The following is a 121,896-nucleotide window of genomic DNA, read 5'->3' as shown; positions in this document are numbered from 1 at the left end:
TCTCTAGTCTATCACCCTGTTAGAGGTGGGTAGCGTGCTTCATTATATTATGTCCTCTAGAATTGTAGTTTGTCATTGAATTGATGGGATTTCTCAAGTCTTTTAAGGTTGTTTTTATAATGCTATCATACATTTCCTAGTTTTGCTCATTTTAAGCTATAGTAAGTTGATACTGGTTTTCCCAGTTTTCTCTGAAATCTCAATTTTATTACTTTAACTGTGCAATAATATTCCAATCCATTCACATATCACAATTTGTTTAGCTGTTCCCAGTAGATGGGTAGCCCCTTAATTTCTAGGTTTTTGCTAATATGGAAAAGTTACCATAAATATTTTTGTAGCTAAATGCTATACCTTAAGTCACAAAGACCTGAGTTCAAATCTAGCCTCAAACACTTACTAGCTGTTACCCTGAACTTAACTACCATCTCAGTTTCCTTATTTATAAAATAGGAATAATAACAGCACCTATCTTCCAAAGTTGTTGTGAGGATCAAATGATATATTTACAAAGTGCTTTGCAATCTTTATGGTAGCTAAATATGGGTGTAGCACAGTGCTGGAGTTGGAGACGCAAAGACCTGAGTTCAAATTCTGCCTCAAACACTCCTTACCTAGGTGACTTTTGGTTAATCATTTAATTTTTCTGTGATTCTATTTCCTTATGTATAAAAACAGTGATAAAAATATCACCTACCACACAGAGTTGTAATGAAGTTCAGACAATTTAATAAATGAAAGACTTACAAACTTTAAAGCAGCATATAAATGCTACTTATTATTAGCTATTATTTCTTTCATGTCTTTGGGCAGTTCTAGACTTGTTTCCTTGAAGTGCTTTCCAGGAAGTAGTTGGAAGTTTGGTTCTGGAAAGCTTGGGGTCATGGAGATCTAGACTTGGTCATCTTCTCCATGGAGCTGTTAGCTGAAGATGTGAGTGTGTGATGCTGGTGCAAGTATAGAAGCAAAAGCTGAGGAGAGAACCTTAGGGGAATGTGCATACTTAGGAGGAAGATTTCTAAAAAGAAATGAGGGAGTAGTCTTTATCTTTAAGGTCCCTTGCAACTCTAAAATCCTGTAATTCTTCTTTTGAGGAGTCGGAGAAGAAAGAATGGGAAGACAGAAATTCTGTCTCGCAGAAATGCCATCAGGGATGAGATTAGGTGCTTGGGGACATTAGAAAAGTTTGAAATTTCCAGAATAGAATGAACACAGGAAATACCGAGGGCCCAGCTGAAGCCAGAAAATACAAATACAGCCCATTAGCAGAGAGTTAAGATTTTCCCTTGTAACACCTGACAGCTGAGAAGCTCAGATAATATAATGACACTTACCTAGGCTAGGCAATGGTGAATGGAGGAGAGTGAAAGGTCAAAAGGTGCTAAAGTGCTAGTAAGAACAAGTTTAAAATGATTGCCAAAGGTGCCTGAGGTGTAAGAAGAGCTAGTGAGGGATCAGGAGTTACATTCAGAATGAAGTGAGGAGGCTGCAGTAGAGAATGAAGTTCAGAAGTCAAAATCTTGGAAGTTGAAATGATTCACGTGTGCTAATATTAACATGGGAGGAAAAAGGAGTCTGACTTTTATCTACAGGTCAAATGCTTGTATTTTCACTCATTTTTAGTGATTTATAGGGAGTTGTTCATAGAGCAACAACTACATGTCACATTTCCTTTTTCTTTATAAGGAAATAATTGTTCCAATAATTCAAGTTTTATGCAGGAGCTACAACATAAATTGTTTCCTAATAATCATCTCATCTTTTATAGTAGTCTTGAAATATTTACACAATCTACACCAATAATCTTAGAATTACCATCTCTGAATGTTTTTCATATGGAAACATTTTCTGGTTGTGACTAGGAAGCTTCTGCCATCCAATCCCAACTTTACCTAGAAACAAATAGAAAATATCTTAATACAGTGGTGCTTTAGAGTTATAGATTTATACGGAAGCATTTGTGAAAGGATGTCAGTAAAGAGTACTGTACTTAGGCAGTACAGAGCTTTGTGCTTTGTACTTATATAAACTGTTAGAACATCATATTCTGACCAATGCAGAGAGATTTTTGCGATTGTTTTTTGCTTCTAATGAATAAAATGATATAAAATTGTATGACTGATATAATCCTACATATGAGAATTTTTTAAAAATTAGAAGAAATCTCACTTTAGAGATTATCTACAAATTTCTTGATGCAACTGGATTTTAGCTAAAATCTGCAGGACAAGAGAGTCATTACCAAATTCATTAATTATGCTTCTCCTGTCAAGGTTCACTCTTTCAGTGAACTCTTTTTCCTTCATAAAGGCCTTAGTGCTAGCTTAACTAGAAGTGTTTGTTAAACTTGATTCTTAGTAAGATACTTGTGAAATGCAACATATAATTATTGCAATGACAGAAACATTCAATTACTTGTAATATTAAGAGTTAAAAAACAACAACAGCAAAACAACTCACAAAGAGTGTTAATTGTTTCCTGCTGTTGGCTGTAGGATAGAAACTGAAGCATTTGTAAAAGCTATATTCCTTAAGAGAAAATCTTTTTTGGCTATTGTACTATCAGATAACTAGAAGGGTGGAGAGAGGTCTGGGGTATATTCTGTTGAGTACTAAATTTATATTTAGCTTTAAGGCTAAAGGGAAAGAAGAAATTAAGGGAAAGAGTTAAAGGGATTTAAAAAAAAAAGTAACAAGTTTGACTCAATATTGGAGAATAGAAGCAATTTTAGTTGTGTAAGTAATAAAAAAAAGTTCTAATATAGAACTCAAATTTATCTACAAGATTTCTATTCTTGATTCCTGGCAGCAGACCTTAAGTTATTTCTTCCTTTAGCACTAGCAGTCTGGAAGTTAAGTCTTGTGAAAAACATTGCCATCAATAGTAATTTTTCCGGAGCCATACCATTCTTTTTCTCTCCACTCCTCTGACCTCCTTGCTTTTTACTGTCTCTAAAGTCCAGTTTGTACATATTTAATTCAGTCCTAGGTCTGGTCTTGCAACCAGATTAAAGGTATTCTCATTTCCATATTAATATACTTACTAAGCTCCATTTTGAACATCTGGTAAGTGTCTGGGTTCCTTACAGTGAAGGCAATGTATATCTCTGGAGGCTTCTGATCTGCCTGGCAAGCAGAGAGCTTTTGCAGCACTCCAATGAGGGAGAGGATGATCTCTGGATCATATAGCACATCTACAATGAGAAATTCAGATTATTCACTTCCCTTTTGTTTATTATTTAAAAACAAAACTGTTATATACATTTTTGTCTTAGGAAACAGTTATTTTCTAGGACTGGGATATTAAAAAGACCACTAGGTTGGAATAATAGAATCTGGCTTTGAATTCCTTTCTGCTGCTTACCACTCTATACTTTTGGGATGATTCATTAATTGCTGTGACATACATAAAATAAAGGGACTATAGAAAGTCTTTTTTAGCTTTTATTTATGATTCTATGTTCTGATGATTTTTTTTTTAGTTCCAGTTTATTAGAATGGCTGCAGCCCATGACTGGGAGGGAAGAAGAATTTTTTAAAAATCATTAGGATGAAATACTTATTCCTGTAGTAGACTTTGCCATTCTAACACCTTGGGATAGCTGAAAGTCTCACAATGAAATGGAGAATCAATATCAACCTTTACAATATCAACCTCTGATTATTTCTAGAAATAATCAGAGAATTTTAAGGTTGGCAGATAGACCCTCAAGAGACTTCAGTCAGTGATGCTAAGCAGGTTCTGTGCGAACAAAAGACAATAACAGTGTACTGTGATCTCATAATATGATCAGGGAAGAACTTCTTTTTCTACATGAGTAATTCTTAAAATGATGCTTGTCTCTGAAGCTATCTTCAAGTAGGAAAGTCAGTAAAGTGTTTTAAAAATAGAAGATGCAACATGAATTAAAAGTGTTTAGGAAGCAGGATGTTAAATCAAAAAGAGCATTGAGTGTGTGACAATGAACAAATCAAACCATCATTTGACCCATAACTCAGAGGTTATCACATATACTATTCACTCCAATGGGATTGGTGTGAGGAAAGCACTTTCTTAATGGAAATACTTGCTTCTCTTTAGGCATGATAAGAAATCTAAGAAGTGAAGATGGGAAGGCAAGAAAACAAGTTTCTCATATTCTCTGGCAAAGACAGGCTGTAGAGGTATAGTAGTCAGAAATCTCAGCAGAGATTTTTTTCAGTAGAGTCTTCTAAGAGTACTAAGTTGTGTACTACTTGTACTCCCAAAGTAAAGTGCAAAGGAAAAAACAATCCTGCTGAAATGATGAAAAAAAAAAAAATCCCTCCAAGAGACTGTGACTTCATTAGAGTCAGACTTTCTGCTAGAAACCCTGGGGCATTTCATCTCAAAACTGAGGTCTGGGACATAACTGTTCATTCTCTTACTGGTCATAACTAGAGATCATTCATCTAATTAATACATACACACAGGAAATGAATCTGTATAGTTGTAACTTGAAATGAGCATTTTTGTATTTAGTTACTCAAGATTACCAATGATAACAGTCCATTGTATATATTTTACTCTGGGGAATGAAAAATTTCTAAACATTCACAATTATGCTTTCTTGTACTTAACAGTTTCTACCACTGTAACCTTTCTCTCTTAGTCTGGGAAGTAGTTCAAGGTGTATTCCTCATCTCCAACTTAATGTGTCTTGGTCAATACCTGCTGCAATGATGACATCTGGTTGGAAGACAGAGAGTTGTTTCGTAGTAACTTGTTCCCAGTCCAACTGAACAGCCATCACAATGGGTTTTGGTGAGACCAATGCACTGACTGAAGGTTGCAAGGGTGCAGTAGAATCTGGGTTTAGCAAGAATCCATTTAGGAGGATATTTCCTTTGAGTTGCTGAAGAACCTGACTGTGACAGTCACTGAAAATATATGCTGTGGGAGAGCACATCTTGCAAATAGCCAGGCCTGTAAAACCAGCTCCACTTCCAAGTTCCAAGACTCTTCTTGGTGGGGGAAGTAAAGAAAAACAGGAAATTAATATTTCTTCAAGTATCAACACACTTTCCCCCGGTTTGCTTCAGCTTTCATCTGTTACCTATTAGTGAAGGCTTCTGGGTTTTCTATGGCCCATTCTGCAAGGTAGAGAGCGGCATCCCATGTGACCAGGCCTGTGGTTCCCTGAGAAATGATTGCTGTACTTTCACAGAGTGAGATTGAATTTCCTGAGGGCTGGTGGAGGGAGGGAGACAAAATTTTTTTTCTTTTAAACAAAGTAAACCACCTGCTTCTTTAAATATTAAATGAATAGCAAATCAATTATAAATCTCACTTACGAGTCTTCTTAGACTGTTAGTTACCTATGACATGTTCCTCTGGCCATTAAGGCTTTTACAAACTCAACAACATAGAGAATAATACTCAAATTCTCTTATCTTTGTGGTTCTCTATATAACACCAAGAACTCTAGTTGGATTGTCAGCTAAGTCTACATATATCATTTTGCCATAAAACTTTTATATTACTTCAGGAAAATGAACTGAACAACCTGAATTGTTTCTGCTTGTTCTTGAAGTGTGTTGTGTGTGTGAGATATAAACATATATATCATGTGGACTAATGACATCTTCTGGAACTAGCATTCTGTTGAGATAACATTTGTACTATTAGAGACAAAGCATTTTTGCCTATCAAGTAAAAAGTATTGCTACTTTGTGGCAGGAACTGTTCCTGGTGATATGGAGAAAAAGTGAAAGGGTTCCTGCCCTTAACAATTTACAGTCTAGCCAGAGACAATGTGTATTTTGTGTGTTTTTGAATATATGGATAGATAAATAGATATCATGTGTATTTATGTAAACAATAACTTGCACAAGGTAATTTGGAGGAGGGAATTCATTAGCAACTGAGAAGATCCAAACTGTTTCATTTACAAACGTCATTTAAGTTATACTTTGAAGGAAAAGAGGAAAATTTCAGATTTGGAAGTGAGGAGGGAGTGTCTTCCAAACAGGAGGGACAAGCAATGCAGGGGCATGGAGTTGGGACATGGAGTATCATATATAGGGAACTATTAGCCCAACTTGGACAAGGTGTACATGAGGAGGAATGATGCAGGGAAGACAGAGCTCATTTCTAGGTCAAAGTGTGGGCAAAATAGGTGAAACTGTCCTACCAGCAAATAACTCCGGTGGCCCTGGGTGGATTCCTCAGCAGACAAAATTTCAGCTAATGCTTCATAGAGCTCATCCAAAGGCTCTGTGTGAGTAGCCTCGTGCTGTGGATATACAAGAGTGAGCAGGAATTCAAGGATTCAGCCAAGAGGATTAAATGACAATTATTAATCATTTCTTGGTTAGGTAGTAAAGAATGGTGTAACTGACAGACTCTCCTCTCCAGCTAGCTGTGGTGGATCTATTGTCTCTGAGTCCTCATTCTGGAAGCAGACAATTGGCAGATAAAGCTATATTTGTGAGCTTAGATTTGGACATCAGCCAACACATAATTATCATCTTGGAAACCTCTTTGCCAGTAGGGAACAAGGATGTTTAGCTTCACCCTCAAAATGCAATTCATTTTCAGGGAAGATCAGGAAAATTTCTAGAAACTATTCACCTTCAGAGCATACACTGCTATGGTACAGGGTATTATTTGTGAAAGAAAACTGTTAGTTCTTTACCTTCTTAATTAGCTCAGAGAGGAAGCACCGAGTGTATTTCACTGATGGTGGATGTTTCACACACAGTGGATGCAGGACTGTCTGTAAGAAATAATAGGAAGTTTTTTAAATAGAGCTAGTTTTAAATTTTATTTTATTATTCCTTAATTTTGCAAGCTTTTATTTATAGGAACAGTCCAAAATTGGTATGATGACTTTAAAGTAAGCAGATTCTGAGAACAGGGCCTGTCTTACCTTTGTAATAATATTTTCATTATTTACCAAAGTTCCAGATAATACAGTCTTATTGATTATTGATTTGGAGAATGGAGAATAGACACATATAGTTATAACTATAACCATACCTGATACACTCAAAAGGTTGATTCAGAATTCAAAAGCAATATTCCAAGAAATATCTGTTCACCAGAGAAAGGAACACTGAGAAAAATAGTTCTCAACCTAAAGAAAGATCCTGTCCTCTGGCAGGCACTCAAAGCATATTGGCTCTGCTCAGATTTCCTCTTGGCTTCCAATGAGTGAAAAAACCGACAAAATTACATGAAAGAAACCTGCAATTTAGCCAATCTACATGTATATGCAATTAAGAGATTATAATTCTAACAAACTCTTGTTTGGCAGAGAATGTAATGCAATATAAGTGTAGTTAGGATGTATCCTATCTAGGCTGCTTGCCTGCTCCCCTCACGTGGATGAAATGAAGTCACTATCTCTATTTTTTCTGGTTAAATATCTATCTCTATAAATTCTGATCTATCTCTGATATCTATCTCTGAAATTCTGTCTGCTGAGGAATCCACCCAGGGCCACCGGAGTTATTTGCTGGTAGGACAGTTTCACCTATTTTCCTCATACTTTGACCTAGAAATGAGCTCTGTCTTCCCTGCATCATTCCTCCTCATGTACACTGTGTCCAAGTTGGGCTAATGGTTCCCTGTATATGATACTCCATGTCCCAATTCCATGCCTCTGCATTGCTTGTCCCTCCTGTTTGGAAGACACTCCCTCCTCATCTCCAAACCTGTATATGAGATATACAGATAGTATCTGTACTATCTCTATCTTTTCTGGTTAGATGGAAAACCATCAGGCCTTATCATGTCCCCCTACTGCATTTAATATTTTGATTAAATCTAAGCATGCCTGAATCTTGCTACCTGACCCTGTTAGATTTTTAGGCCTTTCTATCTGCCTCACAGTTGAACTTGCTTTTATGTGTTGTTTCTCCCTAATTAGAATGTGAGTTCCTTAAGAACAGAGGACATTTCCATTTTCCCTTTTATATCTCTAGTGCTTTGCTCATAATAAGCTTTTTACCATTTTTCATTTGTCTCTTCTGTGAGTGAGAATTCCAGGCGAAAATCAAAAGTGTAGTTCTGCTCTATTTTTCTTTTTAGGCTGACCCCAATTTCTCTTCTTCCCTATTTTTTTTTTTTTTTTTTACATTTTCCTCTCTTCCCATCTAAATTGTCTTTCATAATGTTAACTTCATTTTTGTTTCACACATAAGACAAAGACTTGTTGATAAAATAAAAAGCAAAATCTGTACAGTATGTGTGATTTATACTTTTATTATATAATCAAGGATAAGTTGTTAAGTACAGGTGAAGCAAAGGCACAGTGACTGCTTTATAGCTGGCACTTCATATTTACAAATATTAGTGAGAACATAGCCTAATGGATAGTGGGCAGGTCTCAGTCAAGAAGACCTGGGTACTAGTGTCCTTACACCAACCCACACCATCACTAAGAATGTAGGCAAGTCACAATCTCAGTGATCCAGGCAATTTTTTGTTTTCCAATTAACAGGCTGTTTTCATCTCTTAACTTTCTTATCACTTCTCTCCCCTCCACTCAAAATATTCCCCTCCAAATCCTAACAAATATACATACTCAAACAAAACAAACTATTCCACTGGTCATATGCAAAAATGTATCTTTTTCTGTCAGGAAATGAGAACATTCTCTCTTATTTGTCCTCTAGAAAGAATCATGGTGGATCTCTGCATTTGCCAAAGTTGTCTTTTCACATTGTTCATTTTTAAAATGTTGTTAAGAGTATAAATTGTTCTCTTCTTTTTACTCAGTTTGCTCTTCATTAGTTCATACAAGCACTTCCAATTTTTTTCTAAAACCATCATTTTAATCAACTTTTTAGTTCAGGCAAATTTTTTTCCCTGGCTCTCCACAAATTCTATTTATTTATATATTAGTGTATTTACTATTTTTTTAAGGTTTCCTAGGTAGATCTGAAAAAATGGATGCTCCCTAATATAATTTACTTTTAAAAATAATTATTTTTAAAAAATTTTATTGAATTAATTACAAAATAAGAAAAAAGAATAGAAAAAGAAAGATCTAAAAGGAAAATAAAATGAAACAAAACATTGTCATGTGCCTAGCAGAGGATTCAAAATATATAACAATAAATTTCCATTTCAAGAAAGCATATAAAATAATAAAAGAAAGTATAAATATATAAATGCCCATCTTTTCCTTGCATCCTTGTAGGTTATTCTTTTGTTCTCTGCTGTGCACTTTTTACCTTATTCTTTTTTCTCCCTTTCATTTCCCTAACTTCCCCCAAGCAGGCAGTGAAGCAAAGATAAATTTATAATCTATACACCCACCCAAACATGTACACACATATCCACATATACTTAAGACACACAAATACATATGCCCATTTACCTATATATAAACAAGCATCTAAACAAAAATGTGGCTGACATATAGGTTTCTGTTTTGACTAAATCTTTAAGTTTGACTTTTCTCAGATCAATGATTACTAGTCCTACTTTTTTTTCCTAATAAATTTTACTCCTGACCCTGTAGTATCTGGGTATTTCCTATTTCTGCTACCTCTTCTTTAATTCTGCTCCTTAATTTGCCTTGCTATTATTTAACCTCTACCCCCTCAGGCAATTTTTTTTCTTTTTTCTTTTTTTCTCTTTGGCAAAAGGTAGCTTTATTTAGGGAAAGAGGTTACAGACAAAATAAGAGGTACAATAGATATCAGGAATGGCAAATATGAAATAGAATGGGAGAACATATGAAAGACAAGTTCCTCAGGGGGATTCACAATTACTCAATAGAAAGGGAGCACCCCATGACGTTGGGGCATGCCCTTAGCTGGCAGGCTAAATCCTGAAAGGGACTTAACATCCCAAAAGAGTTAGTTATCTGTAAGGAAGAGAAGTGGGGTAAGGAGAGGAGAGATACTACATAGCATGGGGGAAGAGTAAGGGGAAAGAAGATATCATGAAGCATTGTGTCAGGGTGGACTGACTCAAAGGAGGGCAGTTTCAGAAGTCCTGGACCATAAACTATTTTATAGGGAAAATTTAGCCTCAAGACTTGACATAGCTTGGATTTCTGACTGGATTCTCTCCAGAGGGTGGGAATAGGAACTAAACTAATTAGAGCTTCTTCCTGCCTGCCCTGGAGATAATTGTTATCAATGTTTCCAGTTTCTCTCTGCCCACCCAGTCCACCATTCAGGAAGTCACTGTTTCCCCACTCTTAATTTGTTAAAGAAATCTTGTAAACTAGGTTGGGGTCTCTAAGCAGAAGCTTAGAGGTTAGGGTCCAGCAGCAGCAATGCTGAAATGTTAGAAGTCAAATCCCAGGATAATTGTTAAGTAGCGTCAAGTAACAGGGAGTGAAATACAGTAGTCTATGGGGTTAAAGTGTTACATAGATGAACTGAAGTCAAAGTTTGGTGACATCATGGGTACAAAGCTAGTTACTAGGGTCCAAAAGTATAGATTAGCACAGGGTCAGTTTGTTCTTTACTGAGGACCCACTCAGGCACTGGGAAGTATTTTGCTGAAGTTCATTCCCCCCCCCCCTTTCCCTCCAAATAAATGGGGCCCAATGCCCTTTGGGGCATGGGGTGACTGAAACTACTTCCTGCTGGGAATGGACATTGAGTTGTGAGTCATCCTACAATCCCAATTTGGACATCAATTTTCTAAGACTACAAATTCTAGATGGCTTGCCATGAGGTGAAAAGAGTTTTCATTACAGAGTATTCTACACAAATGCTATTACAGATCTGGAGCAAGATTAGAGTTTACAGGCCTAAGGTTTATCTCCTTATGTTTCAATAAAGCACTGTATTTTTACATTCATGTGTGTCCACTGTCTCCTAAGTTTTTGGGTAAATTTTAAAAATCTATTAAGCAGCTACTTTAAAAGCTGGAAGAATATGTAGCACCTGTCATCCTTTTTTCTGTTGTAGATAGTTTAAAAAAATGCATTAAATTCCTCCTCCTCTAGTATATTTTTATCTATTTTGATAGTTTTATCCATGGAAACAAAACATCCCAACCTATCTGTTGTGCTGACAACCCAATGCAGGTGGAGGCACATCCTTGCAGAGATTTAGTCTGCCTGAATGTCTCAAACTGAGAAGGCATTAAAATCTATGTTTTTTTTTATTTTATTTTACCTTCTGCAAAATATTCAGCAGCAGCTCAGAATCCAATGAATTCTTTAATTTCTCTTCAAGGCTCTATTCATAGGAGAGTAAAAAACATGAAGAAAAATGTCAAGGACATTTTCAGAGGAACATTAAACTTGTAAATGGTACATTTTGCTAAAGAATGTTATGATTCACTGGAGACCCTGGGCCAAGAACAAGTGGAAATCTTAGTCAGAAAACATAACCTTAATATGTTAGACAATACCTCTGAAGACAAGGAGAGGAAACAAACAAACCAAAAACTACTGCAAATTACTGGTTTTCATACAGCCCGTTCAGAATCAGAATTCAGAGCTGGAAGAAGAGATGTTAGTGATCATGGAGTTCAATTCCCTTGTTTTACAGATGAAGAAGATGGGATTCTCATAGCAATAAATATGGACATATCTTTCCTTATTAATAAATTTTTAACTTGGGCATAACCAAAGAAAGTTATTTTCAATATGCCTGTATAAACACAAAAATATCAAGTGTTTCTACATTTATCTGATTTTTGACTTCTCTCCTAGGTCACTCCAGTACAGGGAGGATGCACTCTGACAATGTTTTCACATCTGAATCAGGGTAGTAACAAAAAATATTCAGAATGTATAGCTACAGTTAGTTCATGCCATGTCAAGGGAATTATAAAAACATTTAAAATCATAAATTGTAATTATAATACTGGCAGAATGAAAATTTGCTGCCAAAGCAGTGTTAAAGGTGCTAAGTCCTTAAGGTCAGAGTTCCTTATCCTTAATTTCTACCTCCCACCTTGTATCATTTAGCTATATGTTAGAGGACTGTTTTATGCCTTTTCTACTCCTTGACACCTCCCAGTAATTTTGAAAAACTTCTCAGGATGGAAAAAGTAGTAAAATGTTCATTTTGCAATGAGGGATCTTATTTTGTTAATTCAAAAAACAGAACCAAACCTATCCCAAACTGTTCATGACCTCTGAAAATTGGATAATTATAATAATAGTTAGTTAGCTAGTATTTATATAATGCTTTCAGGTTTGTGAAGTGCTTTATAATTTTTCACATTTTACCTTCTGCATTTATCTAAAATTACAAAATTTACATTTTAAACAGAGGTCAATGCTGGGAGGCATTATTATTACCTCCATTTAAAGTTGAGGAGACCAAATCAGAGAGAGGTTAAATATCACGCCTAGAATCAGGTAGTATTGTCCAAGAAAGAATTTGAATTTAGGTCTTGAGATTCCAAGTCAAGTAGGGGATCCTTGGGAGGTCTATGTGAATGGTTTCTTTTCCCATCAATGTGCTAAATGATTCGTTCATTCATCTGAATAAGGACCTATTTAGTGGCTTCTGAGGTAGCTAGGTGACTCAGTAGGGTTGGGCCTGGAGTCTGGAAAACCTGAGTTCAAGTGTAGCTTCAGACACTTATTAGCTATGTGACCCTGAGCATATCATTTAACCTGTTTATATCCATCAATGAAGTTGCCAATGTCAGTACGGTTTCTTTTTTACACCGTCTTGTCTCGTCTGCACACAGGCGTTTGTAAGGACTGATGCTCCTGGAGGCGGAGGAGGAGCTTGTCTCTTTTTGCGTTGCCAGCACTGGTCAGCGGGCGCCTGGCCCAAAGGAAGCGCTATATAGATGCCAGTTGGCTGACCGGCAGTATCCATGCAAGCTCCGGATGGAAGGCCGCGGCGGCTCCTAGCCACGTGCCGGCGGCCGCAGCAGATCGCTTCCCTCCGACGCCCCGCAGCGCCGGTCCCGGTCCTCCCCGACCACCTCCTCCATCCCACCCGGGTGCTGGCCCTCTACCTCCGCCCGGCCAGGGTCTCTGGGAAGGGAGACTGCTGGGCATCCCAGGGCCCCGCGGGCCTCCCCTTACTCCCCGCGTTCCCTCACCCGCCACGGGAAGGACGGCAGAGGCCGCGCCGCCAGGAAGCGGCGCTCGAAAGCCTCTATCAAACCCGAGGAGCCCATGCTTTCTTCCGTCGCCGCCTCCGAGTTTGAGGCAGCTGCGCACTGCGGCGCTCCGGAGACCAGGGCGGGATTAGGGAGGGTCTAAACAATCTCGGGAACCAGTGTTTATTTTTGGAGGCAGGGCCTGTGGTGCCGACATTTGCCTAATAGGGGAAGGAGGTATGGGAGAGGCTCCTTTGTCTTCGAGGCGGGCATTTGCTGTAGAGTCGGGACCTTTAATAGGATAATTGGTTTGAAGGCGGGGCTTGTAGGGAGGATAGGGGTAGTATTTGTTTTGGAGGTGGGGTCCGTGATTATTTAGTTTGGAGGAGGAGCCTATGGGAAGTACTTCCTTAGGGGCGGGGCTTGTGGGCTTACGTATTTTTTGAAGAGGCTGGGGGAAGGCTCTGAGAAATGGGCATGCGAGGAGCAGGAGCAAGGGCTGTGATAGTTTTGTCTTGAAGGAGGAACTTGGGGGCGGATCTTTGTCTTTGGAGGAGGGGCTTGTGATCGGTTCTTGCTTGGGAGGTTTTTTTGGAGGTAGATATTTTTCTTTAAGTAGGGGCCTATGGGTTGGGTTAATAAATCGGGGCAGAATATTTGCTAGGAGGAGGGCGGTCTCTCTCACTAGAGGCGGGGCTGAGATCGAATATTTTCTTTAAAGGCGGAGCTTGTGGGCGGACTTTTGTTCCATGGGCGTGGCCTGTGATGAGACGTTTGACTTGGAGGCGGGGCCTAGGATAAGGACTCGTGTTTGCTTTGGAGGAGGGACCTATGATAGGCAATTCGACTTGGAGGCGGGGCCTAGGGGTCATATTTTTATCGCTAGAGGCGCAATTCGCTTGTTGGGAAGTCGATGCAAAGCTCTGGGGCAATAGGGAGACCTAAAGACTAACGGGAAGCTAATGCTCCAGGAACAGGTCCTGCAAGAAGGTCCTAAAGTCTGGAGGATATCTGTTGCAAGATGTGAAACTGTAGAGGAGGGTCCTGGGCAAAGTGGGGATGGGGGAAAGGCTAGACAAAGCAATAACACAATTATTGGCTGGAATAAAAGGTCAGGAATCTCAAGGGATGCGATGTGAAAAGTAAGGATAAATTATTATAATTGGGACAGCTAGGTGGTGAATAGAGCATTGGGCATGGAGTCAGAAAGACTTATCTGAGTTCAAACCTTACTTCAGACACCGTGTGATTCTGGGCATGTCATTTAACCCCTATTTGCCTCAGTTTCCTTATTTATAAAATGAGCTGGAAAAGAAAATGGGCAAACCATTCCAGTATTTTTCTCAAAAAAATAAAAAACAAAACAACACCCAAAAAACAAAAAACAAAATCCTCAAATGGGATCAAGAGGTGGACACAACAGAAAAATGACTGAATAAGGAAGCTATTAAAACAAAGTTGTCAAGTACTGGCTAAATAATTGAAGCATTGATCAATGGAACATATCGTAAAGATTGGAGTGAAATGGATATCTATTTATGGGGAAAGAAGGGATGAATATAGTGGAATATGATTTTTTGGTAATAAAAGACATGAAAAATTCAGCAAAACATGGCAAGTGAAAAGAAGCAGAGCAAAATAAGCAGAACAATGAGAAGGTGGACAGTGATTACAATAATATTAAGGGAAACAACATTGAAAGGTATTAGAAATCTGAGCAATGCAGAGACATTCAGAGGCCTGAAGCTGAAGCAGGAAAAGAGGTAGCTAGAGGCCCATTATTGTCTGACATGGCCAATGTTGTTGGTTTTACCTAATTTTACTTGAGAAGCAGCATGGCATAATGAATAGAGTATTGGGCTCACTATCAGGGAAACCTGGGTTCTTGTATTTGACATTACCTGTGCCACCCTGGATGAGTCACAATCTCTCTGTGCCTCAGTTTACTCATTTATAAAAAGGATTTGATAATTGTAGCTTCTGTCAGATTTCTGTGAAGATCAAGTGAGATGCTATGCAAAACATTTTGCAAAAAGGGTGATAATAGAATTAGATACTATTTAATGCTTTTTTTGTTACAAGAGAAAATTCTTTTAGAGAAATGCTGATTTTTTAAAAAGGAGATCAAAACATTTATTTTGTAAAAAGAAAAAATATGTTAACATACTTGTGGAAGATTAATGAGGAGACAGCTTGAGACCTATAACACTCAGATATGAAATTTTTCTTAGAAAAATGGTTAAAGGGAATTTACTGAGTGGAATTGTTTTTATTATGATATCTATGTTTGAAACTGATTAGCAAAATCATATTTTGCATCTTTGGCATTGTTGCTTTAAACAAAGATTTGAGCCGGTATTATTTAAGTTACCTACTCTGTGTTAAGATTCAGAGCACATACACACATTTTATAACCCTATTTATAACAAAAATACCTAATATCCTTCAAGAAATATATTAAGTAAAGCAAAGAGGATTTGACTGGATCTCAGTTCAGAAACACACATTTTGAAGTACTGGGTTTATAACTGTGTCAGAGATAAATCTTTGTTGCTTTGTTGCTTTTCATTTCTTTGCCTGTGGAGGAAAGTAAAAAGGTCAGATTAGTTAAACTTTTAATATATGATTTCATTTCTATATGTTTACTGAAATCTACTGAAGCCCATAATATTCTGTGTGTCAATTAAGTATATTTAAGTGCCTACTACATGCCAGGCAGCCAGGCACTTTGCTAAGTGATAGCTACTTATCCCTCAAAGGGATAAGGGGGCTCAGCATGTGCCCTGACCATAGTATTATCATGCTTCCAGTCACCTAGGTGTCATGATGGAATTCTCACTCTTTTTTAACCCCATATCCAACCAGTGACAGATCCGTGGATTCTTCCTTCATAATGTCTTTTGTATACACTTCCTTCTCTTCTTTGACATAGCTATGTGCGGGCATCTCAAGCTTAGGTTATTTTAATAGCCTTCTCATTTGTCTCCCTGCCTCAAGTCTTTCCCCCCTCCAATTTATTGTCCACTGACTTATCAAAATAATCTTCCTAAAGTGCAAGTCTGACTATGTCACTTCCTATTAAATTCTCCTGGCTCCCTATTACCTCTGGTATCAAATATAACTTGTTCTGTTTGGTATTCAAAACCTTTCATAATGTGGCTTCTTCTTACCTTTTTAGTTTTCTTAAACCTTACTCACCTCATGAGTAAGGACACATGGAGGTATCCTTTGATCCTGGCCTCCTTGCTGTTTTTTGCACAAGATACTTCACCTCCCCACACTAGTCATTTTCACTGGCTGTCCCCTACTCTTGGAATACTCTCTTTTCTTGACTCATATCCTGGCTCCCCTGGATTTTTTCTTTTTAAATTTTTATTTAAAACTAAATACAAAATAAGAAAAAAAAAGTCAAAAAAGGAAAACAAAACAAAACAAAATCTCCAAACATTGTCAATGTGCCTAGCAGAACATTAGGGAGGATTCAAAATATATAACAATAAATTTTAAGAAAGCATCTATAATAATAGCAGAAATTATATCCATGACTGTCCATCTTTGCTTTCTTGTAGATTATTCTTTTGTTCTCTGCTGTGCACTTTTTATTTTATTCTTTTTTCCCCTTTCATCTCCTCTAACTCCCCTAAGAAGAAGGCTACAGTTAAGCACATATATATTCACACCCATCCACACAGATATCTTTATATACAATACATGGATACATATACACACATTTACACATGCATATATACATATGTAAATCTGGATCTAAAATAATATTAATATGGGTGATGTGTAGATTTCTCTCTTCATTGAATCTTTGTTTAACTTTACTTGTCCTATTTTTTTCTAATACATTCTACTTCTGATCATTTTTTTAGTATTTGTGTATCTCTCTTATTTCCTATCCTTCTAACTTTTTTCAAGTTCCAGATAAAATCTTTCCTTCAAGAAGCCTTTCCCAGTCTCCCTTAACTCTAGTCCTTTTCCTCTTGAGATTAGCTCAAGTCTATACTATATATAGTGTGTGTTTATCTAATTGTTTGCATTAGACTATGAACTTCTGGAGAGCACAAATGATGATGATAATGATGATTAACCTTGCTTTGTGTGCCCAATGCCTGGAACATTATACATGCTTAATAAATGTTTGCAGATTGGCTTCTCTCTGTGGGACACGGGTGCTCTAGTTCAGCACTTCACCATGTTTATATTACATATATAAAACTAATGCAAGAGGAGTTTTTGAGGGAGTTGGAGGGCAGGAGACACTAGCTGCTGGAGAAATCAGGGAAGACCTCATATAGAGGAAATTACATTTAAACTGAACTTTGTAGGAGTGAGGAAGTGTTTCCCAGGCTTGGGAGGCAGCTACATGTGAGGAACAGCAAGAAGTTCAGTTTGGCTGAATCAAAGGGAGAAATGTGTAACAGACTGGAAAGGTTTGTTAGAATCAGATTGTGAAAAGCTTTCAATGCCAAACGGAGAAGTTTGTATTTAACTGTAGGGAGCCTATCTTTAGAACCTCTTAGTGGTTAGTGCTTATTTCCTTTTCAAATTGTCTTGAAGTAATTTATTTGTGTACATGTAGAATATAAACTTAACATGTATATACCTTGGTATTAGAATATACATGACTTGAAGGCAGAGATTCTCATTGTTGTCTTGTATCTCTAGAATTTAGTATGATACCTTGCACTTTTGGGAGAAGAGTAGAGGGATCGGGGTTTGTGATTTCATTAGCATGGGGAACTTTTGGTATGAAAGCTCCATTCAGTGAGTGCAGAATAGTAACCTCAATGGAACTTGTAGTCTTAGAGTTAGTGGGGACAGTGAGATTTAATGATTTGCCTATGGGCTCATAGCCACTATGTGTCATAGGTAGGATATGAATTGAAGCTTTCCTAATAGGTCCTTTATCTTCTGTTCTCTAGCTGCTTTTGACTTCGCACGTGTAAGCATATGTAACATACAACATATATCATGTTAATGCAGCACACAACAAATATTGAATTGAATTTGGTGGCAAAAGAATGGTACCTGTGATTGCTATCTTAAGGTACTTTTGATTTGATTACAATATATCACAGGACCTTTAACCTCTGTTGGCTCTAAATGACTGGGACTGGGGAGGTTCTGGTCTTGACATGCAAAGATTTGTTAGTATAGGATAACTCAATAGCAACAGAAATGGCCTTATCTGGATCTAAACTCTTTGACTTTGAACTCTGTGTGTTGAGTCAGGGACGAGGCTATATACTTGACTGATAGTTTCTAGTGATTCAGGTCTACGTAAAAGTTTGGACCAGTGGTTTCTCTCCAACTAATTAAATCCAAGGTAGTATTTATATAGAAAGATCATTGTACCATACTGGAAAGTGTACTGCCCTCAGGATTTAACGTTAGTATTCAAGCTTTATTTCATTAAAAATTCAATGTAAGTTAACATTATGAAATGACTGCTCTCCCCCCCCCCCAATTATGCTGTAGGCATAGGAGGTTGAATCAGTAAATTGAACTTTTCCTTTATCTCTCTTTTGGCTAATGGTTTCTATGAAAAACGACGGATTGATTTCTTTCTTAAATGTTGCTTTAGGGTTTAGAGACCTTATAGGTCATGTTTCAGCTCACAGCAAATTTTTATAGTTCAAATATAAATTACTATAAATGTAGATTTTGAAATGGAGTTTAAGGTTAAGTAAAGTTCCAACTTTTTAGACAATTTATAGCCACATAAGCAGTGGTGCAACAGTGATCAAGGCTGCTTAAAATGGAACATAGTAACACACACTCTTAACTTTTAGGGTATGAGGTGAATAGATATTTATTAAATACTTGTTGACTAGCATAATTAAATAATAGTTTAGTTGTTGAAAATAACAATTCACCATACATGTTATCAAAGAACTCATCCCCTTCAGCACCCATAGATTTATACATTTAAGACAGATATCAGAGGTCATTAAGTCCAACAATCTCATTTTATAAATGAGGAACCTAAGGCCCAGGGAGATTAAGATCACAAAGATGGTACATATCAGATCAGTGAAGATCTGAACCTAGGTCCTCTGATAAGAAGACCATGGCTATTTCCACAATACCAAAATATATCTCCCTTGAATAAAATAGTTGTATTTGAAAATGTTTGTTGGTGAACCACAAGTAACACAAAGTCTACTTACCTCTTTTTTCGACTAACAGCCGTATACCCTACGGCAGAGACAAACAAGATGGCAAGTACCCCTGTCACCACAGCCAAGCCAATGGCAGCTTTTTGAAAAGCACTTGTCCTCCAAGTTTCATCTCCTGTTACCAAATATGAAAAGGTTTTTTGTAGTTAGTTCGTGAAATATTTGTTCCCTCTGTTCAGGGACCCCCAAGAAAGTCATAGTCAGTTCTTATATAATATTAATTATTGAAAAAATTCTATCCTAAATCTAAGCAAAATATATTATATTAGAAGTGGATCCAGGAAAATCACCCTTTCTTTTCCTTATGTGCAACATACTACGAGCATCTTTATAGGACTTGTATATTGAATGGGAAAAAATAACTATTTTGCTGTGTAAAAATAACCCGATAGTGTCTATTCAAGAGTTATATTGCTCATCTAGGAAAGATATTGCTTGATTCTTTTAAATCACCCATAGATTTCTGCCCAGGTGGCAGGCTAAGTACCCTAGAGTTAGGGATTTTCAGAGCTCTATTTTTCAGCAGTGAATAAAATTATGAAGCTTCTGATTCCACCTCAAAGAACCACTTTTTAATCTTCAGAAGCAACCACCAAACTTTTGGACACATGAATTTTTCAAGAGGCAGATGGATTTTTTAGAAGAGAACTTACAGAGCAGTCTACCTTATTCTATTATTTTCTGGATAGCTCAGGGCATACACAAGGATTATTCCCTGGCTTCTTGTTTTAAAGATGTCTCCTACAAAAGTGACTCTCTTGGTTCTAATGGAACATGGAGGGATTATAAGCTTAAGAATGTTGAAGAACCTCAGTCATCCTATCAGAAGCATTAGGAAGCACAATTGTGCTTAATTTTTTTTTTATTAAAGTAGATTTTATGCAGATATACTTGGCTGCTGCTTTTATGTCTCACCTGAATCCTGATTGAAAGTATCCACAAGCATGTCCTGTGTAACTGTCAGAGACCCGTTGTGAGGTTCTGGTGTCACTCCCAGGAGTTTACACATCAGTGGGTAAATGTGAATGCTGTCAAAAGGCTCTGCCAGATGATTCTTCTTGAAATCAGGTCCAAATGCTCTGAAAATCGTTTTCATGTCCATATCTGCATTATCAAAACCATGATCTCCTTTGTTGACATATAATATGAACCGCTAGGAAAGAGTCAATAGAGGTTATAATTCTATGAAGTGAAAGCATATTATCATTAATCTATGGTGTTTGTGTAATATCTTACAACTTTTGAGAGTCATAATATCTTTGCAAATCTAAGCTACAATGATTTTTCCCTCTCTCTAGGACGGAGTTACTCAGAAACAAAATTTCCATAATTTTGGGATAGAGAAAAAAGAATATGTATTCATTTGAAAAAGCATGAGGGATTTAGAGGAATAAAGTATGCTTCCCGTAATATGAAGGCCAAGAATGACTGCTTAGGATGGCCATTGGTGCTGATTATTTCAACTTTTCCCTGATTCTTTTTACACACACATCAGCGAGCAATCCAAATCATAATTTTCCAATAGTACTGAAACACTGTTCATCTCTTACCATAATTAATAAAATTTTTCACTGTCCAGAAAGTATAGTGTCCTGCACATTGTAGCAGAAAATCTAGTTTGATGAATACAGAAAGATTAGACCTATGCAATCTAAACCATGGGTTATTTGATTGATATTTTTTAGTCAACTACTCAGTGGAAGGCTTCAAAGATGAAACAGAAAGCAGTTCCAATATGATAACAACTCACACATAATCAACCAAAGCTTTAGGGTGGTCTTGATAATTCTGAGAAGGCCAAAAAGCTACTTTGATTTGTCTTGTTTTGTGTCAGTAATATTTTTGTGTTACAGAGTTGCATCTTTACTATTCTAACCTATGAACTTTTCCTGTCCTACAGTTTTGGATTATTGATTTCTCCTTGTAGTGTAGATGAATGTATTCTCTCTGGAAGTTATTCTGTATATATTTTGAATTAATTTTATTTGTATGTGATATTTCTGCTTGTACTCTTCCCATCTTCCAACAGAATTAAAATTCCTTGAGGGAAGGGACTATTATGGTTTTTATCTTTGTATCACTGAATGTTTAGCATTGTATCTGGCACACAGTAAGCATTTAATAAGTGCTTCTTATTGTTAAAAGAAACTTGAGCCCTTGTGATAAAATGCTTCAGTTTAAATACAAAAAGATTGATTTTTTTTAAAAAAAGCTCTTGAAGGAGAAGATATTCTTTCTCTATTGCCAAAGGAATTTTAAAAAACTACTTCTTAGAAACAAGACTGATTTTTGGATTGTACAGTGGAACTATGATTATCCAAAACCTTCCTAATCTAAACTATCAATTAACTGGATTTAGGAATAAATAACAATAAAATAAATTGGTGTGGAAGGTTTAAACTGAATTCAACCCAATGTCTTAAACTTTTAAATCCATGATCCATTACATGAAAATGGTTTGATGGTTCTGAAGCAATGTGAGATCCACAAGGACAAAATTATTTATCCTATATAGTAGGCAAAGAAATCAGTGTCTATTTTAGAAACATTTTTTATCAAGAAGAGGTGAAGACAAGGAGCTTTTAGCCTAATTTTTAGCTAACCAGAAAATTATATTAATTAGAAAACTATATTTTATCAAGTATTTTTTGGTCAATCATCTTTACTATGTGGCACAGTAGAAAGAATACTGAATTTGGAGTCAGAACATCAGGGTTTATAGTTACTTTCTGTGTAATCTTGGATAAGACACTTCACTCTGTCAGGTCTCAGTTTCTTTCTCCATTAAATGAGGAAGTTAGACTAGAGGGTCTTCAAATGATCCTTCCACCTCTAAACCTATTATTTAGAAATCAGTTGCCATTTTCCTCCAATGATTACAGTGAACAATAGATGATATAATTCTTCTCCTGATCATTTAGAAATGTAAAATATATATATACACACACACACATACATTATACACACACACACACACACACACACACACACACATATAGTGTATAAATTGCCTTAAATGAACAACAGCAACAACTAAATTGCCTAAATGACTAGTAAGTATCCTGGCTTCACAGACCTAACACATCATCAAGGACAGTATTAAAATGACTACAATTTCTGGAATTCAAAAGTGTCTTCTAGAATGTATTGTTGAACATAATGAGGCACATTTCCACCTGCACCAGCAGGCCACAGTTCTACTATTTCCCCTCACAAACCTGACTACAGCCAGTCATCATACATATTCATAGATATCTCTAGCCCATGAAAACAGTTGCAATCTTAGTTTTACATCTAGATCAATGGGCAAAAGTTCTCTGGGTTATCTGTGAAGTAATCCTTTGTAGCACAAGGGATGGTTAGTAAGGGAGATTTGAAATACTTCATTTCAGAAACCTGGTAAATATGACAACTATTTTGCAAAGGAAATTGGATGGCTGAGTAGTGAATACATAGTAAAGTAGACTTGTATTAGGAAGACCAATGTTTAAGTCCTAATAGACTTAACTTAATAGCTGTGTCATTCTAAGCAAGTCATATTACCTTTTGGCATCAGTTTCCTTATCTGTAAAATGAGGAAAATCAGAACACTTCTGCCTCAAGGTTTTGGGGAGGCTCAAATGAGATGCTATAATTAAATACTTTACAAACCGTGTAACACTCTATAAGATTGCTGTTACTACTGAGGATGGCAGCTTTTAGATATAGGGATAGGGAAGGATTCTAGAGACCATTTAAGTACAACCCCTTCATGTTACAGATGAGAAGAGTGATGTCCAAACAATCATATTTAGGTATAGTCATTATACAAACACATACACAATGATATATACATATATATATCAGTAAATTTTGACTTTATATTTTTGTTTGAACATAGCTCTGTTCATATGTTTATTTCTGGCATAAATTATCAGGAGGGAACTGTGATGTGGTGGATAAAGGGTAAGGAATTCCTGAATCCAAGCCCTGTCTCTGACATAGATGGACTGGGTGACCATTAATCAATAATAGTGCTTACTATGTGCCAGGTAACATGACAGTATATATCATGATGAAATCATCTATGGCCATAAGAAGTTTACATTTTCTTTAAGAAAATAATCTCTGTCTGTCTGTCTGTCTATCTATCTATTTATCTACCTACTTACCTAGCTACCTACATCATTGGCAAACCATATGATAGATAGACAGAAGTTGTTTCCTAGGTTGCTCCTCCCATTATAGAATAAATACTTTTATATCAAGAATTCATTCTTGGTCATCTTTGTACCTAACAGATAATAGCTTGTTAAAAATTTTAAAATTGAGTTCAATTTATCTTCAAACTCACATATTTTAGAACTTACCCCATTAACACTATAGCCAGGATCACCATAAAGCAAAATGGGTAGAATTCGGCTGTGTTTGGCAAAATGGAAATGCTCTGGAAACTCATCTTTCTTATATACCTTTAAGTGAGGATGTGCATTTTTTAATGCATTGTAAATGTCTTCCTCTTTCCCTGGCTTAGGAAGAATCATACCAAAACCACCGTAATCCAGTATATCAAATTTTACCAAATCTTTGAATTTAATGAAGTTTGACAGCAAGATCTCTGTGACATTAGGCTTCTTCTTCACTGTGGTCATTCCATGATCTGATGTAATAATGACATTGAGGTTGTCCTTTAAGCCATTCTTTTCAATGGCTTCTACTAGGTAACCAACAGTCCTATCAATTTGCTGAATAATAATTCTTCTGTTTTCTGTTTCAGGGCCTTTCATATGTCCAACGTTGTCAGGTTCCCCATAGTAAAGGGTTACAAAATCAAAATTCTCCTTGGTGAACCAGTTCATGACAATGTCAATATTTTCCCTCCATTCAGTCTCATTATCATCAGGATGGGAAAAGGACTCCAAAAGAGATCTGTGCACAGCCTCCCCACTGTAGTTTGCACCTCCCCCTGGAAAGTGGAACGAAGCAGTTTTCCTTCCCTACAAATCAGAAGAGATGATTTTGAACATAATTTGAGAGGAGCATTTTAAATGACATTCAAAAGAAGCAAAAAATAAGTTATTGGCTCTTCATTATAAATTTGCTTAGTATACAGGGCGTCATTAGGAACATCCTTTGGAATGATGTCTACAACAGGACACATAGACAAGTTATAGATGGAATGTGACTTTATAATCCTTTCTTAAACACTCCCTAGGCTATTTACACCATATTAATTGCAAGAGTTTAGTTGGTCTTCTGCCTAACTAAGCCATGAGAGCTTACTTTATTGAAGTATTTCTTAGGTTTCATAAAGTTTTCATGTGGGAAGTATCCTGAATAGGTCCTCTCATTATTCTTCTTGCTTCTAGGCAAAACTGTAACTGACCCATGATAGAGAGAGCTCTGTTCTATTTTTTAATGATACTTCTATTTCCTCCAGTCATTCATTCTTGTTTCTTATAACATTGCCACAATGATCTTTCTTACAGTTAAAACCTTGAACTTAGATGTCTTTTTATCTATGATTCCTTTTCTGAATCAGAATACAACATTGTATTAAACTCATTGAGGGAATATATTATGGCTATATTTGGCTTTCTTTGGCTCTTTTGATTAATAATAATAATAATGACAAATGTAGAATGATAGAACTTTGAAAATGCCTAAATTTAATGTAAGTGCTTACATTAGTCATTAGAAGAGAACTAGAATTGTTGCTATTACTTTCTGTAAGCATGGGAAGAAGCTGACACAGTCAGTGAGCTGCCTCAGAGTCAAGTCAGTACTTGACCTACTACGTGCCAGGAATTATGCTAAATTCTGGGGATACAAAGAAAGGGGGGGGGAAAGTCCCTACTCTTAAGGAGTTCACAATCCTAATAGAAAAGTCAACATTTCAAACAACTATGTACAAAAAAGAAATGGACAGGATAAAATGGAGGTGGTCTCAGAGGGAAAGTATTGAGATTAAGATCTTTTTCAGATGATGGGATTTTTGTTGATACTTGCAGACAGGGAAGCCAGGAGGCAGAGATAAGGAGAGAAAGCATTCTGGTGCATGAGTGATAGCCAGTGAAAATTCCCAAGTTGGAAGGTGTCAGGAAAAACTTGGGTTTAAGTCCTTTCTACTGGCTATGTAATTCTGGGTAAGTCTAACATAATCTCTCAATGTCCCAAATAAACTCTCTCAAGATGCTTAAAGTTACAGACCAGGTCTTGATCCATATGGGTCAAAGGAGTTTCTTCCTCTGGGGCACCCTATGCTAATGAAATTTTCCATCTTGTCCAAAAAAAAGAACTAATTAAATATTACTTGATTTTCAATGATAAACAAAGGCATATCACAGATTTCTTCCATGATATACACTGATCATTCCAATACTGCATCTGAATATAAATAATTTAAAACAATCACATCAATTCCTTTTTTTTTTTTTTTTTTTTTGGAGAGGAACAGTTTTCTTTCTTTCTTTCTTTCTTTCTTTCTTTCTTTCTTTCTTTCTTTCTTTCTTTCTTTCTTTCTTTCTTTCTTTCTTTCTTTCTTTCTTGCTATATTATTAGTTTGAAGAGGCAGTGTGGTATAATGATAATGGATAAAGGGATGGTTTTGAAGTCAGGAAAATCTAGGTTGAAGCTATAGGCAAGTCATGTAACCAACCTATCAATGCTCCTAGTAATTCTCTAAGATTTCCAGTTAAAGATAAGTTGCTGATCTATGCCAGTGAAACATGTTTCCATATCACAAGTACCTTACATTGTTAATTTAAATCACAGGTCTGGTCATTCCTTTCTCCCTCCACAAAAATAATTTGAAGGACATAAGGTTTTTCCAACATTTTCTACATTATTTTGGATTTGAAGATGTTGAAAAATATTCTCAAACCAAAAGCATTAATTAGGCTGAGAGTGGGGAGGAAATAAGAATGTTATATTTGTCTGGGAAATTGGAGAAATAGAGGGAATTGTGTAGTAGGAGTTGGTATTTGAAAATATAGCCAGTAAGTGAAAGTGAAAAACTATACATAATGCTTACAATCAATTTTTTTTTATTTGTTCTGAGGAAAGGCAAGGAAAACAGATTGGAAGGTTTTTTTGTGCCCATTGCCTTAGTTGAGTTGATTTTCTGTGTACTGGTGAGAGATAATTTGCTTCCAAAACATCTTGTTTTTATTTTAATCAAAATGATGACAGTGGTTACTTAAATTCTTACTTTTGGGCAGTTGAATGCTTTACTCTACGTAACCTGCACTGGTACTATAGAAATTATCAGAATTTGTATGTTGGAGTTTCCAAAGCCACCTAATAGGGAGTTTAATTATGCCAATTAGCAATAAATATAAAAATTACAGTTGCTAATGGGTACTATATTGTGAACTTGATATAAATTTACTTTCCCGGGAGGATGAGGACACTGACTATGACAATAATTACTACTAGTAGTCTTCTTCTTTTTCTTCTTTTGTTCCTTTTTACTACTCCTCCTCCTCTTCCCTTTTCTTCCTCTTTTTCCCTTTCTCATTCAATTTCTTCTCTTACTTCTCTTCCCTTCTCCATTTTTTTTAACTGCTTTTTTAAAATGAGAGTTGTTGACTTTTACATCTAAGCTCTAGAATTCTTTCCTGATAGTCAAATTGTTCAGAACAAATATGTTAATAGGATCCCTCTTGGTTTTTTACTTTGTCTATCTCTTCTTTTCAGGGGTCAGTGGCACTATCTTCAAAGCCTGCATTTTTTTTATTTTTTTTTTATTTTTTTATTTAATAGCCTTTTATTTACAGGATATATACATGGGTAACTTTACAGCATTAACAATTGCCAAACCTCTTGTTCCAATTTTTCACCTCTTACCCCCCCCCCACCCCCTCCCCTAAATGGCAGGATGACCAGTAGATGTTAAATATATTAAAATATAACTTAGATACACAATAAGTACATGACCAAAACATTATTTTGCTGTACAAAAAGAATCAGGCTCTGAATTATTGTACAATTAGCTTGTGAAGGAAATCAAAAATGCATGTGTGCATAAATATAGGGATTGGGACTTTAATGTAATGGTTTTTAGTCATCTCCCAGAGTTATTTTTCTGGGCATAGCTAGTTCAGTTCATTACTGCTCCATTAGAAATGATTTGGTTGATCTCGTTGCTGAGGATGGCCTGATCTATCAGAACTGGTCATCATCTAGTAAAAGCCTGCATTTTTTAAAAGTGAGACCTAAGAACAGCTTGATAATTTGGAAGTAAGGCCGAGAGGTTAACTAACTTGTTTAGGATTACACAGTTTATAACTGTCTGAAGTAGGATTTGAACTTGCATCCCTTCACCTTCAAGGCCAGTTCTCTTTCCACCACATCTAGTAACTCCTTTTTCTGGACTGTTTGGCTCCATTTCAATCTTCTCAAATTGAATGGGCAGTAGTGAATCTAAAGGATTGATTCCAAGATTTTTTTTTTTTTAAATGGAGATCAGCTCATTATTTTTAGTGACTTTATTATTCATAATAAGGAGAGGGCTTTGGCCAACATCAGATGCATTATATAGGCATTAACAGTCTTCCAGCTGAAATTGTTGGCACCTTCTTGCTTCTTGCTTCACTGAGTTAGGATGGGATTTTCTTAGAGATTTGGTTAGTACTAGGAAATGAAAATTTGACTGTCAGACTTCACACATGATTCAAATCCTGCCTTGATAGTAACCTAATGCCATACTATTACTGATACTTATCAGCTGTGATTCTATTATTTAGCTTATTCCTTCTGCCCTTTTCCCCTATTAAAATTCCATATAAATCTTTTGGACATAGGCGAAACATTCCTTTATGTTTTTATGGCTTCTGAATCTTATAGCCATGGCTGGATGAGTTTCTCTAAGGATCAGGAATTTAGAACTTTGTGAAATATCCCTGCCATTCATCAAATTCTTTTCATTGTGCCTTCATTTAAAGTCTGGGCCTGCTCCAAATGAAATGCTCTCATTCTTTGTACCTGACCATTAGTAAGGTCTTGCCAGAGCATAGATTCACTTGTGTGCTGTAAATGATGGGATGTCCACTCCTAAAGGCAGTCAGGAAACTCAATCATTATTTAAACTTCATCTACCAAAGGCCCATCAATTACTATGCATCTTTATAGACTCCTGTAACATTAGTCTTATTGAGGGAAAACATTTCAGCCATATTAAAGTTTACTGCATCAGTCTCACAAAACTCATCTGGAATAGACTCTGTGAAGGGATGGATTACTGAGGATAGAGATGATGCAAACTACTTTAGCCCAGCCATGGAGGAGACTTGCCTGACAATGTGGACAGGCTCTCAAAAGCCAAATTGGGACGCACAGGATAATTTTTCTTAGGAGATTGACCTATAGCTATTAGTTGACACTAATTGCAGCAGATTTTTCTTTCGCTCCTAAGTGAACTGGCTGTCTGCCCTCTATGGCAGAGTCCTTAGACAGTTGAGCGAGATGCAACAATTTGACATTCACCTGCCAAATGAATGGCAAGTCATCAATCCATTCTTCTCCTACCAGATACTGTTTTTGCACAGCCACTTACAAATTCAGCAAACAGGAAGAAAGTTCAGCATATGAGTGATGTACAGAAGGAAAAAACACACTGGAGCTTCTCAAATGACAAGTAAGACAAATACAAGAATAAGACAAATGAGAGAGAAGGAATAATGCCAGAGTAAGAGAACAGAGAGACCAAAGGATTTAAATAGTAAATTAAGGAGAAATATTCAAGTCCCATGAAAAAGTCCAGAGGATTAAAGAATTTTATAGCTGGAACATGCTATAAATCTTTTGTCCCAGCAACTCATTTTATATATAAGGAAATGGAGGCAGAAAGAGGCAAAATATCTCTCTTTGAGGGTCACATAGTTTGCCAGAGAGGTAGAGACAAGAACAGAAATCTTGTTCCTTTGACTTCTGATCTGGTTTTCATTCTACTTTAGTGACATCTCTCCTATATAACACCTTCCTTTCCTCTGATACTGCTACTTTGGGGCAGGGCTTTATGCTTGATCTTTCTACCTCAGGAGTCAACCTACTTCTTTCCTCCATTCACCGGCTAAAGTGATCTTAACTTAGGTCCCACGATGTCATTCACATATTCAGTAAAATCCACTTTTGATTTTTTAGCCCTTCATAATCTGGGACCCTTCCTACCTTTCCAGTTTTCTTACACCTTATTCCATGAATGTGCGCTAGGATTTTGGGACACTGGCTTCTTACTGTTCCTTGCACAAGACAATCCATCTTTTATCTCTGTACTTTTTCATCAGCTATCCCTTGCTTCTGAAATTCTCTCCTTTCTCTGTCTTCTAGCTTCTTTCAAGTCTCAGTTAAACTCTTCTACAAGAAGGCTTTCCCTCTCCCCCTCAATGCTAGTGACTTCCCCCTGAGATGATCTATGACTTATCCTGTCATTATCTTGTTTTACATAGTTGTTTGCATGTTGTCTGCCCCTTCCCTATTAGATTGTGAGCTCCTTAAAGGCAAGGACAATTTTTTTCTATTCTCTTTATTCTCAGAGCTTTGCACAGTGCCTAGCATATAGGAGGCACTAAACTAATGCTTGTTGACTTGGTATTCTTTCTACTGCACCATGTGAAGAAAGCTTGTCATGTCATATTTAAAACTTTGGGACTAATGTTTCAAGGTGCAACTTAATTTATTTGAAGATAATGCTTGTTTCTCATTTTCTATCTTTTAGGTCCAGAAATAAAGTGAAAAGGTGCAAGAAGGGGGAATCCAACATATAGGAACGGCATGAATGTAAGATAAAGAGACTCATCTTTGGGACTTGGAACCCTTCTTAGTCTTTACAGTAAATGTTAGTTGTCTGAGGTTGATTCAACAGATATTAACATGGTGGTTTTTTGAAGATCAGAGCTACCAGAATCTCTTGTAGGATGATATATAATCAAAATTCTGATCTTACAACTGTTAGTGAAGTGACAGATTTTAGATCATTAGTGGCTTAGAAAAGCCTGCCTAACTCTGATTTCTTTCTTTTTTAGAACACAGGTGGAGTAATTACTTGGATATCCTCATTCATGTAACATGTCCTAAATTTTCCTCCTAAACTGGAAGTCTTTTAGTTTCAAAGCAAAGAACTTTTCTTCACGAAGTTTAAATTATGTGTTTACCAGGGACACTGATACATTGTTGATGGAATTATGAACACATCCAGCCATTCTGGAGAGCAATTTGGAACTATGCTCAAAAAGTTATCAAACTGTGCATACCCTTTGATCCAGCAGTGTTTCTACTGGGCTTATATCCCAAAAAGATACTAAAGAAGGGAAAGGGACCTGTATGTGCCAAAATGTTTGTGGCAGCCCTGTTTGTAGTGGCCAGAAGCTGGAAAATGAATGGATGCCCATCAATTGGAGAATGGTTGGGTAAATTGTGGTATATGAATATTATGGAATATTACTGTTCTGTAAGAAATGACCAGCAGGATGAATACAGAGAGAGTTGGAGAGACTTACATGAACTGATGCTGAGTGAAATGAGCAGAACCAGGAGATCATTATATACCTCAACAATGATACTGTATGAGGATGTATTCTGATGGAAGTGGATTTCTTCAACAAAGAGAAGATCTAACTCAGTTTCAATTGATCAAGGATGGACAGAAGCAGCTACACCCAAAGAAAGAACACTAGGAAATGAATGTAAACTGCTTGCATTTTTGTTCTTCTTCCCGGATTATTTATACCTTCTAAATCCAATTCTCCCTGAGCAACAAGAAAACTGTTCGGTTCTGCACACATATATTGTATCCAAGATCTACTGTAACCTATTTAACATGTATCGGACTGCTTGCCATATGGGGGAGAGGGTGGAGGGAGAGAGGGGAAAAAATCGGAACAGAAGTGAGTGCAAAGGATAATGTTGTAAAAAATTACCCTGGCATGGGTTCTGTCAATAAAAAGTTATTTAAAAAAAATAAATTATGTGTTTACATTAAGAAGGAAAAAGCTTTATGTGTTTGTGTATGTATATATATGTACATATATACACACTTAAATATGTATGTATACATGTATACTAATATATACATATGTGTGTATCCATATACGTGTGTATATATATATATATATATATATATATATATATATATATACGTATATATATATGTTGATCCATCATTTTCTAAGAGGATCAATCATGGGGTGATGTCTTGACTTGCTTGTGAATTGGATTTAAGTGAGGCAGAGCTGCACAAAGGCATCTTCAATGTCTGACTAAGCTATAAGAGCTTCATAGCTCCAGTTTTAGCCTCCAGTGTGGCCATTGCAATAATTTCCTCTACCCATTTTGCCAGGAAGTCTTTATATGCTTGGGGTAGACATCCTTCTAACTCATTGATGGGTTTGAATTCTTTTGGTTACTCTGGACCTGTTTTGATCCATCTGCCAAGATAGTTTTACTGGGGTGTGGCTGTTGTATATACTGTCATAGTTGCCATTCAATATTCATTCTCCAAGAGGAACAATGATAACAAAAGGTTGCTGTTTTGACTTGCCCTTGAATTAGATAAAAATAAGGCCAGCCATTCAAAGCTGTCGGTGTCTCTCCTTCAGTCATAGAAGTTCATAGATAAGCCTTGGAGGTGGTGGGTGATCTTGACTCTTCTAAAGTAAAGTTTTTCCTAGGTCTATTTGTCTAAGCCAGGCCAATTCAATGACTGAGGACTAGGTAAGAGTTGAGATAAAAGATAGATCAACTGACCATCATAAAGATATCTGGGAAAGGAAGACCCTTCAGAGTTTCTGTCCAGAATAGAAAACAATTGCTATTTACATTCATCATCACTCATCAAAATCTAAATAATGACCTACAGAGATTTGAATTGGGGTTTTTGTTGGCCATTCAATGAAAGCCAATTTGATTTGGTTTTAAGGTCAAGTAGATTGTTGTCTTGGAGATGGGGGCGATAAGGGAGGGAGGAAGAAAAATTTGGAACACAAAATCTTAGAGAAATGAATGTTGAAAACTATCTTTACATGTATTTGGAAAAATAAGATACTATTGAAAATGTAAAAAAAATAAAATTGAGGCAAAAAATAGTCAAGTAGAGCTATTAAAACCACAAGGGACTTAAAAAACCCCCCTATTTTGGGTTCAGCTAGTTGACAGAATGGAAAGAGTTTCAGCCCTGCAGTCAGGAAGATCTGAGTTCAAATCTGTCCTTAGACACTTGGACACTTTAGGAAATTCACTTAATCCCAAATGGCTTGGATGGAGGAAGCCTGTCTTTTCAGAACTGTATTTCAAAAAATAATAAAATGGAAACTGGTGGAACAAAAAATAAATTGTCTCAGCTTTTTTGGGGAAAAAGGTCATAAAATAAATAAAAATGAAGAAGAAAAGAAGAAAAAGGGGAGATAGAGGAGTAGGAGAAGGAAAAGGAAGAAGCAGAAAGAGGAGGAGAAGAAGAAGGGGAAGACAATGATAAGGCAGCAGCAAAAGCAGCAGCATTCCCCAGCATCTGCTGGAATTGGCATGCTGGGTCCCCAGAGGGCAGGTCCTACTATTTCTAAGGTAACATGGTAATGACTGTTAGTACAAAATATTCTTCAGAGAATCTGGCTCACTTCTTCCCACAAATACACATAGATGTATGGGAGGAATAAACTTAAACTTAGAGCATAATAGTAGTGAGGCACACAGCTGCATATGATATAACTTCTTGTAGCAACAGGTAAAAGTTGAATAATAGGTGGACACCAAAGGTGAATGAACAGCCCTGAAAAGGTCTCAACAATACAAAATGGAAGAGTTCTCCCATTGGGAGCAAGATAATTCAATTCAGAGAATGTTCTAGTTCTCACCCAAAAAGAAATTCCCTAGAGTTCCTAAAGTATACCTCACACCATAAGTGCTAATCCTCTCTGAATCCCCCCCACACCTTAAGCCATCTGTATGTAGGTATTGAAGATACAAAAATGAAAAATTACATTTTCTTTAATGGTAATGCTCTAGCCTGGGTGAAGATTGGAGCAGAGTGGTGAGAGATGAGAACTTAAGTTGTCAGCTAGTCCCCCTTTGGGGACTCTTTTAAGCTAGATTTTCTTATTTGGATTCTTTAAGGCTAGTTCCCTCTGAGTCTTCCTTTGTAGCTTTTTAGGGTCAGTTCTCTCTAGCGACTCATCAAGCTTTGAAAATTCTTTAGGACTCTTCAAGTGGTGAATTGCTTGAAAAAACTCATGACTTCTAACTTCAAGAGAGAAGATGAAAGAAGCCAACTCCACTTCAGGTTACTGAAGGAAAAAACTTGGGGAAAACATAAGTGGAGTGAGCAGTCTCCATCATTGTCCCTATTCCTAGCTTGATAGTTTAGAATCTTTGGGGAGTTTCTTCTTGGGTGAGAAGTAGGACACTCTCTGAATTGAATTACCTTGCTCCCAATGGGAGAACTCTTCCATCTTGTACTATCTAGTATATATTTTCCTTTGTATACCGGCTTTGATTTCTGTTTTGCCACTATTTGGATAGATGGACTTCTTTGCTATTTGCTTTGTATGCTCATTATGGAACTGGTATTAGATAGGAAAAGAGTCAGACCTTGGACATAGCTCCCCTCTTCCAAATGACAAAGTGATCAGAAGTTGGATAAGATCTGCTCATATTCCCTAGACTAATAATATTTAAGGGATCAGATATAATTCTAGCCTGGTACTCCCTCTCTCTGAAGAGAATAGAATGGTGTCTCTTACCCCAACCTTCTGCTTCCCTTCCTGGTGGGAATGAAAGTCTCCTTTGGAGAAAGCATGGGGGAAGAGTCTAGAAATGTCTATTCTGCTTCCCTTTGAGCCATACACAAGGACAATATCCTTGTTGCACATGGATCCTCACTGCACATGTGGGACCCACATTCTACCATCTTTCCTTACATGTACAAATATATTATATATTAAACATATATATATATATATATAGTGAGGCTAAGGATATTTTAGGTAAAGCCTAATAATCATCTATCTACATGTACATATATAATATATATAATATAATATATATAAATATACATACATACATATTACAAATATGCATATTTTTCTCTCCCCCTCAACTCCTACACAGAATCTAAAAGCCACAGTTAGAACTCTTTGAGGGCATTTTATTCACATTTATAATTCCTTCATTAGCTAGGACAGTGCCTTGTATATAGTAAGTACTCAGTAGTATTTGTTGATTTGCATAAAATAAATTAGTTTCAGAATACTTGAGTTGTATTGTGGCCTTTGGGTCCACCAAAAGAAGTGGGATCAGTGATGTAAGGCAAGACTCACTAGGTTATTTCTCAAAACTAGAACTTATTCCTGGGATCATGGGTCAAAATGGAGTCAATCCCAAGGGAACAGGGCTATATGATTATCATACTGTTAATGGAGTGTTCTCAGCAGGCTGTTCCCTCAATCATACATAAGAGGTGAGGTCTCTGAGAGTTCTAAAGACTTGAACAGTACCTGCCTCTGGGCTGTGATCCAGAGAGGCAGCACACCATTGTCCCACCACTCCGACTTTCTCTGGGTGTCTTTGAAGGAGTACTTCCACAGTGTTTCTGTGTTAAACATCATGTTGTGAATGACTCCATGATCTTCAATCCACCGACCTGGTGAGTAAAGAAGTAAAAAGTAAAGAAAATATTGGGATGCTGCAAAGAAGGACAAGGTCTTAGGAGATGGATGAATATACATTGTGGTTGTAAGACTGCAGGGAATTAAGAAGCCTTTCTGATTGCATAAAGGCTAGCAGTCAAGTAGCAAATATGTATTAAGCTCCTACTATGTGCCAGGCACTATGCTAAATGCTGGGGATGCAAAAGCAAATCTTCCCTAAGCGTAGGAAGCTTTCTTTTAGTTCAGGAAGTCTTAACCTGGAATCCGCTAAACCACATAGGGTCAATGGAAAGATTTCAGTGGGTCTGAAAACTTGGAATAGGAAAAAAATTCAATCTTTATTTTCACTAATTTCTAACTGAAATTCATCATTTCCTTCACATATGTGAAAACATTCTGAAAAGGGACCATAGGTCTTACTAAATTCCCATGGGGTCCATGACACACAAAAAAGTTAAGAACATCTACTCTAGACTTTAATATTTTGTAGATAGCAGAATTATTTATACTCAATCTGTCTTTCATATTGCCCATTTTTGGTCATACATGTCCTTTTTACAACACTTTATATACAAAACATCTATGTATAGGGGTTGGGGGAAAAAGTGAGATGTTTTCTGTCATCAAGGGATGTGTCTTATATTGGGTGGATGTAACAAGTCCATAAATAAGTAAATGCAAGATATAGATACATATATATCTATATGTGAAATATAAAGTGATTTGGAGGACAACCACTAACAAATAGAATTAGGAAAGGCCTCTTGTTGGAATCTTTACAAAGTGTTAAGTCATTAGAATTGATAGAGACAATAATTATCTAATTTAGCATGGTTCAGTATGATTGATCTGATCCTACAAGGAGATGTTATGGGCCAGAACGTGAAACAAGGTACTAAGTGGAATTGATGGAAGCAATGCTTGTGTGCTTGGGTTTGCACCTTTAAGAGTTTATACATTAGAGATCACACATTAGAGCTCACACATTGGAGTCTACAAGTACGGGAGATACACAAAGTTAACTTTGTCACTTTGTGAATTCACACCTCCCATAATCCCACTCTCAGAGGAGGAGTCAACCTTTTACACCGAGCATAAAAAGAGCTTCAGTCAGTCAGTCAGAGTCAGTTCAGAAGAAACCATGAGTCGGAGTTGAGCTAGAGCCAGAAGTTACTTTGGAAGATTGACAGAGTGAGAATTCAGTTCAGGAGATTGAGAAGCTAATCTGCAATCGGGCAGAACCAAGATTAAGAGAGAGGCTGAAGCTAGCAACAAGAGCTCTAGGAACCAAAGAAAGCTAACTGGGCTATTTTAAAAGAAACAATAAAGAACTACTTTAACACCTGGCTGCATTTGAAGTGATTATTACTTGGAACTGAAACTAAGGCTGCCTCCAGAAAACCTCCCCAAGAAACCTGCTCCCAGAGAACCATCATATATCTTAGAGAAAAGAGCACCACATTTTGCACCTGAACAGGGACTGACAAGACCCTACTCTCAGATCCTGAATTCAGTGGAAAAACCTCTGATCCTGAATCCAGTGGAAAAGTCTCCTCAACCCAGAAATTAGGGTGAGTACAACAAAGAAATTTTGTTAAAAGAGTTAAAGTAGAATTTCAGCTAAGATGGGACAGATGTTTAGAAAACAGCCTTCTGTTTCTGTTCAAGGAAAATGTTTAGAGAGCATTGTCAAGGTTATGAAAAGCCATGGTTTGATTATAATTCTGGAGCAGATCACTGATCTTTTAGAAATTGTTAAGCATATATGCCCTTGTTTCTCTATGGAAAAAGAATTGGATCTAGACGACTGGAAATTAGTAAGAGAGGATCTTTGTCAATTCTACAATAAAAATGGACCTGGCTCAATTTCCAAAGACATACTTAACACATATAATTTAATACAACTGGCTTTAGGAAATTATATAAGTGTTAGAATAAGGAAAAAGAAGAAAGAGCAGGAGGGGGAGATGTCAACTAAACTAGGTGAAAAGGATGAAGAATCAGATTCACAGCAGGAGACATTAGATCATTCCTCATCTCATGACCCTCCTCCCTCAATTAACTCTTCATGGGTGGAGGGAGAAGGAAGAGAGGGAGAGGCAGTATTGCAATCAGAACCACCTATTAAGTAGCCTATGACAAGATTAGAAAAGGCATTAATTAAGGCAAGAAATGAAGGAGAAGATGTATCTGATTTTATAAATGCATATCCTGTGATTGAAGAGCAGTCAGGGAAGGCATGATCACCTTCTTTTTGGGGTCTCACCTCCTTGAGAAGTCAGGGAGGTCATGACCACCTTATGTTCTAAATCAAAAGAAAGCAGGAGAGGATTTCCAATCATTTCTCAAAAAAGAAGTGAAAACATCATAAAAAGAGGGTGGTCACACCCTCCCTGACATCTCAGGAAGGGAGATGAAAACACCAAAGGAAATGGGAAATCAAATCAGATTAGTGGGTTTCTGAAGGGGCTCATTTGAAACAGGTATACATAAATCCATCAATATGGGAAGCATTACACATAATTATATAAGCACATAGCAATATAACACAGGCTAGTAGTAATGTAACAAATAACATGAATCAACATGAGAATTTATACATGTTCATAAGTCCTAGAAATAGTCCAAAAGAAATCTATTGTCCATAGTTCATGTGCCAGGAATCCAATAATTCTTGTAAGCTCTGGAGTACTGCAATAGTCTCATCAACAATTTTTCATCTCAAGGAATCCAATGATTCCTGCTGGTTTTAAAGAAGTTGAAATAATCTCATCTTGTGTTAGGGAATCCAATGATTCCTGAAGATTTCAAAGCTCCTTCAACAGTCTCACTGTCATCCATGCTCTTTCAGGGTCAGATGTTTCTTAAATCTTCTCCTTTGTTTTGAAGTTTTTCTCTTTTTCTGTTTCTCTCTGATGGACAAGGCGAATATGGCTCGTTGGCACCCATCTGATTCCTTCTCCTCCTGTAGAGATACAAGCAAACCTTTTCTCCCAAGCAGTTAACCTACCTAATTCCCTTCCATTTACCACTTTTGGGATTTCTCCTCATCATCTGGCAATTACATTGGAGCTGTTTGCACTGGACACTGCCCTGTTGGGTTAAAAATCCTGGGAAGTGGCATATAAGCTGAGACCTGAAGGGAACTAAGGGTTTGCATAAGATGGAGGCATATTCTCAAGTCTGTGGAAATATATGGAATTAGAAGATAGATAGTGTATACAAGGAACAAGAAGTAGTATGATTTGGGCTGGAGTGGATGGAGTGCTGGGCCTGGAACCAGAAAGACATCTTCCTGAATTCAAGTCCAGCTTCAGATACTTACTAGCTGTGTGACCCTAGTCAAGTCACTTAACTCTCCTTTCCTCAGTTTTCTCATCTGCAAAATTTGCTGGAGAAGGAAAAGGAAAACCATTCCAGTATCTTTGCAAAGAAAACCCCAAATGGAATCATGAGGAGTCAGATGTGATTGAATGACAAATAGCTTTTTAGTAAAATAGGAACAAACATAAACTCCTTCAATGTTTAAAGCTTTTCATAATTTGGTCCTAAAATGCCTTTTTAGCTTTAGTATATATTATTTTATTTCTTGCTACAATTTACTATGATCTGGTTAAAGTAGGTTTTTTGCTATTCTTCACACATAGCACTTCATTTTTTTTCTCTCTGGGTGTCCTCCAGACTGGAATGCTCTCTGTCCTCATTTCAACTCCAATCACTCTCTAGTCTCCTTCAACATTCAGCTCAAGCCCTATCATGTCCTTTAAGCCTTTTGTGATCTCTAGTTATTTGTGTCCTTTTGCTTGTATATATGCATGCTTTCTTCTCAGAAAAAATGCAAACTTTGTAAGAGCAAGGACTATTTTACTTTTGTTTTTGTATTCCCATCACCTAGAACAGAGCCTGGCATATAACATGTTTGTTGATAATAAATTAACTAATTCTTTGAAAATATATGTTTATTGATAACAATTAACTAATTCTTTGAAAAAACAACAATAAACCATCCAAAAATGACAGATTCTGAAAAATAATTTTAAAAGGAATTTTAGGTTATGTACAGTTTTGGAAACCTGCCTTTTTGTCATTTTTTTCAATTCTGTCTGAAGAAAAGTTTTTATTTGTTGTTCTTCAAAATTGGGAAGATTACATTTCATTTTCAGCAAGGAAAAACATCTTTCATGGAATAATATTTCCATCTTTTGATGTTTTAGAAAATAGATACCACATTTCTTTTAAATTGTTACTAAAATCCTGTGACTAAACAGCAGATGATATAAGTTTGACTTTACTATTTCTTCTTTATTTGCTCAGATTCACAGAATCACTCATGAAATATGAGTTTACATATCATCACCTTTTTCACCTAGAAAATAACCAAAGGTCAACAACACATCTGGCCCAAAGGACCTGGAAGTACATCTCTGGATGAACAATTTAGATCTTAGAAACAGATTTTTAGTTTTCTTAGTACAAATCCTCCAATTAGTATATATCCTCCAATTGTCTTCAACCTTTCCCCTCCAATTCAGTCTTTCAAATTAGCTCACTTTTAGTTATTATTTTTCGTCCTATGGTGAGTTCCAATTTGATGATAAATTAGCTTTATGAGCAAGTGCTTTGTTTGATGTTTGATGTGCCCATCATCTATAAAGCAAAGTTGTTGGACTAAATTATCTCTAAGGGCCTTTCCCTTAGACTTTATGACTTCCCCCCTTTCCTTTTAAGATGGTAAAATAAATTGAGTGTGGTATAGGGGTTATAGGGTTGGACTTGCAACTAGGAAGACCCGTGTTCCAAGTCTGCCTCTGATATCCTGTGACCATGAGTCAGTCACTTAGTTTGTTAATTTTCTAGGCAACTTTATTACATTATATATGTAATATTGGTGGAATGAGTCTTTAAACTGGGAGTTTCTTCCACTGAATAAGTAATTAATTAAAGTAGCACCTTTAAGAATCTCCCAATCCCTCATTCTGAGTAGACAAATGACTATTTTCAAATGACTAGTTGCTAGGACCTTGGGACAGGAATTTTTGCTTCCAGAACTCTTTGTCTCTGTCTCTCTCTGTCTGTCTCCCTTTCCCTTTTCCTTTCCCTCTCCTCCCCCTTTCTCTCCCTTTCTCTCCCTTTCTCTCTCTCCCTTTCTCTCTCTCTCTCTCTCTCTCTCTCTCTCTCTCTCTCTCTCTCTTCCTCTTCCTCCTCCTCCTCCTCCTCCTCCTCTTTCTCTTCCTCTTCCTCCTCCTTCTCTCTCCTATTAATCTTTTAGAAAAATATTGTGATCTTAATCTTCAACAAATATGGATTTTATCTATGTCTAATTAATATTTACATCTATATCTAAGTCTATACCTACTTCTCTATAAAGAACTCAATCTCATGCAATTTGTTATAAGAGAGGGCTTTTACTTGGAGGCTAAAGGTTGGTGAGTTAGTAGGGAGTGTTATCTATGCCAAAAGGAAAAAACAAAAACACAGAGGAAAACAAAATGAAGTGCAGAGGGGATGTAAAATAACTTTTGTTACCATCTTGTTTCTTTAAAAGCAGCCTCAGATTCCTGCTATCTCCATTATTCTCTGTGGCTGTAGTGAATAAACCTGATCAGGGTGAGTGGCTACAGAGAGCTTTGGAAGGGAGGAGGATAGGGTCAGAAATCACAGGGAGATAGAGTCTCTAAGTGCACAGATTTTTCTGTCATCTTAAATGCCTGTCAAATGGAGACTGTGAGGTTAAGTGCCAACAAGGATTTACTATGATGAGAGGGTTTAGGGAAGGCTATTTCATCTAAAATATATTTATATAACTACTCATTTGTCAAGGGATTAAATGTCTATACTGACTTTGCCTGAAAAGTGTGAAATCTGTAGCTCGTTAGCCTCAGGGGTAAAAAGCCTGAAGGTAGGTGTCCAGCAGCTATCTCAGGAGAACATCCTCATTCTTATCTGTCTGTCTTTCTGATCAGTGTCAGAGTTGGAATATAGCACAGGCTTGGATGTTTTTGCTTCCTGCTTTTTCATAGTCCGATAGGACTAGAGGGACCTTGGGATCCCACTCTATACTTACTCAGATTTGGCCTTTTGTTTTAGAGAAAAGAGCTCAAGATTTGGAGTCAGAAGATCTGGCATTGTATGCTAGCTATGCTACTCACTACTGCACCCAGCAGGATCTGACCATGCTACTCAATAAACTCCAATGACTCCCTATTCTCTCCAGAGCAAATATAAATTTCCCAGTTTCCAGCCTTATGACACAATACTTTTCTTCATAAACTCTTCAGTCTGATCAAACAGTTTTCTTTGTGCTCCTCTTATGGGGGCCATCATTTCCCATCTTTGTTGGCTGCTCTCCATGTCAGCAATGCACTCTGTTCTTGTCCGTGGCTCTTAGAATTCCTAATTTCTTTTAAGACTCAGCTTATGTCACCTTCTACATGAGGTCTTTCCTGATGCTCACAGATGGTAGCTTTCATCTTGCATCACTTTATATCTTTTTTTTTTTTTTTTTTTTTGCATATATCCATCTCTTTCTCCCAGAAAAGACTGTGGGTTTCTTTAGGGCAGAGGTTGCTCCCTTTTTTTTTTTTTTTTTTTGTATTCTTAGCTCCTTAGGCACAATGCCTGGCACATTACAGAAGCTTAATAAATAGTTGATGAATGATTAGTTGATGCTCAACTCTCCTAAATTAAGACATATGTGACTATGGCCAAATAATTTAGCCTCTCCTACTTCATTTCCTCATCTGTAAAATTAAGGAGTTGCATTAATTGGCTTCAGCTGTGTTAGGTATTTATCCTTACAGACCCTCAGTCTTTTTTTCATTTGTAAGCTAGGGGGATTGACTGGATGATTTTTTTTTCTTTTCATAGTTTTTATTTATTTTTTTTATTATAGTAACTTTTTATTGACAGAATCCATGCCAGGGTAATTTTTTTTACAACATTATCCCTTGCACTCACTTCTGTTCCGATTTTTCCCTCCCACTCTCCACCCCCTCCCCTAGATGGCAAGCAGACCTATATATGTTGAATATGTCCTAGTATATCCTAGATACAATGTATGTGTGCAGAGCCAAACAGTTTTCTTGTTGCACAGGGAGAATTGGATTTAGAAGGTAGAAATAACCCGGGAAGAAAAACAAAAATGCAAACAGTTTACATTCATTTCCCAGTGTTTTTTTCTTTGGGTGTAGCTGCTTCTGTCCATCATTGATCAATTGAAACTGAATTAGGTCTCTTTGTGAAAGAAATCCACTTCCATCAGATTACATCTTCATACAGTATCGTTGTTGACGTATATAATGATCTCTTGGTTCTGCTCATTTCACTTAGCATCAGTTCATGTAATTCTCTCCAAGCTTCTCTGTATTCATCTTGCTGGTCATTTCTTACAGAACAATAATATTCCATAACATTCATATACCACAATTTATCCAACCATTCTCCAATTGATGGGCATCCACTCAGTTTCCAGCTTCTAGCCACTACAAACAGGGCCGCCACAAACATTTTGACTGGATGATTTTTAAAGTTCCTGCTGGGTCTAATATTTTGTGATTTGGGGAAATGAAAATGAATAAGGCCTATGAAGAAGTGACCTGAGATACAGTTTGGCTTATGATTGTTAGGAATATTGATTGATACTTTATGGAAAGTAAGAGATTGTAGCAGGAATAATATAGCTAGAATAATGTAAGTTTTTCAGATGAAAAGATTGAGTCCCGGTGACCTGAGGTCACTTCTTCAGGGACACACAAAGGGGGCTCTAGGTGAAACTTGAATCCAGGTTTCCTGATGTATGACAATATGCTGTTTCTACTGAATCACCATGCCTTCTCTTAGGCCACCTGGCAGGTCATGATTCATGTAGGGACTATTGCAGTTTCCTTTTCTTTATCATGATGTTTGTGCAGTTTATTCCTTAGAGAATAAGCAGGAAAATCTTTTATCCTAGTAGCATCTTTGAGCTTTTCCTCTCTCTCTTTCTCTCCCTCCCAAGGCCTAGGGCAAGCCCTGTGATATGAATTCAGTTAAGTGACATGAGTATTAACCCAGAGGCTGAACAGAAAAGAAGGTTTCATGGAGCAAATTGGATGATTCTTTAAAATTGCTGACATTTCTTTTGATTGTCCTACTTTCCTCTGGGGTGCTAGATCTTAAGTTACTTTGAGTTTCTGTTCCTGAGATTTAAGCCCTTTTTTTCTGGAGGAGAGAGTACAGGGCAGTCCTCGACAGGTATCAGAGGCATAGATAATCCTATCACACACCTGTCAGGTCATATATGATCCTGAGTGACTGTGCCTCTCACCCTTGGGGTAAGCTGCTGTATAGTTGTTGACAGCAAAGGAGGGAAGTAGGCGAGGGAATATAAAAATACAATTCTTCTATAATATTAAAAAAATCCTTTTCTTATGCTTATTATTTGCTTCATCTTCTAATAGCTGATGGATGTGATGCACTGAAAATGTAAAAAAATCTCCTAAGAGTACTGTGAGGATGTTGTTTGAGAGAACCACAAAATGGAAACAGAATAATCCAATAGAAACAACTGGGCAGCATGGGCCTTTTTTTTTTTTTTAAAGCAATGAAGCCCCAGAAAGAGTTGTGGGTCTTACAAAATTTTTACTAACAGGAAAGGCATTTCCAACTAGAGTATAGATATGTTCTAAATGTTTTAGTGTGATTATAAGCTTCTTAAAAGTTCTTAAGTAGGAGCTATTGAGATTTAAAAAATTATTTTGATAACTACTTTAGTATAATTGGTTTCTTTTGTAATCTTATACATTTAATTTTATTCATTTAACAGTGTTATTTGGAAGAATGCAGAGACTTTGCCAGGCTGTCAAATATATAATAATAATAATAATAATAAAGGTTATGATTAAGAATCTAGAAGTTAATATATTTGTATTCTTATCTTGGACTTTGCACTGACTGTGTGACCTTTAACTTCTCTGAGTATTTGTTTTTTCAGTATAAAGTAGGGACTATGAAGTTTATTTCACATACTTCATAGCGTTAGTAAATAGGGACAGGACCTGTGATTTCACTGGTAGAGAATTCCCTTGTGAAAAAAATTTCCTCTACCACCTTCTTTTCTTTTTCTTTCACTCTCTTTTTCTTTCTTTTTTTTGCATTGTAATTGGGATTAAGTGACTTGCCCAGGATCACATAGCAAGTAAATATTAACTGTCTGAGACTGAATTTGAATTCAGATTCACTGTCCATTCTGCTATTTAGTTGCCTTCTTTTCCCTTAAGAGTCTTGGAAAACTTCCTATGGTATTGTGATGACAAGCCATTTTACCAGGATCACACAGCCAATATTTGTCAAAAATAGAATTTGAATCCAGGTTTTCCTAGTTCCAAAGATATCTCTTTCTAAGCCATCTACTATAGGGTGTCTCTATTGCATTGATATAATGATAATATATGATCATATAGAAAGACACTTTAAGATTAAGAGCATTATAGAAACAAGATATTTTATAACCTTTCAGACTAATGGTGTGCTTTGTGAGAAAAAACCAGAATGAAACCAAAACAATTGGAATCTATAGGATTATTACCCTTGATATACAAAATGAGACTTTTAGTTTGATGATGACAGTGATCATGATAATAATGACTACACAGATTTAGATAGTATGCTGTGGTTTTAAAAATGCTTCCCAGTGAGGCAGGCCATGAAAGTGTGACTCTCCTAACTTTATAGTTCTCCTCCTCCTCCTCCTTCTCCTCCTCCCTCCTCCTCCTCCTCCTCCTCCTCCTCCGCAATTGGGGTTAAGTGACTTGCCCAGGGTCACACAGCTAGGAAGTGTTAAGTGTCTGAGACCAGATTTGAACTCAGGTCTTCCTGACTTCAGGACTGGTGCTCTATCTACTGTGCCACCTAGCTGCTCCTAGATCTTTTTTTAGAATAATGTTTTTAAATGTATTAAAATGTGTAGAATTTCAAAGGAAACCAATTATGCTGAAAACCGATGATCAAAATATTAAAAAAAAAAGCTTGCCAACTCCAGGTTAAGAACCTCTTAAGTAACGGGAGGAAAATGAAATTCTTGGGAGGAAGGAGGAATTTTCTCCCTATCATTTCCTTCATTATTCATGGCATCTTGTAGCAGAGATACTGGGCCAGAAAGAAGCAATCCATCTGTCAGCTGAAGACAAATTTGGGCAAAATGGAGAGATCAGACATATACATGGATGCAAAGAGGCAGTGCAGTATTCAAGAAGCTTTGAGGAGTGGGTAATGAAAAGGAGCCAACTATCAACTCACAGGAGAGTTAGCCCTGGTAATTAAGGATCGAGCTTCAGAGAGGAGCAGACCATAGGATTCCACTTGAGAAATCCAGAAGAGTATTGTTTTATGTGTAAAATCATGGGCATCCTTTTCTTGTTTGGTGGTATTGTAATCTTGAAGCACTTTAAAACTACTTGTTGTTGAATGGCCACATTTCCTAGGTACAGCTATTTTCGGAGGTTATAACAACTGTCGTATAGTTGCCATAAAGACTATCATGGTTTATCTCGGTGTTCCTGGGTCTAACATTTTCTTCCTGTGATTTTTATTTCTTTACCTTGTTTTGAAGGTATGACTTGTCATTAAGACCATTCTATTTATACTCTCTGCACCATTTGTATATTTTTTGGGTTTTTTCCATCTGGGATAACATGCTAGCTCCTATACCTTTTAAAAAATTGGCTCTTTCCTCAAGTGTTGTCAAAATTTGAATTTAAAAATTATATCTGCCAAGGGTCTCTTCTCATATCCTCAGAAAGGTTTCCAGTAGTAGTAGGTTTTTGGGATGGAGGATGTTGATCAGTCTTTGGATTACCTCATCTCATGGCTCTTGCTATTATGGTGAAGTATTAGAAAGAATTGGATCTTACTTTTGTGCACTGCATTCAGGAAAGATACATCTACTTTTCAGAAAAAATATGTGGTTAGAGTGGCAGAAGTAGTGGATTGGAGGGTGGACTAGTACATAAGATGTGGTGTGCAGTGGACGGAATGTTGATAATGAAGTAAGGAGACTTGGAGTTGAATCTGTATTTCGATTCTCACTGGTTTTGTGGTCACATTGAAGTCAACTACCTTTTCAGTGCTTTGGTTTCCTCATCTGTAAAATGTGAATAATAATAGTTGTCTATCTGCCTCATAAGGTCAGCAGACCAATCAATCAATCAATAAGCATTTATCAGTAGCTACTATCCTACTGATAACATATGTGTTAGATACTGGAAATACAAATATAAAGTTGAAACAATCTCTGCCCTCAAAGAGATTATAATGATTTTGGAAATGTATATACATATATATGTATATATATGTATATGTATAAATAAAATAAATATAAGATGCTTGAGTGAGGAGAGAAGGGCAGGCAGCGAGTGAATACAGTTTTTTTTTTCTAGAAGTGTGACTAAGAAAGAGAGTTGAGAAATAGTATAATAACTTTAGTAGCTTGAGGGAATGATAGTGTCTAGAGAGGAATTTTTATTTTTTAAATTTTTATTATTTTTTTACTGAACATAATTTTATTTTATTATATTATGAATTTACAACACTAACAAACATGAATATTGCAATTACAAAAAGAGGATTTTATATGTAATTATAAATTTTTGTCACATGCAATCTGTTTTTAAAAGAATTTTGCATTGAATACAATAACAAAACTGCTCTGTTTGTCCGTGTCCCCTTTGAATTCCCTTCTGTCCTTTCTTTTTAAAAAGTTTCATTGACTCTTTTCTTCTTTTCTTTCTTTAATATTTATGACTATTCACCAATATACTCCATTCCTGTACTAATTGAAATCCTTTCTAGTTATAAATCATTATATTTAGGCAAAATAAATACATTAGATGTGAATATGTTGATAAACAACAGAACCAGTAGGTAGAGATTGGAGAGGGAGAGGGAGATGGAGAGAGAAAGGGAGAGGGAGAGAGACAGAGAGAGAGGGAAGAGATATCAACTTGGGGATAATGTTAGAGAAGATGGAAGGGATTGGGTTCAAGATAATATTTGATAAGGAGAAGGACCCCTTATCATCAGAGATTGGTGTAAAAGAAGAACAAATGGAGGATGATGCCAAAGGAGGATGATGAGAGGTAGAGATGGGGAGGAAGAAGGAGCTAAAGTGAATAGTTTCTACTCTCTTAATAGAGTATGAGGTAATATCCTTGGCTGAGAGGGGAGGGGAAAGGGAGTAGTTTGAAAAGTTAGAGAAGGAAAAAAAAACATTTGGAAGAATTGATGTAAGGAATGGGATAGGAAAATCAATTGGGTACATTTTTGGTAAAGTTGTAAATGATCTAATCATTCTGGAGAACAATCTGGAGCTATACTCAAAGGGATATAAAACTGTGCATCCCCTTTGATCCAGAAATACTACTACTAGGTCCATATCCCAAAGAGATCATAAAAAAGGGAACAGGACCCACATATAAAAAAAATATTTACAGTATTTCTTTTGTGATGGCAAAGAATTAGAAATTAATTAGGGAAGAGTGAAATGATTTTCTTATAAGGACACTGCTTTCCTAGTATTTTACTCCCAGATTCACTGCAGCTAGAGCATTGCTCTTGTATAAGTCATGTTCACCACCTCCAAAATTACCTAGCCATAGCAATTTCTTGACCTTCAGATTGGTGGAATGAATCACCACGTTGGATACACAGAACAGAGTTTGAGGGGACCTCCAATGTCATTTATTCTAATATAAACCTCAGAAGGAATACCCTCTCACCAATGAGTGCTAACCCAGTCTTCATTTGAGATCTCTATTTTGGGGGACTCCTCCTCTCAGAGACAACCTATTCCAATTTTTTAAAATTTAGTATTTCATGGCAACAAGACTATACGATGATCAGTTCTGCTGGACATGGCTCTCTTCAACAATGAGATAATTCAAACCAGCTCCAGTTGTTCAATGATGAAGAGAGCCATCTACATCCAGAGAGAGGACCGTGGGAATTGAATATGGATCACAACATAGCATTTATGTATATAGTATATATTTTTCCTTTTTAAAAGGGATGCATAGTCAGTAGTGGAATTGCTAGGTCAAAGGGTTTATATGGTTTTCAAAACATGACTTTATAGCCTTTGGGCACATTTCCAAATTGCTTTATAGAAGGGTTGAATCAGTTCACAATTCCACCAACAGTGCATCAGTGTCTTATTTCCTCTACATTCCCTCCAACATTTGTCATTTTCCTCCTTTATCCTATTAGCCAATCCAATAGGTATGAGGTAGTTGCTCAGAATTGTTTTAATTTGCTTTTCTCCATTCAATAATTAGAACATTTTTTCATATGACTATAAATAGCTTTGATTACTTCATCTGAAAACTGTTCTTATCTTTTGATCATTTAGTAATTGGGAAGTGTTTTTTTTTTTTTTTTATAAATTTGACTCAGTTTCCTATAGATTTAAGAAATCAGGCCTTTTTCTGATAAACTTGCTTCAATTTTTTTTCACAATTACTATTACTATTTCTCCCCTCCTATTTATTCTATTCTTTCTCCTTTTACTCTGTCCATCCTCAAAAGTGTTTTGCTTCTACTATCGCCTTCCTGAATCTACCCTCCCTGATACTACCCCTCCTGCTGCCTTTTATCCCCTTCCCCTCCTACTTGCCTATAGGGTAAAATAAATTTCTATACCCAACTGAGTGTATATTTTATTCCCCTTTTAAGCCAATCCCTACTCCCCCTTACCTCCCTCCTCTTTCCCTCTACTGTAAGAATTTTTCTTGTCTCTTTTATGTGAGATAGTTTATCTTATTCTATTTTTCCCTTTCTTTTTCTCACAGTACAATTCCTTTCTCACCTCTTAATTTTATTTTTTTAGGTATTATCCCTTTACTCTCAAATTATACCTGTGCTTCTGTCTATATTTAGTCTTTCTAACTGTCCTAATAATGAGAAAATTCTTATGAGTTACAAGTATCATCTTCCCATGTAGGAATATAAACAATTTAGCCTTATTAAGATTTTATGATTTCCTTTTCCTGTTTACCTTTTTATGCCTCTTTAGAGACTTGTATTTGAAAGTCAGTTTTCTATTCATTTGTGTTCTTCATCAAGAATACTTAAAAGAATTCTATTTCATTTAATGTCCACCTTTCTTCCTGATGTTTTATACTCAATCTTGTTGAGCAGGTGATTCTTGATTGTAATTACAGCTCCTTTGCTCTCCAGAATATCATATTCTAAGCCCTCTAATCCTTTAATATAGAAGTTTCTAAATCTTGTGTTATCCTGAGTGTGACTCCATGATACTTGTTTTCTTTCTGACTGTTTGCTTTTCTTCTTGGCCTGAGAGCTCCAGAATTGGGCTATAATGTTTTTGGGAGTTTTCATTTTGAGAAGTGATCAGTAGATTCTTTAAATTTCTATTTTACCCTCTAGTTCTGGAATATCAGTGTAGTTTTCCTCAATAATTTCTTGAAAAATGATGCCTAGATTTTTTTTTTTGATCATGGCTTTCAGATAGCCCAATAATTTAAAAATTATTTGTCCTGGATCTCTTTTCCAACTCTGTTGCTTTTTCAGTGAGATATTTCACATTGTCTTCTATTTTTCATTCAATATTATTTTTTGATTTCTCATAAAGTCATTAACTTCCATTTCATCAATTCTAATTGTGAAGGAATAATTTTCTTCAATGAGTTTTTGTTCCTCTTCTATTTGGCCAATTTTGCTTTTTAAGGCATTTTTCTCCTCATTGTCTTTTTATACTTCTTTTTGCATTGCTCCCATTTGTCTTCCCAATTTTTCTTCTACTCTCTTACTTCATCAAAACATGCATTTAAGCCCTTCTCTTTACTCACATAAGCTAATCCATTGGTTCAGGTGCTCATCATGTCTTGCACTGATTATTGTAGTGGTTGCCTAATTGACAAATGGGTCTCAAATCTTTCCTTGCTCCATTTCATCCTCCATCCATATTGCTGCCAAAGTGATTTTTTTCTTAAAAATAGATCTGACCATATCACCTCCCTGCTTAGTTAATTCCAGTCGTTCCTTATCATAACCCCTCCAAGATAAACTACAAACTTTTCTATTTGGCATTTAAAGCCCATTCACAACCTGCCCCTCTAATTTTTAGCCTCATCATTCATTATTCATCCCCTTTATGTACTTTGTGATTCAGACAAGTTGGTCTCTCATCTTCAAGTCTATCAAGTCAATCCACAGCAATCCTATCTCTTTTGCACTGCTCATTTTCTAGTCCTAGAAGGGACTCCTTTCTCACTTATGCTTCAGAGAATCCCAATCTATCTTCAAGATATAGTTCATGGACCACCTTTTCTTGGAAGCATTTTCTGATTCTTTCAATTGCTAGTGTCCTTGTTTCACAATTTCCTTATACTTATTTGTACTCATTATCTTTATATTTGTTCTACATATCTTTATATAGAATTGGAATATAAGATCTTTGAGACTGGGTATGGTTTCATTCTTTGTTTTTGTAACTGTAGAACCTACCATAGTGCCTGGCACTCAAGAAGGCACAATTAAATGATTGCTGGTTGATTGAATTGCCAATGCAGAAATATTTATATTTAAAAGTCAAAACAAGCCAATAGAGTTCAAGATCAGGCAACAGTCTACATAGCTGTGTGTCTGGATGAATCTGAGTGCATTTGAGCATATTTTCTAATTTGCTTCATTCATTGTGGTAGCTTTGCTGATATTCTTCTTGTAGGGGCTAACCAAATGCTCCCTCATCTTCTGAATGACCTTCAATGAGCACAAATGACTCAATGTTGTTCTAGTCTGTCAATAGTTGAGTCTGTGTGGTCACATACATAAAAGCAGCCTTTTCCTAAACTGATAAAAAGTCTCTGATAGCCTTTCCCTTCTCACCCCTTCTTTTTTGGTTTTCTAAGAAAACATAGCCATCTCCCGATTCAGGAGAAGCTAGTGATGTTTGGGAATTATCCACAGTTTAAGCTTGTTCAGAAGAATAAGAGGGGCAAGGCCAGTCACTAAATCTTGGATGCAAAGGGATGTTGGCAAAGTTACTGTATTGAATGAATCCAACTGGAAGTGTGCCTTTTTATAGGAGCTCAAATCTGCTTGGACAGCTGTTTCTTGGACTTTTGCCTGACCTTAAGCCACGCATTTCATCTTGCCATTTGGATCCTGACATGGTCATGTTGCTAGCTGCACTTTCAGATCTTGGACCCATCTTTTACCTTTGGCTCTAGCTTGCTTGTTACTTTGTGCTGATTATATTGATAACTGATCCCTTTGGCGTGTGGTGCTGATGTTCCAAACTATCCTAATTACATAGCTTAAAGATGGGCCCATAGAATCATAGAATCATCAGTCTAGAGTTGGAAGGTCTCTCTGATGTCAGCTAGTCTAGCTCTATTTCATTCCCCATACATTTTAAATCTAAGAAATCAAGGCCAAGGGAGGTATAAAAGATTTTCCAAGGCACATAGGCAGTAAGGACCAGAGGCAAGAACAGAACTGCTCAATGTTGTTTAAAATGAAATGACTAAAAATCTTAATGCTAAACTATGCAAGACTATGGGTTGTTTTGTGACCATTGACTTGGCAGTAACACCACCACCACCTCTGCCATCTCTACTACTTCTCCTATCAGTAGGTGCTGAAATCCTGTCCTTTTTTGAGGTGATGTGAATGACTAAGACTCTAGCAGTTAGTGAGTAGAGCATTTATCTTTCAAGGTGACTGTAAAAACATCTGACTACATATCCAAAAATGTGCTTTTATCAATGATTTGGAAGATGCCATTAAGTATGAATGACATCATCTTGGGCAGGTTGGCTGGAGGAGAGGACTCAGTGACCTTGAAAAATTAGATAAATGGTCTATAATAAATAGGAGATAGTTTTTCAGGAATAATTTCAAGGTAGTAAGTCCTTAAGGGGGGGAACAAAACTACACAGGCATAAGATGAGTGGAATGATCAGTTTGGCTTAATAGAGTAGAAGACTGACAGTCTGGCTTAGCAGAGAAAGGACCAATTTGGAAATTAGAAAGAACTGAGTTCAAGATGTATTTCTAATATATACTAGTTACATGGCCATAGACAAATCACTTAACCTCTCAGTGCCCCTACAGTTTTATGTAAATTAGACCACTTTCTAGTCTGCATCAGGGATGGCGATTTCCATGCTGATATATCTTTGCATTGATAGAGTAGCAGATCTGGGATCTTCTCTCCTAATTTCTGGGTGATGGAGATATAGGAGCAGGGATAAAGAAATAACAGAGTAAAAAAAAAGTGGTTTAATAGGGAATCACAAATTGAAGATATGTCAACATGCTTTTGCAGCAGAGTTGTCACTGGAACTTGGAAGACATCAAAGCAGAAAATGGTCAATCTAAAAATTTCTAGATTAGGAGGCTTCACTAATTGCAGAGAAAAGTTTGATTCAGGATTTGAAAAAACAATGAAATTAATTTAAAAAAGCCCTCTTTTTGGAAAAATAATTTTTGTGTTTTCTCATTTCTCTATTCAAAAAGGTCAAGGACTTTATATTGTATGAACTCCTTGATTTGGTATTCAAGACACTCCATAAATGGCCTCAGCAGAATGCCTATCCATTTAGAAGGTATCTATCTATCTATCTATCTATCTATCTATCTATAGAGGGCATGGATGTGAGTTGAATATGAAGGGATAATATCTTTTTTTTTTAAATGATGAAATTAAGGAGTGAGAGAGGAATGTACTGGGAGAAAGAGAAAGGGAGAAGTGCAAATGATGCAAATTATCTGCCATAAAAAAAGAGACAAGAAAAAGCTTTTACAGTGGAGGGGAAAGGAGGAGGAGAAGATGAGTGAGTGAACCTTACTTACTCTCATCAGAATTGGCTCAAATAGGAAATAATATACATACTCAATAGGGTTATGGAGATCTATCTTATCCTGCAGGAAACTAGGAGAGGAATGAGATATGGGAAGAGAAGGCATATTCTGGGAGAGAGTGGTTAGTAGCAAAACACTTTTGAGGAGAGACAGAATCAAAGGAGAGAGTATAAATGCAGAGAAATACAATTAGCAATAGTACTTGTAAAATTTTTTTGAAGCAAGTTTCTCTGATGGAATATTATTGTTCCCAAAAAACGATGAGCAATATGCTCTCAGAAACAAAACCCTGGAAAATCCTCCATGAAGAAAGTGAAATACACTGTATACAAAGTAATAGCAATGTTCTGGGATGACCAGCTATAAATGACTATTATTTTCAGTAGTCCCATCATCTACAACTTCTCTGAAATACTTATGATAAAAAATCTTATCCATACCCAGAGAAGGAACTGATGGTGTATGAATACAAATCGAAGCATTATCTCTTTCTCTTTATTTTTAACTTAATTTTTCTTGAGAGTTTTTGTTTTCATTAGGGTGGAAGATCTATGTTTTTTTTTTCACAATTTGACTTTTATGGAAATGTTTTGCATAACCTCACATGTGGTTTCTTAATTGTGGATGAGGATAAGGGAGAGAACCTAGAACTCAAAAATCTTTAAAAAATTGTTTTGAATGTAACTGGGGAAATATTAAATAAATAAATAAACAAAACAAAACCAAACCCAGAATGCCTATCAACTGAGGAATAGTTGAACAATAGTTCTGGTATATGAATGCAATGGAATAATGTAATGGAATATTATTATTGAATAAGAAATGATGAGCAAGAAGATTTCAGAAAAATCTGGAAAGATTTGTATGAACTAAAAAAAATGGAAATAAGCAGAACCAGGAGAACATCATATATGATATTAGCAACATTGTATGATGATCAGCTATGAATAACTGCTCTTCTCAGCGACACAGTGATCCAAGATAAGTACAAAAGACTAATGATGGAAAATGCATATCCAGATAAAGAACTGATGGATTCAGAATGCAGATTGAAGTATACTTTTTTCCACTTTATTTTTTGCGTCTGGTTTCTTTTTTCTCATCTGTAACTAATATAGAAATATATTTTACATAACTTACATATATACCATCAAATTGCATACCATTTTGGGAATAGGACAGAGGATTGAGGGAGGGAGAAAAATTTGGAGCTCAAAATTTTGCAAAAAAAGAATGCTAAAAATTGTCTTGACATACAATTGGGAAAAAATAAAATACTATTAAAAATTACCTCAATATCTTTCTTTTTATTTATTTATTTTATTAAAAATGATAGCTTTTTATTTTCAAAATATATGCAAAAATAGTTTTCAATATTCACCCTTGCAAAACCTTGTGTCCCAAGTTTTTACCCTCTCTTCCCTCCCTTTCGTAGATAGCAAGTAATCCAATATATTCAACATCTCTTTCTAACTATCTCTTACTATTCTCCTATACAGTCTATGATGTAGTCAAAGTGGTTTACTCATTATTTCTGGAGGGAAGGAATATGTGTTTACAGAGCTCCTATTATGTGCTGCCAGTCACTCCGCTAAACTCCTTTTACAAATATTACCTCATTTGATTCTCACAATGACCTTCAATGTAAAACTTGTTGTTACCCCCATTTTACAGTTGAAGAAATTGAGGCAAATAGACATTAAATTACTTGTTTAGTGTCACACAGCTAGAATGTATCTGAATCTGTATTTGAACTCAGCTTTATAAACATTATCTCATATCTGTGCTTTCCAGCCTCAATAAATCTTTACTTATGCTGTCTCCTTTTCCTGTAATAGTTTATATTCAAATAAACCATTTTTCTAATATAGCAACTTAGGATCTCTCCAACTTGAAAGAAAGGACTCTTAATGAATAGGTATTCAAGGTTCAAGTTACACTGTAGACCTATACTTCTAAAACTATAGTTTCTACGTTTCCACTGATGTGTTTACTTTTAATTCTCAGCCAAAAGACATGAAAAATTCAAAGTACAAGCATTTAATGAAATGACATAGTAAGAAAAATATTAACCCATTTCCCTATATGCTAAGGATATACTGGCATAAGTAGGATACAACTAGGTACTACTAGAGAAGAGGAATGGAAATCTGAAGTTAATGACACTAATTTTGTAGTCTGCTGATTGGGACTACTCCCCACTGGTCCCTAGATGGCTCTGTTTCCAGGTAATTTTGTAGTCTCCATACACTAATCTCATTGTTTCTCCTCGATAGGATGCTACTCTGGGGTACAATAGTACCAGCAGAAGCCTCTCCTGAGGGACTTAGCAACAACTGAAGTTTTTTCATCTTCCTAGCAAGATATTCTTAGCCTCAGGAGCCAAGCATATTAGGACAAAAAATATTTGTATAGCCAGACTTAGTAGTTTCTTACTTTCCCTCACTTCTCTTTCTTGTTGAGACTTTGGCTTAGAGACCTCACCCTGGTTTCTAGTGATTGATGTATTTCCCTGATTTTTATTTCTGATCGCTAAGCAATGATGATCACTAAATAGTTCTGGAGGCTCAGAATATTCCATTTAAATCTCACTAGATTTTGCATAGATCTAAATTTAGAGTTGGAAGGGACTTCAGAGATCATCAACTTCAATCTCTTCATTTTACAGATGAAGAAACTGAGGCCGCAGGAGGTTGGGACTTGTTCAAACTCATACAGGTAGCAAGTGTCAGAGACAGGATTTAAACCCAAGTATTTTAATTCTAGACACAATGATCTTTTTGTCAAACTACACTACCATTATAGAGAAAAGGTTCAGAGGTAAGTCTAACCTAGGGAGCAAAATGAATGTCTAGGTTAGTTGGTGTATCATCACCATTCCTAGTTCTTTCATATACTGATGCCAGGGGATCTAAGATTAAAAGTAATTTTGCCCCATAATTTTACATTAGTATAATGCCCAGAGAGCTGGATAGAGAGCTGACCTAGGAGGGAGCGAGAAGAATTGAGTTCAAGTCCTGCCTCTGAAAAATCCTGGCAATCTGACTCTGGAAAAATATTTTAAGTTCTCTGTGCATTTTAAGTGGTAGTGAAGATAGGTGTTAATCCACACTGAAAGACAAAGTTCTTCACTAGCCATTCCCTATACTGATGAAATCACACACTAATCAGAAAAGGGGAACAAACAGACAAACAAAAGACACATCATCACACTATATCTTTTATTTGACTCAACTGGTAAATACTACATAGTACCACAGGATTCCTTTAGGCCAATCTTGAACATAAAATTGAAACGATATCTTCATTATTGATAAGAGAAATGTGGGCCAGTGTTTCATCAAACTAACAGACATCCCCCCCCCAAAAGAAGCACTTTTTTCACCCAGGTAATATGAAAAACTCCAACAGGAGCTGTCATTTACCATTTCCACCAACAAACTTTAAAATTCATGGAAGAATTCAAAATCACATGGAAAGTAAATTTATTTAAGACCAGCAAAGGCATCAAAGGGAAAAGATCACCTATTGAGATGTCACCTGTCTAAAGCATTATTTGTCGTGATTCCCTGTAACCAAACTGTTTCCCTGTATGAATCCACAAATTTAAAATAGAGTCGGAGTGTGAAGAGTTGAGTTGTAGAGCCTGGGGTGCCAACATGCTAAGCAAAACTTTATTATCCTCCCACTTCCATCATAAATAGTGCTTATCCAAGAGGAATATTACTACCTTGTAATGGTAACTTCTTTGTACAGAAAAAATAAAAATTTAAAGCATTCAGTGTTCTGAATCACTTCCATTCATATTTGAAACTCAAAGTGGAAAATATAGAAATCATTTGTAATCATAACAGCCAATAAATCATGTTGCCCTTGAAAAAGCCCCATTCTTCAGGCCAATGCTTAACAGAGAAGGCAAAGGTACTCTTCCTACTTCTTTTTCTGATCTATTGTAGGACTTGGAAAAATGATCCTTGTGAGCCTATGGAAATAACCAGTAGCAGCAGAATTCTATCTATTTTTAACTTTACTAACATAGAGATTTATATTTGGCACACATTTGTGTCTATTGTAGAGATTATTGCTTTGGATTTCACCTCTTCTATTCCTTTTTGGCCTTCACTTTCTCTTAATTACCTGGGCAAGTCTGTTGATCAGAAATAGCCCATCTTGTATCTATGATCCAAGAAGCCTACTTCTTGGTATCTCCATGCTTAATACTCATGGAATGGAATGGAATTCATAGAAATATAGAGTAAGAAAAGGAAGGACTTTTAGAGAACATGAGTCCCAGTCCCTGATTTTAGAAATGGGGAAAGAGTTTCTCTTAAGGCCTTACTGGCAGGAGCATATATTTAATCTGTTTTTATCTTTATCCCTCTTACCTTCCCTTTTGGGGAGCTCTCTCTCTGTTTCTGTTTCTTTATCTCTCTCTCTGTCTGTCTCTTCCCTCTTCTCACTCTCGCTTTCTCTCTGTGTGTTTGTCTCTCTATCTCTGTCTCTGTCTTTCTGTCTGTCTCTGTCCCTCTCTTTCTCTGTCTGTCTCTCCCCCTCCTCTTTCTCATTTTAAAATTTATGTGCTTTGTCTGATTTTTAAAAAAATTTTCATGTTTTTCAAATTTACATGTATATATAATATACATCTATGATATATAAATATGTGTATGTGTATACAAACATATACATATTCCTATTCCATTATTTTCATCTAAGATATATATGGGAACATTTATAGCCTATTAGCCTTTTAGATACTACAGTACTTTTCTGACTCATCTATTGATTCAGCTTAGTAGCACAGTGGATTGAGCACTGGACTGGAGTCAGGAAGACCTGAGTTCAAATATAGCCTCAGACATTTCTAATTGTGTGACTCCTGGGCAAGCCATTTAACCTCTGTTTGCCTCAGTTTCCTCAACTATAAAATGAGGATAATAATAAAGCCTGGCTCACAAGGTTGTTGTGAAGATCAAATTAGATAATATGTGAAAATTGCTTTGCTTCCTCTATTTGTCATAAGTTGTAGAATGGAATTTTGTAATACACTTTGTTATATTTAATAGAATTTGGAGAAGATGGAAAGAATTGAAATAAAGGAATACATGATACTCATGACATAGCACAGGCTAAAAGCAAATGTTTCCAAGCAGTTAGATGAATAACCTATACGGTTTGTTCATTATGTATATATATATATGTATCTAGAGCTATCTATTTATCATGTAAATGAACTAGGAGTTAGGTCGAGAGTTAAAGATGAGGAAGACAGTGGGCTGGACAGCAGTTCAATCAGTCAGTCAGCACATTCTGTTCTAGGCTCTGTTACAAAGGCAGTCCTTGCCATCAAGGAGCTCGCTCTAAGGGGGAGACAACATGCAAACAACTATGTAATGCTGAGTATAATTAAAAGAAGTTAATGGAAGTTAATTATGAAAGTTAATCTCAGAGAAGGAGTTAGCAGAGGTAAGAAGGATGGGGGAGGACACACTTGCAAAGGCCTTTCTGAAAAAAACAAAGTACCTTTAATGGCCCAGAATTTCCCTCCCGAAACAATGACCAAACTTTTAAATACCAATATTCTTTTCTGTTTTTTTTCATTTAAAGTAAGTTTGTCAAAATTGACATTCTTTAACTCCTCTAGGATTGTGGCCACTTACTAATCTTTGGCCAAAGATTTCATGTTTTGACTACCCACAACCAAAGTAAAATTTATAGATCCGTGACACCCCCTGCTAGTTTCTTTCCCCTGTATGCCTCATTCTTTCATCTTCACCATAGAAATATAAGGAGGCCACACAGGACTATTTTTGTATTTTTGTTTCATGGATTGCCATGGCCAAAAAATTCATAGGATCATAGATATAGAACTGGAAGGGATCTCAGGAACTATGAATGCAAATATCTCATTTTATACATGAGGAAACTGAGACCCGATAAGTTAGGTGATTTTGTCCAAAGTTACATAGATATGAAGGATCAGAGGTGGGATTTGAACCAAACCCCTCTACTCTGGGGCAGTGCTTTTTCTGTTGTATTTTGTTGCCTCATCATCAAGGGACCTAGAGGTGATGTGTCTCCATATTAAGCCAGGCTATTACTTGAAAACTAGGGTCCACTTATGGCTATAACCATACCCCAAAATTCTCTAGCACAGTAGAAACTCCTCAAGTTTATATTCTTTTGGCATAGCTTTTGAGAATTCACAACCATAGCCATGCCATCATAAAGCATCACAGTAGGATGCACAGGATGTATTCCTATTTTTTCCTATTAAAATATTAACTAGTATTTATTGTTTCTCTTTCCCACCATTCTCCCTCCTTCTCCCTGGGGAAAAAGCAAATGAAAACCTTTGTAGCAAATATAAATAGTTAAGAAAACAAATCACTGCATTGATTGCAACCAAAAATATATGTACCATGACTCCATATTTCTTATATTTCATCATTGGTCTTCTTGAACCTTGCATGATTGGTCATTGTGCTGATACAAGTGCTAAAGTTTTTCAAAGATTTTTGCAATGTTGTTATTATATAAATTGTTCTCCTAATTATACTAACTTTACTTTGTATTGGTTGGTACAATTCTTCCCAGTTTTCTTTGAAACTCTTCCCAGATTAAGCAATTGTGGGAAGGTGGTAGAATAAGGCAGGAAACTACCTGGTTCTTCTAAACTTCTCTCCTTCCCTCAAAATAACTTAAAGCAAACAATGCCTCATAGAAAATTTTAGAGCAGCAGAAATAATTAAAGGTCAGGATAAAGAAGTTGATCAGTTTAAAACAATTTGGGAGGATTAGGAAAAAAATCTGATCTCTGTGGTTGGTGGTTTAGCCTGATTGAAGTGCATATACCTCTGGACAGAAATGAGCTAGTCAACAGACTTCAAGCTCTGAGTCAGCTGTGTCAGCAACCTTAGGGATGGTGTGGGATTCAGGTGGTCACAGAAAGGTGATGGCCTTGCTAGTTGTGGTCACTCGCAGGAGATCTGAATCCTTGGTTTGGCTTCCAGGACAGAGATGATACTTTAAGCTTCTTGAGGGATTACAGGAAGCAAGATTCTCTGCAGTTGCAGCAAAGCTTGGAGCCTTGATCAAAGCTCAGAGGTGGAGAGGAGTACCCGTGATTACTTATAGACCAAGATATAAGATAGAGGTGCAGTGACTACTACACTTGAGTTTGGATTCTATAGAATATTGGCAGAACATAGAGGTCAAAAGTCCCAAGCTAGAGCTCAGAAAACAATTGCATGAAAAAGCTGAATCCTGAGATATTTCCCACACCTTGGGAGGACAGCTCAACTCCAACATAAAGTTAGCAGCCAAGAATTAGGCCATTAAAAGTAACTTAAAAAAACCAAGAAACAATTTGACCATAGATTGCTATTATGAAGATAGAGAGGATCAGGGTTCAAACTCAGAAGAAAACAAAGTAGCTTCTTGTAAAGCTTCAAAGAAAAATACAAAATGGTTACAAGCTCAAAAAAGTTTTTATAAGAGTTTATTAAGGACTTAAAAAATCAAACAAGGGAGACTGAGTCAAAAATGGGGGGAAAATAAGAGTAATACAAGAAAAGCAAAAAAATTTTGAAAAGAAAGTGAACCAATTGGAAAAAAGAGATTAAAAAAACTTCCTGAAGAAAATAATATCTTAAAAATTAGAACCAGACAAGGGGAAGCTAATTATTTCATAAGACATCAAGAAATAATAAAAAAAAAATCAAAAGAATGAAAAAATAGAAAAGAATGTCAAACATCTCATTAGAAAAACAATTGACCTGGAAAACAGACTGAGAAGAGATAATCTAAGAACTGTCAAACTACCTGAAGCTTAGGATAAAAAAAAAAGTCTAGACACTATTTTAAAAAATTATTAAGGAGGGGCAGCTAGGTGGTGAAGTGGATAGAGCACCAGCCCCTAAGTCAGGAAGATCTGAGTTCAAATCTGACCTCAGACAGTTAACACTTCCTAGCTCTGTGACCTCGGCAAGTCACTTAACCTCAGTAGAGAGAGAGAGAGAGAGAGAGAGAGAGGGAGAGAGAGAGAGAGAAATAGTGAAGAAAAATAGAAAAATAGGATGGAGGGAAACACAACTAGTAATTATAACTTTGAATGTAAATGGAATGAACTTCCTCATTAAACAGAAATGAATAGCAGAATAGATCAAAACAAAGAACCTGACAATATTTTGTTTACAAGAAACACTTTTGAAAATGAGAGATACACATAGAGTAAATCATTTTTTTTTTTGCTTCAGTTCATGTAAAAAACCAAACAAACCCCAAAACAAAATAAAAAAACAAAACTAAGAGTAGCAATTATGAACATGATAAAAGTTAAAACAGATTTGATTAAATTAAAATTGAAAGTAAGGGAACTACAGTATGTTAAAGGTTACCATGGATACTGAAATAATATCATCACTAAATATATATGTACCACATGCTACAGCATTCAGATTTTTTTAAAGGAAAAGCTAAATGAATTACAAATGGAAATTGCAAAGTTATAATACTGAAGGATCCAACCTTTCCTTTTTCAGAACTAGATAAATATAACAAAAAAAGGAAAGAAGTCAAAGAGCTTCACAGAGTCTTATATAAGTTACATATAAAATAGGCATCTGAAGATAATTGAATGGAAATAGAAAGGAACCCTGCTACTTATCTACCTACCTACTTATCCACCTACTTACTTTTTCTTAGTGGTACATGGCACCTTTACAAAAATTGACCATTATTAGGTCATAGAAACATTATAGTTAAATTCAGAAAAGCAGAAATGGTAAATGTATCCTTTTCAGAAATAATGCAATAAAAATTAAATTTAAAAAATGACCATGGAGGCACAGATTAAAATTAATTAGAGAATAAATAACCAATCTTAAAGAATGAGTGGATTAAAGAACAAGTCATAGAAACAATAAGTAGTTTCTATTAAAGAAAATGATAATAATGATACAATATAGCAAAACTTATGGGATGCAGAAAAAGCAATAATCAGAGAAAATTACATTTCTAAATGTTTACACCAACGAAATAGGGAAAGAGGTAATCAATGAATTGGTTATATAACTGAAATAAATTAGAAAAAGAGAAAATTTAAAATCCCCAATTAAACATGAAATTGGAAAGCCTGAAAATTAAAGTTAAGATTAATAAAATTAAATGTAAGAAAATCATTGAATTAATCTAAGGTTTGGTTTTATTTTTAAGAACCCTAATAAAATAGATAAGCCTTTTGATTGAAAAAAGAGAAGAAAACCAAACCCTAGTATCAAAAATGAAATGAATATACCACTAATGAACATAAAATTAAAGCAATTATTAGGAGTTATTTTACCTAATTATATACCAATAAATTTAACAATTTAAATGAAATGGAAGAATATTATAAAAACATAAACTGTCCAGATTAACAGAAGTAGAATATCTAAATAAACCTATTTTAGAAAAGGAAATTGATGGTATATGAAAATTATGGAATATTACTGTTCTGTAAGAAATGACCAACAGGATGATCTCAGAAAGGCCTGGAGAGACTTACACGAACTGATGCTGAGTGAAATGAGCAGGACCAGGAGATCATTATATACTTCAACAACAATACTATATGATGACCAGTTCTGATGGATCAGGCCATCCTCAGCAACGAGATCAACCAAATCATTTCTAATGGAGCAGTAATGAACTGAACTAGCTATGCCCAGAAAAATAACTCTGGGAGATGACTAAAAACCATTACATTAAATTCCCAATCCCTATATTTATGCACACATGCATTTTTGATTTCCTTCACAAGCTAATTGTACAATAATTCAGAGTCTGATTCTTTTTGTACAGCAAAATAATGTTTTGGTCATGTATACTTATTGTGTATCTAAGTTATATTTTAATATATTTAACATCTACTGGTCATCCTGCCATCTAGGGGAGGGGGTGGGGGGGGTAAGAGGTGAAAAATTGGAACAAGAGGTTTGGCAATTGTTAATCCTGTAAAGTTACCCATGTATATATCCTGTAAATAAAAGGCTATTAAATAAAAAAAATAAATAAAAAGAAAAGGAAATTGAACAGGCCATAAATGAAGTTCCTAAGAAAAAAAGAGAATCAACACTAGATGGATTTACAAGTGAATTCTACCAATCATTTAAAGGTCAACTAATCAAAATATTAAATAAATAATTTGGAATAATAGGCAAAGAAGGAGTTCTACTAAACTCCATTTATGAAACAGATATGGTGCTTATATCTAAACTAGGAACAGTAAAAACAGAGAGAAAATTATAGACCAACTTTACCAATGATCATTAAGGCAAAAATCCTAAATAAAATACTAGGAGAGTACATTAATATATTACAACAATTCTACATTTTGACCAAGTATGATTTATATCATTATATGCAGAGCTGCTTCGATATAAGGAAAACTTATATTGAATATTAAATACATCAATAAGAAGTAACAAAAAATTTATTGCATCAATAAATACAGAAAAAAGCTTTCAAAAGTACTATAATTATTCCTATTAAAAACACTTGAAAGCATAGGTATAAATAAATTTTTCTTTAAAATGATAAGAAAATCTACCTAAAATCACCAGCAAACATTATCTGTAATAAGGATAAGCTAGAAGCCTTCCCAATAAGATCAAGAAAGAAACAAGGATGCCCATTATCATCAATATTACTTAGCATTATACTAGAAATAATAGCAATAACAATAAAAGAAAAAAAGAAATGGAAAGAATCAGAATGGGCAATGAGGTAATAAACCTATTTATTTTTGCAAATAATATAATGGTAAACTTGGAAAAGCCTCGAGATTCAACTAAAAAGCTAGCTGAAACAATAGTTTTAGCTAAGTAGAAAGATATGACAAACCCACTTAAATCATCAGCACTTCTATATATATCACCATTTTGGATAATTTTGATTACATAAATTAAAAAGGTTTTTTACAAATGAAACCAACATAGCCAAAATTAGAAGGAAAGCAGAAAACTGAGAAAATTTTTTTATAGATGGTTTCTTGGATAAAGGCCTCATATTTTAAATATGTAGATAACTGTCAAATTTACCAGATTGTGAGTCATTCCTCAAATAATAAGTGGTCAAAGAGTATGAATAGAAGTTTGTGGAGGAAAAACTCAAAGCTATAAATAGTCATATGGAAAAATTCTCTTAATCAATAATGATTAGAGAAGTACAAATTAAAACAACCTTGTGATACCATCTGACATCTATAAGATTGACTAAAATGATATAAGGGGACAATGATAATAAGAATGAACAGATTGATTTTAGTCAAACATGGAAAGACTTGCACTTGTGCAAGATGTTATCTACCTCCAGAGAAAGAACCACTATATAGAATTAGGCTTTGTATAGTTACAGACCCACACCCACATTTATAGTTATACACACATACACATATGTGTGTTAAATATTGGCCTTCCGTAATTTGGCATTGGAAGGGAGTGAGGGAGAAAGTTTAGAACTTAAATGTAACAAAATCCCCAAATATTTAAAAATACTTTGGGAAAGTTATAAAGTTGCCACAAACCCTAAATTCACAAATACTGAACCATTGCTCCTAAGGGAAATACAAAATTAGGTTTGTGTAAATCTTTGGTCACAACATCTACTTTAGCACTTTGTGGAGCATCCCCTTATGTAAGTTGGAGAATTTCCTCTTTCTTTTTCTGGTGTATTATACTGTTGATTCATTAACATTGAATTCATGGCCAACAGCACTATAACACCATACTTGAATAAAACTTATTTAACACATGTACTTTCTCCATAAGGCACATCACAGCTTTTGTGTATGAAGGCTTACTAGACAGAACTTCAACCCTGTGCTTTGGGGTCATTTTAAACAATGAAATCACCAACAAAAAAGCAAGAAATGTTTCTCTAAACAGACCACAAAAGGACACTTGTTTACAGCATAAGAGCCAAAACAAGAAGCAGGGCATTGCCTTGGATGAACTCAATTGGGAATGGACAGATTTGGCAAATCAAATTTTTTTTGCTGCCCTAAGCATGTTCATGAATGACCACAAGTGCTGCAAGTATTAATTTTGGGTCTCAAATAAATTTTTAGCAACAATGTGAATTCACAAACAAAGGTGATTGATTATATACATATTTACATATGCCTTTTCTCTTTCTTTGAGCTCTTTGGAGATGTCCCTATCTTTTTAAAGTGGACATTATAGAGAGTCCTAGTACTGAGTTGGATAGACCATTGATATGTTAGCATGGTGTTTCTAGTAACTCAGAATAATTTTCTGAAGATAGGCAGAGACAGAATAGAGAGACAGAGATAGACCAAAATTTAATAAGCCCAAGGAAATCAAATCCTTCTTCATTCTAAGTTTCTATCCTCCATATACTGATCATTTGTTTTGGGAATGGCCCAGAGCAACTGGGAATGATTTAATACCTGACCACCAGAAGCTGCTTCCCCTCCTACAGATATGTCATCTCAAGCAAGTTGAAATTGTATGATTATAAGCTAATCCTGGGTAGAGAGGACCTTACTTTTATTACTTTTGGCCCTTGTCTAGTTATATAATGTTCCCCTTTTCACCTCTAGGACATCTCATCTATTCAGGTCGAGATGAAATTGTCACTGGTAAAATTATAATATCACTGCCTATACTTTTGATAGCTTTTGTCTAAAACAAGGAGGTGATAGCTTCTTATTTCCAACTGATTCATTGGGGGAGAAAAATATAGGCTGCTACAATAAAACTTTCTATCCACACACCACTTGCTTGACAGGATTTCCTTAGTTTCAATGGCATAACTTATCCTTACTGCTCCTCAATCACTTTATAATAAAAACTGAAATTGCAAAAATGTTCATTGTCATTACCAGTGATGGAGCAGTAACTACAGCCTTTCAGGAACGAGAGGGAGGGAGGCAGCGGAGACAGAATAGGGAGATATTAAGCAAGGAAAATGCTAAGCCACAGAGAATTGCTTCTCATTCTAGAGAGACCTGAGGGGAATTTAGACAGCTTTCCAGAAGATTGGAGAGATCAGTGTGGTAGAAAGGACAAATTTCTCAGACCAATAATGCAGGTAGCTAATGGGTCTGGTTAAATATGTACTGTTTGCGGACTTGTGTAATACAAGCAGTCAATATTAAGTCTTGGTTGGACCAAATTTCTGGTTTTTTTGGATCAAGTAATGTGCTACTGAACTTGAGATCCTAAATGCTGTTCTCAGTCCTATACTGAGGGGACAAGGCAGGGATAATGTTAATGAAAATTGAAGTTTACAAGTCTGTTCTCAGTACCTTCTGCCCCCTTTTAAGTATTTTAAATATTCCTACAATTATTACTGTTGCCCTTCATTTTCCTCATTTCTGGATACTCAGTATTCTCAGGTGGTCCTTAGTGTTTCAGAGCAAATCTTACTCAGACCTGTCCTCTGTTAGAATTATGGCATGTTGCAAAATGATTCTTCCTTCTTCTTCTATTAGTATTCTCAACATTTCAGTGTCATTATTCACCTAGACATCATAAACCAAATCACATTCAGGTATTAGGAAATGAGAAGAATCCAATGTGTTACCCCTTTGAAGAAATACCAATTTTTATTTAGTATAGGGTAGTGGATGGAGTCTTCATGCCTGGAAGATTTGCTTTCAAGTGTCTGTGTGGCATTGGGTGAATTATATAACCTCTCAGTATCTCCAGGAAACTCTCTGACTAAATATATATATATATATATATATATTACAGAATGGGTGTCCACTTGCATTGGCGGAGAGAATTTCCTCACTGGAAATGATCTCTTCCAATAATATTTCAGATCCGACTCCCCCTCTCTGCCTTTTGTTACAGTTTATTTCTTCTCATATTAAAGTATACATATTTTAAAAGAAGGTGCTAGGTGGTGGACTTCACTGTGACAGATTAGAGGGGAGATCTGAGAATCTTGGAGCCAGAAGAGATCCCAGAATGTAAATTCCTTGTGAACAGAAGTTATTTCATTCATTGTAGATGAGTCTTTAGTACCAAACACAGTACATGGTACACAATAAGTGCTTAATGAATACTTGTTGATTTATTGATCCTAGTGGTAATATACTATAATCTATACCTGGAGATCTTTTTCTACCACATATATGTAATATATGTTTGTATATACACATTATGTATATTTGGGAAAGAACTATAATTTAATTTTTATAGGATACTTTCACTGCATCACCCTCTACCTCTAAGATGGAATCATTGGAACATTAAGTAACTTACTGAGAGACAAATAGCTAGTACATGTAAGAGGTAAGTCTTGAACTTGAGTCTTCTTGAATCTAAGGTTGATTATCCATTACGCGACACTACTTTTTTTTTTTTTTTTTTTTTTTTTTTTTTTTTTTACCATGTAGACACAATTTATCTCAATTAGCCATGATGTCTACGAGTTCTTAAACACAGTGCTTCATGCATGTGGTGGAACTCAGCTTTACTTCTTGTATTCCTTTGGTTTAAGCATAAATAGGAGACAAATGACATGGGAAATTGAAAAGAAAAAGGGTTGTTCTGAAGTCTTGTGAGACTCTTATAGAAAAAATGTGATTTTTCTTGAGAGCACATATGAAGTGTGAGTAAACTCTGTTGTTTACAGCAGCTTTCTGTCTTTGGAGACAGTTCTGAGCAGTCTCCTAATGAGCAGAAGGACATGGCTGCTGGGTTTTAGTTGGATAGTGAACTTGAATAGTGACATTCCTCTGGAGGTTGTCAAATTCCTCTCAGTTACTGGGTTTGGGGAGCACTCAGTTGCCATCTCAGATAATGTACTCTAGTAAAAGGGCTCTTAACTTCTTTTATGCCATAGATGACTCAGGCCCCCTTTTAAAATGTGTAAAATAAAATACTTATGATTGTAGGCAAAGTTATCAATATATTAAGAAACCAGGTTAAGAACACCTGCTCTAGTGAGAAGAACATTAGCTAGGAAATGGAGAACTGAATTTTAGTCAAATCATTAACTAAACATAGCATTGAACAAAGCTTTTACTTAATTGCCTCAGTTTCCCCATTTGTAAAATTAAAGATATTAAAACCTTATATTACCTCTCTTGTAAGATCACTGCCAAAATAAAATGAGAAAATAATAGGTACAAAAGTTCTGAAAAATAAATATATGCATTTTTATGACCTAAATCTCTCACAAGGTTTGTGAACTTGGACATTGTGAAAGCAAGAGCTGGTTTTGGGTAAGCTGTCTTCTTAGCTTTGGCTTTGACTTGCTCTGAAGCCTTCAATGTATTCCTGGGCCTGTAACATGTGTTGAACTGGGCCTGCTTTCCATCCATGGCTTAAATGAACTAGATTTAGGAAGGGCCAGTGTTGCAAATCCACTTAATTTGGCTAGATCAGGAGTTCTTAACTTGGAGTCTACAGATCCCTGGAGTCAATTCCAGGGAGGCCCATGAACTTGGATAGGAAAAAAATTTACATCTTTGTTTTCACTAATCTTTGTTCCTTTTGTACTATTGTGCCTTTTATTTTATGTATTTAAAAACATTATTTTAGGCAGGGGCCTATACTATAGGTTTAACTGGACTGCCCAAAGGGCAGAAAAAGTTAAGAAGTCACATCTAAATCATTGCACTATGCAGAATATTGTGTAGAAGACTCCACTATCTCTTGGGAAGATGGCTTATCCCCAGCCTTACTTTCTAGACTAGAACATTTGGGGAATGAGCTTTAGGGATTATTTGGATATCCCTGCTTATTAGTCACTTGACTTCTGGCATACTCAGTAGGGTCTTTGATTGATGCTGCTTATCTCATGTATGCTGATAAATGTGAAACAATATGGTGAAACTCTTTTCCTTATCAGTTTTCTTTTTTCCTCTTTAGGGTATTTGCAGGGAAGATGGTTAATTAGTAATTGAAAGCAGAGGACCAGTTTTATCATAGTCTGTGTCAAGCCTATCCACTGGCATCTGACTAGGTCTTAGGGTACTGACAGTGCCAATTTTTATCCATTATTTTTCCTATTATAGCTTATTCTTTTTCACATTAGGGTCACACAGAGGTTGGCTTTAGTCTTGTTCATGAAGACTAATAGCAGTGAATTCTGATAAGTCTGGGATGGTCATAATTTCATTATTGAAATGTATTAATAATACCCACTTGTGAGCTTTGGAGCCCTGGAAAAATCTGAGAATGGAGGTGGAGAGAGGGGAAGACCTGTAATTTAATCAGTGTGGGAAGTTTATAGTGTGGAAATTCCCTCTATTAACAAAGAACATGGAACATCCAGTGGGGAAGCTCCCCCTTGCAATGCAGACCTTGCTAGTATGCAACTCAGTAGCATCATAAAACCTTAGCCATCTGGAGACACTGACAGGCTAAGTGAATTTCCCATGGTCACACATCGAAACTGTATAAGGGTAGGAATTGAACCCACATCTTTCTGCCAAGATTAGTTCCCTTTCCTCTATGCCAATGGGCTTCTTCTCCTTAGACGTTCCCTTTATGTAAAGCAAAGGTTATTTGAGCTTAGAGGAACAGCAGGCGTTGCTTTTCATTTGGGTAAATTCTTAATTTTTCTTTGCTATGTGCTGTTTTTCTTCCCAATGGAAAATTTCAGGGGATGGCACTAAAAGGCAAGCTTACTATTTATTGTCAGTGCCTAGCACATTTTTTTTTCTTCCAAGACATCCAGTTTCTCTGCAGGTGTCATTTTCTACCTGATCCTGAGTTCAACCCTTTGGGAAATAGTATTAATTTTCTCTCCATGAAAGGGCTTTTTAAGCAAGTTACTGTTGCGGTGTGCCAAATAGCTACCTGAAAAGTTGAAAGACTTGTTGCAGCATTGAAAAGTACTTAATTTCCTTCCCAGAAAACTTGACTTAGAGAAGACTCTGGTACAACAAATATTTCCTTAGCTTTATAAATAGCTCCCCTGCAAACTTCTTCAGACAATAAACTGGCCAGTATCATCTTTGGTTACTCTTTTCTAATTTCTGGAGGAAGACTTTTTATAACATTGTCTTATTGTGGCTTCTAGGTCTATTTATGGAGTTATATACTTATCCATGGATTAAGATTTTATTTATTTTTTATTTTATTTTTAAAAGAGCAGCTCAAAGTCCTGTACATTTGCTTGAGGTCACTAGTTCCCAGTGTAATTATGACAGCACTCTTAGCTTTATTAATCCTTGTCCTGAATTGTGCATGGGCCTATTCCTAATCCTTTGGCTCAAGGTGAACCTCCATATTCTCCCCAAAATTCCTTTAATTCAAATAATTTTAGCAAACTTCTGTTGAATACAAAGCACTATGCTAAGTGCTAGGTGGTACAGTAGATATAATGCTGAACCTTGAGTCAGGAAGGTCCAAGTTTCAATTTGGACAAGTTACTTAACACTGCTTGAAGTTAGTAAACGAAGCCATAGAAGTAATATGAGAGAAATATGAAAAAAGAAGACGGCAGAAGCTTTTCAATATTGGGCTGAGGAACTTGTATTTTATCTAGAAACAATTAGTAGCCACACAAATCTTTTGAGCATGAAAGTGACAGGGTCAGAATTATCTTAGGAAGATTATTTTGACAGTTGGTAGAAGTAAAATTAGAAGCAAAATGAGCAATTAGAAAGCTATCACCATAGTCCAGAAGAGAAGTGATGAAGGTCTGAATTAGTTTTATCCATGAGTAGAGATAAGGATAGTTCAATAGCAGTAGCGTATCAAACTTAAATATTGAAGGGATTTACATGCTATAACAGAAAGGGCACTGGGTCTTGAATCAGAAGGCCTGGGTTCTTGTTTCACTTTTGACACTATTTATGTGACTCTGGGTAATTTATTTTACTTTATTGGTCCTAATTTTTCTCATCTGTAAATTGAAGGGATTAGCTGCTAAGGCTCTTTCCTATTCTGAGTCTATGATCCAAGGAGCAACAAATTTTTCTTTGTGTATCCCTCTAGTGCAGTGATACATGCAAAGTGAGTACCAAGAATAGCACTGTCATCCCATACTTCTAGGATAAATATTCAATTAAGATGTAATAATATTCCTGAGATGAACAGGCTACTCTGTCTTCTAGTACCACAGTTTTTTGGGGATTGGATACATTTATCAGGAAGTAGAGGCCACGTAAGTGGTGAAATGGTTGGAGTACCAGACTTGGAGTCAAGGAACACTCAATTTAAATTTGGCCTGGGCAAGTCACTTAACCCTGTTTACCTCTTTCCTCATCTATAAAATGATTTGGAGAAGGAAATGGCAAATCTCTAAGTATCTATCAAGAAAACCCCCAATGGAGTACAAAAAGTTAGACATAACTGAAAAATTTCTGAAAATAAGTTAGCATGGGCCTTGTGATTTCATTTATTTAAAAAAATCTCCCCTGGCTGCAGGATCAGAACTTACCAGTGATGGTGGTGAAATGGGATGGAGACGTCATGGTGACAAATGGTGGCGTGAGATACTTGGCCTTCACTCCTTCCTTTACAAGGCGATCCATGTTAGGTGTGTCAACATCCTGATCATAGTTCCAGCGAAACCCGTCGAAGGAAATCACGAGCAACTTGTTAAAGCTTCTCTCTGTCTTGGGGACAGGATGGCAGGCAGCATGGCTCAGCAGAATAAGCAGAAGAGGAAGACTTCTGGGTACCTCCATGTCTTGAGAGCTTAGACACAGTGACAATGTTAGACCTAGTACTACTATCTCCCCCTTTTTTTATCTGAGATTGAACAAAGTCCAAGTTGATAATGCTAGTTCAATTTAATAAACATTAAGTTCCTATTCTGTGTAGGGCACTACACTAGGAATTGATGATACAAGAACAAAAAATGAAATTATCTCTGACCTCAATGGACTTGCATTTTCCTGAGGTATCCAACAAAAACATGGATAAATAAATGTAAAGATGCATCCTGGATACTAACTTGATAATTCTGCTAAAAGGAAATAATCTCAGATACCACCTAGCCCATGGGCTTTTTCTTTGGCAGAAAGTAGTGCCAGGTGCCATTTAGAATTATTTCTCTTTGGAAGAACTACGAAGAAATTTGAAGAGGGTGAAGGCCCACTGGGAGACTCAGGAAAGACTTCCTAGAGAAGATGGAAGCTATTCTGAGCATTGAAAGAAGTCAGAAATGCTAAGAGGTAGAGGTGAGGTTGGGGGTATCACAGGCATGAGGGATAGTCACAAAAAGGGCAGACAGTGGGAGATGGAGGGATGGGTCTAGACTGAAAATGATTTTTTAATGAATCTCTGATTTCATTGGTATGATGAAATTCTTGTGAAGAATCCTCTTTACATCTACAGGCATCTTGGTATCTATTGTGTAATTTATAATCTTAAAGGATTGCTTAAAGGAACTGAGATATTAAACTCAAAGAATTGTTGATAAGGATAAGGATCAGAAGTCTTGATCCTTGCCATCTTTTTCAAACATGTTTTTTCTTTTCTTTTCTTTTCTTTTTGATTTCTTACATGTCATTCTTCATCAATGATTATATCCCCAAAAATAATTTACTTACAATTATAATAATAATTAACACATATAAATGCCTTAAAGTTTTCAAGAAATTTTACATATGTGGTTTTATTTGATCTTTAACAATCCTTTGAGCAAAGTGTTAATATCTTTATTTTGCAGATGAGGAAATTGAACTTAGAGAGATTAAGTGACTTACTGGTAATATTTGAATTCAGGTCTTCTGACTCCAAGTCCAGAATTCTATTCACTGTGCCACATTGGTTATGTGAGAAGAAATACCTAATCACCCAAATGCCTTCTCTTCCTGCCTCATCTGGTCTCTCTTTCCTCTAAATTAGTAATATAGAAGTCCCAAAATGTTGCCTTTTCGGAGAAAATAAAAAGGAAGTGCTCTGGCTTTGCAGTGCTATTTGAACATAGTCTAGTGACCTGTACCTGTCTCTTTTGAAAGTGCAGAAAACCAGCTAAGCAGAAGGGAAGAAAGAGAAACATGTATGAATATGTTGCTCCACACAAGTGTTCTTCAATAATTTCTGTCTTCCCTACTAGGCATTAAGCAACTAGAAAGAGAATCCTATTTTATCATATCATATCTTGTTTCCTCCCATAATAGGGCATTCCACGTGAATGACCAATGGTCAATGGAAAATTCCCAGGGTTCCTTTCTTTGATCACCTGGGGATCTATGTGACTTACTGGAGCCAGACTGACTGATAAGCTGCCACTCCTACCCTGAAGGGAAGGGAAGGGCAGAAGATTTGGGAGCAGCCCATTGAGTGAGAGTACCAGCAATGATATAAACATATGAGAAGCTGCAGAGAAGAAGACATTCCAGAGATTGCAGCTTGATAAGCAGGAGAACAGAATCCTGGGAGAGGAAATTGAGGGACCAGGGCTACAATGAGGAAATTGCCAGTATAGAGCTCCAGGTACATAAGACTTGTCTGAGAAGATTCCCTTTGTTCTGAACTCACTCAGAGACACACACTCAGCGCTGGCATTTTATTTATTTATTTTAAACTTAAATGCAAAATAGGAAAAGAAAAAAAATGTCTCTTCCCTTTCTGCTTTCTTTGTGGGAGAAGGTATATAAGTTTCTGAAAACTTAATTCTGTTTCATCAAATTTTATTTTTGCCTTTCTGTTTATTTTATCTTTAAAGTTAGTTTTTAAGAGAAATGTGATTAACCATTGCATTACTGATCTAAATGCTTCATTATTCAAATGTAGCAGAGAGGTATTGTGGGAATGGAATGCTTAAAAAGAAATTAGAGAAATAGATGTTGTAATGACAATATATATTGATCAGAACAGTTTTCTGGACTATGGACTCAGGGCTATATCCAAGGGAATTATTGATTCAATTTTTCAACTTCCTAGAGCAAAGAGAGAAAGGTAAACCCAAATTTTTCAAGTCAAATAGATTAGCAGCTTTGGCTAAGGAAAGCTACACTAAAGTAGGCTAGTATAGTCACTTACTCTTACCATTGTTATTATTATTTTTTTCTTCAAGCTGACTTAACAGGAAAAATCCAGTCATGCCTTAGAAAAGAAGATAAAAGAGTGGTTATAGAGAAATTGCTGCCCAGTGAAAATATTTGGGGAGGAATGAGACCACACATAAGGGTGGGAGCTGATAATAGAGTGTAACAATTCTATCCATCTGACTTCCTACCATGATTATTCCACTTATAACCTCCCACAATACCTATTTCAATTCAATAGCCCTAAGTGCCTACTATGTAAAATTCTGAGGATTTTTTCATTTGGTCCAGATATGACTTAATTTTTATAGGGGAATTTCCATCAACTCTACCAATGCAAATGCCCATTATCATATCATATCTTCTGTTTCCTCCCATAATAGGACATTCCATGTGAATGACCAATGGTCAATGGAAAATTCCCAGGGTTCCCTTCTTTGATCATCTGTGGATCTATGTGATGAGAAAATTGAGCATAGAGAGATTAAATGACTTACTGCTTATAATAACTTATAGTTTTAGACAATTACTCAGAGGTTGAGACATTACAGAGGTCAATTATAATTGAGAGGTTACTGTACAATGAGCAGGTCAGGGTCATGCAGTCAGACTATGTCAAAGATAAGACTTGAACACAAGTCTTCTTTACTCTGAGGCTATTCCTTTATCCCATTATACCAGATTGTTTTTGTGCTGCTGTGCCAGATTCTGGGGCTACCAAAGATTAAAAATGAAGATTTCCCTGCTCTCAAGGAATATTAAAGAATATAAAATTCTGTATAAAGTGCCTGTTCCTGGAGACTTCATGACTTACTAATTTAGATAGATGTTACAACTCATTTCCTAGCTCTATCCTGAGATGTGAAGACAGTCTTAGAAGATTACTTGCATTTCTACTCCATATTCTTTTTCATGTGCACGTGCGTGTGTGTACACATGTGTGCATAGGAGGAGGTAGGCAAAGAGAAGACAAGGGGAAACTTTAAAAGCATTAAATATTTCCTTTTAAGCTAAGGCTGTAGTCATCAAAATCTTTCTTCTTGATTTTATTCAGATATGCAGACAGTACTGGCTATAATTTTAAGGAACAGAAACTGTTTCATTCTCTGTTGATATCACTTCAGGTGTTTTTTGGGGATGATGGTGGAGAATCTAGACCTGGGATTTCATCAGTCTAGGTAGGATAGATGATTAGGAAACTCTTATAAATGCAGATCAGCAACTGCTCTACAATTTATTATCCTCAAGGGGGGGGGGAGGGGGAAGGCAGACACCATTGATGAGTTAAATGACTTGCCCAAGTTTACAGTTATTATTTGTCAAGGAGGACCTGAACTTAGATCTTCTTGATTCTGAGACCGGCTGTCTATCCACTATATTCTATTACCTTTTATAGGTTATTGATAGTATGCAGACCAGAAAGCTAGTGGGTAGCACTAGTCTCAGAATTTGCCAGGTTTGAGAGCTCAATGATCTAATTCTCTATTCAGGAGAGGGGAATTTCCTGAATGTCCCTCTTGGAGAGAAGAGTATTGCCTGCGGGGACTTATCATGGTAAAGAATATTAGTAAAGGATCAAATTCTTGATATAGAGGAGCAAGGGACCAGAATTGCACACTCTGCTATTACAGTCCTCCTGGCTTTGACTCCTGATCCGATCTGACTTTGAATAGTCAGATCTTACTTCCTCTCTTATCTCCTTTCCTGACCCACTGATTAATTAATGAATAATTAGACTCCCTTACATACAATCTATATATTTCAGCCAAACTGACCTTACTTGTTATTCCTTGTATATAACAGCTCATCTCCCATAATTGTATCTTTATACAGGTTACCTCCCTTGCCTAGAGCATACTCCATCTTTACCTCTGCCTTAGAAAATTACTATCATCCTCCAGTACTCAGTTCATGTGCCATTGTTTACATGAGGCCTATTCTGAGCTCTTTATATTGCTATTACGCTCTCCATTAATTACTTTGAATTTGCTTTGTATGTATATTGTATTTCCTTGTTTGCATACTTATTTCCACCTAGTAAGCTTTTGGAGGGCAAAGACTATGTTATTATTTTTGGTTTTGTATCCCCAGTGTCTGAGACAGGCATAGAATAGCTTCCTGCTTAATAGTAAGCAATTGAAAAATGTAGTAATCGGGGCAGCTTGATATACACTTAACATTTAACTAGCTAGCTGTGTGTCCCTAAGCATGTCACTTAACCCCAATTACTTCTCAATCTCCCCCCTAAAAAACTAAAAAAAAAAAAAACAACCCCAAACCAAGTAGTAATCCAAGTTAAGCATCTCAAGCACCTTTGAATATACCAAGTAGGCTAAGGAAGGAGTCTGCTTTGGAGTCAGGGGCTATATTCATGGATATTCACTTCTGATTTAAGCTACCATTACTTACATATTGCCCCTCTTCCTCTAGCAAAAGGGCTCACATTGAGTGCTTAATAAAAATTGTTGACTTGTTTGGTACAATGTTAGCCAAATAGAAATCTTTCCATTGCTCTTTCTGCTAGTCAGAATACCTGTAGAGTTTTGTGTTTGCTTCAAGATGTCACATTTAAGAGAGATTTTTGCAGACTAGGATGGAGTAAGAAAAGGGCAATCAGAATAGTGAGAAGTCTGAAAATTATGTCTGAAAGAACTTGTGGAATTTAGTAAGGGGAAGAGAAGACTAAGAAGAAATGATAACAATCTTCAAATATCCAAAATCCTATTATGTCCAAAAAGCGATAGATTTTCTTCCTCTTTTGTGATCTTTGTGACTTACTTTGGATTGCTTAGAGAGAAATAGTTTTGGTGAATGGACACTGAAGGCAGCATGAGGTCTTAAGTGGACTTAAAGTGAGGACACATGAATTTGAATCTTGACTCTATCACTTAACTAGGGCTGTGACAGTGGGCAAGACATTTTTTCTCTATGATCTTCAGTTTCCTCATCTGTAAAATATAATAATAAAATTAAAAAAATAATAAAAAATTAATGCATTACCTATCTCATAGGGTTTTTGTGAAGAAATTCTTTTGTCAATAATTGTTTTTTCTTGAAAAGGACCATGATATCAGAGATAATGCTATGACATGCAAGTGAGTTGGATTTAAGTGAGGGAGGGCTGCACAAGGTTATCTTCCTCACTTTTCCCTTTAGAGCTATCTGAGTCCAGTGGCAAGATATAGATCAAAAGACTGGAAATGTAAATGTTAAAGTAGAAAGCACTTTGAGACCTTAAGCAAACCTTAAAAAAAGTAGTGGAGCAGTTAGGTGGCTGTGCCTTAATGCCCAGAGTGCCTGCCCTGGAGTCAGATTCATCTTTCTGAGTTCAAATCTGCCTTCAGACTTATTAACTGTGTGATCCTGGCTAAGACATTTAACCCTGTTTGCCTTAGTTTCCTCTTGTGTAAAATGAACTGGAGAAGGGAAGGGCAAACCACTCCAGTATTTCTGTCAAGAAAATTCCAAATTTAAGTCAGAGTCAAACATGAATGAAAAGACTGAATAACAACAACAAAAAGAAGGCAGAGTGTTACAGAGGAAAGAATGTTGGCTCTTCAGTCAGAGGACCTAGTTTCAAATTCCATCTTTTCATTTATTTACCTCTATGATCTTGGGCAAATCACTTACCTTCCTGGACCTTAGTTTCTTCACATAGAAAATGAAGGAATTAGACTAGATGGCCCCTGATTTTCTTCTAACCCTAGACCTATGGTCTAAAACTATTATGATTATTATTAGTGTTATTTAATGTGCACTGTATAATATGTCATATTATATAGTTTTATAACATATATTACAAGGGTCCTCAAACTACGGCCCGCGGGCCAGATGTGGCATTTGAGGACTGTTATCCCCCTCACCCAGGGCTATGAAGTTTCTTTATTTAAAGGCCCACAAAACAAAGTTTTTGTTTTTACTATAGTCCTGCCCTCCAACAGTCTGAGGGACAGTGAACTGGCCCCCTATTTAAAAAGTTTGAGGACTCCTGATTATATTATGTGTAATGTTCTTGTTTCGGTCTGGCCCATAACAATTATGTGTAGGTATTTATAATAAAATAAATGATGGAAGTTCACCATACTTTCCAAAAGTTATAAATGAGAGCTGTACTGGAAGTCTAAGGGTCCTCATACCAAGAGTCGTTGAGGAATGTACATGTTCCCTTTGTTTTATTTGGCAGGAAATGTCAAACACAACCCAGAAATGTATAGGCTTATTACCGTGCTTTCTTGAAAGTCCTTATTATGGCCACTTTGTTTCCCTTGAGAGTTCTAGGTAACATTGTTGACTCCATCTCAATACTGCAGTCTACCAGAAATGTTATAGCTAAGTTGTTTCACTTCTCTTTGTGACCCCATTTAGGATTTTCTTGGCAAAGATACTGGAATGGTCTACCATGAAATACCCACCATGAGCTAAATTTTTCCTAATACCAAGGTGCTGCTTCTGAGACAGAAGTCATATGCTGAAGCTTCAGCTTGATCTTTCAGTTTTGTTTTTCAAATTTCTGAACCTCATTTGGGCATGAGCTTCATTTAAGCTAAGTCACCATCCCAAAGATTAATTACATTAGAAGGATGAGTGTGCTACTGCTCAAGTTAAATATTAGGGAATCTGGTATTTACAATTTGTTGCTCTCTTTCTCCCTCATGGGTGAATGTAAGGTTCCTATTCTAGATGGCATTGGATGAATTCCCTAAATGTGTACCTATGTCTGTATCTTACATGTTTAAGCTTCATAAATTCTATTGGAATTATCATGGATTGGTTAAATGTTCTTGTTTGGAATCTCCTATTAAATTGTCAAGGAAATGTCTTATTCCTGGGCTTACTTCAAGGCTCAGAAAGTTGCCTTCATTATTAGGGGACTTCTGCTTGAGGCTTAGAGTTAGACATTTTATAATGAAGAGAGAATGGATTGAAGATAACTGAATATTTTACATCTCTCACAAAAAGTGTTGCTTATATAGTTTAATTTTGCTAGAGTCAGGTTAAATATTTGACTAAGGTCCAGTGACTCAAACAAATTGATTTTTTCCAACTAGATTCTTTGTTAAGATGATATTATCCCAGAGTGTAATGGCAGAGACACTTGCAATGGCAACCTATCTTCAATTTTTTAAAAATTATTTTTAGAGTTTGCGGAAGGGACCCAAAATGGCTTATTCTCTATGAAATTCTCACTAGTTCATTGACACTTGTGGGGACATGGTCTAGGGAGGCTCTTTTTAAAAAAGGCTTTATTAATGCATAAAAATACCATTGTTGTCATTTGACAATGAGCAAATGGCTTATTAGTCCAAACAAATCCCTAATTAGGCAGCTAGGTAATATAGCAGATAAATACTAGACATGGAGTCAGGAAGGCTTTGGTTCAAACCCTGCTTCAAACACTCAGAAAGTAGTGTGACTATCTCTCTCAGCCTCAGTTTTCTCATTTATGAAATGGGTATAGTAGTAATACCTATCTCACAGGGTTATTCTGAGGATCAAAAAGAATATATTCAAGCACGTTGAAAGACTTAAAATACCATATAAATGCTAGTTATCATGATTAAGTGGTGAGATTTTAGCTAGTATGGAGGTTCTATAACATGGAGTTACCTCTCTCTATAGCATAGAACACTCTCTTGTAATAAAGAATACCTGTAAGTAAACCAAACCAACAGATTGGTCACATCCAATAATATATGTATCATTATGTACCTATAATCCACTATCCCTCTTCTAAGAGGGAGTGGGTAGGCATTCTTTAGCACTAAACTTTTTTTTTTTTTATTCAATAACCTTTTATTTACAGGTTATATGCATGGGTAACTTTACAGCGTTAACAATTGCCAAACCTCTTGTTCCAATTTTTCACCTCTTACCCCCCACCCCCTCCCCTAGATGGCAGGATGACCAGTAGATGTTAAATACATTAAAATATAAATTAGATACACAATAAGTATAAATGACCAAAACATTATTTTGCTGTATAAAAAGAATCAGACTCTGAAATATTGTACAATTAGCTTGTGAAGGAAATCAAAAATGCAGGTGGGCATAAATATAGGGATTGGGAATTCAATGTAATGGTTTTTAGTCATCTCCCAGAGTTCTTTCTCTGGGAGTAGCTGGTTCAGTTCATTAATACTCCATTGGAAATGATTTGGTTGATCTCGTTAGCACTAAACTTCTAAAGTCACATTTTCGTCTTCTGATACCATTTTCTTTATATATTGTGAACATTGTGTTCTTTGCTCATCATATAAGACTTTAAAATCATCCTGCAGATTTTTGGCTCAGGAAATTAGTAGCTGATGCTTTTGACATTACTTCTTAGTCACCTGAATATAAGGATCTGATGCTTGACTAGGGGAACTCTGTAGGTAATTCAGTCAAGGAATCTTTCCTCATCTGAATCAACCTGTGATGTACCTCAAGTAACTGAAAACATGACTTGCCAAGTTTGAGTTCAGTAATTATGGTGCCCAAAGATTCAAGCTGTCCACAAATTCTTTATATGGGTGAGCCTCTTAACTCTACGAATCTAAGGCGCAAGATTTTTCAGACAGGTATTAGAGGGCAAGAAACTTCAAGAGAGCTTTTTTATTCCCAGTTGAGTAAATTTATAGATACATGGCAGGCAGATATTGAGAATAGAAAATACAGGGAAAAGTGGTGGTGTTAGGAAGATGAGAAGGTCAATAATTAAGGGTACGGCTGTTCCAGGAGAGGAGAAAGAAGAAAATTAAACTGCCAGCCATGAATAATGAGAAATCTTTGATGGAATTAGTGGTGGGGAACAGATACTTAATGCTTTCCTATTTCCCTCCTAGTCAAACATTTTAACTTGGAATAGACAGGCAAAAAAGCAAGTGTCTTGAGGATTCCATCTCTCAAAGTCTGAGAAGCAAGGGAAAGAAACAGGAGAATTTCAGAGTAGGTGCCAGATGAGAGAAAGAGTCATGTGGTTTTAAAACTGAATGGAACAAGAATTGGAGCTCTTTCTGGCCATGGTTTGAAGGATTCTGGAATTAGAGGAGTTCACTCTGCTGGGGCAATCATCTATACACTAATAATGACTTTGGGAATAATTTGTGGAGAGAAGCTTCCTGGACTGGAGAAAATAAATTGGCACTTGTCAGGTGTTTTGGTTTGGAAAACATGAAATTCTTTATAGGCATCATGCTTACTACCTTGCTTTATTTATTTATTTTTTACAGTTTTAGCACAATATTATGAAAAGTTACAAGATAAATTATAATAATGATATCCATGACTTGGCTGATCTCCATCAATAATCTTCAAAATAGTAGATTGTGTCTGTTTTGACATTTTTGTTTTCAACATAATGGTTCATTTATTTAACTTATGGTGGTTATCTTCATTAGGGGTTGTTAGCTTGTCAAGGTAGCAGGTTTAATCCTTTATTTGCAAGGCAAATGTTTTTAAAATTATATCCCTTTGTTTTGTGAAAAAGACAATTAGGACAGTTAAATTAATGGTTCTGTGAACTATAGATTCACTTACATGTTGTAATTACTGGAAACTTCATTGGTGTACCTAATGTCTTTGAAACACATTAAAAATCATCGAAGCTATACACATCTGAAAATTTTTATTGGATTCCATTTTGTTTCTAGATGGCAAGCTGAATGACAAATCAAACTAATGATGTTACCTTCACAACTTTTAGTGGTATTTACAATTTCATGAAAATTGGTCAATTCTCTCCAAAATTGATATGGAGTATAATAATTACTATTTACATAATGCTTTTTAAACCACCAAGATACTTTGTTTACATTATTTAATTTAATACTTATAAAAAGTCTACTACTAGGTACTATGGGCATTTTTATTCTCATTTTACATCTAAGCATTCACACTGAGCCTCAAAGTCTTGACTTGTTTGAACCCAGTTCTCATCCAACTCTAGGTGCCTAGTTTTTTCTAATATGGCCACATTACTGGATAAACAAATAAATACAAAACAGAAAGTAAACAGTTTAGAGATCTCACTTTGTTATATCAACATGTTGAGAACTGAAGTATCAATCCAAGTGTAATCTACTGTAATTTGCTGTTTGTTGATTGATATTAACTGCACAATATTCCTATATAGAGAGATCACGAAACATGTGAATATAACCTAGGCAATATATATTGTTATTTTCTAAGTTCAAAGATGATAGGACACTGACAGCATTGTTACTTGTTTGTATAAGAAGGTGTGGCAAAAAAAATGAACAATCAAGTATCATATTTTAGTTTGTGGGTAACATTGCTATTTTTTGGGTTTGTCAATGTTGGTTCTTTTCCTTCATATCGAAAGGTTAATAATTTGATTATTATCTGTATTTACTTAGAGTGCCCCTTGTTCAGCTAATTCTGGGGGCTGCACATTGGCAATGTTCTTACATATTAGCAGAACAGGGATTTGACTAAGTGGTTTTATTTCAGGTAACTGTAGAAAAGAGTCTTGTCCCAAGTAGAATTGCCATACTCTCTGAAATTCCACTAATCTGGAATATTCATTTGCACAATAAGCTATCTACTTTTAAAATGTATTTGCCTCAGGAAAAATCAAGGGGGATTGTTTTTACCTCAATATTTATATACCTCAATATGGATTTAAATTTTAAAAAAAATTTTCAGTTCCAAATTCTTTCCCTCTATCTTTTCCGTGCTTATTGGAAAGGCAAGAAATACTATATCCATAATACAAATGAAGTCAGGCAAAACATATTTCCACACTATCCATATTGCAAAAAACAAAAACAAAACAAAATTCAGAAAAAAAGAAAAAAATATGCTTCAAACTGGATTCATAGCCATTAAATCTTTATTTGTAGCATTTTTCATCATGGATTATTTTAATCAGATTTTCTCCTAATGACTAGCTGAGATTTCCATTGAGGTATCAGGAGTTTTGTAGAGGGAAAGAGAAATAATTTTATTGCATTGGACATTTTTTCAGGGCACTGGAGTGAATGGTAGTGGTTAGGCATTTCATCTGTTTGAGGAATTGGTAAGAGCATTTGAATGCCTAGAATGCTACAGTGGTTAGAGAACCCTGTATGTGGACTCAGGAAAATCTGAATTCAAATTCTGATACTTATCACCTGGATGACCTGGGCAAGACAATTAACCTAGTCTAAATTTTCTTATGTATAAAATGGGGATAATAATAATTTCTTTTTTCCCAGGGTTGTTGGGAGGATGAAGCGAGATATATGTAAAGTGCTTTGCATAAGTTAAAGCTTTGTATAAATGTTAGTTGTTCATGCTTAACATATATTGGATTACTTGCCATCTATGGGAGGGGGTGGGGAAAAGGGGGGAAAATTTGGAACACAAGGTTTTGCAAGAGTTAATGTTGAAAAATTATCCATGCATATGTTTTGAAAATAAAAAGCTTTAATAAAAAATAAGTGTTAGTTGTTGTTATTGTTATCTAAGAAGGATCCACAAAGGGAGATGGGAAACGATCAAAAATTAATTTTTCCAGTACCATGGTGTTGCCAAGGGCTTGATCCTTTCTGCTCCTAAATTTTCCTAGTTATTAAATGGTAATTTACTACTATTACAGATATTGCTACCACTACTACCATTTATGTAGTAGTGGATATTTTATATATAATATTTAATTAAATAAATAATTAATATAATATATTTTATAAAGAATTGATATGCATTATAGAATTGGTTTTTATACATACAACAAATGTGTGAAGTAGATAAAATGAGAATTTTTAATCTGTTTTTAAGACATGAGGAAATTCAGCGTCACATAGATTAAATGACTTTTCCTCCCTTTCTCTTACCTTGTCCCACCTGCTTTGTTTGGAGACTATCCTTCTCTGGTCCCTGGTTTTCCCATTTATAAAATGAGATGATTGGGCTGGACATCTCTGAGATTCCTTTTATTTCCATGCTTCTATATTGCCAGAAGGTTGGAATTACTGAGGAATCATTTTGAAGGATAGAGGAGAAGAATGATCAGTGGTCCCTGAAGAGTTAAGAAGAAACCCACATAGTTCCTACAGATTTCTCTGGAAAACAAATAAAAATAGACCAAAATAAAAGAAAACATCAGAGAAAATAGTTGGTAAGTAAGAATGACTTTGTGAATTTGCCAGGAGATGGCTAGGGCTCTTTAAAATAATAAATGTCTCTATCTGTAAGAAAATTAAACTAGCTGACCAATATGTATGTCTAAGGATCAAATTACCCACTGAAACTAGCCAAGAGTATTTATTTATTAGGATATATTACCTTTTTTGATTAAAAAGTATAACCTTAATGAAAGCATAGAAGGCAAGGTCAGCTGTGGGGGGCATTCCCTGAGGCCAGTCTCTGAGTCCTCTAAAACAAAGTTGAATAGTAACCATATCACTTTATATCAGTGTGCTGTGTGAGTTGCGGTCTCAAAAGCTCATTCAACAGACTCCATTAATGACCTCAACAGACTTTTCCTAGTGGGCCTGCAGTGGCAAGTAATGTGCTAGAAAGGTCCAGTTAGGACTTGAAAGTCTCCTTATATTCCCTCCAAATGAGACTCAATCTTGTACTTTGAAATTGTTTTCAATACCTGTCAACATTAGCCCTTCAGCCTCAGTGAGAATAGGGTTGTTTATACATCACTGTCAAGAAGAATGGAGAACACACCAGTCTCTGTCAAAAAAAAAAAAAATGGCACAAAAAGAGCAAGATGAAACATCAATGTGGATTATGAATGATTCTTACAATTTATATACTGATCCTAAAAGTGAGAAGGGGTGGGAAGAGGAGGAGGGAATGTAGTAAGCCTTAGAGAGATGTGTTTAGAATAATACCAAACTAAGTCAGGGCATCTCCAAATGTAGATAAAAAAATAGTCTCTTGTCATGGCCCAAAGGTTAAAGGACTATGGACAAGATGGACTGAAATCCAGCCAGTAAACAACTGCAAAAGACTAAGTATCATTGAGTGTTGTTGATAAACTTAATGAGACAGGGAGCATGCTCTGAGAATGGGCAGTATTGATTCTGAGGAAGAAATAAAGTGGGCCAAACAAGTCCTGACAATTCAGAGGCATGCTACATTTTATTTAAAGTACTTCTGTCCAGCGTATATATATTTGTAAATCTGTGCAGCGTGAGTGTGATGGCTCTTGTGTAAACCATAGTGCCAAGAAAAAGAAGAAATCTTTCCCAGCTCAGATATTTATTTACTTGGGGTATTGACTTCTCGATGCCTTGAGATCGCTGGTGGAAAACTGAGTGCAGGTGAAGCCACAAAGGGGCTTCTTCTGGATTTAGATATGGGTTAGTAGGGAAAAAGGGTGAGGGCTGGAGAAGAGTTGTATTTTGAAAAAAGTTCTTTATAATAATGATTAAAACTTTCAAGCATTTTCAAGTTTGCAAAATACCCTACAAATATGATTTGATTTTATCCTTATGAAAATCTTGAGGAGTAGGTCATATGATTATCCCCATTTTATAGGTGAAGAAACAGAAGCTGAAAGAAAATTAGAGCCTTGACTAGGTTCTCACAGATAGTTAGTGTCAGAAGTAGAATTCAAACTCAGATCTAATGCACTTAAAGCCCAGCAGTTTAGTAACTTTTCCACTTGTCTTTTTCTTTTTAAATGATAGAGTGGAGATCTAGAAAGGACTTATTTTTATTTTTTGGCCTTTGTATTCCAAGTCCCAGGACATAGAAGATGGTTATAAATGCTTGTTAAATTGAACTGAATTGAATAAAACATTAAAAGGAAAAGAGAAGGAGAGAAGAAATAAAAGGGCATATTGAATAATTCGCATATTTTAGGGTCCATTAAATTTGTGGTCCATTCCAGTAGTCCTTTCAAGAGAGTCCTTATTTTTATTTCCTTCTTTTAAAATTGGATCACCTGACTTCCATTTTCTTGTTCAGGGCTGCAATTTGATTCCTGTTCTTTTGCAAACATTTTTCTTTTCTTTTTTCCTTCTTTCTTTTGACTCTTAGAAAAATTGGACCTATAAATTGAATCTGCCTCCAGGCAGCTTTAACTTGCATGACCAGCACTTACTCAGCAGATAACCACAGGCCTCATTAACCTTGGCAAATTCTCAAGAGCTGTATTTTTAGACATAGGGGTATATGAATTATTTTTTGATAATTTCTTGAGTAGGTTTGGAGCTGAACCTTCCCTCCCCCACTTTTTGCTTCTTGAACAAACATGTTTACTTTCCTATTCGTAGAGTCCGTGTCCTTTTAAAGTTTTTTTTTTAAATTCTTTGTTAAGGCATTTTGTTCATCTTTATCAGTTTTTGCAAGTAGATTTGTGCATTTGATGGCCAAGGGCCAGTTTCACATCATGAAACATCTTCAGTAAGATGAAGGCTATTATTGCAAATAGAGTTGGTTACTCATATCTACAGAGAATTTCATTTATTTGTTTGTTTATCTGATAGTGGAAAACTGTAATATATGTGGAACATGTTAGTGTGATGTAGCTTAGCTAGTATGTTGTTGAGTACTAAGGATACAAAGAAAAGTAAAAGACAATTCCTGTTCTCAGAGAGTTCACAGTCTCATGGGGGAGACAACATGCAAACAATAGCGTAAAAGACAAACTATGTACAGGTTAAGGAACAGAGAGGAAGCACTTGAATGAAGAGGGGTTCTGAAAGGTTTCCTGTAGAAGGTGGATTTTTAGTAGGAACTTGAAGGGAGCTGACGGAGTCAAAAAGCAGAGATGGGGGTAGGGTCCTCCCTTTTTTTCTCTCCCTCCCTGGGAAAGAACATTTCAGGTATAGGGGATAGCCAGAGGAAGTGCCTGAGTGGAAAGATGAGATAATTCTAATTTTGTACACAAAATCTCCAAATATCATAGTTTAAGGAAAGTTGGGTCAAAATTGGTCTTTGCTCTATCATGGTATAAATGTATAAACTTTGGCTGCTTTGGTATCATAGGGAATCTCTAGGGTTTGCTTGATCTAATATTCACTGTAAAGATAGGTTCAGAAAACCCATCAAGTTTAAATCTATCCCTTGCTTGTTACCTCCTTTATCCAACTTTCCTATACCAAATATCAATGATGCTGCTGCTGATACAGGAGCATAAAACGGGGCAAGATTAGAGTTAAGAGAGTTTGGAAGAAGAAAACACCTACATCAGGGACAGTTCCGGGAAGATTGCCTGGTGTTATTAACAAAAGAGGCAGCCAAGTGTATAGAAAGAAGCCTGTGAAGAGAGTAAGTAAGGAGATGGGAGAGAGGAGGGAGATACAGTGGTAAAGAAAGTCTATCACAAACAACAGCATGGTACTTCAATCCAAAAAACACTTGCAGAGTGCAGACTAGTGGCAAAGCACTGGGTTAAGTACTGTGGGATATGCAGAAAAAGTATAAATTAGATCGTTCCAATGTAGCTGTTTAGTTAGAGAGACAAGGCAGGTACATGTGAAGGAATTCACTGAGCTCTTTGTCCAGTGGTAGAGAGGAGGGCATTAATGTCAGTGCTTTGGGAGCAAAGGGAAGATAGCAGGACTCTCATAGAGACGCTCATCATTATTCCTTACAGGGACTGTAAGCTCTCAAACTCTAAGATGTTCTTTCTGGAGAGTCACAGCATCATGTGTTACAAGCAGTGCAACACATGGTAGATAAAGGCAAAATGACGGAGAGCTACCATGTTTAAAAGGAATATAGATAAAAGATATGTTTACTTCCAAATGGTGAATTAATTAAACAAATAATGGGCTACAGGTAACTAAGGCTGATTATAACTAATATGAGGAAGTACGTGATTAATGAGAAGTAAGAGGGAGATTAAGCATTTGTGCCAGACACAAATGTTAACTACTGGGAATTTAAATACAAATAAACGGTAGAATGACTGTCCTTGAGTAGTCTAACTTCTAATGGGGGAAGACTAGACATAAAGTGAAAATGAGAAACTGGGAAGAGAGTACGGTCAGTTGTAAAAATGTAAAAATGCTGGGAAAAGACAGTAAGAATTGGTTCCAGAAGATCATCTTCTTGAGCTACTATCTGAGCTTTTACTCTTCAGGTCCTAGAGTTCCAAGTTCCAAGATGGAGGAGGGATAGGTGGATGAGTGGGACTGATGAGTATAGTGAAAGAAACATAGCATAAGGATGATTGGAAAGGATGTGGAGTCCTATTTCCTCGAAAGAAAGGGCAAAAGTTCATCCAACAATACAGATAATAAGTGTTTTGGAATTTGGTTGAGGAAGGGAGTACATATTGTATCCATGTAGTGATCACTTTGTACTGGGAAATATTTAACAACTGGCCTTTTGGAGGAAAATGTACATAAGATACATTTTTTAAGCTTAATCTGTTATCAGCTTTTTCTCCATCACTTGGATAATTCTAGACAATCACCAAAATTTTAAAATCCTGATTTATAGCATAAGAAAGAGATATAAGTACTCTCACTGAAAATTTAACAGATTCTTCTAAGTCAATATGAGCCAACTCTAACATACCATTGCTCCAGGACAATGCAAGTTCTTTTAGACTTTTAAAAAATATTTATATATATAGTGACTAGCATAGTGTCTGGCACATAAAGGGACAGTCACTGGCATTTATTAAGCACTTACTATGTGCTGTGCTTAGTAAAGGCTCATTGAATTGAACTGAATTCTGGCTTGAGTGGTCAGAATAAGTTTAACAGAAGAGATAAGATGGGATTTAAAGGTTAATCAAAATTTGATGGAGAAGAAAGGCATTGCAGTTTGAGGGAATGTAATATGTGAAGTATGTATGGTAAGTTTAAGACCTAGTTAGGGGACAGTGGGTGATCCAAATTAAAAGGAGTGGAGAAATCATGCAGGGAAGAATTGGGAGTTTAGGCTACAAAGGCAGGTTGGGGCCAAGAAATGGAGGTTTGGAATGCCAAGTGAAGGGTGTAATGTTCAGCACCAGTTCTTAACCTGGGACTTGGAAAATTGGATCAAGCCTTTGATTTCTGAACAGGGAGAGTTTGTGAAGGATGTGACAACAATATGAAAAGTTTAAGGATTCTAAACTTCTTTAAAGAAGGTTAAATATCCATTAATGATGCTCTTAATGACCTGTAACAATAATAATAGAGACAATAATGAATAATATTTTATATATCCATACCTTACATACATTAATATATTAGATATTCCCTGTCTTAGTCTATTAAAGCTTAAAACTATGCTAAGACTTTTGGGACAATATATATATGCACATACACACACACACATATATGTATATACACATATACATATATGCCCATATAAATATGTATATAAATATGTATATGTGAATATGCATGGACCCTGTGTAGAGTAAGTGCAGAGCACTGTCCTAGGCAATGGAGAGAGATACAAAGTATATCTAAGATGTAGCCCTTATCCTCTAGGAATTTACCATTTAGTAGCTGTAATTCAATCAATCAATAAACTTTCATTAAGTGTTGGCTATATCCTGGATACCTTGTGCTAGATGCTGAGATGTAAACACAAAAGTGAGATGGTACCTACCTTTAAGGACTTTACATTCTATTAAATCTTTTATGAAAGCTGTGTGACTCTAGGCAAGTCACTTAATGCTTATTGCCTCAAGAAAAGTTACAAAACAAAATATTATGTGAAATATGAAGAGAAGATGGCTGCTAATCCAGGGGAATCAGGAAAGCCTTTTTAGAAGAGATAGACAAAATTTTTTTTCAATAAGTTTGATCACAGAAAGGGGAAGATATGAATAAATGAAATGGTAGCTGTCTTCAAGTACTTGTAGGAATGCCATCTGATAGAGAGATTCAACTTTGTTCTGTGGGGCACCAGGAGACATAACTAGACCCAGAGGTAGAAATTACAAGGGGTCAAAGAATTGTTCTATGTTAAGGAAAGACTTACTAGCAACTAGGTAAAAGCACTCCAGTCTCAGAAATGGTCAACAATGCCTTGTTCTGCCTATATAGCTTTTTTCTCGTACTTCTCCTTGTCATCAGCTGTGGCTGACCTCTTTCTTGTGGAGGTTCCTGTTCACAGGTTTGATAAATTCTCAGTTTGCCAACCTTTGGGTCTCAGTGGAAGCTTTTTTTTTTTTTTCAGTAACGATATTTCCTGGTGATGCATCATCACAGGGTTTTCATGTTGATTTTTAACCTATGATCTTGCTTCTGTCCCAGTCTCTTCCAGATTCTGTCTTCATATTTTAATTTTGTACTTGTACCCTCAGGCTATTCTCCCAAGAGTAGACTTTTTTTTTCCAACTTCCAAAAGTTAAATGACTACTAAAGAACTGAAATAATTTCCCCAGTATGACCAAGAACTCTTTCTTTTCCTTTCAATTACATTGAATTTAGAAGATTCACTTTTGAATTCTTACTAAATTTTAAAGCCCAAGTCACTGCCACCTCTTACAGTAAAGCTTCTCAGACTCTTAGCTGGCAGTACCTTTCCCCTCACACCTCACAGAGGTAAGAGTTCAACTGAATTTAATCCTCTTGTTCAATATTCAGATGGGCAGAGTAGCTAGTGTAGTGAAAAGAACTGAAGGTCCTTTATTGGTGGATTTCTTTGGTTCTTCTTCCCAATAAACTCCTTTAAGTCTCCTCTTAGATCTGTTCCTTTCTTTCTCTCTCTTCCCCACCCATATCTTATCCTTTTAATGTTTTATTAAAATATTAACATAAAGAGGTATCGGGAAGAAAATTGAACTCTGTATAGAATCTGATCTGAATACTGTCTATGACTCTGTGTGATTCTGGACAAATCCCATTCTTCCTCTTTGTGATCTTTTGCAGGTCATGTATTCTTTCTGGGACTCAGTTTCCTCATCTGTAAAATGAGGGGATGGGAACAGATCACTTTTATAATCTCTTGTAGCTCCAGAACTGTGAGTCCATAGATATCAATATAAACAACAAAACTCTTGTAGTAACTATTTCCATTTAAATTAATTGATATAAACACACAAAACATCATAACAATTTTTTGGATACTTCCCCTAAGAGCTCATTAGGATTCTCTGTACACTCATTCTTGTTCATTTTTCCCTCTCCTATTGTTGAAGTGAAAATATACTCTATTCTTTGGGTTCTGCTTTTCTCTCTTTGTATTATTTTTATTGAAGTTTTTCCAGATTTCTTGGTATTTTTCCTATAGGTTGATCTTTACTGCATTAATATACCACACACATACAGAAAACACACACACACACACACACACACACACACACACACACACACACACTTTTAATCAGGCCCCTATTATTGGACACCAGGCCTTTCCATCCGATACTCCTTGGATTCTTGTATGAGGACCTTCTCTATTTCCCTATGACGATTCCATTTGTGCTTCTTCCTTCAAACTCACTGATGCCTTTAGTCTTTAATGAAGGAAAACTGAGCGAGGATATGCATTTCTAAAAACGGTCACTGTAATCTATTCTTTCTGCCCTCCATGGTTTCTGCGTCACAGGCAGGGAGACTCTCTTTGATGACTACTGATCTGTCCTTTACATTATTCATACATCTTTTTATATCACCTACTTTGGCACCCAATGGGGACAAACAAATATTACAAACAAGGCACCAATGAAAAAGAATGTGTAATCAGTTTTTAAAAATTCCTTCTACTCTGCCAAGCTCTCACATGTGATGGTGGAATACTTGCAGCTGGCTAGTCCCACTGGCTTGATGACTTGCTTTTGTAAAAGTGATTGCTGTTTGATGATTCTTCATATACTGTAACCTGGCCTCCGTAAAGGCAACAGGCTTCATGATTCCTGTCAGATTCTTATACATATTTCGGGACTGACTGTATAAATTTGAACAACAAATGCTATAGAGCTGGAAGACTTTTGGCTTAAGAGTAAGGGGGAATGGGGATCTAGTTCTTGTTCTGCACTAATTACATTCATGTTGTCAAGTATAACACTTTACCTCTCTTTTGGCATTGCATTAGATGAAGAATGGCTCAACAAGGTAGAAGAATGTGAGAGGACAGTCCTGAGCTGTAAGAAATGAGGATGATGAAGAATACTGAAGGCACAGGAAGACTTCTGTGAACTATTGCAAAGTGAAGTGAGGAAAATTAGGAAAACAACATTTACAATGACTACAACAATGTAAATAAAAACAATAAAAATAAAATGACATTGTGCAATTGTAATGACAAATCTTGGGTCTAGAGAAGAGACCAAAAAAAGTACCTCTCTTCTCTGCACAGGAGGGAGATTGAGGATGTGGAATGTCCCATATACTGTCTGATTTAGCTTTGTTGAAATGCTTCCCTCTCCTTTTTCATATTCAAAATTCTTTGTTTCAAAGGATGAACATTTGGGGAGGGTGGAGGGATAAGGATAATTTGGAACTAAAAGTGATGAAAAAGCAAAAGATATCAATGAAAATTTAAAATTAAAAAAGGAAAAAGATAAGATTTGAACAAGACATTCTTTTATGACCCCCTATGATTGCTAGGAGATAAAGGCTTGCTTTTTTAACCTGAGATGTGGGACAGCAGCTAATGCTTGTCTGACCTACATCCATCTCCATTGATTCAGGATGTTCAGGGAGAGGATCCTCATCTAGGTAGGGCCAGTGCCTCCAGCTTATATCCCTGGGGTTGATATAAGATATAAGACAGCTTTCAAAGTGTGGAAAAGTCAAAGATCTAAAAATGGTGTAGAAGCCAGCTCTGATTCTACACTAAGTAAGAAGAATATATTCCAGTCTCTGATGAATTACTCTAAAAATAATGCATGAAAAACATTTTGTATGCATAAAACACTAAACTTATCATTATTAGTAATTCTGAGAATAGACAGTATTATCTAATGGAAAGAGACTTAGGAAGATGAGCTGAAGATCTATCTTTGACACATATTGACTATGTGACTCTGGACAAGTCTATTGGCCTGCTAGGGATCCACAGAGCTCTCCAAGAGCATAAGTTGAGAATCAGGCAATTAAAAAAAATCTATTAAATGTCTACTATGTGATAGGCACATACTAAGCACTGGAAATACAAAGAAAAGCCAAAATAAAACCAGTAACCAGTCCCTACTCCTAAGGAACTGATGGTCTAATAAAAGAAAACACACATATGTGTGTGTATATATATATATATATATATATATATATATATATATAAGAAAAACTGAAGATAATCCAGAGAGGTAAGGTACTAGGATTAAAGGTCATCAGGAAAGGGCATCTACTTGTAGAAGGTGGGATTTTAGTTTGGACTTGAAGGCCAGAAGATGGGGATGACAAGAGAGCATATGCTGATCTGCATTGGTGGAGAGAGTTTCCTCTTTACATCAAAGAAATCATAGATGGGAGTCCTAACTTTCCCTGTTGGTCTTCTCTTACCAAGACCTAACTTCTCATTGTTCCCCACCACTATGAATGCCCTCAGGTCTGATATAATGTGTTAGGAAGCCAATTTCTGCCTTATGAAGAGAGTTTCAAGGATTTTAGAGCCACATTTGTGATTAGGATGGTTTTGACTTATACTATTTGGAAAGCTAGTTCATTTGTATGTTTGTACATGTGTTCTCATTGTACCATCTAACTTTTTCTTAGTGACAACTCTTTGGTGACATGATTTACTTGGCAGACCACTATGTATCAGTTAAGGAATCCTAAAAGCTTCAAAACCATTGGCTTTTGTATGGGGATATAGGGATTTTAGTAAGGTCTACATGTATATGTGTATGTATATATGTGTGTATATATAATGTACATATGTAAGTGTATATATGTAAGTATTCATATAACTGTGCAAGCTGGGGGAATAGAAGGAATAAGCATTGATTAAAAATACCTACCATGTGCCAAATGCTGTGCTAAATTCTTTACAAATATCTCATTTGGTGGACAAAACCTTGATGTTGTTATTTTTACAAGTGACACAGGCCCAAATTTGAGATGGAAGGGAAGGAGAAACATAGTTTTCACTAACTCTGTTTCTTGTCATTACACAGTTCTCATAATTTTGGTTAGCTTCATTTGCTAATTCTAACTTACTTGCTAATTCTAATTTATAATATCTTAATTAGCTGTACTAGAAAATGTTGAGGTCTTAGCCATTTGTCTCAGTGCATATCATGGATATAGAAGGTGGCAATAATTTAAAACATCTATTGGAGAGAGAAGGAGAGAGAAAGAGAGAGAGAGAGAGAGAGAGAGAGAGAGAGAGAGAGAGAGAGAGACAGAGACAGAGGCTTAATGCAAAAAGAGTTAGTTTCAGAACCGCGAAGACCTGAATTCAAATCTCTTCTCTGACATTAGCTGTGTGATTCTGAGCAAATCATCAAATCTCTCAGTGTCTTTGGCAACCCTTTAAGTATATAGATCACAGAGTAGTTACAGGGAGTTTGCTCACCAAGGAAATCACAGGTTTGAGATAAAGGGAGAAAAATGTTTGGAAAAGAAATTGCCTGGAGGAAATGAGTGTTGAATGTGGCATCTGCTAACAATTCTCTCCTCCCAGAGATGATCAGAAAGTGGAGTCTTCAGGAAACTTCCATCAAAGTGCTATTCTGATAGGAAGTAATACTGGCTCTGGCATCTGATGATCTGGGTTTAAATACCACCCAAAATACTTACAACCTGAATGAGCATAGGCAAGTAAAAACAGGTAAGTAATGTAATGGGTTATCATATTCACCTCTACAAAAAGGGGGTTGTACTAATTGGCTCCTGAGGTTATGGTCCTCTGACTTAAATTCCAAAGACACAGGATTCTCAAGCAAGACCTCTCTTGGGTAGGACTAGGATCCCTGCTGTTGTCCGCATCGCATCGTCAACTTAAACATAGCTGTTGTGGTACAGCATTTCTGCCCCCCCCCCATTCTCTTTTACCCAGAGGATAATCTCAGAAATCAGTGCTGCAGTGCAGATTGACTGAGATGATATTATGTGAAAGGTTGAATGGTTACAAATGGGCTGACTCAGCCAGTTGCTTTCGAACTGTGGTACTAAGCGAGCACCCTCAAGCAATAAAGAAATACTTTTTGACCTGCCATATCTGCACATTATCAGCAAGCAAGTAATCTCACTGAAACAACACCAGAGTTTTGATATCTTGTCTTATTGAATTTTCACACCACCTTTATGAAAGTAATAACAAAGACTTATCACTGGGCAATGGCTTCCTTGGGAGACTGGAGAAATGAGTGGGAGTGGTTGTTATTTTTTCTATCATTTGTGTCATTGGGTGCAAGGATTTATTTTTCATTAGCATGCATTTCTTTGGATTGCATGGTTATTTCTGATTTCTGTGCAGTTATGTATGATATTTTTTTCATTAGTTTTGCAAATTGAGCCCCATTCAGTTTTTTTTTTGAGGATCGTGAGTCCCAGACATATGCATTCTCATCCTTACCGCATCCCTGAGAATATGGCAAAGGACAAGGCTCATTGTCCCAATACCCATGGGCAAGAATATAAAGGTGATCTACCTGAAAATCATTTTATGAGCTGGCTTTGAGGCTTTAGGATAGAAATAGTTGTTTTAAATGGCTTCAGTTCAGAATTAAATTTATGATGGGTGTTAGGGTTATAAGACATGAGGGTGTGTGGAATTTATTGAAAGACAGAAGTTGGAGGATCAGGTACCTAGTCATTCTGCTATAGAATATAGGACAAAGATATCCAGAAAAACATCTCCCAGGTAGCCCAAATCTGAGTAAGGCCGGAGATAACATTCTCAGAATTCTGAAGGGCTATATAAACAAGATGGCATCTGATACTCTTCTTGACTAAATATTGAACAGGGATTCTCTGCTCATTGGTGGAGATGAATGTCCTGAGTCTGTATGAGGTCTTATGAATACAAGTGGAATAGACCCAAAAGAAATTCATGATGAAGTCAATGTGACTGTCCTTGGAGTTCAGGGTGACCTTCTTCCTTGGCTCCACTCCAGTTTCCCAAAGCTCTATCAGAAGATTTTACATGCTTAATGACCAATACTGCATTCTCTTTGCTAGTATATCCAACATTAGCATAGCCATCCGATGCATAATTATAACTAAAGATGAATCTGTAACTCCGATGATTATCAGGTGGAGGTAATTCTAAGACAGACTCTCTGGCTCTCCATTTCCTTGGTTCTTTGCCTCTTTAGGGAGAAAAGGGTTGTCCTCTGCTGCATTTAGTATCTCATTGTCTCAGGTTCTGTGACTCAAGCTGGGGGTGCTGTTGTCCTGCTTTGTCCTGCTTCCTGTGGTCTATTCTTGAGTAGGCCTGGAGCTTGCTGAGGCTGAGCCCTCAGGATTATATTGATCCTTGAAGCTCAAGAGTACTTGTCAAAACTTGGACGTTTTGGGAAACGGTCTGCATTGCTCTGATGGCAATCGTTTCATGAAGGTCATGTAATAAGCCCTGGAACAATCTACAGGGTAAGATTTTCCTACATTCTCAGAATACACAGTGCATATCTATGTTTTTCTCTTCTTGTTGCTTCACCCTGATGAACCACGAAATAGGATTTTTTTTTTAATGCTGCATAGTATTAAAGACAAAATTGATATAGGGGTATTCTGATTCACCCCCTTCAAGTACCTCAGCTAAAGTTTGTATATACCTTTATGCCAGGTAACATTTGACCTTGCTTCTTTTTTCTTTAGCAAAGAAATTCATTTATCTAAATAGAAAAACAGAAATCAGGGGAAGTGTATATAGCAGAATATATATCAGACAATAGAGAGTGAAGGAGTTCTCTTTCTTCCCCAAGGAAAAGTTCCCCAAAATTTCTGGTGCAGCAAGCTGGGGATTTTACTTTTCCCCAGTCATTTTCTTCAGCAGCCTAAAGGCAACTTGATTTTGTCCATCTTTTTTCTCTAAGTTAGAAGCCAGAAATGTTTGAAATAATTGCAGAGCCCAAAAGACACTCGAAGAAAATTTCAGAACTGAAGCGATTTGAACTTTCTCATCAACTGTGTCCTGCCCTTTATGTGGACCAACAAAGTCCACTGACAAGGAGAGATTACAATACCAATGGGCTTTGCAGCTGGACTTACATTTATGATGGGTGAAATCTGGAACTTAAAAAAACTCTCATATTTTATTTACCACTGTTGCCATCAAGTTTGTGTATATCCAATATTACCTGTTACATCATATTCATTCCATGAGAGCAGCTACCATGAGTTATTTATCTTTTTCATCTCTCCCAGTACTGATCAGTGTTTTTTCATATATAAGACATTTAATGATTAAAGAAATGAGTGAACAAATGAAAGATGTAAGCTCTTTTAGAGCTGTTTTTTTTCTTTATATTCTGAGCACCTCAAAAAGTTCCTGGTATTGCACTGAAATGAATAAAGAGTTCAAGTCCTTTGCCAAAGGGAAACATGACGACAAGAATGTCTTATTTTCCTTTGCATGGTTTCTATCTTTGCCTTGTGTGCTTTGGCTGTAGTAGTGGAAAAATCACCAGACTTGGAATCAAGAGATTTGGCTTTGAATCTTGGATGCAATATATCACTAGTTATGAGATCAAAGGCAAATTCTGGGTTTCTTTCTTCATCTGTGAAATGGGAATAATAATGCTTCTGTCACTTCCTTAAATCAGAAATTAAGAAATTTGACTCCATGCATAGTTTTGGGAATTTTTGCTCTTTATTTTGTGAGCCTATTGGGAGCTTATAATCACTTGTGCGGAGGAGTGACCGCCTGCATTTTGATTGGTCTGGTAAGGGAACGGGAGAGCCAGTGCTCCTGTCTTTCAATAGGGAGAGAGACCAGAGAGTTACAATGATTTTACTAGTGCAAAGTAGCAATTCTTTGAGAATTAATAGAGAAATAATTAATAATAATAATACTTTTTCAAGTGTTTATGAAGTCAAAACTATTTTCATAATAATATAAATTTGTTATTTGCTTATTAAATTAGGACCTCCTTTTTCCAACTACAAAACCATGTTAAGGCCGAATTTTTTTCATCTACTTCAATCAAAACAAGATATAGCAACAGACTGGATTTGGAAGCAGATATGAGAATTCAGTTGTCTTCTATTAAAGCAGATATCAAAGCAATTTGCAAAAATATGAAAAATAATGACATTCTTTTTACTAATTTTTGTCAGTGTTTTTCCATAGTTTTTAAAAATTTGTGTTAACATATAATGCATTTTTAAGAAATGAATAAGATGATCAATTTTAATTTCTAATATGGTAAATATCAATGGATATGATCCACATAGACAAAAGTGATTTGGGATCCTATGCAAATTTTAGAAGTATAATGTGGTCAGATCTAAACTGTATTGGATTGCTTACTGTCTCAAGGAGGAGGAAGGGAAAGGAGGAGAAAAAGATAGGATTTGGAATTCAAAACTTAAAAAAAGACTTAAAATTGTTTTAACATGTAATTGGAGAAAAAATAAAACATGCTGTTTTAGTTATTTATTTATTTATTATAAAAAGAGCACAATGTGATTCTGAGACCAAAAAGTTTGAAATTTGTTGGAATAGAGAACTCTCCATTGAGGGAACTCCTTTTACTTTCTCTTCAAGTTTTGATCTTAGAGAGTTCCCAGAACACAGGAAAATTAAGGAATTGGGTTAATTAGGTTCTCCCCCTTCTTCCTTTTTTTCCTTTCCTGTTCCCTCAATCATTGATAATGTGGAAACTGATAGATTTGAAAGTGTAGGTTATAAAACCATAGTTCTAGAACTAGGAAAAAACATCCAGAGGCCCTTAGGTAAAATTTCTATGTTTTATAGAGAAGGGAACTTTCCTCTGAGGCCAAGTGACTTGCCCAAGATCATTGACTAATAAGCTTCAGAGATGTAGACTCAGGTCCCCTACTCCTGAGTCAGTACTCTTTCCTCTCTATTATATTGCTTTCCTTACATTGATTTTCCCACAATTCATTGCTCTGGAATACTTTGGGAGCAAGGAAAATTTCGGTGTAAATCAGAGAGTACCTTTCCTATACAAAAGGGAAAATCTGGAAAGCCACCTTTAGAAGTAGGATGTAACCTCTCCTTTTCCCATGTACATACCCATTGATCTGATATAAACCTGTACATCCCTTTATGTAAGGGATAAAGGCTTACAGTATTATAGAAACATGAAGTATTATTAGTGTACACAAAGCATCTTTAACAATATAAAGAGCATAGTTTATAGATAGATACATATAAAGCCAGACCTTAGAACTTTTAAGTTAGGTTTTAAATCAGGTTTATCACTGACTGCTGTGAGACTTCTGGGAATACATACATAGATACATAGATACATACATACATAGATGCATACATATATAATATATATATATATATATATATATACACACATATATATATATATATTAACTCTAAGGAAGGGGAAGAAGAAGATAGTAGGAATCTGCTCTGGCAAATGCTGATTTTATAAGTTTTAGAACAGTAAGATCATTTAGACCAATTCTTTCTTTTTATACATGAGGTAACTGAAGCCCAAGGAGGTGAAGTGATTTGTATAAATTCATGTTGGTAAGTAGGGGATCTAGCATTTGAACTGAAGGCTTCTCCCTCCAAATCCAGTTCTCAAAGAGTTTTCAGTTTACCATCTAATTCCCATTCACATCTGGGTTGTCTTTTTCATCTTTCAGGCATTTGGCCTAGTTGAATGTCCTACTGAGCAAGGCTCTGGATCTGTTGGCCATACAAGGCTAACCCCATGCTAATGGTTCCAGTTAAACTGGCTTGAGCTCAGGAAGGGCTGTGATCCAGAAATCACAGATATGGGAAATCCTGGAATACTGCTCTCTAGAGAAGAGGCTAAACAACTAAAAAATTCCTCTGCTTTCCCTCTTCCTCATCCTATTTATGACAAGGAGTGGTTGCTGCTTCCTGCAGAGAGTAATAATAGTCTTCAATTGTAGCTCAGAAAGTGGTGTCTACATTTAATTTTCATTTGATCCAGATTCCTGAGCTTCTAACTCTGTCTCCAGGTTTGGGTATCATCTAAAAGGTCACAATTTCATTGATAGGTCTGGTTTAACACAATTATCAGGAAAAGGACAGAGAGGGAATTTCCAGCCTGCTCTGTGACTAAATTCATGGAATCTTGGAAAATGCAATAAGACTTCTTGGGCTGGATTTTTCTTGTGCAGCAAGATAACTATATAAATATGTATACATATATTGGATTTCACATATATTTTAACATATTTAACATGTATTGGACTAGCTGTCATCTAGGAGAGGGGTGGGGGGGAAGGAGGAAAAATTTGGAACATAAGATTTTACAAGAGTCATTGTTGAAAAATTATCCATGCGTATATTTTGTAAATAAAAAGCTTTAAAAAAAAAAAAAGAAAAAAGACTTCTTGGAATAGAGAAGGCCCCAGTCTGGGATTGTTCACTAGGAAAGTCATGGACTCTAAGATTTAAGAGTAAAAGTGAACTTAGAACTCATCCTTACTGTTACATTTTACAAACAAGGAAGCAAAACCCTCTTTTTGTATGTGATTTAATCTACTCTGAGGATATAGAATTGTTAGGGTTCATCCATGAGTGTAAGAAGTAGGGTGTGGCTTATCTGCCAAGCCCTGCTCTACCAAGGTTCTTGATATGATATCCCTGATTATACTTTGATACTTCAGTCCTGGAATGCCCTCTCCCTCCTTTTTTTCTGCTGAAATTCTATTTACCTATGCTTTTATGCTCAGCTCAAACGACTCATTTTTCATGAAACTGGCTCAGATCCATATCCTTCCTCACTGCTATAACAATCAGAAATTATTTTTTTCTTTGAACTTTGAACAGAACTTTGTAGCTGTTTTCATGCTTTTATCATATTATATTCTTTAGAATCTAATATCAATCAACAAACATTGGTAAAGTTTTTATTATGTGCAAAATATGTTAGTCTTTGTGCAAAAGTAGGTCTGAGTAGATTTTGAGGATACAAATGTAAAAACTTTGCTCTTAAGGAACTCACATATTACTGGGTGGGATGTAACATGTACGCAATATAAAATATATACAAAGAGTTCTATGTTAATCACTGGAGGATAGGGGAATCTGGAAAAGTCTTGTGTAAAAGTTTCTCAAGTTGCAGGGTGAAGGAATCTAGGGATTCTAGGAGATAGAGTTGAGGAAGGAGCGAATTCCAGGCATGGCGGACTGTTTGTGCAAGGGCAAGCAAGTGGGCTATGTAATGTTGAATGCAGGAGGATAACTAGCAAGCTAATTAGGCAAGAAGGAAGAGCATGAGAAGGGTAATATTTGTGTAGCACTGCCTACTTGTGCATGTATTAAATTTTCCTTTACATTGTAAGCTCCATGGAGTAAGGGACCATTTGCACGTAGGAAGTCTTTAATAAATGGCTGTCAAAGGAATGAATAAAGCAGTGAACCATTCTTAAAGTAGGGTTCTCAGCAATTGAGATGCAGACAGCATAATTCTGATTGTGGATGAGTCAGTTTCCGATTTTAAAGTTCCCTCAAGGTACAATCCCTGACCATGGTGCACAAGTGATTCTTTTCTCTTAATGCTAACGATCCCAAGCTTGAATTTATGGAATCTGAGCCAGCACTAATGTACAGTAAGTCACGACTTTGGAGGTTTTAGTGGAATTTAAGGACAAATACTGCTTTTAAATCATGTTTATAAAATGTAGGTGAAGTGAAGAAAGTTTCCTTCAAGGTTACACAGATATACCAGGTATATCCTGGATACCCCTCTATAGATCTGATCAGACACATACATACCTACTGAATAGCATGACATAATGGATAGAGCATGGGGCATGATATACTAGATTTGAATTTTACTGCAGAGACTTACTAGCTTTGTCATCCTGGGCAAGTTACTTAATCTCTGCCTGTGTTAATTTCCTTATTCATAAAATGGAAATCATAATTATACTTGTCTCATAGGATTATTATATCAAGTCAAATGATATATATATATATATATACATACAAACATACATGAATATATATATATATATATATATATACACACACACAAACACATATACATAAACATATAGGGCAGTTAGGTGTTGTAGTGGATAGAATGGAGTCAGAACTCCTGAGACCTCAGACACTTACTAGCTGTGTGACCCTGGACAAATCACTTAATCCTATTTGCTTCACTTTACTCATCTGTAAAATGAACTGGAGAAGGAAATAGCAAATCACTCCAGTATCTTGCCAGGAAAACCCCAAATGGGGTCATGAAGAGTCACACAAAACTGAAACAACTGAACAACAAAACACCCCCACACATACATATTCACAAACACATTCATACACATTCATAAATTCATAAACTCATAAATCTCATAAATGTATATACACATACAATATATAAATACACATATATGTATATATATAAATTAAAAGTACTTTGCAAATTTTAAAGTACTGAATAAACCTAAATAGTATTACTACACATATATCCAGATAACCATCCCATTATATCCTGGTCATGCTTATATTTTTGTATCAGTCAATACTACCTTAAATCGTTTTACACTTATTCTTTTGTTATTATTCTCACGTTGTTTGGGAAATAATAAAAGTAATTGATGAGGCTTACCTAGAGCTTTAAGGTTATAAGGTGTTTTAGATCTATTTTGTTATTTGAGTCTCCAAACAACTCTCTGAAGTCAGTGCTGTTATCCCCATTTTGTGGATGAGGGAACTGAGAGTAAGAGAGTTCAAGTAATTTATAAACAGCTAAGTATATGTTCGAGGCATGATTGGAACTTAGGCACTTTTGTCATCCTGCCTATACATGTGAATTCTCTCTCCTTAAATATATATATATATAGCTATAGAATGCCAGGCTCATCTTCCTGAGTTCAAATCTGACCTCAGATACTTACTAGCTGTGCGACCCTGGGCAAGTCACTTAATCCTGTTTGCCTTCGTTTCCCCCTCTGTAAAATGAGCCAAAGAAGGAAATGGCTGGCTTTTTATCCACAAAGCTTCACTGTCTTTTTCACTAACCATCTCAGTTCCTCATACATTTTCCTCTTGATTTCTTCTCAATTTCTCACTACATAATTCAGCTACTAGATATCTGATTCAGATTCAGATATCAAATTCAGATATTTAAGTATCTTAACAATGACTTTCTGCTTCTACCTGGAAGTTTGGTACCATGAAGATATACCCATTACTAAATACAGAAAGATAGTGATTAATTCTGAGTGTTCTGATAAGTTGGTCACTTGTAAGATCAACTGATAAACCAATGAGCAGTTCCCATGCTATCCATACAGAGTCAAGAGGCCAAAGATGGCTTCCAGCAGGGGGTAGATGGAACCCCTATGTCAAATTTATAGGACATTCAACGACAGTCCTAGATGTGTCGTAAGTTATATTGTTGGAGGCAATATCAACACCAAATAGATGTGGACCTACATTAGATCGTAGACCTAGTGTTGTACTGGCTTATTAGAGTTCTGAACAAAACCATTCCCTGGTTTGGGGCATTGGGGGGTCTAAGGTCTGAGCAGAGTGATATCAGGCAAATCACTTCTGAGAATGGTTCCCAAATTAGTCTCCCTAACTGTGCTTTTCTTCATAAAGTACCACTGCAGGAAATATACTTAACCTGGAATGAAGTACATATTAGGGAAAGGTTCTCTCTGTACATTATCTATTATCCTAATGAGCAAGAGAAGAAAGGGGAGGGGAATCTCACTCTACAGCTATTATTACCTCCACGATAGAGTTGACATACACAGGCTCATTATTGCGTAATGTTTTATTCAACAAAATAACTTTAATGTTGTAGCTTAAATTGAATTCGCTGAAACATCTTCATCTCCTGCGTAATGTGCCTCGAGTGTCTGCTTGGTGCCTGCATTTTCCCTAGAATTATAGTGCTGAAGCTATGGAAATGGCAAAATTATATGCAATCTGCAAAACAATGTGGCTGTAATGTGGTAATTGGCCTTCCACATAATTAAAGAAACATTTCCTCATCAGAGCTGTTCCATCAGAGACCTAAAGGCTATCATTGTACAAATCATCCACTTAGTTAAAAACCCTTTTTTTCTAGTCGCCTATAAAATCTGGTTATGCAAACAAATTTGCTTATTTGGTAGCATTAATGACTTGTCACCGTTAAAAACCAAATCAAGGTGATTGAGCTATAATCTGGCTCCTCTGGGGTTGAATGTCACTTCTGGTTCTGCCAGCTGGGAGCATTTTAACTTATTAAGAAATACTCATAGGTAGCCTCCAGATATAGAAAAGGGCTGCAAAAAGCAACCTGTGTATCTCTAGCTTGTTAATCAATAGAAAATCACTGCAACTGGATTAGGGCCTTGTACCTGGCAGAGACCTATTACAGAAAATTGAATTGGATTCTCACATTTGATAGTGACACTGCTTGGACCCAGAGGTTCATTTGGTAGACACATGGTGGAAAATTGCCCTGAAGTGTGCAACATCTCAACTCTCTGAGAGGTGCTGAGAGACTTTAATTGAGACCTTCCTGATAGTCAGTTTAACCACAGGCACAGGGTAATATGCAACCAGTGGCTTCACTGGAAGCTAAAGGAAAAAAAAAACCAAATTGATTGAAAACCAAAGAAACATAAAAATTAAACAGAACAGAAACCCCTTAAATTTTTCATTCAGATGCCTTTGCTTCCTGCCTAACTCAGCATAAAGAAAAATAGATGGACAAAGGAAATACATGAGTGAATTGCCCAAATGTGCATTCTTCCCAATGGAAAAATTCACTCCACATATGGAGTGAATTGTCCCAGGAGGGAATGAAAGGTTGTTTTATTTGGTTAACACCTATCCTGTTGCAATGCTAGCAGTAGGATATTTGGAATCCCCTCCCTATTGTGGCAAAAGTGTTTAAGTAATCTTTCTTCTGCTCAAGCATGAGAGAATGTGACATAAAACATTTCTTATAACCAAGAAGTAGTCTCACCTAATAATTTTAAAATGCTACTTTTCTGACCCTATCCTAGGATAGAGTTTCAGAAAAAGGATGCAAAATTACCATATTTCCCAGTCTGGCATAAAAATGTTCAGACTAGGCAGGATATAAGAATTGGATGATGTGCTCATGATGGATTTTTAACTTAGAGACCTGGTTTTAAGTTCTTCTTCTTCTCTTACCCATATGGTCCTGGGCAAGTCTTTCACCTCTCAGTTTTCTCATCTTCAAGAATAAGGGGCTGGACTAATGACCTTTGAAGCCCAGTTCTAAATCTGTGATCCCATTTTTGATTCCAGTCTTCTGTGACAGACCTCCAAGTGGATAGTTCTCACAGCAATGGTTAGAGGAAGTGAGAAACAAATTGCTCTTATTTGTGACATCTTCCTAAAGGAAAAGAAGCAAAATAGTGTCTTGGGTAGAGCCCTGGAACCAGAATCAGGAAGTTCCAGGTGCAGCACCCTGCCATGAAATTATTAGGTATGTGAATGTTGGCCAAATAGCTTAATCTCACTAGATATCAGTTTTCCTCATCTATAAAACAACCATGTGGATTCAGAGGATTATAGATTTAGTTTGAATCCATGCTCTCACTTTCATTTTACAAATAAGGAAATTGTGAGGTAGAGAGGTTAAACTAATTGCCTAGAGTTACATAGCCAATAACTATCTGAATTAAGGTGTGAATTCAGGTTATTATTATTCTTAAGTCTAGCAATTTCTTCTCTATTTTATGCTGCCTCTACATCTTAGTAACATCTTTGAGCTCTACTTTGAAGACTTGATGACCTCTAACATTTCTTCCAGCTTTAAATTTATGATCCTGTGAGCCCACAACACTGCATCCTCATAGAGTAGCTATAGTTTGCATGGACAATAATTTAAAAAAAATTTTTTTAAATAGAATTTTATTTTAGTTTTCAATATTGATCTTTGTAAAACCTTATATTCCAAATTTTTCTCCCTCTTCTCCCCTCATCAAGATAGAAAGCAATCCAATATAGGTTAAACATGCAATTCTTCTAATCATATTTCCCTATTTGTCATACTGCACACACTAAAAAATCAGATCAAAAAGAAAAAAAACATAAGAAAGAAAAAACAAGCAAGCAAACAACAACAAAAAGATGAAAATACTATGCTTTTGGATTTCAGTCCATCTGTGTTTTTCCTTGCCAAGAAGATCACCTGCCTTTTACTTATGTCATAGATATCATATTTCCTTCTTTTTCCACCTTTGCTCATTGCCATTATTTCACCTGATCTATTCATCATCATTCATTCATTTATTTGTTCATTTAATCACTTCATTTTGCTGCCTTTTTCTTTGTTCTTGTTCTCTTTGTGGGAGCAAAATCTAGTTCGTCTTTGTGTGTGTGTGTGAGTGTGTGTGTGTGTGCGCTTGTTTTTGTTTTCTGTATATTTTACAGGGTTTTTCCCCCATAGATCACTTGTTGGAATCTACAGTGAGTATAATATTATCTTCACTCTTTATAATTTAATAGTCTCCTAAAGGCTTACTTAGAAAACATCTCAGGACCATTTAAAGGGCTGAAGCTCTTTGACAAGTTGCGAAGAGCCAGTGGGGCTCAAAGGAAGAACACTGGCTCTGGAATCAGAAAGCCTGGGTTCAAAGCATATCCCTAAAGCTTATTACTTAATGACTTTGAGCATAGCACTTGATCTTCCTAGACCTGTAAAATAATAGAGTTGGATAGATAGCCTCTGAAATCCTTTCTAGCCCTACAACTATAATCCCACGAAAAGTTAAGAGTATACAATGTCAGACAGGGAAAGAGCACTAGCTTCTGAGTCAAGAGGATCAGAGTTCATATCTTATATTTTGGGCAAGTCACTTTGAGTCTCAGATATCTCATCTGTAAAAAGAGGTAGTTGGATTACCTAGCTTCTGACATGACTACCAGTTTTAGACGGAGTATAAACTCAGTGTCATCTGGAAACATAGATCAATTCTCAAGGAAGTAACTTTTCTCTGAGGGATGAATGCAGAGGAGGGGGGCTCTGCCATTCAGGCTTCTTCTGAAGATGGAAGCAGCCCAAAAGATTTTTTTTTGAGTCAAAGCTGTACCAAATTACTCACTCTAAGCTGCACAACACATTCCCACTCCAAGGCAAATGTTTATTCTTGTTGCATTGATTAAAAGTGCTTACGGTAGGGGTTTGTAGGGGAATACTGACAGGCTGAGTTATGGCGCTGCTGAGTTCTGAGTTGGGTTGGCTTTGCATGGCTGTGTAAGGTTATTTTAAAAAGAAGCTTAATCCACTAAGGAGTGACTGTCTGCAACTGTTGCTCCTGCTCTATCCTGCATTGTAGTGGGCTTTGGGAATGAAACTTTGTTTTGTACTTCATTGGAACCTCCAAATGAGGGTAAGTTATAATTTGGGTCCTTTAAAAAAAGATACACACACATACACATTACATATGCATGCTGAACAGCAAAATGGCAGGTGTGTTAGATTCAGAATCAGGAAGATCTGCCTCAAATACTTCCTAAATTGTGTGATCTCAGGTAAATTACTCAAACCTTTTAAGCTTTAGCTTCATCATCTATAAAATGGGTATAATGATACCTCTCAGAATTATAGTACCTTGAAGAGTTGTTGTGAGGTTCAGAAAAGATACAATGCATAAGTGCGAGCTTTTTAAATTTCATGGTCATTATGTGGCTGGGTAGCCGATAGAATGCTGGACCTGGAGCCAGGAAGATGAATTCAAATTTGACTTCAGACATTTGCTAGTTGTATGATTCTGGGAAAGTCACTCAAAACTGTGTCTACCTCAGTTTCAATATTTGTGAAAATGGGAAAAATAATAGCATCCACCTCTCAGAGCTGTCATCAGGATATAATGGCATAATATTTGTGAAGCACTTTGTTAATCTTAAAACTCTCTATAGAGTGGTATTTATTATTATAATTGTTGCCGTGAGTCTTGAATTAGTGAATGACTGAACCTGGATGGCTTATGCCTCCTTTGCATAGAAATCAAATTGCAGGATAATTTCATTTTTATAGATATTGTTCCCAAATGTCCTTGGAGTTGACCTTTACACACAGGCTAGACTCCACCTTCAAGCCTTTTATTTTAATTTCATAAATCACTATCTTGCACTTTCCTGCCCTTCATTTTATGTGCTGCCTACCAGCAAACATACCCAAAGGATCTTGTTCTTATTTTTAATTCAGTTGCTGAACCATCCTTATTTGATACTTCTCTGGCTGCTAACTTAAAAACAAAGAAACACAGGAAAACAAAATACCTTTAATGCTTTCCTGGGAGTAATCACTGGGGAGAATGAGAAAATGGGCATCTCACCTGACTAACTTTTGCTCCCCTGAAAAGGGTCAGATATACCAAATTTTCTTCTTATTCAGATTTCTTTTGATCTCTTTTTTCTGGGATGGCTCCCTTGCTCCATGACCCTTGGTTCAGTTGCGGAGGTGAGATTTTAGGACCATCAGCAAGTGCTTGAATCTGTATAAGCAGTAAGCCTTCTCTGAGGAGTACTAGGCTGCTCTTAGACATGCTTAGCTTACATCACTGCTGTTGGACTCAATTCTAATTCACGTGTGGCTTTTAAAGCCTTGGTTTATTGACATGGATGGATGGCATTTGCCATTTATAGGATCTGGCAGGGCATAAGACCTGGACTTCCTCATCTCCTTTCTTTTCTGCAGTTTTCATTCCATTGGCCATTAGCTCCTGTGTACTTGCTGATTTGGGTCTATGTCCATCTCATCCATGAACTTTGCTTTGCGGAGACGCTCATATCTCTCTGAGCAGTACCCTCTATTCCCAGTCTGTAAAGTCTTGCTTTTTATTTTTGTGACAGAGGCACAGAGCTGAGCTGAAAAGCTCAGGAAAATCACCTGTAATCTTTGTTCAACCCGAAAGAAACAGAGGACTGTCAGACTGGGTGGAAACTCTTAAATGGCTCCAGGGTGCTGTGACTGAAAGAAAACTGGATTTGGCAACAAAGGAACCTGGGTTCAAATCTTGGCTCTGTTCTTTAGCACCTGTGTGACTCAGTACAAATAATTTATCCTTCAAAGACTTTAGTATCCTCACTTACTAAAAAAAATCAGGTGGTTGCCTTTGACAGGTCTCCTCTGTCACACTCCTGGGCTTAAACATTCATTAGATTATTTAAAAAAAGATTTAAAAAAGATTTTTGATTCTTTTTGCTTTAATGCCACAGTCATCTTCTATATCCCTCTTCCATCTTCTATCCTCAACCGCCGAATTTTCCTTTTAACAAAGAAAAATTATTAAACCAATCGACAGTATAGAGTATCTAGTACATGCACTCCCTTACTCTATACCAAGAGATGGGAGGTATGTTTTGTCATCTTTTCTTTAGGCCTGAGGGTAGCTATTACAATAAATCAGAGCATGGCTGCCTGTTAGTGCTGTAAAACATTGACTTTAGCAAAGGCCAAACTATTGGATATTTTAACAGCATTACTTCATGGACCGTAGTGGCCAAGAAAATATTACCACATGGTTTCATTGCAGTGATAATTGATATAAAGGGGAAAAAATACCATTAATCTGGGCAATAAAGGAAACACATTCTTTTAAAAAATTTTTTATTTTATGTTTTGATATTGAAAGGCACTATAGCATAGTGGATAGAGAGGGCTAGCCCTGGATATGGGAAGACAGTATTCTTATTTCGGGCTAGACCTTTAAATCAAATCAAGACTCTAGTCAGGGTTCCTCAAACTACGGCCCATGGGCCAGATGTGGCAGCTGAGGATGATTATCCCCCTCACCCAGGGCTATGAAGTTTCTTTATTTAAAGGCCCACAAAATAAAATTTTTGTTTTTATTATAGTCTGGCTCTCCAACAGTCTGAGGGACAGTGAACTGGCCCCCTATTTAAAAAGTTTGAGGACCCCTGAACATGCAAGACTGTGGCATTAGGTAAATTATTTAATCTCTCAACTCCTAAGGCAAAATTTTAAGGTTGTAAATAACCAAAAATTTGCACTGATCTTCATAGGTGGAGAGAGTTCACAAATCAGGAGTTCTAGATATGAAATTTCACATCTGGACCCGAAAACAAAAATATTCTTTATTATATCTAAGGCTTGGTTGAACATGCAAGCAAGCTATCAGTATCAGCTGAGACTTAAAAGTTCTATATGAGTGAGGTAGGAAAAGTGGGTATGCTTACAAGAACTGTCTCTGTTACTCCATAAACTTGGTATGATTCTTTTGTAGTTTCTATTTGTTATGTGCCTGGCACTGTTCTAGGTGTAAGTGATAGAAAGAAATGTGAAACAAATAACAAAAGAACCCAGTCCCAGCTGTCAAGGCGTTCACAATTAAATGCAAACAACTATGTACAAATAAGGTATAGATGGGATATAATTGGATATAATCTCAGAGGGGAGACACTAATATTAAGGAGGAATGAAAAGGCTTCTTGCAAAAGGTAAGATTTTAACTGGGATTAAAGCTAGGAAAACTAAGAAAAGGAGAAGAGGAGGAGAAAGATTCTCAGCATGGTGCATAACTAGTGAAATTCATAGAATTAGGAGATGGTTGTGAGGAACAAGTAGTAAACCAGAGTTCCTAGAGCATGTGGAGAAGAGTAAGATGAGAGAAGACTAGAAAGGTAGGTGGAGGTGCAGGTTACAAAAGACTAAAAGCCAGAGAATTTTAAATTTGATCCTGGAGGTAATAGGGACCCGCTGTAATTTATTGAGTGGGTGGTGGTAAACTCCTTGTGGACAGGTTCAATTTTGTTTTTGATATTTATATCCCAAGCCCAGCATAGGACCTGGCACATGAATGAACCAAACCAAGTGGATTTTAATGGAAGACAAAAGCAGAGAAATTACAATTATTCTCCAGTAATATTTCTGTAATACTTATCTGTTTCTCTGGGAAAATCTTGGTTGCCCCTAAAGGGTATTTCCCCTGGTTTTCAGCTTAATGACACTTAGGGTGGAGTAGTGGTTGCAGAGGGATGAAATAACCTAACTAGATAGATGCTGCCACATTTTTTTTAATTAACTATTGATTTGGAGGATTTGTGTACTGAGGTTAATCAGGTGTGACAAGAATAGATAACTTCTTTACTTGGCTTCCTTCAAATTCAAGTATATAAATCTGATGCAGTGTATCCATATATTAGAAATGGAACTCTTTTTTTTTTTTGGCCAGGAGCAATCAATATGGCCCCAGAGATGAGAATGCCAAATATAATACAACCTCCTTGGAATGGCAAGGACCCATGTTTTATTTTCTTGTTGGGTCATAGGGCAAAAGGGAGATATTTTTCTTTCTTGGGTTTGGAAAAATCTGATGACTTGTGGAAGGCAATACTCCTTCCAGTGGAAGGGATAGACACAGTATTTTTCTAAGAAGGAGTCAGATTTTATTCCCAAAGATAGTTGTAGCTGAAGTACCAACCTGGCTAGAAAAGAAATATTGTTTAAGTCCATACTAACTCAGGAACATCTTTGGGGAAAATTTGACAGTTTAGTGACAGGCTGGAGAAAAATACACCAACATAAGATTTCAAACTTGCTGAAGGATTGCTGTTTCTTGATGCTTAATTTATGGATCTGTGGTTAGAGTTGTTAAAAGTGGGGGAACCAAGGGAGAATGCTCGCTCTGTGGTTCTCAAACTTTTTCCTGATGAAAGGCTTCTAAGGGATAACCTGATCAGTCTGGTCCTATAAGATCCTAGTCCAAAAACAGGAAGCAGGCGCTTCTCATATACTTTGGCTCATTATGCTCTCAGCCTAGAGCTCCAGAGAAAATCTCTAAAAATTAGCAGGGGTCCCCCGGTAGAAATTCTACCCCCGCCCCCGGTAGAATTTACAAAGTGGATATGAGAAAACCACTTAATTCCCCCACCACAAAAGAAATGCTTAAAGCACAAAAGGACTCGAGCACATTTTAGCAAATACTTAATATGATACTGTATATTCACTATACTTGAGGCTCTTCTGGGAGGTTCATACTTAAAACATTAAAGCACAAAATCCTTTGTGAGATTGTGGAGCAAACATATCATCTTCTCCTTGGCTTTGGTACCATCTAAGCAATTCACTCAAGGTTCATATTTTCTGGCTTGGCTTGGACTTATCTTCAAGGCTGTGGTCATCTTCTTTGAGAAGTTGTTTCAAAGGTCATCTCCTGCTAGGGAACTACAGATCCCCACCCTCCATAGAGGAAGTTAGGAACATGTCATTCCTGCAATCTGGAAAATCCATTTACAAATATTTGGCCCTTCCTTTATACAGCAGAAATTTGAATTTTTCTTTTTCTTTTATGGGGTATTGATATTATACAACACTATACATATATTTTATGTAGTTCTGAGCTATTAAACTTTTTCTGTGTCATTTGCTGGCCTTCTTATGTGGCCTTTGCAAAAATTCCCCTCAGATTCCCATTTAATTTCTTATGATGATTTGTAATATAATGATGTAGAAAGTCATGATGTGGAAGAGATAATGGTAACCATCCAGACCCATAATTTCTTCTTATCTTCATTAAGGTGCGGCCAAAACTAGAAACATCCACATTTGGGTCTTTGTTCTATCACTCATACTCAGAGAAAGAAAGCCCAAACAAATCAGGTACCCAGAACCTTGAGGTCCAGACTTAAGTTTTGGTATGCTTTGAGGACTTCTGGGATGGAGGATGAGGATGAGGAGAGAAATCACCTTTTCAGTTCTTCAGAAGGCCATGGGAGAGGTATTAATGTCACAACTTGCATGTTCAGTAGAGAGCAAGAGTGGAAGTTGTCCCTTTTTAAAAAAAGGCCACAGAGTTGTAGGTACTTCTTAGTGGCCATTGTTCTTTGACACAGCCCCTATCATGGGGTTCACTGAAAGGTGGCAGGGTGCAAGCTCCATGAGATAGTCACTGTATATAGATATATGTATAAATAATTAATTTTTATTCAACAAACATTATTAAATATCTATTAGTTAGAAATTGAGGGCCAGCATGATGTGGTAGGTAAAGAATTAGTTAGGGTCTTGGAGCCTTGGGTTCAAATCCCACTTTTGGTACATAATGGATTTTGACTATGGGTAAGTCCCTTAGTTTCTCAGTGCCCCAGGCAACTTTCTGAGACTACACATGTCACAACAATTGTATTCTATCTACCTTAGTAGTGATAGAAGCTCCGTTTTGCAACAAAATCATAAAATCAGATATCAAAATGTGTGTAGGCACATTGTGTTAGGTTCTAAAACATTTAGGGATCCAAAGACAAAAAAGACAACAAAATACAACCCCTCAAAATTAATTCCTGCTCTTTAGGAACTAGAACTCTATTGGAGGGGAAACAACATGTATACAGATAAGTAAATGCAAACTGACTATATATATATATATATATATATATATGTGTGTGTGTGTGTGTGTGTGTGTATAATGATTTTAGGAAGGATGGGGAAACATTAAAGTATAAGTCTTTGTGGAGTTGATGTCACTGAGCTAAGCCTTAGTTGTATGATTAGCCTGGGTGATCTCAAGACCACCATGACAGTCTCTCCTTAAAGGAGGCTGTAGCTTATAGAATCTATTCATGAAAAACTAGCAGGAATAATATATTTTAGGGTTAGTATAGTTGTATATCCCAAAATACCATCTTTCTAGCAGTTTATTTTTCTCCTTGTACCTGCATACACTCAAAATCCACGTTCCCCCAAACCTGATAAGCAAAGTGGCCAGCATTAGGTGGCTGCCAAAATCAGGGTTTAAATATCCCATTTTTGAAGGGCACTTTGGAGGTGCCTTGCCAGCTGGATGGATGGGTGTCTCTGTGCCCCCCAGGCAGGACCATCCTCCAGTGAATACTGTATATTATTGTATGTGTCTGAGTTGCATATTGAGCTCTTTTCTTACTTTCTCCTTCCATCTCTTCTCCATTGTTTGCCAATATAGCTTTGCATTGAATTAACTCCTATTGTTTAACAAATTATTTTCAACTTTCGATCACATTAAGAGATTGTTTTCCCTGATGTCTCTAACTCTTTCGGGGCCTTCCTTTAAATATAAGCCAGATACTTGGACAAAGACTTAACCTGTTGGTAACTGCATGTATGCCGGGGGAGCTTGATACTATTTACCCAGCAGTAGAAAGCAAAGATCAACATGGGTATCCTGCATCATCCTGGGAAGGACTCTCTTGTCAGAGAACTATCATAAAACAGCCTCAAAAGAAGCTAGGATTTTATGATAATACTACCAATTGCACATTACAATAAATACAGAGTGTAAGTGCTGAACCAAAAAGAACCCTGTAAGTTTCTCATGAGAACCTGAACTTAGCCTCACATAGTGGATCAAAGAGTGGCCTTGGCTTTTTCTGTTCTTTTACTTTCTTGGGCATCTCATATGTGATGTGCTTCTGCAGATAAGATCAGTTATTATTCTCTGAAAATACTGACCCGGAAGATCCCCTTAAACCCATTCCTACCATTGTATCCATCCAAGCCCATTCCCACCATAGTATGCATCCTGTTATTGCTTTAGACTGTAAAAAGCATATTACAACTGCCTGATGATAAATAAGGAAATTACCTAACTGAATTCTTTTTTCCTTCTGTTATCACCTGCTTGCTTTGTTAGTTACTATCCTATATAAAGTCTGTGCCTCAGTTCCTCTGCACTGAATGCTTTGGATGATAGTCCCATCAGTCAGATATTTTATTAGACTTTCCACTTTTAAAATTAAATCTCCCTCACCTCTGTTTCCCTGGTATTACATAAGAAATTTATCAGAGGTTTACTCTTTTTTCCATATAGAAAATGATAATACCTAATGTAGGCTAATTTATAAAATTATCCATGCTTTCTACAAATCTAAACCTAATTTTAAATAAAAGACGTTCAGATGTCTAATTTTCCTTGTCACCAGATATCTTTTCTATGCTTTAAGAATCTACCAAACTTGATAGAAGCTTTGTAAATTGAAGAAATGTAAAAAAAAAGATGTATGAGAAAACAATCTGACCATCAATTCCTGATGTTTAATTTCAAGATCTCTTAAAGTTGTTCTCTACTCTTTGTGCTCTTTTTCTGCCTTATTCTTTTAAAAATTTTTTGTTAGATTTATAGGTTAGCACATTTCTCCACATATTTCTAGTGAGGTCTATGTCATGACAGGTTTTTATTTGTTAGTTTTATTTTTTTAGCTTCTAACTGATTAGGTAGTGAAAGTTTTTTGTAACTTTCTCCACCTGAGCTTCAAGTTAGGTCATATTCTGAGATAATGTAAACATCATTATTCCTTTTGCATTCTTCCTATTCCTTTTTCATCTCTTATCTCAAGCACTCCTTTTTTATTGAGTTATTCCTCATACTGCAGGTGCAGGTAAGAAGGGAGAGCCTTTATGTTATGGGAGACAGACTACGTATCTGTTTAGTATTTAAAGCACTCCACAATGTGACTCCATTTTGTCTTTTCAAGGCCAATTATATATTACTTCCCTTCACATACTTTATGCTTCAGCCAAATTAATCTATTTACCATTCTCAGAACATAAAATTCTCTCTCTCCAAACCCTTGTAACAAATATACCTAGTTAAGCAAAAACCAAATTCTCACATCAATCATGTCCAAAAATGTATGTCTTATTCTACACCTGAAATCCATCATCTCTCTGTAAGGAGGTGGGGAGGTGGCTTCATCATGATTCTCTTGAATCATATATTTATTTTTTTTTTAACAGTCAAGACTAACTTTGTTCTCCCTTTTTTGGGATAAGATTACTAATTTGACAAATTAGAATGTAATATATGTAATTTACCTAGATATTATTATTTTTCAATTAGAGAGGTTTAAATGGTAGCTCTTACATTTACTACTTGGGTGAACAGATGTTCCCCTCACTTGTACCCTCAGCTTCAGTTTTGTTATCTATAAAATGGAAATAATAGCAATTGTCTAGGAGGTGTTGTGAGGAAAGTCCTTTGCAAATCCCAAAGTACTAATACAGTGTGTCCCAAATTTTTAATAATTTAAAACCACATTAGGAATTTTGGAACACCATGTGTAAATCTGACATCATTATTACCTAAAGGTATCCAGAATTTTGAAATTCAGTCCTTTTTACAATTCCCTTATGACCACTGGATGTTCTGACCTTCTGGGTAAAGTAAAACTGGTCTAGTCTAGAGGTTGAGAAATGAATTTATTAAGTCTGAAGAGGATAACTTCACCTGGTGAGGCACACTCTTTGTCCTGTATTGTTTCCATGAATAAGAGAACCTACTAAGTAAATATACATCACCTTCTCCCCTGCTGTTTTTCCCAGAAGAGAAATTATTACACTGGGAGAAAAAAATCCCTCTCTCTTCACCTGAGTTTAAAGTTCCATGCTGTGTAATTCATAAGAATAATTCCTTTTCTTCTTCTTGCATAGGTCTTCCTCTGTGGGTCACTCTATATAAACTCATGTCAAATTTTCCCTTTCACCTCTCTTCCTGGATCTGTTATGCAGAGGGACAGCATGCTTTTTCCTGATGTGAGTTTAATGTGACTATCTTCACTTCTCCTTGCTACTCTGTATCATCAATTTCTGGAGGAGCCCTGGAGTGATGATATCATTGCCCTAATGAGTGATCATCCTTTATTGATTACTGACTGGGTGCCAAGGTCTGAGATATGACTTGGTAATATCATATACAATATATAAAGGATCTGTGATTTTTTTTTCAGTATGGAGCATCTGGTCAGAGAAATTTCCTCTACCAATACAGATTAATGGATCTATTATCTGAAGCATTTAGAGGTCAAGTGTCTCCTCAGGGTTTCATGAGGAGGTCAGAGGTCGAATTTGACTGTAACTCAGAATAATGATCAAGACCAGCTTGAGATCTTTATAATAATTTCATAATTATTCCATGCTACTTGAAAATGAATTAAGATCTAAGTTATCTGAATTGGTTAAAAATAAATAACCAGCAGGCATATAAGCATTTTTCATACTCTGGTTATACATATAACAATAGGGCTCTGGTTCCAGGGACTTAGAGGTGTGTTATTTGTTTGACACAGACCAGATTAAAAATCTACTGGGGAATGAGGGGTCTAAGGGATATGTAATTAGAGAGGTTTTCTATGAAAGATGGAAAGAGAGTAGTTTAGGAATTTGAGGTATGGAATAAAAACTAGGGTAGAAGAAATTAAATGCAGGTTTTAGAGTTGTGGGACTGGAGTCAATTGGGTCTTGTCTCATAGGCCTCTGTGATATTTCAAAGTTGGAGAGACTTAATTTCTGGGTAATTAATAATTGTATTAGTAATGCTAGCACTTTAATAAAAGAAGTCAGTAACACTCTCAAATGCCAAAGACAATCACAACAGCAGGCTCAAGGTTTGTATGTCCTTGGGAAAGTGGGTGTTTCAGAGGGTGGCAATCAACACTGAATAAGAGATAGAATGAATATTTCAATGAGGGGCTGGACTTATGAATTGTGATTATGTCATTTACTTCTATATTACCCCCAGTTTTGGTCAATCTAATCAAATAATTTATTCCTATTTTGTGCAGAGTAATTGCCTGTAAGGTTGGCTGGGATCTGACCATGATTGAGCAGAAAGTAAACTTAACCTTCAAACACTGAACTTAAAAATGGAGTGGTAGTGATGGTACTGGTGATATGTAGGGGCAGAGTGGTGGGGAAATCCCAGCAAATTGGAGATCTACAACATAGTTTAATAAGTCAGTATCAGGAACCATGTAGACACATCAGTGAGTATTTTGAGCCAATAGAATCTGAAGTGGGAAGTGGGTAAAGCACATAGAAAAAGAGTTAACACCAGAAAATCAGCAGTGTGTAACAAGAATGGGAGGGAGAAAAAAAGGGAAAAAAGAAATTTACATGATAACTTTATTATATGTTTAAAAGGAATAGCAAGTTGTACATAATAGGTTTGCAGGTTTATGTAAATCATCCTTTTAAAAAAATTATGTCATGTTATGGAAATACTTGTTTTAGTTCATAAATTAAAATTAAATAAATAAAAATAAAAAAGATGTTAATAAGTGTTGATTTAAGACTTCAAGAGTTCATTGGCAGATGATAATAAGGAGCTGACTTAGATTGAAAAGTTTGAATTTAATTTGTACCATTTAAAGATTACAGTGATACATGTGTCTTTTAATTGATCCCTTTCTTGACTTGCCCAACTTCTTGCCTGTTAGGGGAGGCTGATTGTCATCTTTCTTAATCTCTATTGTCAGATAAACCCTATGTAATTCTCTCCTGTGAATGATTATTATGTATCTCCGCTGACAGAAATCACAAATCCATCAATCTAATACTACAATTAATATATATAACGTTTTACTAATGAAGTACTTTACATATATCATCTCATTTGATATGAACCTTAGACATTATTATTGCATAATATTTGTGATACTTGTGTAATGCAAGCAAGTCAAATCTACATTATGGGTTGAATTCTGCCTTTCTTAAGCTTACAGGAAGATAGTGTTTTGCTCTATTACTTATTCAGCAGAGGAGCATAAAATAGGACTCCATCAAATATTACTCTATTGAGTTTCTTGACACCCTTCTGAAAAGGTCAGGTTATTTCTACTCAGTGATGTAGAACATCATTTATCTGCTTTCCCTACTGCCAAACTCAAAGCTTCAACATGGGTACCATGTGCTTTTAGTTCCACTCTAGTAAGTGAGTCTGGAATTAATCACAGGATTGAAATGGAATATTACTAAAATATAAAATTAATAGCTTATATGTAGCTCATGGCTGTTTGGGTTTTTCTTTCCCTTTTTTGACTTCCCACATTCACAAATTCAGTCTTCACATTCTATAATCACAAAGTTTATTGTACAAGGTATAAAATGATAGGAAATAGATCAAGTGCTCCTACATGGTGATGTCTACTTTTAGTCAGCTCCTAAAGTTTCTTCTTTCTTCTAGATCTTTGGGGGGCAGCCAGCAGGATTTCCAAACCACCTCTGCCTACAGTTTGTGGAAAATGATGATAAAAGGAAGTGTCTTTCCTCATCTCAAAATGAGGGACTAAAAACAATGGATAGAATGGAAAATGGACAGAAAATTCCGTCTATACCTCTAGCTCACCAGACCAAAGGGATTTATAACATCTGGCAGACTTAGATCCTCATTACTCCATCCCTATTTCTGCTCCAGGATCAAAATCTGTCTTGTAGCCCTGATCTCAGGTCATTTCACTCATGCCTCTGACTACAGGAATGATGGTGGCAGTTGCAGCAATAGTGTCATAGTTATAGTCCTTGCTATTCCTGTCTGCTTCATTCATAGAAGTCCAGCAATCTTAATCCAATGCTCTTGGCTACTTGGCTTCATTGCCTTCATAATGGCCAGGAAGTCCCATTCCAACTTATCATTCAATGAAAAGAAATTAAGAAATTGATCCTGGATCACAAGAATGAGGATGCCATATTTTTTTTATTAAAGCTTTTTATTTATAAAACATATGCATTGGTAATTTTCAACACTGACCCTTGCAAAACCTTATGTTCCAAATTTCTCCCTCCTTCCCCCCAAGCTCTCCCCTAGATGGCAAGTAGTCCAATACATGTTAAATATGTTAAAATATATGTTAAATCCAATATATGTATAAATATTTATACAGTTATCTTTCTGCACAAGAAAAATTGGATCAAGAAGGAAAAAAAAATTCTGAGAAAGAAAACAAAATGCAAGCAAACAACAATAGAAAGAATGAGAATGCTATGTTGTGGTCCACACTCTGTTCCCACAGTTCTCTCTCTGGGTGCAGATGGCTCTCTTCATCACTGAACAATTGGAACTGGTTTGAATCATCTCATTGTTGAAGAGAGCCTCGTCTATCAAAATTGATCATCATATAATCTTGTTGTAGCCTTGTATAATGATCTCCTATTTCTGCTCATTAGTATCAGTTCAATGTAAGTCTCTCTAGGCCTCTCTGAAATCATCCTGCTGCTCATTTCTTACAGAACAACAATATTCTATAACATTCATATACCACAACTTATTCAGCCATTCTCCAGCTGATGGGCATCCATTCAGTTTCCAGTTTCTTGCCACTACAAAGAGGGCTGCCACAAACATTTTTGCACATACTGGTCCCTTTCCCTCCTTTAAGATCTCTTTGGGATATAAGCTCAGCAGAAACACTGCTGGGTCAAAGGGCATGTATAGTTTGATAACCCTTTGAGCATAGTTCTAATTTGCTCTCCAGAATGGTTGGATCTATTCAGTTCCACCAACAATGCATCAGTGTCCCAGTTTTCCCGCATCCCCATCCAATATTCATCATTATTTTTTCCTGACATCTTAGCCAATATGACAGATGTGTACTGATATCTCAGAGTTGTCTTAATTTGTGTTTTTCTGATCAATAGTGATTTGGAGCACTTTTTCATTTGATTTGAAATAGTTTCAATTTTTTCATCTGAAAATTGTCTGTTCATATCTTTTGACCATTTATCAACTGGAGAATGGCTTGACTTATTATAAATTTGAGTCAACTCTCTATATATTTTAGAAATGAGGCCTTTATCAGAACCTTTAAACGTAAAAATGTTCTCTCAGTTTATTGCTTTCTTTCTAATCTTTTCTGCATGAGTTTTGTTTGTACAATTTTTTTAACTTAATATAATCAAAATTATCTATTTTGTGATCAATAATGACCTTAACCTCTAGTTCTTCTATGGTCACAAATTCCGTCCTCCTCCACAAGTCTAGAGGTAAACTATCCTGTGTTCTTCTAATTTGTTTATAATATCATTTTTTATGTCTAAATTATGAACCCATTTCCACCTTATCTTGGTATATGGTGTTAGGTGTGGATCAATTCACTATTTGACAAAAACTTCTGGGAAAATTGGAAACTAGTATGGCAGAAATGCCTCGTTTCTACCAGGATCAATGCCTAGTTTCAGGATTGTTCTGAAAACAGATTGTGTCTGCTTTCTGAGATCCAGCCTAGCTAAGTATGGAGAGGTGCTTTGGTAGCAAACTGTTCACTCAGCCATGAAGTCTGACCATGGCAGCTTATGAGATGCAATTTTTCCTTCTATCTTCTACAGTCCCTTGTACTCCTTCACTGATAGTGGTAGAATGACAGAAAATGAAACTGTATGTTAAGAATCACAGTTTTTGGACCATCTATAGACATCGACATAGCTTGTGGTGCTCTAAATGCAAGACCCTTGTCCAATAAACAAGGAATGGACACATGAGCCTTATAAACCCAGAACTGAACAGGAGCAGGAGATTGGGATGTGTTGCTTTGCAAAAGACAATTCTTTTAATGACCCCACACTTCTCCTTGAAAGAAAACCTCATCTTTCAAAGATTGTTTGGTGTCTATGGTATTATAGAATATCATAGTTTTTGAAAGATTCAAACTGAGTGTCATGAAAAAGGTAATGGAAAGGCATGTGTCAGAGAGGAATTACACAATAGAGAAATTAGAAAGAAGAAGTAGTATAAAGGATGTTTTTTAGAAAAAATGTTTGACCAGATTTAAAAATGGGTTAGTCATGTATGAAGAGTTAATACTAACTGGTGGCTCTCTCTTGTGTTTCTCTGATATCCATTCAATATTATGTGATAGTGAAAAAAATCCCAGTGCATATTAAGAGGATTCCTTTTTGTGAATTTGTAGGGGCACCTGGGTAAGAGTCACAGTGGATGAGCAGATGTTTATGGGTCATGATTTGTGCCATTAAGTGGAATACTCACAGTGGTAATAATAATAGATATTTATATATTGTTTTTAAATTTGCAAAGTGCTTTACTCACATGATCACATTTGAGCCTCAAAATAACTTTGTGAGCAACTTATTCATGTATGAATTTTTCTGTTTTTAATAGAAGTAGACTTAGAGATATTATGTAATGGCTATGATCCCACAGTTCATGAGTGTTGGATTCTATAAAACCAAATCTAGTACCCTATTCACTCTACCACCATTCTCTCTTAATGCTAACTTCCCTGAAAAAAGCTTCTTTATTCTTCCCAGTAGGTAATGAAATTTCCATTCTTGGACCTCAAAATAACACTTTCCATCTCACATGCATTTATTATTTATCATTTTGTACTCAATGTCCTATGTCCCTATTAGACTCCAAGCTCAATGAGGACAGGGACTGTGTCATTCAAATTTTGTGTCTTCTTGGCCCAAGCAAAACATTAATCACACAGTGAGCACTTATGTATTTGTTTAATTAATTTGTACAGCATAGTGGGAGCATAGTCAGGACACTTCTCCAACTCCACCTTTGTAAGCCTGCTACTAAGTCTATTTGTTTGCTGCTTATGAAAGTAATTTATATTCATCATGGATCCATTGATTTAGAAGTTCTT

General features: G+C 36.2%; 2 protein-coding genes across 2 annotated transcripts; both read right to left on the bottom strand.

The window, feature by feature from the left end:
- Positions 1-457: 457 nt before the first annotated feature.
- EEF2KMT (eukaryotic elongation factor 2 lysine methyltransferase) lies at positions 458-13,136 on the bottom strand. Its single transcript, XM_012542980.3, has 8 exons — positions 13,007-13,136; positions 11,110-11,172; positions 6,657-6,737; positions 6,153-6,254; positions 5,076-5,209; positions 4,691-4,983; positions 3,045-3,194; positions 458-1,892 (listed from the first exon to the last, which is right to left on the bottom strand). Exons 1-8 carry the CDS (start codon positions 13,082-13,084, stop codon positions 1,792-1,794), a joined length of 1,002 nt encoding a protein of 333 aa, XP_012398434.1. The 5' UTR covers positions 13,085-13,136; the 3' UTR covers positions 458-1,791.
- A 2,392-nt stretch (positions 13,137-15,528) lies between these two features.
- Positions 15,529-71,328, bottom strand: LOC100923932 (ectonucleotide pyrophosphatase/phosphodiesterase family member 7-like). The gene is made up of 6 exons (XM_012542979.1): positions 71,079-71,328; positions 34,659-34,804; positions 23,544-24,170; positions 20,110-20,347; positions 19,186-19,321; positions 15,529-15,583 (listed from the first exon to the last, which is right to left on the bottom strand). Exons 1-6 carry the CDS (start codon positions 71,326-71,328, stop codon positions 15,529-15,531), a joined length of 1,452 nt encoding a protein of 483 aa, XP_012398433.1.
- Between the last annotated feature and the right edge of the window lie 50,568 nt (positions 71,329-121,896).

This window comes from Sarcophilus harrisii, chromosome 1 (genome assembly GCF_902635505.1).
Source record: "Sarcophilus harrisii chromosome 1, mSarHar1.11, whole genome shotgun sequence".
Classification (NCBI taxonomy): domain Eukaryota; kingdom Metazoa; phylum Chordata; class Mammalia; order Dasyuromorphia; family Dasyuridae; genus Sarcophilus; species Sarcophilus harrisii.
Note: the sequence above shows the minus strand (reverse complement) of the source record. Positions and strands in the feature narration are given on the sequence as shown.

Excerpts from the sequence above, each read along its gene's own strand:
- EEF2KMT (XM_012542980.3), bottom strand. The coding sequence starts at position 13,084 with ATGGGCTCCTCGGGTTTGATAGAGGCTTTCGAGCGCCGCTTCCTGGCG. Across the intron at positions 4,984-5,075 it reads CCAGAAGCCTTCACTAATAG|AAGAGTCTTGGAACTTGGAA; the intron begins GTAACAGATGAA and ends TCCCCCACCAAG. Across the intron at positions 3,195-4,690 it reads AGATGTCATCATTGCAGCAG|ATGTGCTATATGATCCAGAG; the intron begins GTATTGACCAAG and ends TTCTCATTGTAG.
- LOC100923932 (XM_012542979.1), bottom strand. The coding sequence starts at position 71,328 with ATGGAGGTACCCAGAAGTCTTCCTCTTCTGCTTATTCTGCTGAGCCAT. Across the intron at positions 24,171-34,658 it reads GGATCACAGCCCAGAGGCAG|GGAAGGAAAACTGCTTCGTT; the intron begins GTACTGTTCAAG and ends TCTGATTTGTAG. Across the intron at positions 19,322-20,109 it reads TACTTTCAATCAGGATTCAG|ATTTGGTAACAGGAGATGAA; the intron begins GTGAGACATAAA and ends AAACCTTTTCAT.